General features: G+C 36.8%; 13 protein-coding genes across 16 annotated transcripts; 6 read left to right on the top strand and 7 right to left on the bottom strand.

Moving 5' to 3' along the window:
* Positions 1-632: 632 nt before the first annotated feature.
* Positions 633-5,858, bottom strand: LOC145238761 (adenylate kinase 2, mitochondrial-like). Its single transcript, XM_080102022.1, has 7 exons — positions 5,674-5,858; positions 5,151-5,255; positions 3,489-3,620; positions 2,887-2,981; positions 1,637-1,709; positions 1,015-1,207; positions 633-799 (listed from the first exon to the last, which is right to left on the bottom strand). Exons 1-7 carry the CDS (start codon positions 5,761-5,763, stop codon positions 795-797), a joined length of 693 nt encoding a protein of 230 aa, XP_079958148.1. The 5' UTR covers positions 5,764-5,858; the 3' UTR covers positions 633-794.
* A 450-nt stretch (positions 5,859-6,308) lies between these two features.
* Positions 6,309-19,851, bottom strand: LOC145238178 (mitochondrial glutamate carrier 1-like). 2 transcript variants are annotated; one of them, XM_080101265.1, is made up of 10 exons: positions 19,675-19,851; positions 19,320-19,382; positions 18,613-18,741; positions 17,202-17,257; positions 16,886-17,031; positions 12,013-12,085; positions 10,491-10,584; positions 9,482-9,639; positions 8,595-8,664; positions 6,309-7,933 (listed from the first exon to the last, which is right to left on the bottom strand). In XM_080101265.1, exons 2-10 carry the CDS (start codon positions 19,349-19,351, stop codon positions 7,780-7,782), a joined length of 912 nt encoding a protein of 303 aa, XP_079957391.1. In that variant the 5' UTR covers positions 19,352-19,382; positions 19,675-19,851; the 3' UTR covers positions 6,309-7,779. The 2 variants fall into 2 exon arrangements, with proteins under 2 accessions (XP_079957391.1, XP_079957392.1); XM_080101266.1 differs by lacking the exons at positions 18,613-18,741; positions 19,320-19,382; positions 19,675-19,851 and adding an exon at positions 17,557-17,657.
* A 1,492-nt stretch (positions 19,852-21,343) lies between these two features.
* Positions 21,344-32,931, bottom strand: LOC145239456 (P-selectin-like). The gene is made up of 13 exons (XM_080102777.1): positions 32,637-32,931; positions 30,736-30,927; positions 30,013-30,393; positions 29,663-29,863; positions 28,946-29,104; positions 27,463-27,567; positions 27,154-27,342; positions 26,645-26,830; positions 24,820-25,005; positions 24,296-24,472; positions 23,671-23,850; positions 22,120-22,299; positions 21,344-21,810 (listed from the first exon to the last, which is right to left on the bottom strand). Exons 1-13 carry the CDS (start codon positions 32,689-32,691, stop codon positions 21,749-21,751), a joined length of 2,253 nt encoding a protein of 750 aa, XP_079958903.1. The 5' UTR covers positions 32,692-32,931; the 3' UTR covers positions 21,344-21,748.
* A 5,192-nt stretch (positions 32,932-38,123) lies between these two features.
* LOC145237043 (P-selectin-like) lies at positions 38,124-43,066 on the bottom strand. Its single transcript, XM_080099756.1, has 10 exons — positions 42,955-43,066; positions 42,547-42,729; positions 42,232-42,423; positions 41,800-41,988; positions 41,181-41,360; positions 40,649-40,831; positions 40,134-40,322; positions 39,637-39,828; positions 38,911-39,095; positions 38,124-38,384 (listed from the first exon to the last, which is right to left on the bottom strand). Exons 1-10 carry the CDS (start codon positions 43,001-43,003, stop codon positions 38,232-38,234), a joined length of 1,695 nt encoding a protein of 564 aa, XP_079955882.1. The 5' UTR covers positions 43,004-43,066; the 3' UTR covers positions 38,124-38,231.
* Positions 43,067-47,496: 4,430 nt separating this feature from the next.
* On the bottom strand, positions 47,497-56,660 carry LOC145237042 (uncharacterized). Of its 2 annotated transcripts, XM_080099753.1 has the most exons (12): positions 56,590-56,660; positions 55,527-55,689; positions 54,727-55,020; positions 53,918-54,193; positions 53,182-53,463; positions 52,348-52,644; positions 51,267-51,539; positions 50,479-50,763; positions 49,227-49,505; positions 48,446-48,727; positions 48,202-48,260; positions 47,497-48,143 (listed from the first exon to the last, which is right to left on the bottom strand). In XM_080099753.1, exons 2-12 carry the CDS (start codon positions 55,615-55,617, stop codon positions 48,087-48,089), a joined length of 2,475 nt encoding a protein of 824 aa, XP_079955879.1. In that variant the 5' UTR covers positions 55,618-55,689; positions 56,590-56,660; the 3' UTR covers positions 47,497-48,086. The 2 variants fall into 2 exon arrangements, with proteins under 2 accessions (XP_079955879.1, XP_079955881.1); XM_080099755.1 differs by lacking the exons at positions 55,527-55,689; positions 56,590-56,660 and adding an exon at positions 55,263-55,368.
* A 40-nt stretch (positions 56,661-56,700) lies between these two features.
* On the top strand, positions 56,701-60,899 carry LOC145237044 (actin, muscle). The gene is made up of 6 exons (XM_080099757.1): positions 56,701-56,776; positions 57,109-57,250; positions 57,518-57,842; positions 57,928-58,089; positions 58,355-58,546; positions 60,502-60,899. Exons 2-6 carry the CDS (start codon positions 57,119-57,121, stop codon positions 60,825-60,827), a joined length of 1,137 nt encoding a protein of 378 aa, XP_079955883.1. The 5' UTR covers positions 56,701-56,776; positions 57,109-57,118; the 3' UTR covers positions 60,828-60,899.
* Positions 60,900-66,758: 5,859 nt separating this feature from the next.
* On the top strand, positions 66,759-77,865 carry LOC145238407 (P-selectin-like). 2 transcript variants are annotated; one of them, XM_080101551.1, is made up of 15 exons: positions 66,759-66,868; positions 67,163-67,248; positions 69,757-69,864; positions 70,447-70,561; positions 70,741-70,872; positions 71,886-72,012; positions 72,807-72,946; positions 73,606-73,821; positions 74,797-74,991; positions 75,152-75,349; positions 75,708-75,887; positions 76,173-76,284; positions 76,425-76,573; positions 76,784-76,965; positions 77,234-77,865. In XM_080101551.1, exons 1-15 carry the CDS (start codon positions 66,790-66,792, stop codon positions 77,447-77,449), a joined length of 2,235 nt encoding a protein of 744 aa, XP_079957677.1. In that variant the 5' UTR covers positions 66,759-66,789; the 3' UTR covers positions 77,450-77,865. The 2 variants fall into 2 exon arrangements, with proteins under 2 accessions (XP_079957677.1, XP_079957678.1); XM_080101552.1 differs by lacking the exons at positions 66,759-66,868; positions 67,163-67,248 and adding an exon at positions 69,516-69,670.
* Positions 77,866-79,528: 1,663 nt separating this feature from the next.
* LOC145239166 (nucleoporin Nup37-like) lies at positions 79,529-82,447 on the top strand. Its single transcript, XM_080102453.1, has 6 exons — positions 79,529-79,853; positions 79,960-80,093; positions 80,246-80,432; positions 80,759-80,963; positions 81,524-81,659; positions 82,014-82,447. Exons 1-6 carry the CDS (start codon positions 79,637-79,639, stop codon positions 82,137-82,139), a joined length of 1,005 nt encoding a protein of 334 aa, XP_079958579.1. The 5' UTR covers positions 79,529-79,636; the 3' UTR covers positions 82,140-82,447.
* On the top strand, positions 82,436-85,958 carry LOC145239168 (6-phosphogluconolactonase-like). Its single transcript, XM_080102454.1, has 5 exons — positions 82,436-82,608; positions 83,014-83,159; positions 83,523-83,726; positions 84,931-85,071; positions 85,176-85,958. The coding sequence occupies exons 1-5, from the start codon at positions 82,497-82,499 to the stop codon at positions 85,287-85,289; spliced, it is 717 nt and encodes a 238-aa protein (XP_079958580.1). The 5' UTR covers positions 82,436-82,496; the 3' UTR covers positions 85,290-85,958.
* Positions 85,959-88,030: 2,072 nt separating this feature from the next.
* Positions 88,031-91,011, top strand: LOC145239621 (uncharacterized). The gene is made up of 8 exons (XM_080102983.1): positions 88,031-88,332; positions 88,606-88,691; positions 88,752-88,875; positions 88,992-89,080; positions 89,135-89,187; positions 89,258-89,361; positions 89,431-89,489; positions 89,748-91,011. Exons 1-8 carry the CDS (start codon positions 88,257-88,259, stop codon positions 89,949-89,951), a joined length of 795 nt encoding a protein of 264 aa, XP_079959109.1. The 5' UTR covers positions 88,031-88,256; the 3' UTR covers positions 89,952-91,011.
* Positions 91,012-91,974: 963 nt separating this feature from the next.
* On the top strand, positions 91,975-98,922 carry LOC145239290 (cocaine esterase-like). The gene is made up of 14 exons (XM_080102595.1): positions 91,975-92,134; positions 92,439-92,588; positions 93,834-94,097; positions 94,454-94,585; positions 94,924-95,037; positions 95,558-95,688; positions 95,769-95,886; positions 96,206-96,398; positions 96,568-96,732; positions 97,084-97,209; positions 97,419-97,613; positions 98,002-98,200; positions 98,508-98,614; positions 98,728-98,922. The coding sequence occupies exons 1-14, from the start codon at positions 92,086-92,088 to the stop codon at positions 98,774-98,776; spliced, it is 1,992 nt and encodes a 663-aa protein (XP_079958721.1). The 5' UTR covers positions 91,975-92,085; the 3' UTR covers positions 98,777-98,922.
* Positions 98,923-101,307: 2,385 nt separating this feature from the next.
* Positions 101,308-109,168, bottom strand: LOC145238674 (neuronal membrane glycoprotein M6-a-like). The gene is made up of 7 exons (XM_080101914.1): positions 108,941-109,168; positions 108,576-108,765; positions 108,172-108,331; positions 107,905-108,052; positions 107,694-107,776; positions 107,372-107,437; positions 101,308-105,552 (listed from the first exon to the last, which is right to left on the bottom strand). The coding sequence occupies exons 1-7, from the start codon at positions 108,945-108,947 to the stop codon at positions 105,397-105,399; spliced, it is 810 nt and encodes a 269-aa protein (XP_079958040.1). The 5' UTR covers positions 108,948-109,168; the 3' UTR covers positions 101,308-105,396.
* Positions 109,169-110,139: 971 nt separating this feature from the next.
* On the bottom strand, positions 110,140-115,775 carry LOC145237757 (uncharacterized). Its single transcript, XM_080100737.1, has 2 exons — positions 114,696-115,775; positions 110,140-111,663 (listed from the first exon to the last, which is right to left on the bottom strand). The coding sequence occupies exons 1-2, from the start codon at positions 115,763-115,765 to the stop codon at positions 110,559-110,561; spliced, it is 2,175 nt and encodes a 724-aa protein (XP_079956863.1). The 5' UTR covers positions 115,766-115,775; the 3' UTR covers positions 110,140-110,558.
* Between the last annotated feature and the right edge of the window lie 6,121 nt (positions 115,776-121,896).

Genomic DNA, 121,896 nt, shown 5'->3' with positions numbered 1-121,896 from the left:
TCGTGACAACTACAATGTTTGTCGTCACAACTTGGGTGTTTACGAAGCAGTTGCAAGTGATTGGGGAGATTTAAAAGTTCCCTCTGACTACTTTGATGAAAAATATGTACATATATGACGTTTTGTTGTTGTATGAACTAAAACTCGTGACTATAAATATGTGGTAACTGCCAATCAAATTTCATGAAATATGCGTTATTGCTTTATGTTAGTGGAAGCCTAAATTACTAGTCAATCGCCTACAATTGAGAAATTTTTTGTCGATCCTGACGTCTAACAAGTAGGCCACCCCTGCTATAGCATAACAGCTGTGTGCAAAATGATTAAACGATTATGCGTTAAATAAAACATAACTGCCAGAGGACTGGTGTGTATAAAATACATCGCTGATAATGCTCTAAAAATTATACTATTTGACGCGATGCTATGTTTAGCGCGGTTTCAAAAACGTTACGCGGTACGTAACTAGGCAAAAAATACACGTTATGGGGTTAAAAGATGAGGTCGAAAAGATTCAGTTTCATACGAATCGCAACAAACTGTTCTGCGTAAAAATCGTTGATCAAGTCGGAATACAAATTCGCCAGATCCAGACTTCGGTATATTGCTTAGGTTTTAATACAGTACTCAACTTGGTCAACACAAATATATATTGCATTTTACTGCGCCTCATAACCACATACACACGAAAAAACAGACCAACATTGACACAGACAATATACTGATTAAAGGCATTGCTACAAAAGACTTCACCGCAGTTTGAAATTGGAATGTTGACGAACGAACACCAGGAATCAAACTGCAAAAAAGACAATATTTATTAAACGGTAAAAAAAACTTCCCTAAAATGTTGACCAGAAAACTCTAGAGAAAGTATATTTTTTACATTGGTAACTATATGACCTTTGGCATAAAACACATGCGTTGTAACATAAAACCTAACATTAACAAAGAACGGAGCAAAAACGTTACAAAATTTTGATTCAAAGCAAAAAAAATCACTTCCAAACTTACGGCACTTCATAAACGTGTCACATAAGTCCTTGTACACAATGTTGGGAGATTGGGCAGCATTAATCGACGAATGGATGCCTTTCTTGGAATAGTAATCTACCAGTGGAGATGTCATTTTGTGGTAGGCTTCCAGACGAGTTTTCAACGCTGTTTCGTTGTCATCCGATCGTCGGATGAGGGGTTCGCCTGTGACCTGTAAAATAGGGTTTGTTTTTTTGGTAATAAAATAATTTTATTGTTTCAAATAGGGTTCATAGATCACCTGGTTCTGACTAAGTAGTCCAATATTTACCAATCTTTTGATAACAAGAATTTTAGCGTATAAACGTAATATGATGTATTACATGGCTAAGTTCGTATGGCCCAAAAGTTGGCCGATTACATTTTATAGTGAAAACATAGCGGAAATTACAAGGCGGTTTTGCTATACTTTTTTGCCCATTTTCCCAAACCCTTGCCAATAGGTATTGTTGGGCATGTTCGTAGACGCAAGTTCGTAAAAAAAACAGTTTTGAGTACTAGGTCAAATTGCAAGTCGAAATTTTAAACAACATTGCAGCCACCAGTGAACAGTAAAACGCAAGTTAATATTCTTTTTGTCATAAATCGCAACAGAACGTACATCATCAGTCATAGGTTTCTGTGGTGGGTTGAATTCAGTGTGGTAACTTCGTCCACTGGGCTTGTGTATTAATCTGGAAACAAACGCATAAGGAAATGAATGCAAGGAAACGCACCAGACACGACGCGCTTCATCACTTAACTCGAACGAGTTAAAAACCTACTTTTCGCATTCTTTGAATAAGTAGCTTTTCACAGCTCACTGCGTTTTGAGGTTTGCTACCTTCAAGCCTTAACATTGTTTAAACTTTTTTATGCGGTGTTCGATAGTTAGACAAGTGGCGCCACTGTAGTGATACTGTCTGTTGCGTTATTTAAACAGGCAGTATACAACCACTGTGATATCACATGTCCAAAGACGGACTAGGCTCCATTCAACTAAACTACAGGCCTTGAAATGTGCGACAATTTCTAAAACTACAGATTTTGTGCTGAATCTGCAATAACAGCTGCTGCATTCAATACACGCGATTTCGTTATCAGAAATTGTTTTTCCATTGGTTAGTCGATTGAGCAGAAAATCTGTATCCCAATGCTATGTGAAAGTAAAACGAGCATATCACTTTCCTATAGCACTGTGTTACCGATTCCTGCAAGGCGCAAGTGGCACGGAACGCGTTTTGGCGTCTCGCAAAGACGCCCTGGAATGTTAAGAAGTTGCACTGTGCTTGTTGTTGGTGCGTGTCGGCCACGCCTGAGGGCTTGACAAGATGGAAGGCCTGGTCTTTTTCGCGACCGCTTACTGGTAAAAGTATACAGAACGCCAGAAAAAGATTGCGGTATTTCCTTGGTATGTTTCGCGGCTAATTTAGGCTGTTATTTGTGGTGCTTCCTACACCTCTGGGTATGAGATTGCATATCGCGTTTTGAGGCACAATGATTTGGCTACATTTTGCATCAAAGGTCATGTACCTTGTGTTTAAACACAAATACAGCATCAGATTAGGTCCCACTAACTAGGCCAAATGCTCAAGTCAACCTTTCTTAATTCTGTAAACATTTTAGCAACCCACTTACTACTTAGCAGTGAAATAAAATAAAAACCTGGCTTAAAAAAGTACACAACTTAGAAGGAATAGAAATGCATAAAGATTTATTAAACAGTCAAAATGCCACAAAATTCATATTTTTTGCAGTAACAATATCTTGTTGCAATATGAAAGCCAGATTGAACATGTTTATGTATTAAAATTAGTTTGAAAACCATGATTTCCTATTTGGTTTGAAACTAGTGCAAAAGGTTATGCTTACCTTCCACATATTCTGCTTACAAGAAGGGAATCATCTATTTTGAATTCGACAACGGAATCTAATTTGCTGTTTCTTTTCTCCAGCAAATCATCAAGCTATAACAAAAATGGCACATTATTATTAAAAGCAGGTTATTTAAAAACTTACAATATTTATTTCGTTACATTCTAAAAAAAAAATTATTGCATTAGCAACCAAAAACATCTCACAAAATAAATACCTTTCTTATCTTACTTTTTATATGGCCTAATATTTATCAGGCATTTTTTAATGTTAAATATCATTTTCTATTGAAGCCAAATAAACGCATGTGGTTTAACATGTGATTGCAATTATCTACTGTTTTGCTTAACAGGTTAAATTTCTAACAAATATGGTTCTAACTTGACCAGATAAAAGAAGCATTGTATTTGGCAACCAAAACCTTTGCCACAAACCAGATTTCCAACATTGTTTGCTACAAACATTCTGAAGAACACAACGACAGTTGCTAAGTAACAGAATATGCCTCATACACAGCTACAATGACATAAAATTATACATATCAGCTGTGCAATCAAGTCAAGTTGAATATTAATATTGTGAAGCATTTAATATATTACCTTTTCAGCTTGGACAACCGTCCTAGGAAAGCCATCAAGTAGAAAACCTTTCCTACATTCAGGTTTGTCAAGATTTTGATCAATCATTTCTACAACAAGTTCATCACTAACCAGCTTTCCAGCATCCATAACCTTAATAAAATATAACACTGAAATATGTAAACTAAAAAGTTAAAAACACCCAACCCGTTTTGCGCATGTGAGATTTCAAATAAATGGAGTTGTTAAAAAGCAATTTCTTTTAAGAGGTTTACACACAATAGTAATAAATGATTCAAGTCTGGGCTATATTACCAATTTTACAACAGGACTTATCTATGTATTAAAAAACATTTAAATGCTGAAACTAACTCTCGACTCTAAATAATTCTATCGACAGTGGGTTCACGATGACACAAATTGAGTGCAGGAATTTTGTTATGTATATATTCATTTAGTCACAAAAACTAAACTTTTTGTGTGGTGCTGTATATGTTTATAAAACAAGGGTGTCCATACATTTGCGGTACTAAACTTATAGTAAACATATACCTTGAACTAATCACCGATATTCTATTGTATATGTATATACATATATATATAGGTCAATTGCTAATCTACTGTATTTTACGGACCATAAAGCGCACCCGATTATAAGGCGCACTGTCAATAAATTGCTTTGATTAGTTTTTTGTTTATACATAAGGCGCACCGGACTATAGAACGCAACGTATTTTAAGGAGTATGGGTTACCATATAAAGCTCATAAAGCTCTGAATATCACAGTTGCTAGTTGCCTTTACCGTAGTTTATTGTGTAAGTCGGTGGTTTATTTATATAATAATAGTATCGGTACTGGTTTTGAGTGTAGCCTAGGCAATTAAGTACTACTTGATCCATACATTAGGCGCACCGGCTTATAAGGCGCACGATCAATTTATGAGGAAAAAAAGGATTTAAATTGCGCCTTATGGTCCGTAAAATACGGTACTAAAAATAAGATAAATGGCAAAAAAATTGTTAGTTTATTTAAGAGTCTTAAAGTAAATGTTTAACAACTGTAATTAAATATTGAACGTATTTATTTACCACAACACCAGCAACTTGCCCTGGAAACCGATATAACTAAATCGGTGGTTCCCAACCTTTTTGTAGTCACAAACCCCTTTTAAAAATTTTATAGGTATGCGGACCCTCAACTAATTTACTGTAGGTCTTTTTATGTTTTTTGTTTCTTGCATTATACATTGTTATACTTTCGCTATTTTGGGCAGCATTTTAGTCAAACTTCACAGTCCTTAAATAAATCTCAAATGAAGTTCTGTTCTGCAGCAGTCAATGCAACAAAGAGAAACTTTCCAGTGTACAAAACTGGGAACAAAGCATTCTAAATTGTATTGTTCATGTGTGTTGTGATGTCACAATGTAGGTAACAATCACAGAAAAATAAGTTTTCCTGATCCAGAGGTTTGATAAACAGTTTGCATTCATATGCAGGATTGTAAAAACAGTTTGGAAATGTAAAAATATTGTGCTATTGGTTAATGGAACTAAGAATGTTTGCCTCCACAGACCCCCAAAAATCATCTCACGAACGCCATGTTGGGAACCACTGAATTAAATTAATGCTAAAGTACTTCAGTTGTCATGCAAATTGAAACGAAGTTCAGTGATTAAACTTACCGATTTTACTCTTGCACCAAGAGCTGATCCACCACTAACAAGTGCACGGAGCATATCTCCAGTAGCAAGATGACAAGCGCAAAACTTTTCCGCTAATTTTGGAGCCTGAACAAAACAATATGTAATAGGAATACATTTTTTTGCTTGTTCAAAAATTTGACATACACTGTTTATATTAAATAATGGGTAAAATTAATGAAATACTCGTTTCTTAAACATAAGACAATTTTATTGTTGTACACTGTCAATATAATAATTAATGTTCTTAAAACAACTCACATTTTTAATTGACAGAACAAAAATTACCCCCGAGTAGCAACCGTTTATCTTTATCTATTTTTATCACAAAATGGCAATAAACATCATTTGTGTTGCCTATTCCAATTTTTTCAGTAACCAATTTTTTTTGCAAATTAACTAATGCATCTTACCACATTGTGGATTCTTTAAATCTTTAATTTTAATGGATACAGCTGTATTTATATTGCAAAAATTATAAGGTAAACTTCTGTCAAAAAATGACCTGGGTCCCTTTTCCAGCTCCTGGGGGTCCCAGAAGAATTGCTCGAATTCCCCTTCTTTCCTCCTCTTGTGGTGCAGATCTTGGTGCCATTATGAATTAGTAGTGTGATTAATCACATTAACTACACACGAAATATATACAAATATCTACACTTGTTACACCTTAAAAACAAGTCTATTTTTAAAAATTTACAAAATTCGTTTTGTTAGGCATCTTAGATCTTACGCTCTAGAAAAAAATACTTTAATAACCATTCTTATTTTGGTAATTAAACCTTCGTCTATGACATACTGATACAATACATTTTCCGACAATTTTTCAAGCGGCGCATTTTAGATAAAAACTCGTAAAGCATTTTACTACCTCGCTTCTTTGCAGCTTTGCACGTGGCAAGTAAGCATGTGCATTGATGCGAATCGTTTTCACATCGGGTCAGTCAAATACAAAAAAATATCTGGGGAGTGACAAGAAAAGTTTTTACATGTGTAATTTTTTTAACAATATTATCAGTATTTTTTTCCAAACATAACTATTTAATCAGTATTTTTGCACAGGCTAACTCACACATATAACCTATATTTCCATTATATTAGTTTTTATAGCTTAACCTAACTACACAAAAAGAAAAACGAAAATTAACATGAAAAAGAACATCGTGTATTTGAAGTATCCGACAAACGAAGAACAAACACTTAAAAGAAACGATGTATCCATAACACCCACCATGCACTAAAGCAAGGCAACACGTTATTGCACGCTCGTTGCTAGCTGTTAAAATCGCACACAAGTATGTCCATCAGTACAGGCTATAAGTGAAATTTTCTGCTTAAGAAATGTGTACGAGTTTGAATGTCAAGAACAAGAATTGGTAACAAGATTCTACGGAAAAGTATACGTTTTAGATCCAGCCTAACGAAAGGGGCATTTTGGATGGCCATTTAAGAATCCTTTGACCGAATTGTTGCTTTTTTAGACATGTACGTAGCACAAAACTCACAGTCAAAATAAAGTAAAATCAAATTGACGAAAAACAGGCAAGGGATTTTATGGAAGATTGAGACTTGTAAGATAGTGTTGGGTGCATTGCGTTTACAGTCTTTTGTACGAGTTAATTTAGAAATTCAATTTTGTCTAAGAACGAAAAGTGTTCGGGGCACCATGGCTTGAGGTTTGACGTCACAAAATATTCAACAACTTAAATTTGTAAAAATTTCACGTTTTTTTAAAGAGTTGCAGGAAAAAGCCAAAAAAGCCGTTTTTGAATAAAGAGCAAAGCAGCAAGGAAAACAATAAACCCTTTTTGGACAGAAAAGCCGAAGTAAAATTTGGAAAGGATTGTGAAAAAGCGCCACACCAAGCAATTTTAATGCACGATCCAAAGCACCGCTAAAGCGAGCAAGAGAGCAGGTAAAAAATTTGAAAAAGAACAATAGACTTTTGGTGGACAAAATTTTGTTTCACACGTGAAAAATAAATAAACCTTTACGACTGAAAATATATTCCGACAAAAATATGAACCACACAAAATAAATTACTTAAGGCTCCTTTTCATGTACAGCAAAATATCTTTGTACATTGGCAACTTCGACATTCAGACAATCTAAACATAAAGAGTACGTTTACACAGAAAATGTATATCGGCAATTCTATGTACAGCACAGACAAGTGTATGTTAGAAAGGTCCATTTCCAGGCATTGGAACATAGCGCACTGGGCGTTGTATCTTAACAAGTATGGATAGTGAAGAATATGGCGTTTCTTACCATTTTGGCTGCGTAGCACCTTTATGGAGCATGGGTGTGAAGCAGGCGTGGCACAGTGCGACAAAACAAAGAAATGAAAAATTTTGAACTCCAAACGAATATTTGATTGAAGGAAATGGCTGCTGTGAAGGAACGCGGATTGTGAATTTTTGAATTCAGTAGTTGGTAACTTTCCAACAAAAGGCAATAATTATACCGTATTTCCCCTTTAAAATACATTTTACTTGTACTCTTAATCTTAACCCACAAGCCCCGTGCCTTCCAAGCAGCAAAAAACGAACAGTTCCGCCGCAAGATGGCAACAGAGCGCAGAAACTACAGCAAACTAGCAGACGTGTCGTTATCAGATTGGACGAAGCTGGGGAATCCCCAAAAGATCCTCTGCCAGTCCGAAGTAGTAGACGGATTGCGCTATGCCGAAGAGAGGCGCTATGGCAAGCATGCGCGGCCCGATGCCGCGGTAAAATGATCGGAATCCTTCCTCCCTGTAAATGCGCCTATATGACGCGATAAAATAACATATTAAGTACAAAAATTGACTTTTTAAAGTGGACACAGAAAAAAGTAATCAACTTGCGCAAACCTTAGGATCTTAGTGAAGTTTTTCAGTAACTTTATTCCTGTCACTTATATTACAAATAGCACCCATTTCGCACATAAGCATAATCTCCGAAATGGGTGTGCAACAGTAGAGTTGTAAGTTGGGGCTGGGTTCGGGCTTAGGTTTCTAAAAAAACGGGCTGGATTCGGGTTTGACTTTACACTCTGTGTCAGTATTTTTTTAATAAATGTGTCAGTATTTATTTAAAAAAAGTATACTATTACAGTAGCCGGTTGATGAACCTCACCTAATGTCCAACAGGCCCTAAAACGCCTTGTTTAAGACCAATTGTCTATTGTGTTTGTTGTCTTGGTCGTTACTGATGAGGCTTTAATGTATACGCCTGTCAATCAAACATTCGGACTGGGTTTCGGGCTTGTACTTTCGGGCTCGGGCTATGAGTTTAGGCCCGTTTTCAACTCAGGCCCATGCAGTGATCTATTTTAGTAAAGTTTACGATAAAGTTTATGAAACGCAAGTTGTCCAACCCAGTGTTACGCGATAAAACCTCACCGATCGAGATAAGATAAAACAAAAAAATAAAAAAAGAGATATACCTGAAGCAGTCTATCATGCCAGCATAGTTGTCTGTAGCTCTGTGGATTGATTGAAGACGAGTCTTTACCACTGAAAAAAGTAAATAAATAGATGGAGTGTTTCGATTTTTGATATAGTAAGCTTGCATATTTTTAATGTAACTAACTTTTTCGACAATTTTTATCTACATTTACGCCACAATTCGAATACTACCCACACAAGCTACCATTTACCACGGAAGCTAACTGCTTCTGACCCAATCCATTTTCAATCATCCAAACCATATTTAACCAGCCTAAAATCATTTCGACCATCCAAACCATTTTAAACAGCCTACAACCATTTTAAACCATCCAAACCATATTTAACCAGCTTAAAACCATTTTTTAATCCTTGATAACCACACAAGTCTAATTTTAGCCACACAAACTATCATTTAGCACGTTAAACAAACATTTTTACATCCCAATCATTTTTAACCTTTCAAACCACATGAACCATACAGACAACACCATAACTTAGATAAGGTTTTAAAACAAGTAAATTTTTATCAGGTGAAAAACGTATGTGAGATTGGTGCGTTTTATATCTTTTTCACAACATGCCGGATAAAGCAAATTTTATGTTCGCAATTATTAACGACTTTAAAAACTAATATTTATGGTGAAAAACGCTTTTAAATGGCGTTTTTTTTCTGAAAAAATACAAACAAAATGACGTTATTTGTATGTGATGACGTCATCAACATTTTTTTAGTAAAACTTTTAGAAATTTTCATACACAACAACTTTCCCCAAAAAGGTATAGGTTATCTCTTAGCGATTTTTCTAGAAACTTTATAAAGTACGAACATGTCTAAACGCAGAAGTTCAAGAAAAAAAAAATTAGCAGTTAAATGGACCCTCACCATCGAAGGGGTTGACAGCCACTGCTGAGATTGCTGCAGCAGCGATACCAGATGCAAGGGTGACAATGAAAGGGGATCGAGTTGAGTCCAGATCAGTCAAACCAAATTTGTTGAATTGGGCGAACAGCGGAAAGTAAATCATAGAGAAAGGAACATCTCTGTTGAAATACATGTTCAAAACTTTATAAACGTAAAAGCAATGACGAAACGTGTTTGTCTTTTATGAACATTTGTGATCAAATTGTAGTATAAAAGAATTAAGTTCATAAAAAACATTAAGTCATTCGTCCTTACAATTTTGAGGTATATATAAGTATATTTCGTGTTATTAGCAATATTAGTATCTAAATCAAATAGCTATTTCTATGGCGCTGTTAAGGTGAAATATTAAATTTCAAATCCGTAAGGACAAATGAAATTTTTTTCATGAACCTCAATCTACAGGTAAAGGTTGATTATAATCTTCACCCACCTAGCAACAAGCTGGGTGATTCTAATTTAAAATTTGAAGTACGAGTATATGTATATGAATGAAATGTGAACATAAAGGCGCCAATAGCACTGCTGTAAGTTAAAGAAGTCTTAACTGGGATAACACACATATTTTAATTTTAAACCAATCATCAAGAGGCTACGACACTGGATAACTTTTTTACCCCGTGGTAAGGTTCCCCACTTCAAGCGCAAACCCATGTAAAGTTTGCTCTAGTAAAAGTGCAAAATAATAAGACTAGATAAGTGAACGTGACAAAACCGCAGGAAAAATGAAATATTAATAAGTGCCATAGACCTCAGTAATGAATGCAAAACGAATAAAATATTAATAAGCTCAAACACTTTATGGTTTAACTTTATTTAGTTTCGCTTGCGCTGTGAAATGATTTGTAGCGACATAATAACCCTGAAACAAGCGGAGAGACAGAAATAACTGCGCAGCATTGAAATGTTACGGAGCGCGAAATAGCAATCGAATTATACTTGAAGTGGTGTAAGAAGAACTACTTCTTACCTTGCGAGTGTTGCTGGCAGACCTTTCCAGAAACCAGGCAGGCCGTGGCGCTCGTACACGACTCGAAGTGCGTTCTTCTTGGTTCCACCGATCGCTAAAACACATATTAAAGCTCAAAAAATGTCGAAAGCTAGCAATTAAATACTAGCGGACTTATTAAAAATTTGGATCTGTCCCAAAGCGTTTGTGTTGATTGCGTGTTAAAGCTAGCATAACCGGTTTACAGTAAAAGTAGCTCGGTAAAACAGGATTTGGTTAACCCGGATCTTCGCCTAATTCGGACAAATTGTTTGATCTAAACCAGGGGTTCTCAAACTTTTTTGGTCTGTGGCCCAAATGTCTATTTAATAGCGATTCGTGGCCCACCGCGTGCTGTAAATTTGGGCACAAACAAAAAAAATAACTCAAAAACAGGCGAAATGGTTTCTAGCAATTTATTTTTAATGAGATACATGCTCCTGAAATTTGGCTACAAGATTCGGAATTCTTTGCAAATATTATGTTTTTCAAAACAAAGCGCATAATATCTACACTATAACAAAACAGTAGAATCTGTTCAAATGGCTCTGTGGCCCATTGAAAATGTCTTGGTGGCCTAGTACTGGGCCATGGCCCATAGTTTGGGAACCACTGATCTAAACGGGTTAAACGAGGTTGACAGTATGGAATAATTTCCGGCTAAAAACACTGGCTAAGAAGGAGCATTGCTTGCAGAAACTGTCTAGGCTTTTACGGGGCAAAATTTGCAAACACCGCGTTTTTTGAATGATGTTTCAAATTAGTTTTACCTACTTTAATGGGTAAATACAGTAGTTCTCAAAACTGAATAGTTCTCAAACTGAATAGCGTCGCAGAATAGTTCCGTTTCGTGGCTTTTTGTTCTTGTACCAATAAACACAACTTTAATATTAAGTTTTCTCATTAACTTTTAATTGCTTGTGCGTCGCAAGTGCAGAAAAACTTGTCCAGGGGAGTCGCAACAAAAAAAGCACTGGGTTAATATATTAATATAACAATGTTAAAAAAACATTTTCGAAAACTTGAAAGGTACGGAACAGACGTTTATCCATTAACGTGATTCAACTGTAGCACTTTTTCACACAACGCAAAACACTCCCGTTAAGTCCGCAAAAATCGATTTTCATTTTCAGTGCCTAAGCCTCGTGTTTTTACCAAGCAAGCACTGGCTATTAGCAATTACTTATTGTTAATCGGGTTTTATCGAACTCTATAGTTGCTTATTAGAGCCGCATTGTGTGTGCCAATCAATGCAATAACAATAAACTAAAAGCCCATAATCCATATTAACGACCTAATCCAACGGGGAAATCCCCCGTCAGGAAGAAACAAGCCTTTATGCTAATTGTACGATTAGCGTATTTAACACAAACAATTCAGTTAAGTGATTTTGCAGCACGTTACGCATTGCCAAAAACAAAAATGAACCGTCCAAGGAGTTTTTTTTTCTGATTTAGCCAAACAAAAATTAAAAAAACGTTTTTGATTCTATAAGTATACTTACTAGATATGGCCTTCACCCTTCCAGCGTCTTGCCCGTATATCTTCAAAATCTCCATCGGCGCTGTCACAGTTACCTGCGTATGACGTCACAATCGCTTGTCATTAATAATGCACGTGACGTAAGCGTAAAATGCGTCATTGATAAACACGTGCGCAATTGCCACGTGATGTAATAGGACGCAAATCGTAAGATTTTTTAGAATTAAATAAATTCCATTAGTGAATTGTTTTTAAGCGATTTATTATTATTAATATTTTGATATTTAAACGATAATTTGGAGCGTGGAAAATACAGGCTGTTTTCAAATTGTGTGCTGTATAATTTGTGTCACATATGTCCAAGTACACTTTCCCTAAAACGTATTGCTTCATTTAAAAGAACCATACTAGTTTAGTTCATTGACTGGTTTGTCCATAAAAATACAATTAACAGAGAATAAATATTCTTTGGCTAATTATCTCTTCAGACTTGTATGTAAAAAAATCTTGATGCATTTTTTGTTTGTTGTTTTAGATCCAATACACCTGTGTTAATTTCACATCCATGTGATTTATGCTTAGTATGCAAAAACAATTCGGAAGACAAAACAACTTTGAGCCGTGACCACAATGAACATCCATAAACGAAGGGGTAAAATCGATCAATGACATTCAAATTCAAACAAACTCAGAAGCACATGTCCGGGGTGTAAAACCCGCAAATTTCAACAGAACTAAAGGATATTACGCAACACACGTTGTGGCTGTGTAACGCTTTTTTCCAACACAAGACAAGTCGACAAACAAGCTGTTGCTGCCAGGCAAAATGAATAAACGAGTATTGCTAATGTATAAACGAGTATAACTAGAAGGGTGGCTTAGCACATTTTGCCATTGCACATACACCGTTGCCTATTTTGAAACGTTAATACATTCCCTACACTTAATATTATATTGGGTCCCATGTTAGTCAGCGTCTTTTACAACACTAGTTGTTTCAGCAGGCAGAAACTCGTGGGTCCCCACATATGCAAAGTTGAAAATAATGCAAGATAAGTCAAGAGATAACCAACAGTATGTTTGGTTATGTAAGGGAAAACACAGTGATCAGTACTGGGCGTAAATAATCATGCCAATAAAAGAACAAACTATACAAATCAGGCCAAGAGTCTTTAACGTTTTTACGTGTTATTTTTTTACACAATTTTGTCACTATTTGCACCAATTTATCTGCACGGCATAATAAAGAACTATACACTTTATTAAGGTTTTGGCCTTTGGGTATTAACTAAGGAAGACCCCCAATGTGTGTCGTTGTGCACAAGCAATAGCGGTGTCAGTTTACCACTTCCCGTTTCTGTTCACTACTTCAGGGCTGGGGTTAAAGTTACAGTTTTCAGTGCGAATTTTATAGATTAAAAATCACTTGGAAAGTTATAAACAACCAGAGTTTAAGCGGCACCCGAAAGTAGAAGCCCAAAACTCAACGTTTGTGAAACATATGCCCAATTGATTCCGAAGGCTGGATTTCCTATGGTATGGTACAGCACAAATATGACAAACTGTGAAATCGGACACAAATCAAGCTTGCTTTATTATAAACTGAAGCGCGAACCAGCGGCACGACTTACAACTCATACCACACCTCCGCACACTTAAAACTCAATGTACTTAATTTAACATAACAGGGATATTGTAGAAATGTTTGTTTTTACTCCAGTGTCGTCATACAACTGCTACGCAATACAATTACTCAGGCCGGTTTTATAAGATATAACCCTAATTGCTTTCGTGACAATGCAACGTAGTGGGTACGTAAAAGGAAAAATTACAACTATGTCATGCTGCTTACGAAGGCGATGACTCAGCATTTTAAAGCCCCCGAAGCGATGAATGGTGATTTTTATCATTCGAAACGCAATGACGTTTGCAAATCTTAAACAGTGCAAAGTACGCATTGACCTAAATAAATCGACGATCGACCGCAGAGATCGTTAGGGGCGTATATTAAAAATCAATGCTATCGATTTTCAAAATGTAATAACCCTAAATTAATACATCCTAATGTCAGAATATTGCTACAGTATTTGTGCCTCTGTGTTATTTGACGTGGCTGACAAAAAGTGCGACATGTGGTCACCTTTATTTTTAGAAAATGCTGCTTGTATCGAACTGTAATAGCCTGTAGAAAACTTATAGACGGAGATACCGGTTTATCGTGTACACAACTTGTGTTAACGATTTAAATTAGATTTGTAGCAAACATTCTAGTTCTCCTGTTACAAATAGCGCGTAAAATCGATCGCGTGTACCTGCCACATTGTAATTAACAAATTCAGTTCCTAATTTTTTAACCTAGAAGGAACAAACAAGAAGGACACGCTAAAGGGAACGCCCACCTCGCGGTTGCGCAACAGCTTGCAGTTACGGAAGGGGCGGTCCCGGAAAAGATGTTCTAATTGATGCGGGGGAATTATTGTCGTGAATGGACACAGTTAAGCTCTGTTGAGTGTGTAAGCGACAAGATTAGACCAATCCAACGTCGTTCTTTCAGAATCATAGAAAACATTTTCTATTTCTGTCAATTTATCAACCCAAGTTTAGAAGCTTTTTACACAAAAAAAATCGATATAACTGACGCAGGAGACAAACTGTTAACAGCTGCTGAAATAGACCAATCAAACGCGCCAACCAATCGATAAAATCTTGGGAACACTACCAGTACTTTTCCGAAAGTTTTCCAGGCACATATCACCACTTTACGAGACGTTTTTGGTGACAACAACGACGATGAAATTACCCCCATACAATGAGTTTGTTGTGTGCACAGAGGTAGATGGAAGGTGTTGGCAAACAGAAATCGTGCTTCTTAAAGAGAGTCAACGCCCCTAAAGCACCTTTTTACTCTTAGTGTGGAAGTTTTGTTTTTTTAAACTTGAAAAAAAACGCACATCTAAAAAACAGCTATGCGACTACGTGTTGGAACTTAATGTTGCAAACGCTTGGCACATTTTATTAAAAAGTCTTGGTATGAGGAATATAATTGTCCAAGTAGACAAAGTATATATCATTGATGACCGCATTAATATTTGTACAAACATTTTAGCATTAGCTTTGACTTTTTCGTGTCTATTGGGTCATTGTCCACGTAGAGTACCGTCACAAAACAAACAAAAAACATGTTTTTTACGCAGTTGCGCCATTGGGTACACATGGAGTAAATTGATTTTTGGCAAAATGCAACATATATTTGGCGACATGATGTTTACAGACCTTCAGCGAATCTGTCCAACAACGCCCTTAACCGTCTGTTTTATAAGCTGTGACATTTGCAACACAAATATACTACCTTTGCAGCAAGGTGAAACAAATTAAGAAAAGCAAGGTTACCTAAAGTAAGAACAGTCCTCTTGAAAACAAATTTATCACTGTAAAACCAAATAAGTAAAAAAATGGACTACAGATTTGCAACTGTGAATTGTGAACCGCATTAAAAATATTAACCAATTTATCATTTAGGTCTATGGAAAGGGGTTACATGCAGTAGCCTTTTTGTATTGGCAACTTAAGCATCACACACACTGTTATGGGCACAACACTGTCAAACAGTCAACCGCAAAACAATATCCGATTGTGGTTTTGTAATATTTGCCAATCGCCCAAACAACCTTTTAATGACCCAATATTACAGCGAGAACAAAACCTGCCGACAGTATTTATTGGAAAATGTTACCAGGCTATTATTTGAACAATATGAAGGTATAGCATTGATGTATGTGACCAATGTTAAGTACGCAGCTATTGTAAATGGTCAAGCACCCTTCAGTGCATAGAAAGGGCCTCTGTTACTGTCTGTGAAGGATAAAATGGGCACTTATGTTAGGAACTGAAAATAGTCAGCCATCCTGGATTTCAAAACTAATTTGACCACTGTGGCGAAATTTATGCAAACCATTTTTACCAAACAAATATATACTCTAATAACCATCAATAAACTACTGTTAAATTCTTAACAGTTTAACTAAACACAAATACAAAAGCACAGACAGCATTGGCAAAGAAATGCCCACCCAGTTTTTCTATTTTTGATTAGCATACAAATTTAAGTTTCAATTAGGCAACCAGTTACGTCGGGAAAAATTGGTCAAGAAGTCATGAGACCAAAATTTGATCAGGTTGTTTAAACAAAAATTTTCATTGAAACTGAGAAGTGGGCTTATGTTTACTAGAAATTTGGAGTTTCATGTTCAATGTTTGGTAACATACACAGCACATTGATAACAACTACCAAATCAGGGAGAAGGATGTTAAGCCCAAGTGACAACTCCACTGCAGATAAGATAAGAAAATTAAAGTTGACTATGTCTGCTTGAGCTCAAGAAAAGGGCAATCTGTTCCTTGAAAACCATTTGTAGTACACACAAAAATGATAGAATAATGGTTACGTATAATTTCTTGAAAGATCAAAATGTCAGAATAAATATTATTTAATTTGTCTTACAACTGTAATTAAGGCAGTGTCGGTTTGGTCAAACATGATCTTTGGACAGAAGGTCGGAACTTAACGGGCAAAATATTGACACAGATGCATTTGTTTTTAATTGTTGCGTTAGTGGTGAAATAGCAATGTGCTGTTTGTTGTTTTAAGTAGATTTGTCACAAAGCTAAAATAGGCCTGCTTTTGAGTGCATGTGTTCAAGAAATAAGATTTTAAATTGCAGATATATATATATCTAAAAAAATGTAAGCAACTTAAATTGTTGATATAATCACTCCTGAAAGCTATACATTTGTTAGTTAGCTAATTTGCACATTTGGAACACGACTGTTTTAAAAGTTGAAAAAACAGTAATAAAAGTGTTAGCTTGACATTTTAGTTAAAAAACTACATTTACCTGACAAACCGCTGCGCCCGCTCCTGCAATGAGTTGGTATACAAGAGTAATGTTTCCATTTGTGCTTAACTGTCTTCGGAGAACATCGTTTACTGTTAATTTGATGGTTTTCTCCGGAACTATCAGAAGGAGATTTGGAAGAGCTCCTGCACAACATTATTAAATATTAATAAGATTACATGCAGTAGCGGAAGGCTTACAAGACATTAATAAAGATTGAAAAAGGTTTCTAATGGCATATTAGAAAAATTGGTCATTGTGCAGTTAATATATTTTTTGCTGTTGTAATAAAATTAGGAATACAAAATTTACAGACCTCTGTATAGTCCGAAGAATCCTTCACTTCTAAACACCTGCTTCATGCAGTCAAACCTACAAAAGAATAACAAATTTTCAATTATTACTGGCCGAATACTTTAAAAAAATGTTCAAAAAAATAGTGTGTTACAAAAAAACAAAAATCGCAATGTTTCTAGAAGCACAGAGCATAAAATCATGATGGTGTTTACAGTTTTTTTGACATAAATTATTGTTTAGCATCATCATTTTAAAAACAGTTTGGTGTGAAAAAATATTTAGCTATGACTGTTGCCTGAACAGATGTGAAATTAAGTTTGCTAAGACCATTTTTGGCAATTATCAAAAAGAGCATACGAAAGCAAAACTATTACTGGAACATTGAGTGCGCCGCTGTGTCCGTGTTATAAAATACAGGCAAAAACAGTGAAGCCTTGTGTAACGAACAGCTGCCGCATAGAACCCTTCACTGGGTTCACACCAGGCTTCCTTCAGGCATTTCTCTGTAAAAGTAAACCGATCAGAGCGTTCTAGGGCCTACCTATGAGCCATGCACACTATTACCGAGTAGTGTGAATGGGGTAATACAAATGTGAAACAAAACAGCAATATATGTGCAAGTAACACAGCAGCCAAAACATTCGTATGCAATAGCTCCCACAAATGCATTAACTACAAACTTCAATGCAAGTACATATTACCATTTTATAATCATGAAGAAATTGGTTTTGAAAAGCCCACACCGTATATAGGGTCTATTGAAAAGTCAAACAAAACTCGGTACTACAAACAATTTGACATGCATGTCCCATTACAAAACCATTATAGTGTAAGAACAACTTTGTACCCTTAAAAACGTGACACAAATATTAAAATAAAGATAAACACAGGACAATACTGCACAAGGCTGTGATATGAGTATGGACCGTATGTGAAATAGGAAGATCAACCGATTAAGCGGATGCAATGAGTTCCTGTTCAGATCAAGTCATAAGAATATGCGCATGCATTGTATGAACATCTTACCACTATTGCCTAGCTAGCTAATACTGAACTGTAAAGTTGTTGAACAAAACCAATCAAACAAAATACATGCATTTTTTTCATATTTTCATTGACTAGGTCAGTGACCCTTTTTGATATTCGGTTTTCACTAATTTTCAGGTTTCAAAACGCTATGTTTTTAAAGTTGTGTGTTTGATTTGTGTCAAACCCAAATTTTGTAGTTTACAATGTTTTTTAAATGTTTTGGCCACTGTGCTACAGAAACATTTCAAACACAATTTTAAGCTATAAGTTTAACAAAAAATGCACAATTTAATAACACAAGAGTTCAAACTTAAAAGCAGTACTAACAATAACTAACATTTGAACTTTTAAATACCAAGAAACGGAAAACACAAGACAAGAAAATTTATAAAAGCACTTACATTCCTTTGTACATCCGTTGGCCATGTTGTACTGACTGATTTTGTAGTCGAGTTTTGCACAAATCAATTGGAAATGTTGCACATACACCAGTGAAGCCGGCAATGCCACCATTTATTACACGAGCGATTCTGTGATGGAGGTAAATTTTATTTAAAACACAATTTTGATTTGCACCCATCACTTTAGTATTTATATCTAGGAAATGCAGATCAAAAACAGTGATCATAGTGTAGCCAAAATTTACTCCAGTTTGTTGGGAACAACAGGCTTAAAAAACATGCCTCAACACATCTATTCCATAATAATAATAAATAGTTCGTTTTTTTATAAAATCATGAAACTTCCTTCAATATATTATCACTTATAAATCTTTTGTTTAAAACAGCTCTGTTAAATGCTACAGAAGAACAAAAAAATGTGTATTTGTATTTTTTATTAGTCTTGATAATTGTATCATAACAATTAAAAGGTGTCACATAAGTTTGTTTTTTAGAGCAAACAAATTCTGAACTATTAAGCCTTAGGTTTCCTATTATCTAACCAAGTTTAAAGTTTCATAGAAATACAAAAGTACTATAAATACATTATGAAAGGACATCGCATGTATATATACATGTAAGAATGTACACTTATATATATCTTTTTAAAATTTTGATAAATATTTACGTATCTTTAAATAAGAAGTGTGAAAAAAGACATATCATACCCCAGTAGGTTCTCAGATTGGTTTAATTCCATATCACTTTAAAATATTAGGAAGAAATGCTCACTGCAAAAGAAACCACAATAAGTAACAGTAACATACTGGTTACCAAAACAAAATAAAATATATGAACCAATAGACAAAAAATAGTTTGAGCAAAAAAAATCAGAGCCAGTATAAATTTGTGTGTGAAACTTGACTACGTTTCGACAAGTGCTATTGTCATCACCAGGTCAATGTAGTCATGTTGTACACACAAATACAGGCTTCGACTTTTTTGCTCAGATTATTCAAAACCATGAATAGTGCACTAAAAATTAGTTTATTTGCAAACTAAGTTTTTCTGTAGAATCCTTACCTTTATGGAACAGAACAGACTCCAAATAAGACAATGAAAACTTTGAACAAAGACAACAATAAAAACAAACAATTCCTAGTGGATGGTGAATTTGTCAGAAAAGAGCAGAAAATGTAGAGGGTAGTTTATGGCAAATCGTAATGTTTATGCACAAACTCTGCAACAAGAAAATCGCAATTAAATCATTTTGATTAGCACATAGTTAAAAACCTATATATTATATTGCTGTTTTCGTCCAACATGTGAAACAAATCTTATGACCTATGCTCTAGAAAATAGCTAATACACAACATGAAAATGTAGAAACTGAAGGCATCATGCTGGAGAATGAGGTGTCATAGATAAAGGCATTGACAGCTGTTCTGTCAAGCAAGTCTGCCTGCAGTCACAATTTGTAATGATAATTAGGTCAACAGTTGAACTAAAAAACCTAATGGTTCAACTCTACAATAGTTAAAATAAAAACTATAATATCCTGAAGGGTGCATCTAAAATATACAGGATCGCTTGGATCATTTGAGTCGCTTGGTGCATTATTACCACAGCTTGGCACACCGTTATAACACTTGGCACACCTTAATATCGCTTGATGCATCTTTATTGCGGATTGTGTGCATTTATATCACTTGCTTGGTGCACATTTATATCACTAGGTAAATGTGCACCAAGCAAAATAAAGTTGCACCAAGTGATATAAAGTTGCACCGGGCACTATAAAGGTGCACCAAGTAAAATAAAGGTGCACCAAGTGATATAAAGTTGCACCGGGCGCAATAAAAGTGCACCAAGTGATAAAAGGGTGACCCATCATTGTACAATTATAGGTTGTTATTTTTTAATAACCTATAACTGCTTTAACCATAAATTTATCATACATCCCTTTCTGAAAGGCATTTCCTAAGTTTGAAAAAAATCAACTTGTACAACACTAAAAACCTTCAAACTTTTTTCCACTTTGCAGTTAAGCTTACATATGCCTATAGAAGGTGTAGGTGCAATTAACTAACTGTTGCTCATCTTCCATAGCAGTATTTTATTTTTTGCAATAAGAGTATGGTAGGGTTCGTTTAAAAAGATTGAAAATACTAAAAAACGTTAGTCCCGTTCAAACATATATTGTGGCAAGAAACCGTTCATTATAACTGCATAATTGTCTAAACTGAATATCAATGTACCCCAACTACAACCCTCTGACGAATGACGAATCGAATGAATGGCTGATGACATCACACGCTTTGAAATTTGCCGGTACGCGTCGCTATGAGTGATGCAATACGAGAAAAAAGAAAAAAGGGACAGTGAACTCATAACGTAGGCTACTGTTAGAATGTTCCTTTCTCGTTTACACAACGGTCTTTTGAACATTATTTTTCAAGGTGGTGTTTTAAATTAAACCAGTTGATAAAGCAAACTATGGCAAGTTTTGTTTAAATTTGAAATATGATCGAAGTACCGGTAGATCACATGTTGTAAAATTGTATCGCTGCAACTTAACACTGCCCACTAACGGCTGTTGATTTTTAAATGATATTTTTGTTTTTTGAAACGATACAGATATATCAATGCTATTTACCTAGTTTAGCTAATGGCTCAACAAACGCGTTTCATTAGACTTGTGATTTCTCGTGAAAATAAGTAAAAACTATTAAAAGGGTCTTCATATCACACCTTACTTTTCACGTTTTTATGAACACAGCCTTTTTACAGAAAACACTTTTTTTGTATATATTTACATTTAAAACGTGCAAGAGACTGCAACTTATGTCGCGTTTTGCACCGACAAACGCAAAATAAAAGCAAACCATTAGGTTTCAAAAACAACAACAACAAAAACGGAACATTGCAATGAAAGGAATCATAAAAAGAAGAAAACAAGTGCAAAGAAAATTTTACAGAATGAAACGAGAAGCAAAGTTGTAACTGACTTAAAAAGATAAATGTAACTGCATGGGCGTATTTCGTTTGATACCAGAAGTCCGAGTTTCTTACGCTGAAAATTCGTCACAAACGTTTTGAGAGGAAATAACAATCTGCGCATTTCGAATCGGTAAACACTTTATGATTTGGATTGAAATCAACCTCGACCTTCTATTGGACCTTCAAATATACCGGAATCCACAATGTCCGGGGCACGCTCTGCAAATATATAACATGCGACAAATAACAATCTCTGTTGTTTTCAGTGTATATATTTGTATGTATGTTTTCAGTGTATAAGACCCAACTGTAGATTTGCTTTAAAATTTAGAGAGCAAAATTTACTTTTGGGCGAAAATAATAAAAAGTACCCAGAAGTATACAAAAGAAAAAGGTGTGAGCACCTCTGGCTTGCGAGTTTAAATATTCGCAGCTAATAGCCTAATATGACTGTGCCTGCATTTTTTAAAAACGACTTTTTTTTAATTTAATTGTTCACACTCATATGTTGGCGTGTAGGCTACAAACCTTTGCACTCTGGGAAGTTTCCTTGCCACGTGCCGGGTGCAACGCAGCGAAGTTCTCTTGGTCCCATAAGCTGGAAGCCAAAGTCGCATCTGAAGGTAACTACCAGCTCAGTGACCGTGTCGCTTACCACTAGATGGCTCTGATGAGCTACTCGGGGAATTTCAGGGCATTTTAGTTCTTCTGCAAAAAAAGTACGCTTTAGATCAGCGTAACCTTACGTGTTAAAAGTGTCAGTGACTTTAAACTTTAAATTGACGTCTATTTGAAACTTGTAAGTTGTCGAACATTTAGGGCTTTTAAAAGCCATCGGTGTTCGCAATAACAGGATGCGCTTAAAACAATACATGTTTAACCGGGTGGAAAAGTTCAGCTACGTTGCAATATTTGATGTTCGCTGACCACAAAGAATTTGCAATTCGATCACAATCTGTAATGCGTACAAGCGGGGGCCTTAGATGTCAAACAAATTAACAGTACTTGAAATAATCTGTTTCATGTGGTTTACAATTTCTCAACAAGTCGACGACTGAGAGTTTGGATTTTAATATTGTGTGTGAGTTTCACGAATCGGAATAAACGCTCCGAATTGAAATGTGGCAGAAACATAAAAAGAAAAAGGAAGACTAATATTTAGGACGGAAATTCAACGTTTGTAAGAAAGATTTTGGCTGACATGCAAGGTTGGCACTTTAATGGACTTTCAGTTATTGCACTGTAGGCACATTTGAAAATTTTTGTATACATCCTGATTTTGATTACAAAACATATGCATGGATAATTAACTGTTCGTGACGAAAATGAGCAAGTAACCAGCGACACTTTTGCAACATATTTTGCTGAAAAAAATCTTAAACCTTCTCCCACGCGGACGAGACGCTCTGTAAATCCACGGAAAACAACAACCGTTTCATGCTACAATCGGACGACATTAAGCCGTTGCCCGTGAACAACACAATAGGCTAATCCTGTCGAAATTACCGGGAAGCCCCACTTACGAGAAAGAGGCATCCGATTATAAGCAGTAAACAATGCGTGCGAAGACAATGGGCGCAAATTTTAGCCAAATCGCGATAGGATTAAAATTACGCTCGAACTTGCGTGTTTAAAACTGGCCAAGGTGGTCAGACCACTGCATTGAAGGTCAGTTTGTCGGTAAGATACCAACGAAGACAAAAATGTTGAAATGATGGACATCAGCATTAATAAATTTTAAGTTGTAATAAATGACTGCAAGCGTTTCAAGAACCGATGGTGCAATTTAGGCTAAATATATCTATATTCTTTTACCTGAAACTGACTGTTTCAGTTTTAACCAAGGATTTTATCGTCCATTGGTTTTACAGAAATATAGTCGAAAAAGAAAGTTAGTGATTGTCAGTTCATTCTTTGCTGTTTGTGGTTTTGATCCATTACTTTAATTGTTGTTTTACCCTTAAGCATTGGACACGATGTTTTTCGACTTAATAGTGAAAAACTGGCACGAAAATTACGACTTTTTTGATATAATTAGCAATAAAAACACACATTGATATTATATCTAAGAACGTTTACCTTTGCACGTGGGAACTGCGCCCGACCATCGCCCCGTCTTGTCGCACGTGATCCAACGGGAACCAATCAGAGCGAAGCCCGCGTCGCAGAGAAACCGAGCGCCCGTGATATCATCGCTCTGCGTCGTAATAACTTGTCCGTTGGTTGGAGCAGTTAGCTCCGGACACTCATCGACGGCGGCTGTAAAAAGCATTAATTTAATGAGAATTAGACTCTTGTGCATAAATTTCACTACTGCTTCCCACTTTCAAACAATTTATCAACAAACTCGTACAAAGTAGGAAAATACCGGTAGCCAATACAAAAACCTGTATGTTTTGAGGGCCGATTTCGCCAATAAACAGAACTAAGACACAAAAAAATTCTTTTTAAGGATTCATAAGTAAAATGACAAGGTGTAATTTGTCAACAGAGATTCACATTTAGGCCTACATGCCATTAATATAGCTACAACTCAACGATACGTACGTACATCACGGTTGCTAATCCCAACAAGTGATGTACAGATATTGTTGGTAATAAAATGCTCAATCTTACTGCACTAACTGTCCATAGTGCTTGCGTTAAATTGTACAGGCAAACACTATTTAGCAAAATATATATTCTCAGCATTTTGTACACTCACCTTGACATGTAGGCAGACCATGTGACCATTGCCCGTCCCGGCACATCATTAACTCTTGACCCATTAGGGCAAATCCATCGTCGCATTGAAATCGTGCAAAAGTACTCGGAAATCGTCCGAAGTGGATTGGAAACGAAATGCGGCCGTTTTTCAAGTTGGCAGGAATCTCGCATACAGCTACAAATATAAAACAACTCAAGTAAACAAAATAACCAAAAACAGCACTTGTAATCGAGCAAGCACCCTGTATTTTAAAGTTTACAGGCTATGGATGAACTGTATTGTAGAAACCTATTTTTAAGTTGACATTTTCGAACTGTTTTTAGCCAAAACCATGGGCAATTACTATCCATAGTTCCGAATCACAACACAGGTTACATATCCGATAACAGTGTATATTTAGCCGATAAAGGTATACCACAGTAGCTGATAACAGTGTATAGTCATCGATGCTTTTTACCAAACTCTCATAAAACGTTTTTAAAGAAAACGGTACAAACACGCTTCTATCCTGTCAATCTTACGTTCGCAGGTTGGCGGATTTGAACTCCATTGGCCAGAGGTCATGCATAGAAATGAACTTTGACCCGTTAATTTATAACCTCTTATGCATGAAACCTGAACAACTGTTGATTGTGGAGCCGGCCTTGATATCGGATTTTCAAACTGTCCGTTAATTGGAGCTTGGATTGGAGGACAGAAAACTCGCTCTAGAAAATAAACAAACAACCTAAACTTTCGTCAAACAATTGCTTTAAAACCTACGGGCCTAAGTGTTTCAAATGAGCAATATCCGTATCTTTAACAAAAAACAAAACAAACTAAAATCGCTGTATTTTGTAAATCGCACAACCAGACATGGGGGTCGAATACACGCGTCCTGTATTCGAATACTTTACGAATACCTGCATGACTGTATTCGAATTCATGAATACTTTGGTAATTTTTGAGTGACAGCAATTCGAATGGTATTCGAATAAAACGAGGCAAGTATTCGTATTCACGAATTGTTTTGTAATATTAAGGTGGCAGCAATTCGAATTGTATTCGAATAAAACGTGTCAAGTATTAGTATTCATGAATAGTTGACCAAAAAACAACAATGTGTAATTCGAATACTATTCGAATAACCCACAGCGTGTATTCGTATTCATGAATACTTCGTACTTTTTGAGAAGTAGCAATTCGAATTGTATTCGAATTAATAGTTCTAGTTATTTGTATTCACGAATTGTTCAGTTGTAGTAAGAAGCAAACAATTGAATAGCATTCGAATGCACCGATTCGGATATTTGCAGTTGCGGAAAATAAAAGAAATAAAAGCGCCCCGAAACTTAAAAGGTATTCGATCAAAATGTAACATGGGTTTATGAATTGCAAATTTATTGGTGAAAATGTAAACCAACGAGCTTTGTTTGCCACCTCAGCTTGACTGATTTAAGTCTCCGTAACATAAATTTAACCAAATTTACATGAGATGTTTGCTTCATGAACACGCTACACCTGTCATGTGCTGAGATCAACCCAATGTTGCAAGCTTTGTAACACAATTCCATTTATGTAACGTCACAGTTAAACTTCTATGTGTCATTGTTTCGTAACATAATCAAAAACTTGTCAAATCAGGTCACATTCACTGTCAATTTGAATTGTATTCGAATCTATTTGGCAACAATATATAGCAAAATATTCTCGAATCTCGACTACTCCTAGTCTGGAGGTAATCGACAATTCGAATTGTATTCGTAAAAATGTAGTTATGTATTCGATTTTGCGAATTGTTACGTAGAAACAGGCTGACAACAATTCGAATTGTATTCGTAAAAATGTAGTCATGTATTCGATTTTGCGAATTGTTACGTAGAAACAGGCTGACAACAATTCGAATTGTATTCGTACAAATGTAGTCATGTATTCGATTTTACGAATTGTTACGTTGCCAAAGGCCGACAACAATTCGAATTGTATTCGTAAAAAATATCGTGTATTCGAATTTGCAAATTCTTAGGTTGGCAAAAACCTAGAACAATTCGAATTGTATTCGAATAAATTTACTTAAGCTTTTGTATTCATATATTGTTGGTTCAAAAGATAACATCAACTATTCGAATTGTATTCATGCACTATCGAACGAAAGCCAAAATCATTCGAATACAGCACGAAGGTGGCAAAACCTGTATTCGAATGCATTCGAATACGAATGACGAATACGAATTGCCCCATGTCTGCGCACAACACACAAGTTTGTTGCTGAAATAACAATTCCTATAATGTTTAATAAAATTTAATAAAATTCCATTTGAATAAGTAACTTCTATCGAAATCATACACCAAGGCATTCTCGCTTACCCACACATCTTGGTTTTCTTCCCATCCATTTTCCATTGACACAAAGTAAGATCGGATCTCCAATAAGTGTGAAACCTCTGCGACAAACAAACAGCAGAGCGGAGAGATGCTCGTTTTGAGGCACCGAGTTGGCCCAGTATGTAAAACCATTAGGAATGCGATTTAACCGCGGACAGGACGGAATTTCTGCGGAAAACGAACTGGTTTTAAAACTACAACACTAAACGTTACCTTTTTTCTTATTATTCGGCCCGGGAGTCAACAAGTAGCAGGTTATTTCTAATAAAAGTTAGATTTGCTTTTAGTAGTAATACAACTAGCGGTGCCATACAAAAGTTGTTGCTACCTAACATTCTGGCAATTGCACTTTTATACCGACGTTTCGACGTACAAAACAGGTCGCCTTCAGGATGCCTCTGCCAAAGCGTTGCCATACAACTGCCACACAACACCATGGTAAAAAACGTTCTAAATATTTTTCAACAAATCAGTGAAATTGCGCCACCTACTGTCACAAACTGGAAACTGGCTCGTCCATTCTCCTTTCGGTCCGCACGTAACCGAAGGACTTCCCCGGAGCCTGTACCCGTCTCTGCACCCAAAGCGAATTCGGGAAAGGGGCAACGGGGGCTCGATGTCACCCATGACAGTGTATTTGCCGTGGTGCGGGTGTGAAGGGGCGTAACATGGGCGGTAACCTGTCATGAAATTCCAAATCTTAAAGGTAAAGTGTTGCACATAAAATCAAATGTATGATAATGCGTATTGAACACACATGAAACAGTAGATTTTGTCCAAGTATAATTCCAGACTCTTACCAGGACAACCTTCCAAAGTCTTATTGTTTTTCGACTTCTTAAGAGGAGTTGAGGAGATTAAAGCTCCAATTGGCACTTCTTCAATAATTTGACAAGGAACCTCAACTGCAAAAATGTCATATTTTATCCTATTGATTTAAAGCTTAAACTGCTTAAAAGCACACTACCAGCTTTCAACAAAAAATATTTTACCTAAATCGTAATAGGTCGTTTTAAGTTGGGACGCCTAAATGCAGACAATTTATACGCTATTCTTAACATTAACAAATCGGTTAGTTTAAATTTTGTCATTTACAAGCAATTAGTAGGATTTTCCCTGCTGTTCGCATCTCATTTTTATTTTCGCTTTTATAATATTGTGTTAGACAAACGCAATGTAAGATAAGTTTCATACTAAGCGTATAGTAATCAAAGGTCAAAACGGTTTTTGCACACAACCGGCTATGTAACTGAATGGCATTTAGACCGAAAAAGCACCATGTTATGGTAAAAACACCAGTCAAACAAACCAACTAACCACCAGCGTTGGAAAACGTAAACGTCTTATCCTTAATACGTGAATTGCGGCCGCAAAATTACGTCATGGTAGTAGTCCTGGTAAATATGTAATCCGCTGCATAAGGACAAGCCTTATAACGCAGGGCAATATGAAACCCGTTGTAATTGGATTATTTGGATTACAGCAGGATTTTGTGCCACACCAACGGCTAGTTTGTCGTGGCCACGCGCGGCAGCAAAGGGTGTGGCAAAGCGTTTACACACAGACATTGGCAATGCGTTGAATTACAGAGATTAAAAATAGGAATGAGCGCATTGCAGTGGGAATTGTAACGCAGGGCAAACCTTTAATTAAAAATAGGCTGTCATTGTAGCGGCACCAAATTAGGCAAAAAAATGACCGCGGCATAGCAGCGACATGAATTACGTTTCTGCTTCTGTATTTAGTTCTGCTGTAATGGTCAGCTATTTTTAAATTTTTAATATGAATATCAGCAGATGTTGCCAATAGACATGTGAAAATTCAGTGAAGTAATTGTGCGGTAAATTTTAATGAAAAATCCATCGCGTATTTCACATAAAGTACAGAATACCATATTTGACAAACTCCCCAGAGTAATCACCGGCCCGTATAGGTTAAAATAGACCTACTATACGTCCTCTTGTTGAAGGTTGTCGGCTGAGGACGCTAAAATATTCACAACTAGTTCTTTTTTTAACACTTTTACCTTAGTTAATCCATTATTAAGCATAACAAAACAAAAGCATGTTTATTGTTTGTTAAAATCAACAGAAAACTAAAAAATTGAACCGTATTCATTAAATAAGGAAATTCGTCCAAAACTTTTTTAAGTTGCAGTAAGAAACTTTAATGAAAATGCGTCCTCTTTTTGTCATTAACATACGGTGGGCCTAGCTTAAAACTTTGAGGAACCCCGGAAGTCTTTTTATTGCAGATACATTTCGAATATGCAGTGGTACTTACGGACACAAAATGAGTTTTGGGTCCCCCAGTTACCATCGTCTTGGCAAAAAATTTCTTCTGGTCCTTCCAGTTTGTATCCAGGATTGCAAATTAGACGCAGGGTGTCGCCCTTTGCCACGAGACGTCCGTAAGGAGGGTTCGGTGCCCACGGGCAGAGCACTTGACAAAAACACAACGATTAGTGGCTGGACCTAATCTCAAGGTGACAAAGCTGAAACAAAGGAGCCTTAAGTTTAGGAAACGGGAGAATCTACTTGGCGGAAATAAGATCTTCCTTTTCACGCAGATTTACAGCTAACACCTGCGTGTGGTGTTTTTTGTCCAAAAAGGCGGAACTGTCACACCGCAAACGCTGTATGATGTGGTTAAAATTTGGTGGCGAGGTCTACTGTAAGCCTCTGCGGGCAATGACATCTTGAATTGGATAATTTCAAGAACAAAACATCAAACAAAACTTATTTCAATGCTGTAATGCATTATTACATGGTCCGACCATATCGTACTTACTAGACAAATTTTGCTGAGTCAGCAAAAATAAGTTTTACAAATACACAACTGCATAAAATAGTTTGTAACTTTGGCCTTCAAGCAAGCGTGGTTTCATGGCAGTTTTTAGTCGTAGTTTAAAATGACAGAATGGACATAGTTTTCTGTATGACTGCGAAAAATACGTCTTTATGTATTTACATAGACCAATATTTAACAGCTGATTCGTACTTGTACATGTTGGTGGGACAGATGACCAGCTGTTGTCCGAACCACAATGGGCCAACTTGCTTTCGGGCGGGTCCAACCGAAATCCCCGGTTGCATGAGAACACCGCCCTCACCACAGACGACTCTCCACGTACTGTATTCGTTCGATACACATTTACGGAACCGTTTCCCGGCGCGGTCGGATGAGGGCAAGATAGTTTTTCTGAGATGGAAATACGAATATATACTTGATAAACTCGCAATGTGCACTTTTGACAAACACTGGCCTTTTAGTACTACATTACATGAAAAGTACTACATGAAAAAGTAAATAATATGATTAAATTAAATTTGCTTCACAACAGAACTTACCAATACAAGTTGGCATGGCCACTGGTTGAAACTTGCCTTCTTGACAATACTTATAAAATATCGCCGAATCCAGCACGTACCCGTCGTCACACTCCAGTGCGTACAGCGGTGCTTGGTCAATCACAGGGCCGGGTTTGGCCACAGCTGATTTCGCCAGACCTGCCAAACCCTTAATAGTTTCCAAAGTTGTTCGGAGTTCTCGGACAAGACTTATTCGGCCACTGACTGTGGCAAGGTCACTAGCGCTTTGCGACATTGCAGTAAGCATTGCGTGTAGTTTATCGGTGTCGTAGTCAAAGCTTTTTCGCATCAACTCAGCGTTTGTTAGTTGGCGCATCTTGCCGTGAGTTGGGTGTTCTATTGCTGGGCATTTCCTCGTGTCTACAAATAAATACCATGGTTTAAACTTTAAACCGACTTAAAAGCTGGTCACCCCCAAAAAAGTTGACATTTTATAACAGCAATATTTGGTCTTTCCAATTTGAGCAAGTTGCAACGGTAAACAACTTTTATCCGAGCCTTTATTGTTAACTTAATCATGCCAATCAAATAGTTTTCATTCTATTTATACTTGGATAAGGGGCTGCATTTACGCGATGAACTTGTAGGTGAACTACACTTTGAAAGGTATTGGCATCCCTATATGGCAACAATACTGATCATAGAATAGATAGCAAAACAAACTTTATCGAAAATTAACAACTGATTGCTTATACAACTTACCAACACAAATCGGTTTTCCATACATAACGATGCCGTCTACGCAGAGAGCAACACATTGTCCTTTAAGAGTGTAACCATCGTTACAGAGAAATCTCAGCATGGCCGTATTTTTAGCGAATACGCCGGATGAGAGGATCTCTAATCGTCCGTTTTCGGGTGGAACAACGTTAGAGCAGGACCACCGTGGTATGGCTGTTGTTAGAAAGTCAAACAAGAATTTTATCGATGTCGACACAAACTGATGAGATGTAGGCGAAGAAATGTGCAAAAATGGCAGCATTTAAATACTACACAGCACCTAGGTCAATCTACTCTATAGGTTAGTGGCTCCCTTTTGTATAGTTGTTGCATACCCCCTAAAAGTATTCAAGTCTATGGACAATTTACCCCATTGAGAAGCTTTGCATTTATGACCCTTTAGATCCAGAACCATCTCACGGGCCCATTGGAGGTCCGCGAACCTCAGGTTGTTAACCGTTGATTTCGGTTAACCAATGTGGACCACTATACGTGAATCAAAATAGGTGGCTATTTTTTGTCAGCTTAAATAACAGGTAGTTTATCTTTTTTTCGCATTTACTTCGAATGAATAGAGTATTTTCCGATTTTTTTGAAAGCTTTAGCACTTGATCACGCTTTATCCACAACAATAAAAAATAACATCGATAGTAATCTGAAAATTAATTTCGTCATCACACCGTGACGAAATAGACCATTAAACTACAAGCTAAGCTTCGTGGCCTTGCTATAGCCGAAAGTTCATTTTAAGGCGCATTTGGTCGTCTATCTTGGAAGGTCAAATCAAGGACATGAACTTTACTTTGTGGCAAATAGCGTTGATTTCCCGTGACCTCTTGACTTGGCATTACTGCAAATCTACCGTAAATAAACACGACTCTGCATCCAGCGAATTTTAAACATTTTTTCGTTGCGTTTTAAATGTTTCACATGCAAAACAGCCAATACTGCCAAAGTTGCAAGTCGGTCCGTGCTTTTCGAGTCAGGTTTCGGGCTTGAGTTTATAACGGACATGATTCGGGCCTGACTTCACACAAGGCGTAATTTTTGCTGATTTTTTATTAACTTTTGGGCTTGATTTGTCTGTTTTTTTTAGAGTCGTGTCGGTTTTCGTTCATGTACTTTCGAGTTCGGGCCCCAATTTCAGACCCACTTTGCAAAAACAGTAACGAAAAGTAATTTAAAGAAAAATTATCGCGATGCAATAATGTTCACAACACAACGTGACTTTAGGTCAATTGAGTGTCTCGAAAATATGACTACTTGTTTGCCTAAGGTAAATAAGTTTTCGGGTTCTTCAGGAAAGCTTAGACAGAGTCGCAATTGCCTCCTATGGCAGCTGTAACCTAATATGTTAGTTTCTCGTTAGATAAAAACAAACTTTCAAGCGGGCCCGAAGTTAAGGTCCAAACCAGGTCCGAACCCAAAAGTACAAGCCCGAAACCCGACCCGAACCCATTTATACAAATAAAGCCCGAATTTAGACCACAAGTTGGTGAAGATGCAGCATAAGGCCAAGTGTGAAGTCGAGGCCGAATCAATTCCGGTTTAATGGAAGTTTAAGGCCGAATCCGGACCGAACCCTCATTCAACGGCCTCAAATTTAAACTCTGGTCAAAACACTTAGGACTGAAACGTAAAACAAAACAAAAAATATTTTAGGCGTCCAGAGTACCCTAAAAAATGCGACTTAAAAAAATAATTTAGGTGTCAACGAATGTCAATGATTTCACAATACAGTTTGCAAGATATACACACGTCATTTTTATATCAAGCTCTTCGCATTATCTACAAAGCTGGATTTTACTTCAAGCTGATTTTCCAATACCGGACTAGCTTACCTGTTAAAGTCATTTGGCGACAAACATGCAAAAAAATCTCACCTGATCCATTGTTGACAAGCAGAAAAACCGATAACAAAGCGACAATCAGTTTCATCGTTTCCTGTATGACGTCATAAAAGGAAGAATTTGAATATCAACAACGACGCCTTTGTCCTATAGTTAAGCTGGTTGCTATGCAGTTTCAAGGGTTCCTAATGGTTTAAGGAAGCAATCCCGGCTTAGCCTGAAGGGTAAAACACTGAATGTGAAAAAAGTCATAAACTTGAAGTAGATTTAAACTTCCACTTATAATGGCGCCAGCGGAAAAGGTCAATGAGTTATGGGCAAAGAATGAACTGAAGACAATTTGAAGATTCACTTTGGTAAAGCACATTAGATCAAGACTTAACGCCGTGTTGCTGAATTCTGGCTTTTTTGTTATTAAAAGTGTTGGCCAAGTATAGAAAGATTTAATGGCATTAAAAAAAACACATAAATAATAATTATTGCCTGAAGAGATATAATAAGGCTATAGTAAGCCGTTAACGACATAACATATCAAATTGTACAAAAATATGTTCAAGCAAAAGTAGAGTAAAAAGCCGAAACTACGTTTTTGCCTAATACTGTGATTGCCAAATCAGGTCTATAAAAAATGCTACCTTGAAAAACTGAAAGCTAAAATCAAAACAACAACTCAAGTCCCAAGTGGAGAGTTTGAAAGCTGACACGTTTTATAGCAAAACATATTGTAATAATACTGGCGTGCAAGAGGAAAACACCAAATCTGTGCAAAGTACCCGTTCCGGCAACAGAACATCTTCGTTTAGCTGTCGGCGTTTATAATCTTAAAGAGGTTGCCTTAATTTCGACGTGCTCCGGCGCTAATCATAGAACACCATTGATGATTGCCTGGTACGCTTTATATTCATATCCGCGTCGACAAAACGATTTGCGCACTTTCATTGTCGAGCACTTACCAGAAAACATGCATTTAGAAGCAAAACATCTTGCTTATTAAGAGATTCCACGGCAATTTGCGAATTGCGGACGGTTTTATAATATCCACCTATTGTCTCACTGACGTAAAGACCCTATTCCTTATTTGTCTCAAATTTAACGAGTTTTTCTTGTCAGAATGCGGAACGTTTTTGACTGTTTTTCGTTATGCCTCGGGTCCTTGCATGTCTGTTGGTCCGCTTAAATCTAGAATCGTCCCACGACATTAAATGTGGAAATTCCTTAAAAGTTCATAAGCGTGGGAATCGTTTGACCGAAAAATAACATTAATTAAAATTTAATAGTTACAATAAAACCATACTTTGGTGCACAAATACAGAGCACGATCAGACATTTCAGACAAGTCCCAACAATTTAAGCAAAAACAATTGTTTGGATACGTCACAACATTTTAAAAATAAAACTGAATAATCTGTTCGAAATAATCATGAAAAATTGAATTTGCGCTGTTAACAGCCAACATTAGGATAAACAATGGGAAACAAAACCCAGTGTGGTATCAAACTTTTTTCGCTTATTTACCACTATAGAAATTTTAAAGCTTAACTTTGCCACCAATCGCGAATAAACCTAAAGTGTAGTGACACTAATTCCGCTAATAAAAATTTGTGATCACCTACATTGACCTGAAAAGAATGTCAAGTTTACTTTTGAGGTATACCAATCCTATTTAAAATCGCTGTGTTTATTATCCTCATTTATGTTTCTCAATAATCCGACATATTTTATGCCTTTGATCCTACATACCCTTTTACACCATTTACAACACCATCAATTTTAATTTTAAATCTTGTCGCACTGTCTTGACCTTCGAAGTCGAAATGTCCAACGCTAAGCGGACGCGCCTTTCGAAATTACACTCTTCCTGTGTTCATTATACCCTTACACGCAAAAACACAGCGAAGAAACAGGTGCAAATAACCGGCTTGTGCACAGAAAAAACACTGGAACTAATGGGTCTATCACGAAAATTGTATCTGGGTTTTATTGATGGTCTATTTTTTCTGTTCTGCTCGCTTTTCTTCCCATAAACTGCATGGAATGTTAATGCGGTGAAGTACAAAAATATATCCAAATACGGACCAAAAATGGTAGCCTACATGCTTCAGTGAAAAGAATAAAAACCGGATGGCTATTTCAAAATGTACGGTTTTGATTTTACCAAACTTGGAAACAAACATTTTTTTGCAAATGTACATGGTCTATTTGGAAAATGAATAACTAGTTTTGGGCACATATGTATGATATATGGATTGTACAAGGTGACTCATAGCGCCTCTAACTGACCCTCAAATTTTCCTTTACAAAATTAGAAACCTCCTTCACTGCATAGGGTTGCATTCTGAACTCCTCAAATGCCATGTGATACTGGAAAGTGCGTTCAACGTGGTGCATCCACATTACGTGACTTCACAACGTGCAAACGTACGTTGTTTACCAATGCGCTTTTTAAATGTTACAACACTTACGTACCACTTTTCGAAAGAAAAGGGCACCAAATTTATTTGTTACTCTTAATAGGACTAGTTCGATATTCCAACTATTATCCAGTACCCAGTAAAAAATTTTACCGAATTTGTTTTTTTCTGTAGTACTTTTTGTCACAACAAGGCTAACAAAAATAGGTTGCACAATATTGAATTTGCTTTTGTTTGCAACTAACTTTTATATCGTCTTGCCCATAACTGGTTTATACACCACATACCAAACGAAAATGACGTTACCAACGCAAAAAAAACCCAACTAACTTATTCAGTTATCACATACTACAAAACAAAACTGATTTGTATTGTATGTCAGATATGCTACTTTTAAGCATTCTGTTCCAAAAACGGCGGGTTAGGCTATTGAGTTTTGTCTTAAACCAACTTTAAGTTCTCGAGACAGACGCTAGTAACAAAAATTTACATGAACGCTTGATATTAAATTGCTCCAATGCAAAACAAAACCAATCATTCGCTTGTAGAAAGACTCCAACGGGCTTGTATCTCTGCACAAAACAGTTTCCCTAGCCTAAAACTACTGAACAGCAAGTCATTAACAGTTTATCAAACCCTGGTACATGACACCTTTTACTGATGGCAATCTGTCAACCTCAAAAACTGCACGTTGCAAATGTAACAAGGCGTTGCACAGGATAACATTACCATGACAATAGCCCAGTGCTCTTGAGGCCGAGAGTCGAGGAGGAACGTACCGCCTTGGGCAAGGGCAAATTGTACTGCTCAACAATTTGCCAATCCCGAGACCACAACACGTTGTTTTTAAACCGAAAGATCACCACGGTTTTGTCCGGTCATCACTGCCATTCCTGGACAGTTACACGTTGACTCGTACGGTCGTGCCCTGGGATCTGTTTTTGAACTGTCAAATGCGCGTGAGGTAAAAAAGAACTCATCCAGACTTAATTTGCTGTGTATTATTGTATGAAAACAATTTAAAGAACACCATGTTTTCATTAGGCATTGCCTTTTAGAGCCAAGGCATTATTGTAGGGGCATACCATACGTACAACAAAAAGTAGTTTCAACAACTTCAATTTTCTCATTTGCACCAAGCTGGCACAAAACATTTAGATGTTACTTAAAAGCGCCGATAAAAATAAAACTTAGTTTCAGCAAAGCAGTATTTGGCAAATCGAACAGCTTACAACGCATATATATGCCTTTGAAATCTACAATATTTGTTGTTGTTGTTTTTTCAGCATAAGCATATGCACTATTTATTCCTAAACTTTCAACAGACTCTGAAGAAACAAGCTTTTTATGTCTTCCTGCCTATTATATGGAAGCACGCGTGTCATAGTTCAATCGCGCTGTAGTCCTTAACCGTTTGAATCCTCTCCAAATCAAGTTCCCAAAATACGCGTTGACGCTGTTAAAAGCGCGAACATAATTTGCAATCAACTTTTTTTGGTAGCACATCCACTTAACGGCCATCGCATGCATTTTTGCGTAATGTGAATACACGAGTACCGTAAACAAGTTATCAAGACATGACATAATGTTTTTCTAGCGCAAATGTCTCACCACGCAGCTAAACGACTATATTCAGCAAGGGGTTGGCTGGAGATTGGGGTTGGCAAAGTCTGCATCGTGACTGAACCGACTGGACGTTCCGTGAAAATGCTAATGTCTATAGGTTCACTATGATGTAATTTATGTTGATTTCGAACTAGCAGGAGCTAAAAATAGTTTATTTTGTGTTGCTTAGGTTCGAAGTCAGGACAGTTTTTCCATTTGGGGATTTAATAGAAATAATAGGCAGAACAGTATGATGACAAACCGTGATGAAGAATTTAAATTGAAAAACAATCGCTTATAACTTTTGGCTGAACTCTTACATCATGCAACTTGGGTGACTTTAACAGTCGAATTAGCAAAAAGCTCAGTCATGTCCTGGCATATTGACAAGCAGTATAAGTTGAACCACACAGAAGAAAGTTTTTAAAAGATCCAAAAAGCAACGCTGTGTAAGGTATAGGAGTAGTTTTATTAACGTTTTTAACATGTTCCATTTAGCCAGACGATGGTCAAGAAGTCATGCACGTTGTTTGTGATGTAATTCCGTTGGTCTTTGTTCCCAAACTCCTGACCCTCAAATTGTGTGGTTATTGTTATCAAAGATTAGAACTATCCGAATGCAATCAAGTGTTAGCCATTGATAAAGGTGATTACAATTTGTTGGCTTGTGGCATGGCATTGAATCGTCCCCCAAACGCGGTTTATTGTGTTGTTCAGAAATCTACCCTTCTTTGAATGCCCCAGAATTTTTCTTTCGTCTAGTTGGGTCTGACTCTTTGGCGCCGCTGCCCGAAATACAATTATCGTTTCCTACCTCCAGTGGTCGCTAAGCTATCCCTTAATACCGAATGCCAGTCTTACAATAATTGCTACTTAAAACACAAACCTTTATGCAAGCTGGACATGGTACGCAAGCATGGGCGTCCGCAGCGGGGGGCCAGAGGAGGCGCGTGCCTACCACATAATTTAATAGTTAATATTGTGTTTATTACACCACTTTGCTACATTGGGATTGGCAAGAAAAAGTATCACTGTCAGATGATAGTTTGCCCTCCCCTGTATTTTTTTTCCTGCGAACGCCCATGTACGCAAGGCTGTCACCAACCCTACGTTAATCAAACAAGGCAAGGGACAAATTTGATTGACAGTAACTAAACTGGTATTTTGTAACGATGAAAATACACGGCGGCTGGTTTCACGACATTTACAATAATAATAGCCTACATTTTGTTCAACATGATCTAGCCAACTATTTTAAATTTGCGCATGTTTGTGATTACGATCGATCATGCGGACCCAAAACGGCATACATTTCGACCAAAACAATTTAATAACATTTTAGAATTTGATTCGTCCCCAGCTGCTTTGCTTGAAACAGAAATAAAAGTTACAGATAAATGCAAGATACAGGCTGCTACTTTCTTTCTCGTATTGTTTAAATTTGTAAAAAAGTGCCTAAACAAAAGGAAAGAGATCGTGTTGAAAAAAAACAACATAACAAGCATTTGCCGCAGTTAAGTATGGTTTAATGGCGAAAACGACGAGTGTAACACAAGCATCAAATCTTATTTGTAGAGACTCCTTTAATCACTTTATGGTCCAGTTCGGGGCTTTATTCAGGTGGCGATAAAGGAAGATTTGGAGGTGCAAAACCCCCAAGTGGTGGAAGTGCGGGTGGCACGAAGTTCAGTCCCGTTGCTGGGACTACAACAGTTTCAAGAGAAGGCAGCTCAGGAAGCTCAGGAGACTCAGTAACCTCAGGAATCTATGAAATCAGTAGGATTTGCTTTTATTTTTTAGGCAAGGGTGTAAGACAGAGCCTATCAACCATTGAGTTGGACAGGTTTGGGAAGTTTTTTCCTGACTTTTCTGTGCCGGTAGTTTAAATAAACAACAAAAAACCTAGTTTCTGGACTTAACCTAATGCAAAAACAGACTTAAAACGTCTTGTTTAGGTCGCTGTCAATGTCTTTTTATATTGTGTACAGCCGTACTTTTTACAGGAATATACAGCCGTACTTTTCTTTTTTTCAAGTATAATCAATCAAACTTTCGGGCCTAAACGGGTTTGCACTTTTGGGTTTTAGAACTTTGAAAGCTAAAATAGCACTTTGAAAGCTAAAATAGCAATGTTTGGTAGTTTTCTGAGGTCTGGTGCGAGCCGGATAGTAAGTAGTTGGGAGCCGCATGCGGCCCCGAAAACCGAGTTTGAGAACCACTGCCCTCAAGTATCTTTGATATTATTTTCGTTGTCTAATCAATTTGTAGTACTCTGATATAATGTTTTATACCTTTCGGCAACTTGGTGAAAGACTCCAATACCCAAATTTACCACGTTGTCGACAAGCAATGTGGGAACTGCCTGCAAGGACATATCCATCATCACAGACAACTTGAATGCCTTGTCCAACGTGGGTCTGTGTCGCTGATAGCGTACCATTCATTATTGGCGGATGAACGGGACACTTCGGTCGTTCTGGTGTAATACAAAACTGTTTGCTTTAATATTAGTCTTATTCAACATACAGAAATAATTTGTATAATTTGTAATTTTAATAATTTGTAATTTTCAGGTAGGAAAACTACGTTGCAATAAACTTTAGCCTGTACACGAAAGTCGAAGCGTGCAAGGATTGTTAAACCAGAACGGTTCAACTATGACTCCTGACGAAAGACCGACTACGGTTTCTTAAGATGGATTTTTTGATTTGTTAAAGGGGTGAAATATATATCAACAACGAGTTTTCAATGCATCCCATATGAAAAATCCGCTCTTGTATGGTTTACATTTACTTTTACAATAATACAATTTTAAGGCCCATTTAGAGACCTGACACAAGTAGAGGATAAAATATTTAGCAGTAGTTTATAAATACCACATATTAAATCATAGGAGTCAAAAACTGACTCATTATATCCAAATTTTGTTAAAACTCCCCACAATGTAATTGGCTCTTTACTCAAGCCTATTCTTTAAAAGCAAAACTTCACATGGTACACACAAAACAATCACACACCAATACAAGTCCTGGGTTGGCGTGACCATTTTCCACCAGGCTCGCAGGTCAGATACTGATTGTAGGTAGGATTGAAGCCAGGATTACATTTAACTTGTGCAGTTGACAAAACCTCAGGGTAAGGTACAGGGGACCATCTGGCTGATTTAACTGAAGCATTTGCATTGCTAATGTTTGGGCAAGATACGTTATCTGTAACAAAAAGGTAAATTTTGTAAATAGCTTAAGGCAAATGTTAGTTCAGTTGCTTGGTACTAAATGAGCATGTTTGGTGTAAGTATTGCTCACATAAATATGTAAAGTATTTTATATCTTCTAGGTGCCAACGAAAATGTATGTAAGTAGTGCAAAGGCCAAAAAACTAAAAAAACGGGTTTAACATTCTAAACATACACTATAAAAAAACAACAACAAAGAACAAAGCCTGTTCAGATAGAAGAAAAACAATAAACCCACAAACTTAACAACAGGATGCATCAACTTGCTGAAGTACTTACATGCACAAACAGACCACCTTGAATATGTATATGAACCCCATACACTACAAGTCCTCTTTGTCGTTCCATAGAAAGTCAAGCCTTCATTGCAAGCAAAAGTGGTTACAGTTCCTGGTTTAACAAAACCACTTTTGTCAGTTGTAGTGATGCTACCAAAAAGCGGAGGAGTTAGTTGGGTGCACAGACGATCTAAAAGAAGAAATATTCTAATTATTATAAAAACTAGAAGGATGGCTAACTTACCAAATTGTCACTAAGACTTATTAATTAATTTTACAAAAACCACACAAAAGCTAAATACAGTTGAAAACGTTTTGTCCATGATTATTGCTTAACACCATCCCCATATAAAAAAACAGAATAAATAGCATATGACATAATTCAATATGAGTGGCTCAATACATGTAGTTGTAAAACAATAGTCAAAAAAGTTGTACAGTCAAAAGCAAATGTGACATTCTATGACATAACACTACAATTTATAATACCTCACCAGAAAGCACAAAACTACTGACCATTGCAAACAGGCATTTTCCCTTGCCACTTTCCGCCTTTGCAATACATTCTCTTTGATCCAGACATGATTTGAGCACTCTTGATACAAATGAAGCTGATAATTGAGCGATCTTCATATGTTTTACTTATTGGTAGCATTCTGACACTTGGATCGGGCTGTGGTACAGGACAATTTGCTTGCACTGCCAAAAAATACTTTATCAATTATGGGGCAGGTAAAACAATAAGATGTATAGTACTCTACAAAAAAACATTGTCATATCTGCCACTATCAAAGCACATTTATATTGATGTTGGAGTTCTGTGAAAGATAAAGATGTTTCCTACATGAAGATAAGAAAGATAAAAACTCTAAAGAAAAACCCCTAACCTCAAGTAAGAAATGACTTAAACTTGATGCAGATAACTTTGCTTTAGATAGCTCATTATAAACTTGCAAGCCAAACAAGTTTACAAGGGTGAAATGGAAGACTTATTGGTCAGGAAAGTGATAAAGAAAGATAAAATTTGAATGATTTTGAAATCACTTACCAACACATGTAGGCATTTCATTAAGCCAGACACCCTTCTCACATCGATTGTAATCAACACCTTGCATCATATAACCCTCATCACAATAAAACATGACTCTATGGCTTCCTGCATCTCTTGATTGCAGTTGAACAACGTGGCCATTAGTAGGTGCAGACACCGCTTCACAAGGAATAATTTCTTCAAAACAACAGCAACAGATAAATACATGTCAAAAGATAAGTACAGCAGTCATTTATTAAAAACTAGCTAATTTTAAATTTTTTAAAACAAACATTTTTTGACTTTGAATTGCCAAATAAGAAAATTTCAGGCAAATGCACTTTAACTGACATCAATCTGTGCGAAAACAATGCAAAAGAATAATCAATGTTGTCATAGGTCATTGCCTGAGGCAGTTTATCTCATTAGTCATGACATTTTTTCACAATGACCAAAACATTCAAACATTTGCAGGAAAGTCTTGTAATGTTCCAAGCAAGTAAGTAAGTAAGATTATTTCGCAGAAATATTTGAACACCAAAACGAAAAAAAATAAATAAAAGAGGAATGTGCGGGGTAGCGAAAGACATTGTGGTCATCGTGTCAGCCACCCCTTCTTCCCAAACAACATATATACCATGACATGTTGGGGGCATTTGGTTCCAGAAACCTGTTCCATTGCATGTCAAGGATTCTGGACCAACACGATAGTAACCATCATCACAGTCAAACTGTATAACTGCATGGGGGTCTTCCCACATAGAACCTTCCTTTAAGTTCACACTTCCATGTATTGGTTCCGACAATGGAATACAGGGTGTCATAACTAAAAAAATTTAAATAAGGTTAAAAAGTTTATATTTCACTTCATATTATTTTCGCAGGTATTGATTATACAAATCAAACAGTGAAGTAGAAATTTGGTTAACATTTGGAGTAAATGTTTTGATGAAGTCTGATCAAATTATACTCCAATGTAATTGTTTTGTTGTTGGAAACTTATCTAACTGCAACAACCACATATACTATAAGGGAAACAGCAACTATTTTCTTTTCATGTTTAACTTACGTTTACATGATGGAACAGGACCTGACCAAAACCCCATGGATGCATCACATCGAATGGCTGCATCATACCGATTGTCAAGTATATACCCTTCATCACACTGAAATTCAACTTCCATGTTTCCGTTTTTTGCAATATACTCTCTTTTAAAGGATCCATGTTCAGGCTGTGGTATAAAACTACACCTCGAAACATCTGGAAACAAAAAACTGACATAAATATGTGTAGTTTTTTTATTGGCAAGCAAAACCAACCTGCTTTACTACATGTATCTTATTTTACACTTATGTGTTTAACAACCTACACTTTTCAACTTACTTTGACACACTGGAGGATTAGCAGACCAAGCTCCATTCACGCATCTGATTTCTCGAGGACCAGACAAGTAATTGTTAGGGGAACATTGAAAACGTATTTCCTCTACTCCTAATTCGCCCAAATATTTAAACATCGAACCATCTTCGAAATTGTTAATTTCCGGACAGACCCGGACAGTTGAGACTGAACAATATGTAAAATACTGTTATTCTGTTTTGGATTTTAATAAACAAAACAGTTTGTAAATACAGGTCAACCAAACATTGCCAATATTCATTCTGCAAATTGCGCGGAAAAGGGACAATTTTGCCACAAAAAGTTATTCGCTATAGCCAACTAAATAAACATTTATCAACTCGCAACAGAACACATGTTTTAAAATTAATTGTTGACACATAAAAAACTTACCTCTCCAAATATTTATAAGAAACAATAACAAAGCCAGATGTCGTTTCATTGCAAAATAATAAAAGACGATCGAAAGTCTAACTAAAATCTAAAAAAATGTGAATACAAGATTGAAGCTTGCTAAACAACACGTTTGCACAGCATTGACATCCATCACAGTTTTTCCTTGTATTTTCACAGTTTTTCCTTGAGCATGTTAGAGTAATCACTATCGACCTATATCGTACGTATGTGAACACTATATTGTGCAAGTCTGTCTTACGTTGTCTACCGCTTATAAACAACATGGCCATTGTCTTTTCTGCCTACTCTCTCGAGTCGGTGCTAAAAGGTTTACAGTCCTGTGTTTACATCCTTTACTTTATATCCCAAACGGCCTCGGTTCGTCGTATCGCCTCTGGCCTGGTTTTACCCGAAGATACGCAAGCCTACAATTCCCAAGTCGATTGTCATACAAAAACCCAGCATTTTCCAAGTAAATGTTTTCCCAGAAGAGCGAAATGTTGCCAAAGGACAAAACACTTTAGTTGAATCAAATTTAAACAGCACAAATGATTTGGAAATGAGTCGTTTATGTGCCACAACAAAAAAACATTGTGACCCACAGAAACGCCCATGAACTACATCCGGCAGAGTTCAACTCAGCACAAAGTGGTCACAACCCATAAGATCAAGCAAGAAGGAAACACTTTGGTTGTTGAAATCGGTTTTAATTGTTTCCTTGATACTTGCTAGTAGCATTGAAAAGCGCGACCTAATTCAGCAACCATTCGTAGGTTCTCCATCAGACGCTGTCACGTAGCTTCGAGTAACAAAGTTCACAAAAAGTAAAGCGCCAAAACCTAACGCAAACGACATTGGCTAGAAACAATTAAAAGAAGTTTAAAAACTGCAAGATTTTTGGACAAAAGAACGTATTTTTTCTAATGGTTGAGTGCAAGCTTTAGGATAACTTGAATTTCAAACACCAATTTTACACATAATCGGTACAAAACTATTTTTTTTAAATTAAAACGAAATCTGCTGGTTAAACTTTACAACAGTGTTTAAATGGTATGTGTATAGTTTTCCAACAAAACATAGTTAGGCCTACACACTATTATACCGTCTGATAATTAAAAACAGAACGATAAGGAAGCCACATTTATCTAGTTTAGGATTTTCACCCACAAACGTTCACCACACCTTCAGCAGGTAATAATCACAGATTCGGATGAATAATCTGACTAAAACCTCAAGCCATATCCCAACCAGAACCTGGCACAAGATTGAATGTGGTGCCTTCACCTGAAGTTCTTTAATCTGCAATTCATCAGTCATAAAGTTCATTACAACCCCGTAGGGCGTAAATGGTTTGTATGTAAACCACACCGCACAATTATAATTTTAAGCAGATAATTATCGCGTCGAAAACAATGGTTGCATAAAATGTTTTGTTGAAGTAACTTAATTTTGGTCTTCATAAAACAACAACATTGCATGAGATTTTTTTGGTAAATTAGTTTTCTGTTATAAAAAGCCTACTAAAACTAACACCCGAGTTGGCATAAGCTACTTTAATTACTAAAGTATATTGTTCCTGAACTTTGAACATAGCATTTTGTTCAGTCGTTTGTGAAGATGCCTTAGTAAATATAAAAAAAATCGTTCCGCTAGTTTTTTTGTTTTTGGTAATGCAAAGCTTTGCTCCGTTTGATAGGCTACACTTTGAAGCTGAGTCCGCTTTTTTGTCCTTCGGGTATTCAATCATCATGGGAGTGCTCTTTGAGAAACACACACCTCCTGGGAATAAAATTCTGGATCCTTGGGGCCCGAAGATTACAGATTACCTAACATCCGACTCGTTGTGATTGTGTTGTTGATTTTTTCAAAGTGTAAACACAAATAAGAATGGACACAAATAACCCACATTAAAGAAAGCGCTATCGGGAAAATGGGGATGTATGTAATCACTCAAGCGTCAATAATGACCTCCACATCAAGGTTTGAGTTTTACCTGGTTGCCATAGCAACCCAGTTACTGCGTAATTTCTAATTTTTCCAGTAAACAATTGTGATCTCATGATTTCATTATTTTACATTTTTTGGTTGGTAGGGGGCCGCAATAATTTTCCTGTACAAAAACGCTGAAAATACTGCTTTAAATGACTACCGGTAGTCGCATATATTTTATATGTCCATGTCAATATAGTTTTAGGTATTTCAGAAATGCGCCCTGAGTAAAAAAAGAAACACTAATTTTCTGACGTGCTTGCGCTCCATTCTTTTTTCCTTTGTTTATCGTGCACTGTACTAGTCGCATTCAGTGTTAATTGCCCTGATGAAGACGACCTGTATAGGACGTCGAAACGTCGGAATAAAATCACATTTGCCAGAAGAGCTCTTTAAACTTTATACTATGCCTGTCAGCAATAGCTTACATAAATTTCTTGCATATCTTACTTTAACCATGGTCTGATGACTCATAAAGGAAGAAACGTCACAAAAGATTACTTTATGACGACAAAACAAAACCGTTCAAATGAACAAACCAATACTACTATTTTTTGCATAAAAGTTGATCCTTTGTAAGACAAGCTTTGTGAACTAGATATAAATATTGTTTCAGGAATGCTTAGTTTGATAAAAGTCGACTTTATTGTTCTAAATTCAAAATGAAGGCAATCTTGTGTTTTCTGTTGCTAAGTGTGCGGCTCGTTTCGTCACTACAGCCAGGTTTGTTTACCACAGAACTGGCACCAGGACAAACTGTGTATTTCAGCAAAAGATTGAGCAAAGATGCTGATATACAGTTAGCTGTGCGCCCACATTGCCAAGTCACAGACATAAACAGCAGTACGATTATAAAATGGTCTATAGTGGGAATGGATTGCTTTGGAAGGTACCTTTGAGCCGTTTTTTTTGTACAAGAGGTGTTGTTGAATTTCAATAAAAGTTATCCATTTTGCTGGTACAACACGACCTTGTTTGTTTTTGTGGATATGAAAGTAAAATTTGCTTGTCTTTGTTTGGCAGTAAGTGAATAAAAAAACGAAAAACCCCGAGGCAGAAAAATCTAGATTCGTAAGGCTGTTTTGTGGCCTAGACTAAGTAAAGGACGAACATTACCTAGAAACGCTAGACCTAAATGCTGGGGCGGTTATGTTTATGGTCGAGGGTAAAATATACTGTTTCTGCGTTATTTATTATCACTTTTTCAGGAATGGTGCAAATCCGGGAGCAGCGAACTGGTTTCAACTGGCAGGTCTTAATACATTTGACGGAATACGACATCTTTCTAACTCCAACCAAACTCAAAAAAAGTTCGGAGAAGAAATAAAATGCAGTGCAAAACCGCTTTTTAAAGCAAAACATGACTGGAAGAGCATTCAGTATTTACAAATACCCGAACATGTCAATGTGGTATATCAACCAAAAGCACACTTGGGAAAAAGCGTTTTACAAAAAATCACAACAATTCCTAGTCGTGGTTTTTATCACCTATCTGTAACAATGGACGGTGCTTCTGATCATCAGTTTGATGTGACTTTAACGCTGCTCGCATCCAATCCAAGTGGTTGTCTTTCTACACAAGACTTACCATTGCTATATGCTCACCTCTCGCTAATCGTGCTTGTGTCTTGTTCAATTGTTGCACTTCTATTTAGCTGTGCAGCACGACATGACCAAGAGGTGTTGGTAGGATTATCGGTGATTGTTATTCTTGGATTCATGCTTGCTTTTCATGTGGTGTCTTTCGTGAACTACAAACGCGTTAGCCATTGCCAAGACCCAAGCCAGAATTTGGAAATCAGCGGCGCTGTTTTAAACGACTTCTGCAAGACTTTGATCCGACTTGTTTTGCTGACCTTGTTCCACGGAATAGGAGAAAAGCATTGTTCGGAACTGGCAAAAATTTTACTGATGAGTTTCATCTATTTCGCAACGCAACTTACTTATACACTAGTCTCCGATTTGACCACGAATCTTCCCCTAAATCAATCAACCCTGTTCTTTTCCATTTCAGGCGAATGTTGGATGATACTTTTCATTTTAAAAACCATTCTCTATGCCAACAACGACGCAGTATATGCAGGAACCGATATTAATCTTCCCAAAACAGCCAAAGTTGTGAAAACAGCAGGATGTTTTGTAACTGTAACGGTTATTGCTGCAATCTGTGTCAGTCTTGACAACTGTTATTCTGGTTGGCTTCTCTCGTGGTTCGTGCCTATGGTTCGATTTTCACTTCGGTTTGTGCTGGTTGGGTCAATCGGTGTGATTTATAGACACAAGGAAGATGCTTACCGGGTCGGAGAGCTGTTTTTCAACTGAACTATTGCAAAAGAAAATAAAACTTGTCAATACATTGATGACAAAAACGATTTAACGTACCAAAGGATAATTGAAAAATATGGAATTTTGTTTACAGTGTGTTTTTTAAATTGCGTTGGTTATATATGAACAAAAACAGCAATTCATATAGTTTGCGTTTTTACTTTCAAATGTAACACGAAAACGTTTTGACCTCAATATTTGTCTCGGCCAAACACACAGCCAAAGTGTTTTTCGATGGTATTTTGCGCTGCGAAAATTCCTCGAAATTTTATTTCAACAGGGAGGGCGAAATCAAAAGGGAAACTCCACAAATCACAACCCTAGTGGAATTCGCGGTCAGAGTCGTCGAATTGCCGGCGGGCCCGAACTTTTTGTCGCATTTCGTCTTAACATCCACTTCGAAAGTTTACCGCGGGTACAAGGAGTTAGTAACGGTGTAAGGAAGAAGAAATGAAACCGCCGGCGCATGACGTAATAATGGGCGGCAAATGTGCACGTGCGTTTGTCACGTGGCAACAAGTCAATTGCACAAACATGAAATGCCACAGCGGTTTGACACACGATGGTGCAAATAGCAAAAAAGAAACACATCTTATAGTGCCGCGTCTAATACAACAATATTTTTTTGAAAGTTTGAAGTATTTGCTGTGTATGTAGTCTTGTCTTGCGTTACCGAATATTTTGCATCTAAACCAGTAACGCAAACATAACGGAACGACTATAGTCGTGTGCTTATAAACACAATCCCAGTTTGTGAAATGACACGAAGTGCATAAATATGTGCAAAACAGGTCAATTTTTAAAATCAATGAAAGTTAGAAAACATAACATGATTCCTCCTTGTTGTCCCAGCAGTGACCCAGAGCAACGCACTGTAAAATATGAATGAATGTTACAACTTATCTTTTAAGGATTAAATAATGCTCTTACCATTTCCCTTGTGTATCCACATGGCAATGGTCCGATAGTTATTGTGGTTACACATGTAACTGAAAAAATTAAAAAAAAGTTCTCAATTTTTTTATTCTCGATTTCCTCGTAAAAGTGTAATGAGGTGAACTTGGGGTTATATTTTCGAGCATTGTTGCCTAAAACTATATCTTTTTATTTGGGGGACCAAATATCTAATCCATTTAAGACTCACTAAAGGTTTTGCTAATACAAACAGTTTTACCTGTAATGCAGCAAAAGCTGATTTCATAATCTACACAAATTTGTCCTTCTGGGTCGTTATTAATGCACAAAAATCTATTGTCTTCAACGTGTACATTTTGTTTCACATCACGAAAGATTGGGTCAACCGTTCTGTATTGAACAGCGTAAGGCACAATACACGTAATTTCTGCATCAATTTTGAGTATTTCTGAGTACTCTTCTACGTCACCGAAACCACGTGGATCGTCGGAGCTGACGTAACCACTCCAAACGCCTTCTGGACAAGTTGGATCAAAATTGTCTGAAATAAACATGATTTGTCGACTGTTACTACTAACTTTGTAAATGAGTTATATCTTGTATGCGGTATGTTTTGTTTACAACAAGAGATTGAAACATTTTTGAGCGAAAAGATTATTTACTTAAATAAAGGAATCAAATTGATGACGTCACAAGTAAGATGCCAGTGTTTTTTAAGTTTATATCGACGTCAGAAAATTATAGTTATATGCAATCTAAGTGCAATTTACTTGTGGTGACAACGGTTTTTGAATGGTCGAAATCTATACAAAACTAGGACATGTATCTTCGGTTTTGCAGACCATTTTATAAGAGCTCAACCGCTCCAATCCTTTTTAACATTTAAAAAAAATCATTTCCTACTGCATGTGCCATTCATTTAATTCGGCTCAATTCTAGTACAATCGAGCCAAGTAAAAACACAACTTTTTCAAGGTCTGTAAAAGCTTTAACTTTACATCAGATTTAGTAAAACCAATACGAAATTAAATCAGTATTACCTGCAGGGCAACAGAATCTAATCTCATAATCAAAACAGCGTTGGTCTTCGCTGTTATCGCATCTTAATCCCCCAGTTTCAGACAAAACAATGTCTTGTTCTCCCAGCACGTAACTGTCTCCATTGACCAATCTAGCCTCAACAGCAAAGGGCTTGTTACAAATCAGTTCTGGGTAGATTGCTTGCAGCTGTGGCAGCGTCTCATAATCCCCATATAACCCAGGGTCGTCGTGATCCAAGAAAGGTGTCCATGCATCATTTGGACAGTACGGAGTTTCGGCTAAGAAAATGAGCGTTGGACTTTATTTTTTATTTGATAATAATAAACAATATTAGGTTGCACTATGAGTTGAATTATCATACTAAAGGTTACCACGATCCACAAATTAGTCCCGAATTCTAGATTGGTATTAAAACTATGGCCATAGTAAAAATTTTTGACCCATAGAAGTTACTCAACCAAGATAAAACTGCAGCAATGCAGCAAGTGTTGGTATTGAATTCAGTAACGAGCTTGGTGCCTAATAAATCCATAGACTGATTTTGCAGTTTTAGCTAATTCAGTAGAGCAAACTCGTATAGTGCGGAATATAACTAGTTTTAGAAGATTAGCACGATTAACTATTACCTTTTTTGGTAACTATTAACTTATGATCTGTTTCACACTATATACGGATCTGCTTTTTAATTTATAAAAAAAAACTTGTGGTGGACAAAAAGTACCATCTTGGTTTAGACCAGAGGTTCCCAAACAGGGCCCATGGCCCCCCAGGGGTTCCGGGGGGCCACGGGCGTAGATTCACAAGAAACACCCACTAAAAGTCATTTACACTTTAACTTTATTCCCGAATTTAATCGACTATTTCACATACTATTTGTTTATAGTGAGGTTTATCACGCTCATTTACTCTATTAGACCTGTTTAAGTCCAAAATTAATACCGCATTCCAATGCGCGATTGCTATCTACATTTTAAGGGGGGCACAGGTCCTACATGGTAACTTAAAGGGGGTCATGGTCCACGAAAGGTTGGGAACCACTGGTTTAGACACAGTGAATAGCAACAACTTGCTGATAAATAACATGTCGATTTTTATGTAGTACTTGGGTCAGTGTCATATTAAGCTACGGATGTAACAATAAACCTAGTGGTTTACCCTACTGCAGGCAAAACACCTGAGCTGGGTTCATAGCCAGGAGCGTACGGGATTCGAACTCCTAGAAATCGAGAAACTTTTAACAACTTTGTTTACCTTTCGGACAACAGAAGCGAACTTCGTAATCCAAACATCCCCCAGTAATATCATTCCTGCATATCAGCCCTTCGGTAACGTTGAGAAAAATATCTTGATTCGACATAAGGTAGTGGCGGCCATCGGGGAGACGAGCTTGAATGGCAGTTGGATGTTTGCACAACTCTTCAGGAAAGTCAAATTTTATCAAAGCGGCCGTTTCAAAATCACCAAGCCCGTCAGGTTGGTCGCGATTAAAAAACGAAGTCCAGTATTTTTCATCGCATTCCGCAATTGGGTAAAAACCTTAAATGTATAAGGTTGTTCTGGTAAAATATTTTTTATGTTGTTTAGAATTTCTTTTTCAACAAAAGTTTGAAACGCAGAGGCTTAGGTATTTTTGTAAAACACATACTCATTACGAAAATACAGTTGACTTTCCACAGAATACTTCAGTGAAAGGCAGTACTACGTTTAATGAGTTTGATTCCCCCTATCTCCTCATTTTGCCTAAACGGTGGCAAGGTTAAGCTGCACAAGTAGTGTATTGCAATGGCTAACGAAAAGGTTTACTACACTGTACTGTGAAGAAACATTTTCCGAAATAAAACAGCTCAATCGCGTCTGTTTAAATAGCGCATTTACCCCTTGTGTGGCTTTACCCCTCATTTACCCCTACCATGTTTTGCTATAAACAGCTTGGTAGTTTTAGTACAATTTTATTGCTATCTTGTACCAAGCGAAATAAATTCAAGTCAACCACTATACAACCATTAAAGCTTACAAATCGGTGAGTTAGTGTTACTCACCTGGACAACAAAACCGAACTTCGTAATCATAACAAGACTGGTGGTTTTGCCAGATGAAACACTGGAATCCTTGGGTATGGTTAAGATGAACATTTTGGTCAATAAACATAGTTTCATCGTTCACTTTGCGGGCTTCCATCCATACTGGGGACGAACAGATTGCTTTCGGATACAACCTTTGGATTTCAAATAAGAACTCAAAGTCACCCTCTCCGCTTGGATCATCGGTATTGAAATATGGAGACCAGTCGTGGTCCTGACATGTTGGTGGTTCTGTAGAAAAATTAAACCATCAACGCAAGCACAAAGAATTAAAGCAAAAATGGACATTAAAAAAAAACTTTAGCCACATGAGCTAGACCCGGTATTGCATAAAAGCTGACAATAGTTTAGTTTTATTACGGGTATATGCAAGCTCAAAACTTTTTGGCACGAAATAAGTGTGCACCTCTTAAGAAAGGAAATCAGTTACAATTGAAACTGAGCTTTTGACCTTTACAAACCCATCAATACATTTGAGCGTTTGACCAACCGTAAGTAAACATCATAATCAAGACATGACAAACACCAACAATCATGGTAAAGCTGCTAACATAAGAACTTACAATAGAAAAGTTTGCTAAATACTGTTAGATGGCGTAAAGAGCGCGGTTATTCAAATAAACAGCGAGACAGGGTAAGGGTTAGGAATTATATTTAACGTAAGAACTAAGTTTTTAGGTTGATTTTTGTCTTATTATTTTATGAAACCTCATCCCAACCCTAACCGTAAGCTTTTTTACACATTTTTTCACGGGGTTCGAACCCACGATACTTTTTGGGGACGAATCCCGATCAAGGTTTGTATGTCTGGATATGGGTCGGACCATTTGGCCAAGTTCCTGCCTTTATTTCACAATTTTTTTTTCACGGGGTTCGAACCCAGGACTCTCCCGGGGACGAATCCTGATCAGGTTTTTTTTTATGTCTGAATGTGGGTCACATTTTAAATATTCACCAATGCTCTTTGCGCCACCTAGCGGTATAACAAATTGGTCTGGTATAGGTTCTTATGTTAAATCTTTCCAAAATTATTGCTTACCCAATTTACAGCAGAAACGTATTTGATAATCGTAGCACTCCTGTCCCTCAGTCTCAGTATCGTTGTTATTACATCTTAAACCATCTTCAGGGCTAACGTACACGCGTTGCCCGCCCATGTGGTAGGGAAGACCGTTGTACAGGCGAGCATCGGCAAATAGTGGGTTCATACATACTTCCCCGGGGTACTCCATGCGTATCTCGTTTAAAGTTTCACAATCGCATTGTCCCGTTTGGTTATCACGGTTGTAAAATCGAGTCCAGTGCCCTTCAGCTTCAGCACACTGCCTAATTTCCTCTGTGAATCAAAAATTTATTGTGAAAAGATAGGCACACATTTCACGTCTCAGAAAACCATTTTACGAGATAGAGATGATGTTCATTGCTTTTGTATTATCGTTGGTCATAATGATTAATTTAAATATATATTGGATTTCTGTGTTTTTGCAACAACATAACCCATTGTCGTCGACATGTGAAACTAAAAAACAGCAGTGCAAAACGCAGCAAATATGAATCAGACAATCCGGTGTTTCCTAGACTTACCCCAGGACCCTGCTAAAAAAATTGAGGTGCACAATTGGTAGTAATATGAAAAAAAACACATTTTTCCTTAAGGATCATATCATACAAGTTGTATTTTTTGATATCTTTAAGCACACCTGGCTACTTTTCAGGTCACACCGTTTGAGAACCACTGAGCTAAACAAACACACCCGGCTTTCCAACCTTCAAAGTTTTTTTAAAAAAACTTTCAAAGTGAAAGGTAAATAGAATGCAACAAAACTAGAACAGGCAATACACCTTATTTAGCCATAAACAAACACATGCTTACCAATAACACCTGGGCAGCAGAATCGCACCTCATAGTCATAACAAAACTGCGTTGCAGAGTTATTGCAGCGAAAACCGAATTCAATTCCAATTTCAACGACCTGTCCTCCGAACCAGTGTGAAAATTCACCTTCTAGTCTTGCTTCAACAGTTGTTGGGTTATCACATATTGGAAACTGAGATTGGATATTGGAGAGAAGTTCCAAGTCGCCGTCTTCGCGTGTGGTGTCAGTGTTGAAAAATTCGGTCCAAAAACCGTTTGTGCATTCCGGCTCGGGTTGGTCTGAAGTTTGGATTTTGCGTTAAATTTTGATGAAAATATTAAAAAATCACAAGTCGGGTTTTCTGCATATTTCTACCGAAATCAAAAAGTGAAATTTATGTGTTAGAATCGCCGAGAATGGATGTATTTTTTGAATACATCTATAACACATTAACGTAATATGCCAATAAGATGCTTTTATGGATGTTATCACTGGTAACATAACTACGTACGGATCGATATTTTTTAAGTAAAGCATACCAAGCTCTATGTTATATACGTCCAGGAAAAAAACAATGCGTAGGCTTTGATGCAACACACTGCTCGTATATATATATATAAAGTAAAAAGTTACTAAGCACAGCTAAAAGGAATTCCAAAGAGGAAAAACAGCCCACAAACTTGACATAACGAGGATAACCGTAACTCGTACATTAGAACGTTTTTGAACATAATAAGCACACCAGCAACTTACATCCTGGACAGCAAAGTCTCACTTCGTAATCTTCACAAGGCTCGGCATTTTCAACGTTTAAACATTTGAAACCTTCAGCTGTGTTAAGATGGACGTTCTGCTGGATGTTCAGTGTTGTTTGTCCCACAACTCTTCCTTCCAAATGTGTTGGCGTATGACAGGTAGCGGTTGGAAAACTATTCTGAAGGTCGATAAGCGGCTCAAGGTCTCCGAGGGCATCCGGAGGACCAAGGTTTAAGAATGGTGTCCAGTCCTGGTCGTTGCATGTAGGCGCTTCTATTGTATGAATGTTATTTCAAGTCAAACACACACGCAAAACAAACGAAGGGCAAGACGTAGGGTGCCCTGTAGTAATGCCAGAGAGTTCATATTACCTTAGAAAGTATATTTTGTATCTAGGTCTGTCTACACTTTTGTTTATGCCCCACCACTTCTAGGCTATTTGTAAACGGGTGGTCGGTACGAACTTCAACACTACATTAGTTAACTTTGTGTGGGAAAATTGATTTTTGTGTAGAAAAAAACAATAGTGTAAGTGAGTGATGAAATTAATAACAAATTTTAACATTGATCTCACGGCACAAATTTAGCCTTATCGTCCCAAAACGGGTATTTGAGACTGAGAGCCCACAAAATATGCGAGAACAAAAAAATCTACAGTATCTTAAATTGAAGAGTTGTTCTGCTAACACAATGTTGCATTTTGTGTGGCGTAGCAAATAAACTGGTAGTTATGAATTGACTAAGTGTCACAGTATACCTACTACATAAGACGAAAATATTTCTTACACGGAATCTCAAAAACTTACCGTTTACACAGCAAAATCGGACCTTATAATTCAAACATTTCTGTCCACCTCTGTTGTAACATCTCAAACCAACACGGGGCGAAATGGTTATTTTCTGACCAGTCAAATGGTAACTAGTGCCATCCAAAAGACGTCCATCGACAAGCGAAGGACTTTCGCAGACTTCGCCAGGATTCAACTTTCTGATTCTATTTAAATTTTCGCAGTCACACTTATTTCGGCCACCCGGCCTGTCCGTGTTGTAAAATCTCGTCCATCGTCCTCCAATGTCACAGCAACTGTTTTCTGTAACAACTTGAATAGGTGCAACATCATTAGAGAAGAATAAAAGCGTATTTGAAGACAGGGTAACTGTAACGACGAAAAATTGCGCCATATTTTTAATAATTTTATGACCATAAAAATCGTTTGCAGTGTAACACGAGATTTTTACATGATCGACTTGATCTCTTTCAAATGACCATCAATTTGTATCTGTTAATATCTGCTATTATTAATAACAACGCATAATGTTGTAGATTTTTTTGGTTTATAACCTATTGTGTTGCTTATAGAAAGCTCATGTACGTCACACATGAACACGTGTTCCCGAGTTCGAAGAAATATATCAACTTGATGATGGTACATGTTGTTTGAGATGCTTATATAGCTGGCTTGTTCTAGTCGCAAAGATAATAATAAATATATACTGCAACGTTCATGCAACGGATCATTATACCAAATAAACCGAGCTTGCATGTAAATACATGGCTTTGAAAGCGCGTAAATAAGTTGCAACATTGTTGTGAAACTATTCTTACCTTGAGCTGTTAAACATTTTAACCAGGCGCAAAAAAGGTGCAAGAAAAGGCTGAATCTCATGCTGCGGTGACATTCAATCAAAGTTTCCATTCAAACAAATCCAGTGGCAGGAAAAGCCATATGCTTGAGTCATGCAACGGATCATTGTGCCAAAACACTTTGCTGAAACATAAACTTCTAGTTTAACATAAAGTTAGCTAACAATGTAGAATCTCAATGTCTGCAAACCATATATATATATATCAAGGTCTTCCAATCGTTTACTGACTAAACGCTATCAATTAATATAAATTTTATTCCTACAAAACAACCTTATCAAAACTTTTAGGTTTAGATGAACTGACTTGCCGTGTAGAATACTACAGCTACCTTATATCCTAGATGTACAGCATAGCTACAATACATAAAGCAACACAACGGCGATATGCAATAACGTAGAAGCAATCAATCGTCATCGTGAAAAACAGGAAGTTGTATTGGAAACGCAGTGTCCTGTTGTTTTGTTCGTAAAACTGATTTAACCAATATACTTGTCTATCAAAACTGCACATAATAGATTTGTGCGAAGCACAGGGTTTTTGGCCGCCTAAAAATATATCAATAATAGTTAAATTGTCCTTGCTTTCACAAGTTCAGGAAATAAATATTTCCTGAACTTGTGATTTAAAAAATGAAAGGTGGAAATCGTTGCTACAACGACAACAGGGAAAGATTCCCAGAATAAATTTACCAGGATTTGTCCTTGTTTTATCTGGTATTCTTAGAGAATTTCAAGTATTGCAAGAATCTTTGTTCGTTTATTGCGATACATTTAATGAATATTTTGGTTGGAATTTAAGAAATAACTTATAAAATGGGCAATATCCGTATTTGTTGTTAGCTCAAACCATTAAAATCGTTTATACATACTGTATATATGTATGCGAGGGTCGGACAAGCTAATCGAAAACGGTTATGCTGAAACAAAATAATCGGAAAACACTGGTCTAAGGCGTCAAAGCGAAGCTGATGGAGCGTCGAACCATATAAGGGGCGAATATTTTTCGGCGCTGCAATCGTCACCTTGATGTTGCGTGATGGCCTGGCGCGTTGTCAACAGCTGACAGCTCGTCATCTGTTACTTCTTCGCAGCAGATCCAGTATAAAAGCCACAGTAGTAGAACGAATAGAACACACTTCATCGTATCAAGCAACAACAAGCATCAGCTTCTCAACTCATCTTCAAGTCTCTTCGTTCACTAACAAACACGTAAGTGGTTTGAGTGTGGTACAAATAAACAAGCAAATCGTTTCGGCAAAAGTTAGATACCCACGATTTTCGTGTTAAATACACTAAGGTCATCCATGCAAAATGGATGCGTCAGACAAAACTCTATTGAATAACAAAATTTATAAATCTTGAAAGAAAAAAAGACATAAGTTGTAATGTAAAGCCACATTTGACTGCTCAGCAAAAGCAGGTATATAAATGCTTTTTTACATGCACTAAACTTAGAGGAAAAATTCTGGAAATCAACGGCTGTTTCGGCTATTTACAAAATGTCACTTGTCAAGGTTTTCAGTTAAATGTTTGTGTTCCAGAAAATCAAACATGTCAGACTCCGAAGAAGATCAAACCGCACTCGTCTGCGACAACGGATCAGGATTGGTGAAATCCGGATTCGCTGGGGATGACGCACCAAGAGCTGTCTTCCCATCTATTGTCGGACGACCAAGACATCAGGTAAGACATTTTTCAGGCTTATTGATGAATTTCAATTTAAAACCCAATCCTAAATCTGGATCTTCTGTGCTTTATGCTGTAATGCAATGATTTTCAAAAAATAAATACATGACAGTTTTTGGTACTTCTGTTTTTGGTACAAAACAAATATGGAAAACCACGCCTCAAAGTTGCTTCAACATTTAGTGGTTAAAGTAGCCTAACACTTGTACCAAGAACACTGGATTCTAAGAACTAGACAGCATCATAAAACACGATCTTTTACAGGGCGTTATGGTCGGTATGGGACAAAAAGACAGCTACGTTGGCGACGAAGCCCAGAGCAAACGTGGTATCCTTACCCTGAAATACCCCATCGAGCATGGCATCATCACCAACTGGGATGATATGGAGAAGATCTGGCATCACACCTTCTACAACGAGCTCCGTGTTGCACCAGAAGAGCACCCAACCCTTCTCACCGAGGCCCCACTTAACCCTAAAGCTAACCGTGAAAAGATGACCCAGATCATGTTCGAGACTTTCAATGTGCCAGCCATGTACGTTGCTATCCAAGCCGTGCTCTCACTGTATGCTTCTGGCAGAACCACAGGTACGAATTTCTAAAACTAAATCATGCCACACCATAATTTGTGGTTACAAAGTTCAAAATCACTAAATATAGTATATTTCTTCAGGTATTGTCCTCGATGCCGGTGATGGTGTTTCCCACAACGTGCCCATCTACGAAGGATACGCGCTCCCTCACGCCATCGCGCGGTTGGATTTAGCCGGTCGTGACTTGACTGACTACCTCATGAAAATTCTCACTGAGCGTGGATACTCCTTTGTCACAACTGGTAAGTAAACTTAATCATCCGAAAACACGAAAAGTCACATTTAAAATAAGCAAACCGAAAGTGAATTGGCTTTATTAGTTTAAAATGACTGTGGTGAACAATAACAGAAAGAGTTGCTAATTGTAGGCTATTTGTTAAAAGTAATTATTCGTCTTTTGTCCTTTACCTAGGCACAGTTTACTTTAACCAAACTGCAATTAAGCTGTTTAAAATCAAACTTATCTGGCGTTAAAAAATCATTTAAAACCAAACATTTTGCTTTTAGCTGAGCGTGAAATTGTTCGTGACATCAAGGAGAAACTCTGCTACGTCGCTTTGGACTTCGAGCAAGAAATGGCAACCGCCGCTTCTAGCACATCCCTTGAGAAGAGCTATGAACTTCCTGACGGTCAAGTTATCACCATTGGCAACGAACGATTCCGATGCCCTGAGACTCTTTTCCAGCCATCATTTATTGGTGAGTTGAGCTTTTTATATTCTTTTTATGCGAGTTGTGGTTTTGTAGCATCGCCCAGGTAGTACGTTGCAAAGGATACATGCAGGCTAGTGGGTTAATAGAGTGGGTTGTGTTTGTAAATGATACATCTTGAAATGCGCCTGTAAGGGTAGAGTACGTAGGCCGAAAGGGTTGGCATTCCATCATCTATTAGCATTTGTGAAAAAACAGTCAATTATAACTCCTGGTAAAAGAAGTAATTTAGTATGACATTGGTATTGCAAATATGTGTAAAGAGAAGTCACATAAAAAACGTTTAATTAGTCTATCACAATTAGCGTACAGTAATTTTAAAAGTCACCACAGAGTTATTTTTTGCCGTTAGAGAGCGCTGTTGGCGAGGTGGTAGTTTGAAAACCTTAGCTTTTGGATAGAATAGAGAATAATAACCACATCATAGGCAACAGTAAAAGAGTTGTTTTGTCTTGAAAAAAAATTCTGCTCCTTTAACTGAACCATTCACCATTTATGCTTCTCTTTTATGACTTCTAGTTTTCTCTTTTCAACTACATTTTAACTCTTCCTACGTAGTTTCTTTTCATACATATTAATTTATATCTTTACTTTTTTACCCTTCCGGTGTATTTTCACTTTTCTAACTTTTACGAAGCTGCTTTTCTTAATTAACATTTTTTATTTCTTTTCTGCATTTTTTTTAATTTCCTGTTTCCCTGCATTTCTAACTTTTACTTTATTTCTTCACTAAATCAAATAGCTCACTTTTTTCTGCAAAAAACATTCTTTTACTTAATTTTCTTTTTTCAGTATAATGACTATCATTTTCCTTTTTTTCAACTTGTTTTTAAAAAATTTCTATTACTTTCGTTTCTACAATAAACGTCATCTTTCTAACTACAATCGCCAACATCCTGCTATTTGTCCCTTGTTTACTCCTCCATTTAAGTTTCCTTTGTCTTTCACTCTTTTCTTCCTTAACTCTCTCTTAAATGTTCTTTAACTATTTTACTCTTTCTTCCTTAACTCTCTTTAATTTTATCTTCTTTCTCAACTATCCTAACTGTTCTTTAACTTCTTTTCACTCTTTCTTCTTTAACTTTCTTGAACTATGTTTTACTCTTTCTTCCCTATCTATCTCATTATCTCTCTTAACTGTTCTTTAATTCCACTTTCCTTTTCACTCTCCCTTAACTGCTCTTAAACTTAGTTTACTGCTCTTTCTTTCTGAACTGTCCTTTAACTTTTTCTTCCCTATCTATCTCATTATCTCACTTAACTTTTCTTTAATTCCACTTTCTTTTTCACTCTCCCTTAACTGCTCTTAAACTTAGTTCATTGCTCTTTCTTTCTGAACTGCTCTTTAACTTTTTCTTCCCTATCTATTGTAACTGTTCTTCTTTTTCACTCTTTTCTCATTAACTCTCTTAACTGTTCTGTAATTTCTTTTTTACTCTTCCTTTCTTAACTGTTCTTTAGCTTTCTTTCTTTCTGCTCTACTCAATCTAAATCTGTTCTTCCCAATACGCATCTTTACTTGTTCCTTCTGTCATTTTCCCTACTTTTTTTTTAGATTTAAACAGCTTTTCTATGTAATATTTTCCTGATTTTTAATAGTCCTAAACAAATATATAACAAATCATTTCCCGACCTGATCTTTCTATAATAACTACCGACTACAAACTAATCCCGATCTTTGCTTTTTTCTTCTACGTTTCTGTAATCTCTTTGATTTCTTGTCTGTTTATGATTTCCGTTACAACATTTTTATTTTCTTCTAATCTACGCTTTTTTTCTCCTTTCGATCCTTGCTTCTTCACTTCTAATACTTTCCCCTTTTGTCCTGATACTTGCTTTTTTTCCTGTTTTTTTCTACCGATTTTTCTTTATTCTTCTCTTCTCTTTTCTTTTCCTTTTTCTCACTCACTCACTTCTAACCACTCTCTCTTTCTTTTCCCTAGGAATGGAATCCGCTGGCATTCACGAGACAACATACAACTCCATCATGAAGTGCGATATTGACATCCGCAAGGATCTGTACGCCAACAACGTCCTCTCTGGTGGAACCACCATGTATCCTGGTATCGCCGACAGGATGCAGAAAGAGATCACTGCTCTTGCTCCCAGCACCATGAAGATCAAAATCATTGCTCCTCCAGAGAGGAAGTACTCCGTCTGGATTGGAGGTTCAATCCTTGCATCCTTGTCTACCTTCCAGCAAATGTGGATCACCAAGCAGGAGTACGATGAAGCCGGTCCCTCTATCGTCCACAGAAAGTGCTTCTAATTTATTATTAGTGCTCTTTTGTGCGATATTTCATGATTCGACTTTCTAATTTAAATAAATTATTGCATCCTACTTAATTGTGTGTTTGTTTGTAAAACTTGCGGCAGGTAATTAAAACTAGGTCACTTACATTCAGTTTTTGAAACATTAAAAACTAAACGATACAAGATCAAACGTGACCTTTTCTTGAAAAAATGTTCACAATTTTAGCCTAAAGCCCATAAAGAATGTTTCAGTCTGAACAAAATGAAGCAGTTTTCAGACAATAAAACAAAATGACAGATTAATTGTTGAATTGTCGCTTTGAAATCACTAGTTAGACTAATAGTATTGGTTTAATCAGAGAACAGCATTTCAAAAAAGGCCAGATTTAAACAGTTACCTCAAAGCTGGGTTAATTTCGTTTTTCGACCTTGCACAATATGCATCGAGGTTATACGCGTGTGTCATCAAAATTCGTGTTTTAATGTACATCGTGCATATGTGACGTTGATGGGCGGTCGTGTACGTTATAAGGTGACGTATATCGATTGGAATTGGATGATTTTGTTGCAGGAATGATGTGATCGATATGCAACATGCAGCACATGGAGTCTTTAACCTGGCACGTAACATTTAATACTTGTCAAGTACAAGTTTCGGTTACGTTTGAAAATTGGCTTTGCGTTACAAGGTAAAAGGGCACTAATGATTTTCTTCTTTGTTGCAAACAACGTATCAGGTGGCCAAAGCAGCCAATACACAAAAACTTAATACCCGAGTGAATCATTTTAAAACCACAATTTTATCAATGTATACCTGTACTTTACCCCTTTTTTAAAGATACTTGTGGTAAAACGTTGCGAACACTTCAGTGTAATATTTTTCCAGGACAGGCAAGAAAGAAACAAATGGTTACATAACAATCATACACGACACACCCTTATGTTGCCACAACAAAACACAGAAAAATCCGTTTGCCGAATCACCAATCACACCCAAAACAATACACGACAAAATTTCATCAGTGCAAAAAAGCGTTAATGCCAGGCAATTAAAGGACAAAGGTTCAGTAGTCTGCATGTCCGGTCCGCAAGAAACAATGTTTTACAGACGAATTGGACGGCTTGACAAAAAATTCCATCCGCCCTGACAGTTTGCAGTATCATGCATGTTTTGGAGCCAGAATGGCATAATATGCTCTGGCTCGCAACTAAAGTTTCCAGTCTACTATGCCTGTTGTGCGCATGTCTGATGATACCACGTGGTTCGGATGCGTCATGGGATGATTACGAAAGCGGCTTGGTTAGATCGTGCCATGGAACAATATTACGGACAAGTGTAGACTAGACGTAAGGAATTTCTGGTCGTCTAACAATGCGGAAATCGCAATTTCTCGTGGTTGTTATACTTGTTGTGACAACATACAGTTTATGGCGAACCAATTTTACACCGATAAACGGGTAAAATCGTTTTTAATGTCGCTATTAAGTTTTCCTATGATGATCCTCTGAAACGGGTATTGGTACAAACTTAACCAATTAAATACATGAACTTGTGGCCAACATTTTAAACGACACATAAACTCATACTTGTGATTGAGTTTAAATGCGTAAAACAAACCAAAAATACCAAGGGTCCTTATTATCGACCTCTTTGTGTTCGAAACAACCTCATGTAGAATACATGAAAAACGCCTTTTGAGGTTACGTAATTTTATTCGCCAAAAGTTCGTTGGCAAAGGAGTTAAATGCGCTGATTTAGTTTCAAACGTCAGCTAGGTAAAATGTGCAAAAGCACAATCGAAGAACTGGATGTATTTTTGCACTTTAAAAAAGAAACTTTTTACTTGGCACATTTTAAACATTTGCCAAAAAATTGATCAAATCTTTTAAACTTTGTTACGGCTAGGGATTAGCACTTTAATGCAAAACATATTACCATTCATGTTGTGCAGTAGAACCTTACAAATACATACAGCACGCGAGAATTAAAATAAGTGAATTACCTCGAATTTCGTGATCAAGTTCGACCTTAGGGTGGCACTGCGCTTTCTCCCAGCTTCTGCCGATTCTACGAACCTTCTTAATGCGTCAAGCAAAATGCCAGGTTATATGGAAAGATATGTCAGGGACGGATCTGGCAATTACATGCAGATGTTTACATGAACGATGTCATAACTGACATGCAATGACATAGCAATAAACAAATACGCACAGTTCGGGGGCTATATAAGGTATTGCTTGACTTATTATATTACATAATCGTTGTTTTTTTGTCTGAGTGGTGGTAGCGGTAATGTTTTGAAAGCACCTCGTTCGTTTAAATATGTAATTAGACGACCTCTTTTTATTAGTTACAAGTTGGTTTATAAATTTTCGAAGTAAAAGCAGTTTGTGTTTTATAAGATACAAATTTGCGTTAAAATGCCCCTACTCTCACAAACAAAAACAAATAACAATATCCACAGCTTTTAATTAAGCTTTAAGTGTCTGAGTATGTTTGAAATTTGGAATTTGTGGTTTAAAGTTATGCGAACTCGTTTCAGGGTCTTCCATTTACGTAGTTCGGTTATTAAATTTGCAATCGGGCCAAATTCGTCCGTAAGCGGAAGTAATCAATAAAATAAACTTCATTACAACATTTAAACAAGATCACAGCAACGTCATTATGACGCTCAAGAAAAAAAAATGAAATGAATTGCGGAAATAGGTCAACAGCCTTATAAAATATCACTTAACCTATATATCGTGGTTGAATTTACATGAGTAATTACAATACACATTTAATCTACATTTGTGCTAGAACTGTTATAAATTTCAATCTGTTAAAAAAACTTGTTCACGTGGAAAATAGTCAAAACTCGCATACAATTGGTTAATAGAAAATGTCCACTTTTTAACATGAAAGGGAGATTTCTTTGCAGTGAAAAATTGCTGATGGGTCATCACAGTAACGGTTCGGCCAGGTCAAAACAACAAGCCTATTTTAAGTTTCATAGTTGGTCGAAATCCACATATCGTGCGCTAAGACAAACTTCAAATATCCCGGCAGCACAAAAATAGACTTTTTCAAGCTATAAATAACCGTAGTTTCTGTGCTGTGCCCTTAGTAGACGGAAGTTGGATGCACAGCTACCGGTTCATGGTGTTTGTCAAATAACGAAAACATGTTTTGAAGCCTGAAAGCAACGTTGGCATGTCGAAATGATCAAGTGATCGAAAACCAACGTAAAAACCCACTTAAATAATAAAAGCGCATCTAGTTTTGAAACGTTTTCGTAGAATTAAACCAACAGCCAACTAAAAATACCAAGGAACGAAAAAGTGTTACACATGTGGAAATTTTACATACATTAGAAAGTACTGTATGTCAGCCTGACAACAGTTCTCCATACTTCAACCAAGGACTCAGTTGAAATAACCTCTTAGCACCCCAAAAGAGCATTTCTTTTTGCACACGGTGGAAGCAAGAAACACTAAATATGCGACAAGTCGCGTTCCATAAAAGGAGTTGGTTTAAAAGCAAATAGCTAAGGAACCAGCCAGACAGGTTTGTCTTTAATATAATCCCGTTTCTTAAAATTCAACCGAAACCGCCGGGCAACAAGAAACAGGAATGTTATCGAGGATAATATCAAGGTTATAAGGAATGGCTCAACCCACGCCTCAGATCAGACAAGACCTTTACATGCACCTGCATGTTTATTTCATCAACCCACCACAATCCAAAGTACAGCTTAGCCCTTGATTTGAGGTAACACCTGTGAATACGGCACGTAATGCCGAGCAGGGTTAAAGGGCACATTGTTGAAAGTGTTATTTTCTTATTAAATTTAGATGCCAATTAAAATATATAACATCCAAAAATCAGATAATCCAGTTGCGCAAGTTTTCAGTTTGGCCTTAGTATGTCAAATAATATTTTCTACATTTAAAAATCTATTTTTATCTCTTTTTTGGGTATTGGCCTTAGCTGCAACCAAAGTACATTGCGTCATGTCACAATCCAAAACAGTACGTCACAGATAAAGCGAGTACACGTCATAAATCAAAAAACATGGCACATTACGTGACAAGGGCCTATACAGTTAATCTAGACTCTTTTCTAAAACTAATACACAAACCGTATAGGCCACAAGAGGCTTAAATTACTCACAGTGAATACGAATTATCTGCCCGAAGTACATGGTATATTGACATGTATACGCAGGTTGCACGCAAGACGTTACAGACAAAAAAACCATCGCTTAGCCAAGGAATGCCTACGTCTGCCGAAATTATGACAAATTCCAACGAAAACGCAGGTATTTGTTTGCCCCGAAATGAACTACTTCACACCGTAAAAGGAAAAATCTGGAAGAGTTGATTAAATGTAAAGTAATTTTCACGTTTTTACGGGTTTGACGCGGTTTTTTAAGTGCCGGGCATATTTCAGTTTCAAAACTTCACACATCATTTCTCAATCGCAAGTTACATTCGAAAACCAGTGTAAACGAAAGAAAGAGGCCTTAATTAAATCGTTACTAATTAAAAAAGATTTTTTCAATTTTGCTTTCTTATTGTTTACAGGTGATATGTGTAGCCTAAAAAGCAACACCATTAAGAATAAAACAGCACCATCGGTTTTTAACGTGTATTTACATCTTTAGGCCTACGAAAAACTATCGGTATAAAAAGGTGATCAAAGGTACCACTATAAAGTTCATTCGTTAAAACAACAGTGGCCTAAAAAATCACATTTGTTTACGATCACTCACTAAAACTTTGCAGGAGGACGTTGCAATAATTTTATCAATCGTAGGCGTAAATTACAGGAATCGGAATTTAAGGTTATAAGAAACGCGAACAATCAAGGGCCGTGCGACGTCATCGATCACGTGACTGACAGACGCGAGAAAAAACTGGAACGTCATCGACGATGGGTGTGCGGCTATAAAGCGACGCGCGCTGAGGATAGAGGCAGCTGTGGTGTCGATATTAGTGGGCGGATCTGGTTTAGGAAGCGGGAAAAATATTGGATAACCTGCCAGGACGCTTTAGAGCGGATTTGCATACGATTTCATGCGTGTAAGTAAAAACTACCTAAGGGTGTGTTCGTAGGCATAAATAGCGTTTGGCGTTTTAGTTAAGTGGAAAATTAAGTAAATAGAATTTGTGTTAAATTTGTGCAAACACAAAATTAGCAATTTTTCTGCTCAATTTTGTTGACATTTGCAACGTGTAACTTAATTTTGCAAAATGGTTTGAAATATGTATCATCTAAAACGCTCAAAAAGTATCGTGCTTTATGATTTGTTATAATCATAATACAGTATAGTCGCGCGAGTATTTTTTGTCAATTTATTTGCATTGTACAGTGCGGTTAGTCAATAACATTTTTAAATTCCTTCACTAAAAGACCGCAATATTTTAAAAATTCTTGAAAAATAATTGTCGACGAAACTCTTAATCTTGCGCATTGATGTTGCAATAATCGCATCGGTTCAAAGAGTTTAAAACAATTATGTCGAATGTTGGTTCAAATATGAAAGATTTTCCAGTTACACAACGCTTGACATTTTAACGTTCTCAGACATTATATGCTTGAAAACATAAACGTGAAATTACACTAGTGAACTACAAACGTAATTTGCAGTTACATAAGATCGCTATTTGAAACAGCTACAGAACGGTGTCGATGTGAAATAGAATACATCAAATCAAAGCGTAATATGCCGATTGGGAATCAAATTTAAACAACATTTAATGAGAGTTCAAGTGAGATAATTTTCTTACACGTTGGGCGCCGTTGTTTCCCATAGAACTGGAAACAAATTGTGCTATGTGATATGTTAATGACTGCGGCAGGTGCCAAAAGTCAAGCATTTGATTGTAATGTCTTTTACCACTTGTCGGTTTCCCACAAGGTAACAATAGGAGACAAGATAACTTAAAAGCATTAGCCACTGATAATACGTTGCCGACGATAACTTTGTCACGTGATGGCATCTGTTTCGATTTTTCTACGAATTTCTGCTCTGATGTTTCTGGCGATAGCACTGATGCCCCATGAAGTTGAAGGTGAATTTATATTTGCAGTTTTAGTAAACACATAATGATGTTAGCTATATAGTTGGCTTAACTCCGAAGTTAGAAGATAAAATGTTAAACAATTGTTTCTAACATAACATGTGTTTCGCCCAAATATTTTGGTCCATAGTTGCATAAAATTGTGCAATTTGGTAAAGACTACAAAACAAAATCAAAACAAAAACAGGAACTTTACAAAACTGAGGTGGTTCGCTAAATTTGTTTTTGTGCACTGTTATTATTCATCGCTAAACACGTTTCAAATGGTTTGAATTTGAATTGCAGGTATAATATGCATGGTGTGCGAAAATGCCAGAAGTTACAGAGAGTGCGACCTGAAGGGCAAATTTGTCCAGTGCGACCGCAATCAGGTATGTAAATTGAATGCTTGCTACAGGATTATTGCACAGGCAATACAAAAGTGCCTTGTTTTCGGTCTGGAAAATTGTCAAACCGTCACCCAATGTCTAAATGTATACATTAAAGGTGTAAATTAGGTGTTGTAGCGACAAAAATGCCAATTTCAGCTACATTCTGCAAAATTAAATGTTTGGTGCGGGTATTTTACATGTTACGAACGCATTTTTAAGTGCTTAACATTGCCAAATTTTTACGACATTAACAAAGAACTTTAGAAACACGTAAAAGATGGATTCGTTTTTTACTTCATATTGGCAAAGAAAAGCAAAAAAACAGGGTACAGGGCATTTCTACATTGTAAAGCGATTTTCATAACATCAGTTGTAAACCAATTATTGACAACGTACGGTTCTTATCGGCAAAATTTCCAAACTGCGTTGTGAAAATATTGGACAATCTCAAAAAAATATAATTTTTAGTGCGTTTTTAAACAAATCTTCGCATGATAAAATCTCCGTGTATCGACCATCACCTTATACGGCTAAACTGCGAGAGGAGATTAAAAATTCGAACATTCCAGAATTATTACTCTCCGCACGTGATTCGTAGCCTTGAATCAGCTCGACTGTGTAACATCAAAACACTAGAGCTTTCGCTGCGCATTGTTCACTGACAATAGAATGCCGCAATCAATAACATGCGATAAGCGGGAAACACCATGTTTGCCTGCGGCACGATGTTCTCCGGGCTGCACAAGGCTGACTAATGAAGCCTTTAGGTTTGTTGTTATTTGCCGCATTATGACTTGTGCCAGTGGTACCAGGATGTCAGATGTGCTATTTGTGTAACATGGCAACATCTTGGAAGGTGCGCAACCAGTCAGTCTACATGCGTGGTGATTAAAACTAAATTAAGTTCACGATAAGGAACCTCGGCATTTTGAAACGTGTTAAAATCTCGTTTACTACGATGATATTCAACATAATTACACCGAACACAAAATGTATGTTTTTGCCCAATTATTTCGAGTTTTATATAACTAGTTTCGGATTTCGTAGATAAATACAGTTGTCACCGAACGTGAACTTATGGACATGTCGTTTTACCAAAAAAAAATGTAAACAAAGGTGAACCTAGAATGCTTAGGCGGTTCCAATATTTAAACATTCGGACATAGACAAACAACAAAGGATGGCAACACGGTAAAATGGAACATCGCAATTTCTTCACACGTAGATGCATTAATCCGAAAAAAACCCAGACAAACGCGAAAGTTTGACACCTGAAGTTAACTCTGAGTTTTTCGACATAGTAATTTTTGGACACACTGCATACGTCCAATACATTGGCAACATACACCAAACGTAGCAATTTTCAGTGCAAGTCTCGACCACTACTTAATATTCGAGGACATGATTATGGCTTGACCAGAAGCTCATAGCTCAATGAAGACGACCTATTAGAAAACTTGTGGCGTTTTAACAGGTAGCAGCTCTTTCCGGTATAACCGTGCCCCAAAGCAGGATGCTGGGTGGTGAAATTACGGAGTTTGACGATGATGGGATAAAGCAATTAGGGCGGGAAGGCTAGATTCTTGATAAACCGGTCGGTTTATTGATGGGCATGGCCTTTTTGTGGTTAAGGGATTCGTGTGAAACCACAAACTTTGGGTTTAAATTTGTAGTTTAGGATGTAAGCTTTCCTGTGTGGCAAACAACACAAAATCAGTCTCGTAATATACGGATCTTTCGGCCTTGAATACAGATTTCGAACATTAGGCTACATTTTTATTAATTTAATTGCGATTTTGAAAGTGTTCCGTACGCCATGCATTAAGCCAACTTGTTTCCTAACGGATATTGACAAACCAACCTTTCAACATACGAAGTCAAGCCTTTCTTTAAGTACCAACTCTTAGAAGTTAACATTTGTGGTTGCTACGGCGTGACTTGCAGTAACGCCAAAATACCCGTTTTTTAGTATTTTGCGAAGTCTGCAATACTGGGTGGCCAAATTTCATTAAAAATCTGCAGGGTTTGGCTCGATGATTCCTAAAACCGCTCCTAGAAATATTTAACATTTTTAGGTTTGTCACGCAAAATTCACGCGTTGGTGGCAACGGCAGCTGCGTTTTTACCTCAATGTGGGTGGGAACATTTTTTAACAGTTGATTTACGAGACATCACACTTTGAATGCTTCCGTTCCGAGAAAACCAGATCCACAGAAATTGCAAATTAAGTTTAAAATCACGAGACTCTGAGACAAACAAAACTTTTTTTTTCGTTGGTCTGGAGAATTTTCCTGGATTTGTTGTGTTTGCAACTTATGTGTCCATAAAAAGTCAAAAGCATTAGTGAACTGGCATGTGTTCTGAGAAAACGGCGTACACATTGTTCGGCCTGAAGGCACTGAAGGACAATACAGACGATTTGGTAAAATTAGAAAATTTTGACACTTAGGTGCTTTTCGGAGACGTTTTTCTTGGAAAACGAAATCTAACGTTTATGTTTTTGTGCAGGACTCGTGCCAGACCGAGACGAGAATTTTTGGAACCCTCCATGATAGAAGAACCGTGATCAGAAAATCGTGCAAGTCTGGACGAGCTTGCAACCGAAATTACGACCAGGTGACGAAAACAATGTTATAACCAGCTACAGCTGTCGTAGATAAAAACATACCAATAAGGCGATTATACACGCAAGCAGACGTAACCATCAGCTCAAAACGTTCAAGCTTGCGTGTGCGTAGGACTTGGCAAAAACACTCATCGTGCCTGGCTTAAAACAAGCGAATTATAAACACAAAATAAATCACTCGACGAGCAGGAACAAAATTTATGGCTCGATGTTGTCACGATTTCGTTTTAATCCTGTTTTCACTGTAAATTGTAAATTGATTCCTCGCATTTTGGCAAAGGCCGTGGCATTTTTACGAGTCATTTCTGCAAGGTAAGACAACAGTGATTCGTCATTATTTGCATTTAACGCCCTTTCTCCGCAGTTAGATTAACCTTACATATTGACAAGCGCCCAAAACGTTTTAGACAAAAGACTGCAGATTAGACAATTTGCACTTTTTTCCTGTTAAACCAAATGTCAAACTTCAACACATACAACGAAGAAATTTAACGGATTTTGAAGTCTGCTTGTTACTGTTACCATTTGAACTCTTTAATAACACTCGTTAATCCGTTTGTTTATTGCTATAGAACCCGGAGCTGGCATGGGAACCAACTCAATGTAACGATCACCGTCTCAACTCCGTTTGTCGATGTTGTTGTGCCACAAACAAATGCAATACGGGAATGTCCAAGTGTTTTGGAGGTAAAATTAAATCAAATACTTCATCTCAAAACCACGTAGCCACTCAATGGCAGTACTACACGTAATTTGCAGAACTATGACACTTTGCATAAACTAAATATTTAATTAAACTTGCTGCAATCTACTCTGCATATCATAGTACCCACATAAATTTGGTATTTTTTCTGTTTTCTGTACAGGTTGTTCGTACGTTCATTACGAGCCTAAACACGGTAGATACAGTTGCACAAGCGGCACGGCTGAGGGAAGTGTATGTACGTTCAAATGCGACCGTGGATATGTGGTATCTGGATCACCCACTTCAAGATGCGGTAAGTAAAACAAAAAGTCATATCGGTACTGTGTATTGGCAATCTCACAGTCAAACAATTAGGGCCAGTAAACGGCGAAAAATTTCGTCGTGCCTTTTTGCAAAGGGAAGCGAACTTACAAATTAGAATAATTTGAGCCAACTTATTTAGATTTTAAAAAAGCGAGCAATGGGTTTTAATTTGTTTTTCAAATTTAGTTCTGATTGTAATATGCTCGGCTGTAAGGAAATCACCAGAAAGAAACTGTTACCAGTTAGTGGACCTAAATACTACCGATATTAACTAGTTTTAGTGTAAATGTCAATAGCAATCTTTAAAACAAATTATTTGTGCGAAATCGATGGCAGGACATCAAAGTAAAACATCTAAAATATTTATTTCACGCACGTTTGTGTTGAAGGCGCAATAATTAAGAGTTTTGTGCATAGTATTCATTGTTTTGAATCAGTTGACCTTTTCCGCCTGTCACCTTTAATCGGTTTAACAACTCGACCTTGCCGTGGACTCGGTGGCCAATTGACTAAATTCGTAATTCGACCTTGGCTCAACGAAGGCTTAAAATTTGCATGTGGCCCGTTGAATTTTGGAATTTGATTCGTGAGAAGCTTGAAAGTTTATCAATGATAATGCGAGTCATCGGCGTTGGGCGTAGAGAGAAAAAAATTGACGACTAAATCCTCCTGTAAGATCGATTAAGCCGCTTTGATGTGTCAATGCTAAACAAATAGCCGCTAGTTTAACGTTTACAGGTCAAAATTGGTGTTGTGGGAATTTAGGTTTAATTGAGCCATCGCACGTTACTGATTCCAAACCATTGCGATTTTTTTCATTTTTAAGTATCACCGCGTATTAACATTTTCTTGAACCACAACTCGTTTAACGGGTTGCAAATATTGTGCACATAATCATTATTGATATTCATCTTACGTCTTAAATACATCATTTACCTTAAAGTTTGGTAACCACGATTAAAGTTTGTGTAGGCTATTTCAAATATCCGTATTAACTTACAGAGAAAAACAAGCGCTGGAGTTCCCCTACCCCCTCATGTCGCAAGGTCCAGTGCAACCCACCAATCACAGCACCAGTGGATGGAACTTTCTGGTGTACGAAAAACAACAGTGTTGGAAGTATTTGCAGGTCAGTGTATATACAGTTTAAACTTTAAAGTATATTGCCACACACAGCCAAGGCAGCCTCCTATAAGTAAAGACTATATTTACATAAACGATATACATAGTTTATAATGCGTAATGGTTAGGAAAAAACAAACTTTTATTCTTAGTTTAATGATCTTATTGTCCAGCTATTTGCAGCACGCATAGAATGCCGCAACCTATTACAAAGTTTTACCCTTAACTGTGATTTCCAGTATGCAAATCGCGTCTGCCCCCATGTCCATCTCACGTCATTGAGCGCATGACCTAAAAGTTCATCACAAACAGACATGAACCCCAGACGAGGTTAAGAGGCGTGCGGGTCGTGGCAAAGGCCTCGATGCAGTCTCTACAAAACATGTCGCAACTAGTCTCTGTATGACCTGTAGCCAATTGCATGACAAAGTTACGTCACAAGCTAATTCATGTAATGAGTATTAGTTGGCACCCAATGGGTATCGATTACCTCAAGGAGGAATTGATGGCTTGGGAAAATTCTGCGAATCATCCCAGCGCGGAGGGGCAGTCACGTTTACTAAACATCAGACATGCGCCAGACAACAAAAACGTGGCAACTGTTTTTAGAAATCATATCAAATAGTAAAAGTACACAAAATCAACTTCAACACGCTTGTTAAAACGGTCAAAAGTCGTCATGTGTTTTTACAAAAAAAATGTTTTACAGTTTAAAGTTAAAAACATTTCTGAGCCATTTTTAATGTCATGGAAGAGTAGTTTATCACCTATTCTTCATTAAAACACTTTTTTGCATTGCAGATATATTTGTAACGAGGGTTTCCAACTGGCCGGATCTCGAATGACGATTTGCAAACAAGAAACCAATGGAGCAAGTTGGAGTGATGAGAAACCCACGTGTATCAAGAAACCTATAGAGATTGATCCAGAGAGACCTGACGGTACGATTTTTAAAACTTGTCAACATTCAACACAACTGTGAGAGTTTGATGTCCAAAATCACAATCGAACACATAAGTCAAAAAGGTCAAATTTTTGTTGACAAAAATTCTGTTAAAATTGCTTAGATTTCACAGATTAGGGCGTGTTTGCAGAGTAGGACGTGTTTGCAGAGTTTGGGTCATAAAAGGCACATTTTCCCCAAAACGTGCATCTCACAGCTAACACGTCCAATCGTGCGCCAATATACGTCATAATAAAACTATATGACGTCCCGACGTGCATCCAACTGACGTAAAATCACAGACAACTTTTAAGAGTTGATGACTTTAGTACGAGCAACGGAAATCATTACATACGTTTTGTGACCCTTGGCGAGAAAGACTTTGACCGGAAACCCAGCACCGAATTTTACCTCGAGAAAATCTTGAGTTATATTCCAAGAGTTCCTTGAGAACGGTCACCAATCCTTGCCGCGTGGCTTTTAGGGGTTTATTTATAAAACAAAAACTTATGTGTACTTTACACACCTCAAATTCAAATTTTCCAACCTCTTAAAAGGACAGAAAAACGAAAATCTAAAGGGATAAAAATAATAAACACTTACCTAGAAATTAGAGACTATTCAAAATATACAATTTGATATCCAAATAATTTACAGACGCCCCGTTGAGTGGAATGTGCACACAAAGCAATCTACCCAAAGTTAACAACAGCACAGTGGAGTGCAACCAAGAACAAGCTAGAAGTTATGAACGAGTAACAAAATGTACATACACCTGCAATGAAGGAACAGTCGCTACCGGCCTTATGGAAACCACATGCAGAGGTGTGAAGGGAAGTTTGTACTGGAGTGAAGTGGAATCAACCTGCCAGCGTAAGTGACTTTAAAACCGTGTGTCATACGGGCTTTTAAATGAAAATAAATAGGTTCATGTATCTTAAGTTGGCAAAGATAGAGATTTTAAAATTGTAAATATATTGCAAAACATTTTTTTTGAAAAAGATGTTTGTGACTCAACGTTTGAGTTTGTGTACATATACATGCACTCAGTCGTTTCTGACCTTTTGCCAATTCAACCCAAAATGTTTCCCAATTTAAACGAAATTGAGTTTAACCAAACACCTATTTAACCACGTAAAGCATGGGTTCCCAACCTTTTTCTCGGACCACTTGGACGCTCTTTACTGCCACGCGTACCACTTCTTGCAAAACAACTAATTTGATCGAATCATATTTTATTCAGAAGAATAATATTGGCCTACTAATCTAACACTAATTAAAAGCACCACAACTAATTGATTTTTTTTACTGTCCACCAATTGGTCGACAAAAACAGATAAATAAATGATAAAGTTGTGAATCCAGGTTTTTATAAAAAAGGGAAGCTATTCGCGTACCACCAAAAAAACCTTCGCGTACCACCAGTGGTACGCGTACCACAGGTTGGGAACCCCTGACGTAAAGGGAGTAAATGAATCAAAAATTACGGCCATCCGGAGCATTTGGCCTCGGTACCTGGAAGTACAACCCATTTGCGGTGGTGACACATCTGACAGTGCCAACGGGTGTGGCCGCCCACGCAAGGATGTGAAATTTAAGGGCAAGCCTACGCCGGTACGCAAGCTGTCACACCCTCGCGTTGTGCCAGGCCACAAAAAGCGATTAAAGCATCATGTTGAATCAAACCGTCATTTACCGTAACATAAAGCGTTACCTAATACATGTTTGACTGGATTAGTCTTTAGTGTCAAATACAAAGAATGCCAGTTTTTCTTGCTAGTGTTGTAGCTACGAAACTTTTCTCGGGCGTATTGCCGGCTTGAAGTAACATCTTTCACCTCTTTACAGCTCAATGTCGCCCTCGTGTGGCTAGTCTGTTGCACGGAATGGTGATTTGCGATGGAAAGGGCCCGAAGGAAGTCTGTAAGTTCGCATGCAATTATGAAGGGTATTTGCTAAAGGGAGCCAAGTCCGTCAGCTGCCAAGTCGATCAAAACGGAAATGCACAGTGGAGTGATGAGTTTCCAATTTGCAAACAAGAACGTGAGTGCTGCTGATTATGAGTCAGTTTTATCCGACGGTTTTTTATTCACGTTGGTGGAAAGCTGTTTTATTTGAAACCTTCAGTGTTTTAGTGATATTTATAAGTTTTTCTCAATTTTCGCTGATAAACATTTTTTATTAACTGTGACATATCTTTCAGTGGTCTGTGATGCTGTCGCACCGTTTCAACATGGCACTGCTGAATGCTCATCAGCTACTCACAACGCCGGGACGGTCTGCAACTTTGTATGCGATACAAACTATCGTCTGGTTGGATACGAAAGCCTCGAATGTGTTACTGAACAAAACGGCCCCGATGAATATGTTACCTGGACCCATGAGATTCCAAGTTGTGAATGTAAGTAAAAAAATCAAGACATGTATATTTAAATAAATAATTAATATTTTTTTATACTCAAAACAAACAGTCCACCAATAACAGGATTGATCACGTGGAAGAAACAAAACCACAACGAAATTATATTTTAATTATAGTAAAACTTAGGTTTAAACTGTAATATAACAAAGCGTAAAGTCGTCATCCGTTTTATAAGTAAATATTTTAGCTATTCCTAAGTAAGGGGCATCTTCAATATAACACGCAAATACACGCAGCTATATCGCAAAAAAATAATTCTAGTTGGGTTTTAAAAGTCAAAAAACTAGACATATAAATCCACACTTATTCTTTTGTTACGCTTTTGTTTGTTTTTCAGTGATAACGTGTCCACCCCAGAGCCTGGCGCATGGTTCGGTAAATTGCACTGACGAAACTAACATTGGGACGGAGTGTTCTTTCGCTTGCGATGACAACTACCAACTTGTACCCGAAACTTACTGCAAGAACAAGTGTATGCCGGACGGAACTTACGACTCTCATCCGGCCTGTTGTGAACGTAAGTCTTACCAGTGTTTATCTAATTCGAAGTAAATCTTGTTTCTGCGATTGGGGCGCATTTTTTACTTATAGCCTAAAGCAAAATTTCACCTTACCGATTCCCGTACAATAGCTGCCCTATGTACAATTCTAATGTCTTTTACGCGTTGTCAAACTATTTAGGTAATCAGATTCAACCGGGGAATTTGTTCGGAGCAAAATATCGATAAACCGACAATAGAGCTGTTTTTAAGGAATTTACAAGCACCATGGCATATCATTAACATACCTTTATTTAATGCAGCAATTTGCCCTCCAATGGTGCCAGGAAATATGTTGATACTCATCGAAGCTTCGCAAGAGATGGAAATTAAAGACTGGAATGGTTACATCTCCATCATTATCGATTTGCTAAGGTACAAAATGAATTAAGTTGGGCTTTTGAAATATTATGTTAACAAACACAAGTTTTTATTTGCATGTAACGTTAACAACATCGCTTGTAAACAATGCTAAGCGTTAGTGACGTTGCATTATTCCTTATTTATATTTTCAGCAATTTGGTTTTGGGCGACGAGTCCCTCCGTATTGCTGTGCTGCCCTTCAGCGATGAACTGAAGCACTCACATTTCATTAACTTTACTAGCAACCACGAAAAGCTTGTGGAACAACTGAGTCGCATGAACTTGCGGGACGTAAAAGGAGGTAAGAGTCATTCTCAAATTATTGCTCACAAGAACCAACGTTTTGGTTGCACGATAGCCTACCTTGCCAGGATGATAAAATGCAAAATATAAAAACTTAAAAATAGGTTTTGCTCAACTGCAAAAAAATTCTTGTCCTGCAATTATTGATATGTATGATTTAAACTGAGCTCACAAAACCATCTTCCAACACATCCCTCCATCTGTTTAGATTCGGCAATGCATTCGGCTCTACAAAATGTGCCAGACTATTTCCAGAACCTTGAACCTAGAGTTGGTGGTTCGGAAGACCAACTTGCCTCAGTACTCGTTTTTACCACAAGAAAATCTATTGGTTCCGAAAACAACGACCGTATCAAAGCGGCTGCAGATAGTCTTAGCCGCAATTACGAGGTAAAATTTATTTTTCTACCGCAGTTACTCACACAAAATTGTACCTTGGTTTTACGAGGTAAAATTTATGTTTCTACCGCAGTTATTCACACAAAATTGTACCTTGGTTGGATAAAAAATATCGGCTCTTTGAACGCTAGTAGACACAAAGCGTCACAATTTTAAAGTCACTCCATTTTTTATGGACAAGTAGTAAATATATTAAAATCTTGATCTAAATCGGGGAGCAATATTGTTACATGTATTGACTGTGTTCCTTTGTGACTAGATCATGGCTGTTGGCTACGATGACAAGCAAGGCGACATCGATACAGTGCTAAACTATGTAGCAGGCGAAGGCTCCTTTGCTAAACTAAAACGCGGTCGGTGCGTTTCTCTGTGGACCGATGAGGTTCTGGCTTTAATGAAGAAACGACTCTGTAGGCAAAGAACCTGCCTTCACAGAAATCACGATCACGCGAGTGGTGTAATGCTGGGAGCTTGAGGAAAAGTTTGATGTAAAAACAAGGAGTCATTGTACCTAATCGATGTTGCATCATGCCGTGAAGATGAACATTGCAAGGGACCGTAGTATTGGCTGGATAGGACATTGTGCACTTGGCCAACTCTTTGCACATACTTTACTTACAATGTGTAAACTTTTATTCTTGCACATACTTACCATTTAATATGTTATCATGGTTTAAATTAATTAGGTTGTAAGAAAATTCCACAATAGATGGTTCTTAAAAAGAAACATTTGGGCTTTATGTAGTTACAGAATGTTTCATTCAATAATGGTTTAGCATATCTTGTGATTTACAAGCTACATGTGACTCAACACAAATGATTATAATTATTTGTCTTGTGATGAAATTTGTAGATTCTAATTTAAAAAATCCACAAATGGGCACAGATTCAGTGTCAATTAAAACTGTTCTTGTGATTTTTTGTTTGTTGTTATTTTGTTGTTTTTGTGAATAATACTTTTTGTTTGTGCAATAAACCTTAGTGACAGAAGTCTTTTTTGTGTGTCTGTACAAACCTAAACAATACAAGAACCATTTACTATGAACACAAGCAGAATTCAAAGTAACTATTGAACAAAACCTCTAAACACCCCAAATTTCACATTTTGCATCTCCAGTTGTCATTACGTTTTTGTAGATTGTCATATGTAGACTAACATGCAGACAATATAGACTTAAGGCCCGTTTACACTATGCGTATCGCGCTCGCTCAAACCTGCGTAAGTTTGTTTGTTTCATTTTTTCTGTCTGGTTTCGCGCTTGATTGATTTCGGGCGCTCAAGTCTCGTAGAAATGAGCGAGCGATCGCCTGCCGAGCGTTTTTCTGCGTATCAAGCAGCTTGAACCTGCGCAAACGGTTTGTGTTATCGCTGTGTATGGGTTTCTGATTTGAAAAAGCTGGTTCAATTGCCAAAAATAAATGATGACACGCTATTTGCCTTCAATTTAAGTATTTATTACATGGCTATGATTACATGTTGTGTTTTATTGTGTTTAAATATTGTAATTAATTGCATTAAAAATGTACATTTACCCTAGCACAGCGGACTACATGTTATAGAAACATGAAAGTGAGATAAAATGTCACCAATCTATACAACAACATCCAGAACAATCCTGTATGATTACCAAGATGCAAAATCATATTTACTAACAAAATATGATTTAATTTAGATTGATACAAAGCTTTTTCGATCTAAAATGGATAACAATAAATTTATGTGGTGATTTATGGTCATCTACATTTGCTGTGAGCTAAAAAATACGTCTTGTATATTATTTAGTAAGCTTAGGTACGCACTGATAATCGCAGTGTAAACGGAAGGGGTCGCAAGGTAAGGTTAGGCGCCGCTAAGCATAGTGCAAACGGGCCTTTAATTTAGGCTGTTGTAGTCTTCAAAAAACTATTCAAGGGCTATTGCAATCACAAATTTCCTATATTTTTCACCAATTTATACATTAGCAGAAAGACTGTGCACAACAGTTAGCAAAAACATAAAGATACAAAAGTTAGTATATGCCACAAACCTTATCTTTTGTAATATCAACAAGGAATGACCACTATAGAGCATCAACATCGCTTGCAAAAATCCTTAAATTGTCAGCGTCAAACAGTGTAGCGAAATAGTACTTGCAACAGACTGAAAATCGTTTCAAAACGGACTTCATTATTTAGCTTACACAACCGGTAAACTTGAGAAACAAAATATAAAACTGCGCGCCTAAATTTGTCACTTTTTTCACACTTGTTCGCGCAAAGCTTTGTCTGATTTCTGATATATCCACATATTTTGGGGCGATGGAGGATGACCCAAAATTGTGTTGAAAATAAAGTTATAAACTGTTGGAAATGTTTCAGTAAACAGGTAGAGGTTATTTATTCTTTAAAAATGTCCAACAAGTCACATCTTAAGTTGTAACTTTAAAACGCCTTTCCAGGTTAGGTTATTTCCCCAGAATGTAGCAGCAAGAATCGTGACGTGCAAAACTTAGATCACAAACAAAACAAATTTAATTGCGGTGGTCCTTCGATCCTTGCTAAATAGGATTGTACCTATTTATTTTTGTCTGTTTCTACGATAATTTAGTAACCCTTTCAGTAAAGCTTTTTGATTTGAACTCTCATTCAATTGTACAGTGGCAATAACTTAAAACAAAAGGATATGAATTCTGAAGTAACGAAAACTTACATCTCTGCCAACTCTGGTATTCGAGCAATAGAGTTTTGCCCTTATGATGCTGCTTCAAACTTATTGGCTTTTGCAACTGAAAATGACCTTACTTTAAAATCTGTGGAGTTTTCAATGGAGATAATAGACCAGCGTCATAATTTCGTGGCAAAAGTATCTGATATTTATTCCTTTACAATGCAACATTATGGTGAGTTACTTCATTCAAGGGTGCAAAAACTCTTAAACTAATGCAAAGTCTATTTAGGCCACAAAAAATCTAAAATGATAAACCAAATGTAGAAATTAATTTGCAGGGATTTCATGCCTGTCATGGTCAGCATCAAGTAACATGAAATATCTGCCAAGATTGGCAAAACTTGCTTTTGGAACTGATCATGGAAGAGTCTGCATATTGTCAACTAACTTCAAAGAAGACACTAACACAATTGTGTGTTTAGTTGGTTTATTTACATGTAACTTTAGTATATCAACCTTATATTGACCTTAAACTTGGTTATGTAGCAATTGTTGTGTGTAAAATGATACTGTTAATGACCTGTGACTATCCTTGTTGTTTTTCCTTCAACGGTTTATTTTTAGACCCTTACTGGACATCAGAAAAGTGTGAATGCTGTCTCCTTCAACTCTGGCTCAAGTGTAGATATTCTTGCTTCGTGTAGTGATGACCACACCTGTAGGTTGTGGGACACAGTCACAGGAGATGTGATAACAATATTGACTTTGCAGTATGCTGGAATGGACTTGACTTGGCATGCAGTCGATTCAGGTACACTCACTAATTTCAACAGCCCTGAAATCAGTAAATTTGTATGATAAAGTTAACTGCCATGTAGTGTGGTATTTGATCACGGAATTATCTTAATCATCAATAATCGTCTCGGGGAATATTTTACTACATTTGAAAGGCTTTCTCCAAAATAGTTTGAACAGAGTGGAATAGGCAATTTAAAGCTGAGCAATGACACAACGAAAAGTTAAATAATGACACAGCACAAAACAAGGCCTTAGCTCATACCAAACAAGTTTTCCTTTGTGAAGTGCTTTTTCCTTTGACTTCAGTATGACTCATCTTTTATATGTTCTGATGTTTAGACAAACTGATGGTTGCTGAATTATCAGGGACAATTCGCTTTTACAGCTGTGATAGTACGGAAGTTGATTTTAAGGTTCAACCAATCACAGCACTGGAATGTGACCAAGGGATACTGGTATCTGCTGACTGGTGTCCAGTTAACTCACAAAAAGTTGGTGCCTGTGTGGGCAATGAATGGGTGATTTGGGACATGTCAAAGTATGGGTGAGGATTTGTATGCTAAAAAAATTACTTTTGGGGCATTGAAAAAAAAAAACTTTGACAATGACAGTTAACTTTAATCTGAAAAATTGTAAATTCCATTTTATTGCATATTCACTAAATCTAATCAGTTTTAGTTCAAAAATAAACTAGCCAATTGCTAATTGGAAAATGCTCTGCTTTATTGCACAAACCAATTATTCCCAAAAAACATGTTGGCAAATTGGAATTGCAAATTAATCCTATAATATGAATGTTTAAATACTGAACAGGCGTTTCGTTCACCAGGTAGCATATTTAATAAATTCTTTCGTTCAACTGGTGTAATGCTAAACAAAATACTAGTTGTTGTTTTCAAGAACTTGTATTTTAGCTGACGTTTTGCCCACCAGAATGGTAGGGGTTCTTCAGAGCAGTGAATGATATTACAGCGAGCACAGAGGCAAAAATGCACAAAAACAGCGGGATACGTATCACAACAACAACTAGTATTTTGTTTAGCATTACACCAGTTGAACGAAAGAATTTATTAAATATGAATGTTTTCCAACATTTTTTTCCAGATTACCAGAGGAAAGCAAACAATGTCATTCTGGTGGATCAACTAAGTTTCGCTGGTCACGACATCATGAAGATGTTTTTCTTACACAAGGACGACCAAAGCACACAATCAAAGTGCATCGCCTGGGTCACAGAGAGGTAGAGTTATTCACACATTTTAATTTATTGACATATTGCGAAAAAGGAAATTAAGAATTTATGTGTAGCCAATTTTTACCCACAGTCATATACAGTAAACCTCAGTTAAACCGGATTTGGTTAATCCAGATTTTTGCCTAATTTGGACAAAACTCAGGGTACAAATGACTTGTAATGTGGCAAGGCTTGTACTAAATGACTTTGGTTAATCCTGATTCTCGCCTAATCTGAACATTTTTTTGGGTCCAAACAGGTCCATATTAACTGAGGTCCATATTAACTGAGGTTTCAAACATATCAGTCAAGCAACTTTGATAATTTTACACAAAACTAACTACCAATGTTATGTTCTAGATTTTGCACCATGAAGTAAAAAATGTCGGATCTGGTGTAAGCTGGCACAGCAAACTTCCACTACTGGCCTTGGCTGGAAACAAATGCATTGAATTTGTAGATTTAACATCTGTCAGTGTTGCATGACAGTATATCACATGACCATGTATTTGGATATTAGTTAACAACAAAATGTTACATTGTCATTTACATAATGCATAATGTTGCGTAAAAAATGAAAATTTTTGTTTTGGTGCATTTAATATTTGTTTTGGCTGATGTTAATGTTAGTATTTTTGATGCAAACAAAAATCACATTTTGCCATTTGCAGATGATTGTTTTGTGTGAAAGTTGTTACACTGCCCTTTGTTATAGCATTGCCATTTGACTTTTTCCTGTTTACATTGCTTGTCAAAATACTGATTTGATTGTGAACAATTGTTTCCCTTTTTAGGTTGATTGTTAACTAGGTCTATTAATACGTAGCTAGACTAAAGGCAGTTATGGCGCAAAAGCACATCCTCAGCTCTGTTGATGAAGTATCAACGTTTTCTGCTAAATTTGTTGTTGACACTGCTGTTGAAGCCATCAATGAAAGAGGAATTTTTACCCTTGGTATGTTTAAAGTTTACCACAATTTTTGCATTTTAAAATGAAGTGTTTGTACCTTTGTTATTAATAGTGCATACTCGTAATTGAAACTTAAAGCTGGAATCTCCCAGTAGTGCATATTTGTTAAATATGTCCCATGCTTGAATTTATTAAGATTAGTTTGGTGATTTTGCAGTACCAAAACATCACCATTTGTTATTTTAGTGGTTTAATGCCACTGTGTTTCTATGATTACCACCAAGTAAAATAGCATTTTTCACTAGTAACAATATACCAGCTAGATGCGTTGAAAAATTTTAATTTTTATATTTAATATAAATTAGCAACTTTGCTGATTTAATGACTGTGTAACCATTGATCAGCCCTGTAGCAAACAGGTAATAACAAAAGTCATGTGTTAATTTGCAGGTGTTTCTGGTGGAAGCATAATCAATATACTTGCGTCCAATTTGGCTGGAAACCCTGATGTTGAATGGACTAAATGGAAAGTGTTCTTTTGTGATGAACGACTTTCTTCCTTTTCAAGTGAAGACAGCACATATGGTCAGTTTAAGGTAAGCATTCCTCATCATGTAACTGTCGTTAAGTTCATTTAATGCCTGACAATATCACATACTAAAGTGTTTATCTACTGGTGGGCAAAGCAGTCTGAAAACGGGTCACCCAGCAATACAAAAATCTCATCAGAATTAGGAAGCTGCTATGGTGTGCAAAAGTTTTCCAGGGCAACTAATTGAAAATGCAGTTTGTTTCACAACAAGCTTAAAATGAGAAAGTATAAGAAACAGATAAAACACAAAAAAATATCAAAACACTGATTTAATGAAAAAAAATGACCAAGTATTATGTTGGATGTTGTGATTAATCAAACTAGTTTCCTGGGTTATAGTTTACATGATTAATTTCCTTTGTTTCAGTCAAAACTAATTGACAAGGTTGGATGTCATGATTCCTGGGTAGCGATCAATCCTGAACTGCCAGTGGTCGAATGTGCAAAAGACTATGAGGAGAAACTGAAAAAGACTTTTACTGGCTCATGGCCTGAGTTTGATCTACTATTGCTTGGCATGGGCCCTGACGGACACACTTGTTCCCTATTTCCTGGCCATCAGTTATTGCAGGTTACTAGCATTTATAGTCGGCAAACTGTCTGCAGATCAAGTCAATCCTATATACAGTGCCGGCAAAAAAAATCTTTACATTCGGTCGGCAAAAAAAAACTTTACATGTAAATTTTGCATAAGTTCTTAGCTTACTGTTTCCGCCAAAAGCATTTTGTTGCAAAAACGCTTCTAGTTATGTCATAAGCTACTGTTTGGCTACACTTCACCGCAAAGTCATTGCACTGCGTACCCAGTGTTGCTTTACAGCTTCGTGATTAGTAAGGTGGGTGAAATCACACAATATTTTTTATATTCCCAAAATTGCGTGGTCTTGCAAAAAAAATTTCAAGCACTAAAATGGGTCGAAAAAAGATGCAAATCGAAGAAAAATCTTGTGCCTTGACTTTGTTAAAGAAGGGAGATTCTTTGATTGCTGCAGTGAGCATGGGCTTCTTTGCTGCCTGGCGACATGGTAGCTTAAGATCGTTCTAAAATCGATGACGATTGTCCTGTTTAAAACGTTGTGGAGAAGCTCAGGGTGCATGTTTTTGTAATTCAACGGCGGTTATAGATGGATATGAGGTTACTTCACACTTCAAAAGCTTATCTGTACTTGGCGAAGTCTTCTTAGGTGCGCCAGAACCTGACTTTCTCTTCTGAACCATCCCGTGTGGCAAGTATGCCGCTGACCTTTTAATTGATAAATTGCCTCTTTTGAGACCCCCAATATCTCTGGCTACAGCAATCACAGAATCTCCATTCTCTAACAAAGTCAAGGCATAAGGTTTTTCTTCCATTTGCATCTTCTTTCGACCCATTTTCGTGTTTGAACAAAATTTTGCAAGACCTCGAAACTTTAGCAAAATAAAAAATATTGTGTGATTTCACCGACCTTACTAATCACGAAGCTGTAAAGCAACACTGGGTACGCAGTGCAATGACTTTGCGGCGAAGTGCAGCCAAACAGTAGCTTATGAGGTAACTAGATCTTATGAACTTATGCAAAATTTACATGTAAAGTTTTTTTTTGCCACCAAATGTAAAGATTTTTTTTGCCGATACTGTATAGCTAGGTCATGCTACAGATATTTGTAGGAAATAGGAGTTTAGTAGTTTAAAGTTTAAACGAGTCCATGCTGTTGGGATACAGTAATAAAACTTTGAATCTTTTGTTTAAAAGTTTGTTTACAAAAACAAACATTTAACTTCACATATTACGTAGGAAAAAGAAAAGTGGATTGCTCCCATATCAGATTCTCCAAAGCCTCCACCTTGCCGTGTGACCATGACTTATCCTGTCATAAATAATGCCAGAAAAGTTGTATTTATCTCAGCAGGAAGTGGCAAAGCAGATACGATAAAAGTAAATCAATAAATCATATTTATTTCTAAAATTTTGCACTGTTGATAACCACAGTGATTGGTGAACCGTTTACAATTTTTACACAACACAATTACCTGTTTTAGGCTATTTTTACACCAATGGATGATCAAACTAAGTTACTACCAGCTGCACGAGTAAAGCCAACATCAGGTTCTTTGCATTGGATAATGGACACAGGAGCTGCAAGCAAACTCTAAACTACATTTGCCTGGTCATTGTGCATAGATATAAGCAGTATAGATAGTGCACCTTGATGATTTAATTCCTGAACTATTTGAATTTTGAAGTTCAGATGAAAGGGTTTCATTTATATTGTGTTTGCAAGTCTATACTCTTTATCTTTTGAACTACTTGTCTTTGTATTGTGCAAATTCCATTAATCACATATGCAAGTAGAACACATGAGCATACATGTGGAAATCCAAAACCTATTTAACCAAAATGAACCTAAGAAGTAATAGATTGTTTTATGTTGATTGTCACATATTGCGGAAAGTTACAAAATCAGAATAGGACCATGTATTTTGTTATCCATTAGTTTACTCTTCTGAATCTGAGTCCAAATTTTTTAAATGTATTAAACTTTGCTACACTAAAAGAGTCTGTAAAAGATTTGCATGTTTTTTATAGAGAGGTGCATGACAAATTATGAGTTTATTGCCCCTCAAAATTTCAAACTATTTCGTTTTGTGTTGCATCACAACTGCTGAAATCTGTTGTTTGTTAATGCTGTCCTATATTACTCTATGCAGATATTTTAGTTGTATTCTGTTTACCAATTACCGTAAAGTAATTGTACAAACACTTTCTTAATTGAATAAAAGAACAATTTCATTGTTTGCTTAATTACAAAATAGCAAACATTACTTTCGTGTTTTCAATACCAGTACAAACAGAAATTATAGATACGTAGCTTACATGGTAAGTAATACATTTATTCATTGAGTAAATGTTTGATTTTTTACATCAGGTAATAATAATCACAATCGGTTTCAATTGAAATAATACACTGCACAAAAATCATTTTGTTGAGGTAACCCAAAATACCGTCATTCGTTAACAGAAATGCAGTAAAGCGTGGCATTTTAAAATCTTGTACCGTCGTTGGTTTCGGTTCCTGTTCACCTGCACTAGCCCACACGTCGCGCCTAATCTACTTACTGGCAAATTGCAGGAAGCACTAAATCACGTGCAAGTCAGAATTATACCCATCAATGCCCATGTTGATTTCATTTGAATGAGTTAATTGCACCATAGATTGACAAGTTGGGTCTTGTTTCGTTGGTAATAAACATTTACTGGGAAATTTAGACATTTTGCAAATTGTTTTTAATGTCTTCTAGGTAGTACAGATAGAAATTTAAGATATGTTTGCTGACATCATATCTAATGTATTTGTTTATTGAGTAAGTATTTCATTTTTGGGGGGTACACGGTAATAATCAGCCACAATCGGTTTCAATTGAAAAAATATACTTCACAAAAATCACATTGTTGAGGTATCCCAAAACACCGTCATACGTGAACAGAAATGCAGTAAAGCGTGGCATTGTAAAATCATGTGTAATGCGGTACTGCAGAACAAACAAGTACCTGCTAATACTCGGTACTGTTGTTGGTTTCGGTTCCTGTTCACCTGCACCAACCCAGACGTCGCGCCTCATTAACTTATTGGTAAACTACAGGAAGCGCTAAATCACGTGCAAGGTGGAATTATACCCAATGTCCATGTTGATTTCATTTGAATGGGTTAATTGCACCGTAGATTGACAAAGTTACGGTTTAATGTATTTGTTATGGAGTAAGTATTGATTTTTGGGGGAACAAGGTAATAGTTGGTCACAACCGGTTTTAACTGGTAATGATACATAGTATGAAAAACGCAATATTTCCGATGCCATCTAAACCTGCGAGCCCGCTTTGCCCACACTGAGCCAGCGCTATGCCCGTGTAAAGTCTGCGCCAAGCCCGGGTAGCCTATATGGGATGAAGTTGCATTATTATTTAATTACAAACCCTCACCCCAACCCCAATAGCCCTAACAGTGTGCATTTTTTGAAGAAGTGGAAAATTACAATTAGCGCGTACGGACTTGGCATTCGCCAAGCGGGCTTAAACCGCATTGTTTTAGGTAACCCAATTAAACCACCGTTATTCGTGAACAGAAATGCAGTTAAGCGTGGCATTGTAAATTCATGTGTAATGCGGTACTGCAGAACAAAGAAGCACCCGCTAATAATCAGTACTGTTGTTGGTTTCGGTTCCTGTTCACATTCACCAACCCACACGTCGCGCCTAATCAGCTTATTGGTAAACTGCAGGAAGCACTAAATCACGTGCAAGGCAGACATACACCCAATGCCCACATTGATTTAACTTGAATGGGTTTTTGTAACATTGATTGGTAAAGTAGCGTCTTGTTTTGTTACTGATTCACATTTACTTGAAAATTCAGACATTATTACGTTCTTGATTTTGTTCAATTGTTTGCTTTAGTAAAGTCGAGAGGAGAAAATAGGGAATTTCCCTGTGGGGAAACCAGTTAATACAAAAGAAAATGGTAGAGCTACTAACACCATACGTTTCTCCTGATCCAAAAGTGCTTAATTTTCGATAGGTGGCGTAAAGAGCTGAATTATTTATTTAGCGGCTATAAATGGGTTGGGCTGGGAAATATTTACATAAAATTTTTACATTAGTAACTAATTTTTTGGGTTAGTTTTATTGAATTTTAAGTGCTAATACCTTACCCCAACCCTAATAGCCCTAACCGTTAGCATTTTTTGAGATATACCGTTTTAAATGAAAAAAGTGCTCTTTGCGCCACCTGTCGAAAATTAAGCACTTTAGGATCAGGAGAAACGTATGGTGTTAGTAGCTCTACCAAAGAAAATAGCTCCGTTCCGTTTTTTTACACACACTTTTTGCGTTTGCTATTGTTCTCATATTGAATGCAAATGTGGTGAAACTTTTTATTTTGATGATTTCGCTTTCGGTTGAAGTAGTTTGTAGTGCTTTTCAAACGAGCTATTACTGTCAAACAGTTTAGCGTCTAACAAAGTGTTCTGCTACGATTTGTTTGACAAAACGAAATAAACTTAACTCAATTTCGGCCTGTTCTGACTTGAAACAAGTTTGTCATCTGGAACATTAGAATCAAGCTTATGGGAGACCAATCGGCTCGTATTGATAGTACAGGTGAACAAGAAACGAGTTCAACACGGCCAGAACCAGTTAGAGGTAAGTAAAATGTTGGATCATCATAGCAAATTAGCAATGGCATATATATGGCGTAAAACGTTTTGCACAACCAATTCAGCTGGCAATAGAGAATGAAACATGTATATCATCCTTATCAAAATGAACATTCTAAGTATCATTGGATAGCTGAATGTAACCAAGTACTTAACTGTGACTCATCCTACCATAACACATCATAACAAATATTTGGACAAGAAACATTCACATGTCCAAGTTAATTTTAATGTTACGTGACCGCAATTTTTTATGTAGATGCTTATGGAATAAGCAACTGCTTTCTATGCTCAGAAGATCAAGATTTGTGGTCACAGTTGCACCCAAGCAATGCTACTATTGGGGTAATGAAAGGACAAAAAATATATTTTGTAATACATGCATATCATTTTACTCGTTTATAGACACAAAAAGAGCTGGAAAGTTTAAAAAAGAAGCTAAAGGAGGATTATAACATGAAAGATCAATTGTGGAAGCTATTAAAACGATTTTTAGCAGGACCTAATCAAAAAAATATTATTGACGAAGGTTTGTTGCAGTTAAACAATCAATATATTTTTAAAAGTTACAAATATTTTAAAACTGCTATTTTTGCTTCAATTTGGTTTAAATTTACTTTTTACATGTGTTGTTTTATTTTTTAGGTTTCTTATCAGTTCATGGTTTCATAGCTGTTACTAAATGGTTTGGCTCTTTCAAAAAAATGGGAAACACCTGTTACTGCCTACAGCAGGTAACAAACTTCTTTTATGTTGCACAGATCAGTTTGTTAAATTGTTTTATTTAGGTTGACAATCTTATGCGGAAAGGTGGTGTTAAACAAGGAAAATCTTTTGTAAGGTGAAACAAGTTCTGTTTTTTTTTTAAATTGTGATATTTTGAAATTTCTCAATGTTATTATTCTTAACAGCTGGTTTGCCGGGTTTATCACAAATGACAAAGCAAATGAATACCTTTGTAAAGAAAAATGTGGGACTTTTCTGGTTCGTTTTAGTGAAAGCCTCTGTTCTGAAGGTGTGAACACATTTGTAACATAATAAAAATTAAATCTGGCAGTCCTAAAAGTTTTTTTTCTATCAACAGGTGGTTTTTGTGTTGCTGTTAAATTTAAAGAAGATGAAGTTTTACAATATCAAATTAAGGTGCTGTACTTTTATGTACTGTGGCCTACTATTTTGAGTAAAAGAAAAAAATACCTTCTGACTAAATAATTATCAGCCAACGGTAGCATCGGGCAGAGCAAACAAATGTTGGAAAAATAAAGAAAAACTTATCTCTATTTCTTTGATGTAGCCCTGTTTCTGCCATTTTGCAAATAGCTGAACAGCTATGTTCACAAATTGTAGACACGAGTATCTTCACTCATCAGATAATTTTTTTTATAAAATTTTGTATTACAGGGAGATTACCAACAAGCTTGCAATGGTCAGCGTTACAATGCTAAACTTCGTCTGATATCAAAAGAGGCCCAGGACATTGGTCCTTGCATTAATATAGTGGAGCTTGTTCATGAACTTCGCTGTGGAGTAGGAGATATTGAAGGAGAATTTGAAACAATCTGTCCAGATTTACCCCTTAATGCCACTTTTCAGGGGTACAATTAAACAAATGAACAGTTTGTGTGATAAAACATGCCCACTATAAACCTTTTGTTTGTAATAACTTACTTTTCTGAGTACAGTTGTAAATACTAAGTTTTGAAGCACAGTTTTAAACAAGTAAATGATTGATTATTTTTAAATATTTGTCTCAATTGTGGGCATTGTAGTTTGTTTTACAATAGCCATATATTTTTATCAATTAAAGGTAGGCCAATAGTAGCAACTTAAGATGATAGGAGCATGCTTCACCCTGCTAATAGTTGCTTTTGATACGATTATTTTTGCTATGAACGTTTTTGACATGTTTTATATCCATTCTTCACTGCTTATGTTAAGTGTCTTCAGTATATTGCCTTTCACTGCTTGTTAACATTGATATCTTTGCTCTGTAAAAAGCCTTAATTAAGTGAACTAAAAATTAGATGTTTAAAGTGTCTTGAATCAATCTGCAATGCAAAGAACCAAACAATTTTTGAATTGTATATATGTTACTATGTCTTGTTACCTTTTCCTATTTAGAGCTTTTTTCTTACCATGAGATAACACCTTCCGCCAGAACTAATTACTGGAATTGCTTAATATTGATTGCTGCATCATGACATTGCTTACAATTTTACATTATCTTACCATTCTTGGTTTTCTTGCCACACAAAGATTGTTAAATAGAACAAAAACTTTTGTTTTGTGTCATTTAAATTTTTTTAATTTACAAACCAGAAGCCCATTCCAAAAGTACACTGATGAAACTCAAAATATATTTAACCAAAATAAGAGGACTTTTTAAAATCTAACAAAATTATTGTGCTAGCTTTATTGATGTTGGATTAGTTTAATTAAAAAAAAAAATTGCAAAGTAATCCACTCCAAAGCCTTGACTATGCGCTATGTTCAATAACAATCTCTTTATTGCAATATTTCGCAAAAAAATGACATTCTAATGTAGTATTTTATAATTTTGAGAACAATTGCTGTTTTTACTTTGTGTCAAATTTTTTTCAAGCATGTTTTCTGTAAATCTTTTAATTTTTGTGGTGGTTTACAATAAAATAGTTGAGAAGTATAAGGTGAATCATTTATACTTTAGATTTGGATGTCAAAGCATTGTTTACCAATGAAAGTTGCGCTTGCTTGCTTCTTGTTCTCCAACAATTTGTCACATTCCTAAATATGTTCCTTATGTCGGAAGTATGTCACATTGGTACACTACTCTGCCTGGCAGCGCACGACCCCTCAATTGTGTATTATCTATTTTTATTCCTCGTTTGGATGTAAACACAGCAGTCGATGTTAAAGTGTTTGGATTTTAAACAAGGCATGACCCAGTAAGTAATTAAAAAATCCCACAAAAAATCCTAATTTTCGTAACAAAGCCTGTCAACGTCAAGAAACCTTTGGCTGAGCTTCGAACCAGGAAAACGTTATGGAAAACACAGTCTGTGCCAAAACTGTTTTCGGAAATCGGTTTGATAAGTGTTCGTAAAGCAACTGTTTAGGAAAAAACGATAAAAAAATTTGAATTCAAATAATTCGTCATGACTTTTAAACGCTGTCAATATTTTTTCTTTTTGATATTATATTTATATATATTTTATTTTTTACCAATGCAATCGATACATTTGGTGTAAATCGTGTTCAACTTCAGCATTCAATAACTCACACAGCTAATAACCACCGAGTGAGTTTCTTTTGTCTCTAGGGCCCGAGTAAGTGAAATCAATGTTTAGGGATTTTGTTTTTCCCAATCAAACTACTATCAACCATTTTTTCCTTCTATATTCCCGCAGGGATTTCATCCATATTGCTGATTCTGCGGTGTAATTTCTCCTTTTGTGAACGCTGAAGATACTAGTTAATAAGTTGCTTTGTTATTTTTGTCTGTGAGCGAATAACAGTAAACAACGATTTTTTTTGTAAACACAGCCGCATGGTTTCTATGATTCATATGTCAAAGTTTAGAGCATGGAACCCCTGAGGCAAAATTTTGGTAGTACTGGCCATCTCACGTGCATTTTGTCTTTTTGCAGCAATGTGTCAGTGTGTTTGCAGTATAGGCAGCTACTAATACAACCACACTTGCTGAAAGAAGTGTCAAACATAGAACATAATTTACAACTGTACAGAAATACGTTTGAAGGAGATGAAGTTTTTACAGTTGCTGTTACTTTTATTGGTGTATGTTTGCGCAGGTAGGTGAACCTGTTATGTTTAGGAAACAAAGACGTGTGCTCCTATTGGTCTCTGTTGTGAATGTTTGGCACCTATATTAACTAATAAAAAGGCAAAATTAGGACTATAATAATCGGCGTTTAAAGTTAATTATTGCTGAACATTGCACAGTCCTAACACTTGTTTAGCAATCACAATTTTACCTGCCTAACTTACCCACATGCCTATATTGTTTGATTTTTATAACCGATTAGGTCTATTTACACGGTTTCGGGCGCAAATAGGCCCTATCGGTTATAGACCAAGGCTTTATATTTTGTGTAGGTTTTTCTTTGGTGTCGTCGTGTTCGGATGAAGCGTTTTGCAAAGATTTGGTCGGATCTGTGCCTGATTGTTCCCATCTTAAACAATCTGAACGCGAAAAATGTCCGCTCGCTTGCAAGCTCTGTACGCCAACTACTGCTCCAACGACAGGTAACAGATTTTTTGAGATATTTTTATTCCTTGGGTTACGCAAGATGTATAGGCTTTAAACTCCAAAAGCAGCACAATCGGCTTGTAATCCCGCTGTAAGTCAGGTCTAGCTTTAAATGTCGGGTTCGGTTAAGAAATATAAATCCACTAAACAGGTCTCTAGTAATCATAGCATGTTTGATGTTTGAGCAGTGCCATGTTTTTTTAAATTTTTCTCGTTGTTGAAGTTAATCAGCTTGAAAATGTTATATGAACCTGTTTTATAATAGTAGCGTAGCGGAACATGTTGCTTACAACGGTTCATCAAACAAAACTGTTCACAATCTGTTTGAGCTATTTTTACAATTTGTTGGTGACTATTAACTTGGACTAGTGTTTCTCAAGATTTTTCATCCAACTGGGCCTGGATTAATCATAAAGCAGATCAGGCCCTTGGGATATTAATGAAAAGGATGGCATCACAGAAACTTTAAAACCGAATTTGATACCGCGCCGTCTTCTGTAACATAAACAGTATCACAACAGACAACAATAATTTCATCTTCTTTTAATTTCAGCTTTTGATTTTAAGCTACTTACAAGTTAACACAGTGTGGGGCTTTAAAGTGATAAGAGCGCTTAGGGCAGTGATTCTCAGAGTGCGTGGTGCGGCACATTAGTGCGCCCGAAAAGATTTCAAAATGTACCGCTTAAATAATCGCTTTTTGAAAAGGCAAACATTATCTGCCATTTTAATGGCGAGATGTGGCATGCATGAACATTTTTAAAGCTCATTTTTATTTACGTGTCAAAAAAGCAATTTCATGCACTACACTGAAGTTGTAAAATAACTTTTTCTAACAACATTTGTGTCGTGGCATAAAGTGTGGCGCAAAAAATAGTTTGTTATCCACTACATGGCTTTGGCTACTATCTGAAACGCCCAGTGTCTATTACGCTTACAGATATAAAAAAACTGGAAAACGTAGTCTGCCCAGAACATACTGACACAATGAGCAGAAGTCGGCACCTTTTTTTGCACTGCGGACCGTTTTGAAAACTGAAATTTTATCGCGAAATGGCTTTCAAAAAACTATAAATTTTTAGCTATAAAAAAAGTCTTAATTAATTTAACCTCCCCGGGATGCACGGGGGAAATGTTTTAAAGCATTTAGCCAGAAAACTATACGGCCTGGTAACGAACTTCTCGCGGACCGGCACTGATATGACTTACGGTGGATAACCAATGACTTTGATAATTTTTAGAGCCTATTTTCGCTGGTGTACTTCGACTGCTGGCCAATGCTGATTACGTTTCTATATTTCGCTTGTTCGGCCAATCTAGCACCACAGTCGAGATGGCCAACCTTCGTGGTATCCAACAGTCAGGGGTCAACATATTTTATGGCGTTCCATACGCTCTTCCGCCAGTGGGTTCGCTTCGGTTCCGCAAGCCTGTGGCTCACCCTGGATGGAATGGCGTGAGGGACGCTACCCAGCCGGGTTTCACATGTATGCAAGAGTCTACAAGTAAGTAATTATGTATTTGTAACTGTTGCTTTATATACAACTGTTTTTATTTGACAATCCTTACATTAGGGCAAGTAAGCCATAACCGACCGAATTCAGATTACGTTTAGACCTAATGGTATTTTCTCAAACTCTAGTCCAAAAATGTTAACTTCTGGTGTATTTGATTAATACGTTGGCTGCAGGGGAGTTTTTTTCTAATTGTAACTCGGCTAAAATCAGTCACATTGACAAGCCTTAACCCCGGGACGGTTTCGAGAGTTTACAATTGTTAGATGTTTTATATTACATCTTTAGTTGTCTTTGCGCAAAGGTGTTAAACAAGAAAAGTTTCATTGTATTGTTTTTCAATTTAGCTAGCAGGCTTTATCCTGGTACACCCAATGAAGATTGTTTGACTGCAAATATTTTTGTCCCGTTGAATAGCAACTCTACACTTCTCCCAGTGGTGGTTTTCATTCATGGAGGAAGTCTGCTATACGGCTCAAGTGAGTTTCCCACACCTTGTTGTATTAATTGCTGCATTGCAGGTCAGGAACTTGGCTGAATGGCCTGGCGCGCCTGACCCACATACAGAAATAAAAAACCTTGATCGGGATTCGTCCCCGGGAGTGTCCTGGGTTCGAACCCCGTGAAAAAAAAATTGCTGCATTGCAACATGTTACGGTTCTGCGCAAATTATTTAACAGGATGTAAAAACAACATCAGAAAAGTCTGGGCCTCTAAAATGCAAAGACATATAGCAGCTAAATTGTCTGGAAACTCAAAATCTGTATTGGATAATGACATGTGGCAACAATCAAAAACTGTATTTTCATTTGCGCAGATCTTGTTTATGACTCCCGATTTTTGGCCTTGAGTGCAAGAGCGGTTGTCGTCACAATCAACTATCGGTTGGGGTTCTTTGGTTTTCTAGCATCCGGTGATGGCAAGATTAAAGGTATACGGATGTTACTTGTTTTCAAAACAATATTGACTGTAAGACTTGAAATTTCTTCATTATCTGCGTATACTTACGAAATGCATCTGTTATCTTACGGCTCAAATTGCACGATCATGGACTAGAACAGTGGTTCCCAAACTGTGGGCCATGGCCCAGTACTAGGCCACCAAGACATTTTCAATGGGCCACAGAGCCATTTGAACAGATTCTACTGTTTTGTTATGCTATAGATATTTTGCGCTTTGTTTTGAAAAACATAATATTTGCAAAGAATTCCGAATCTTGTAGCCAAATTTCGGGAGCATGTATCTCATTAAAAATAAATTGCTAGAAACCATTTCGGCTGTTTTTGAGTTATTTTTGTTTGTTTGTGCCCAAATTTCAGCACGTGGTGAGCCACGAATCGCTATTAAGTAGACATTTGGGCCATAGACCAAAAAAGTTTGGGAACCCCTGGACTAGAATCATAATCACAAAATTAGGCATTGATGAAGATTTATTTACTGGCTTATTTTAGGAAATTTCGGTCTTTATGACCAGAAACTTGCCCTTGAGTGGGTGAAAAACAATATCGACAAGTTTGGTGGAAACCCGAACGAAGTAACGATTATCGGACACTCGGCTGGCGGGCGCTCAGTTAGTGCACAGGTTCGTGTCGAATAAAGTTACTGCCGGTCTATATCACAAATAACTTAGATAATGTAACTAACTAAAATATAAAATTGCAGATACTTTCGCCGATGAACAACGCCTCTCTGTTTAAAAGAGCAGTAATGCTCAGCAGTGGGTTAATTCCCAAACCCATGAACACAAAAACCCGACGAAGAATTTACGAAACTGTTGTTGGTAACTTATTGTTTTGAATATTCATAGCTTAGTCAATTTTTAAAATGTAAAAACTAAGCTTGTATAACTAATCATTATTTGCCTGATAGATTTCTCGTACTTTTTGATTAATTTGGCAATAATTCATTTCAAAAAGACGTTATGTTTTCTGGGTTTAATTTAAAACCTTTTGACGTCTGTATTTGCACATCTATACATGTCATTAATTCCAAATATTAACCCAATATTATCTAACTTGTCGAAGAAAAACCATGCAGAAATAGACAATAAAGAGCTGAAGTTAGGTTTCCCCACCTTATCTATTGCTGTTGCTTTCCAGAAATGGCTTCGTGCAACAACACTGTGGACGAAGTGGATTGCCTTCGCTCGAAGACTGCTGAAGAAATTGTGGCAATTACAAAAAGCATACGAACAAGCAGTTTCTTTGCAAGGACCGTTGGTTTTAATTACGGGGAAGAATTTCTACCCGGAAAGGCGGAGGATTTTCTCGCGTGGGCCACAAACTTAAATCAGTAAGCTGATTTTCTGTTTTTTGTTTTGCTGAATTTTAAGATATGATTTGCAAAACTTTTTTGTGTTTATGTGTTCTATAGTCAACAATTCACAGTTAAAAAATAATGCATTTTGGACATTTTTGGAGTTTAATTTGTGCAGAAATCATAACGTTTTGTTCAAAACCAGATACAAAGTGGTGGTCGGCCTTGGCGAGTTGGAAAGTTCAATCTACAGTGGTCTGGATCAAACAAACCTCACGATGACTGATATCATTGCCCAAGTCATGAGTCAGCAAGAACTTTCACCCACCTCAATAGAAAGACTAAGCAAGCTGCTTGAGTTTAACTACAGGTATAAGTGATAAAAAATCAACGTAAAAAACTTGAGCACAAAAATTCAACTCGCAACTGATCAGTTTGATCAATCATCAATATATATTACTACATCACAGATATGACATAAGAACAAATTGATCAATATTAACAGTTTTGTAGACTTATTAGTACCTCGTTTTAAACAGTGCGAAATATACACTCGCATGACAAAGCCGTTAGTGTAAAAAATAGTATTCAGTAATTATTAATTAGTAACTTGGCTTTTCGAAGATTTGTTCCACTTGTTCGATAGCATCCTTTAAAAGGCGAGTTTGTGGACAACGTACTAAGCTATTGACTCTAATCACTATGTGTTTTATTTTAACAGGAACTACGAGGCAACTGACCCGAAAATTGCCAGAGTGCTTGCTCAGTTGGAGATGCTAGCGGACAATAAGTTTAATGTACCCGCTGTAGTTTTTGCGGATAAACTTCGACAAATCAATGTTACAACGTAAGACACATTTAGCAATTTTTAATGCTAGTCATTCATAACATTTTACCATTTCTGGGAAGTATTTGTTTGACCAAATTTGTCTTTCGGTGGACAACAATAAACTAGTCCAACAAAGCAATGCTTTAAGAAAACTAAACCAACGGAAGATTTTGTTACATATTAGTGCATTATTAGCGTTTGATATCTCTCTTGGCACTTTATACTAGGTACTTTTTCCGACTCGTTCACCCCATTTATCAATCCTTGCTTCTTCCGCGGCCTGACTACCTACAAGGAAGGATGTTACACGAAGACGTGGTGATATATCTCTTTAATGCAGCAATGCTTCTTTCATCACAGTCTGACGATGTTCAAGTCGGCAGGAACTTGGTTGGCGCTTTGCGGAGCTTTTTCCACACAGGGTAAGCTATAAGTTATTTGTTAACCAAATCTGTTTGTTTCAATAAATGGGCTATTTAGTGATAAAAATAATAGTTGTTATCTGTATTGTTATTAATTCAAAACGTCCACCTTCCCAGTTAGAGATTGTTTTCTCATTATATAAAGCGCTTATTCTTTGGTCGATTTGTGCATTTAAGTTTGTCTATGCGATGAAACGATCAGTAAATGACTAATTAACATCTCAGCAAGGTTGTGAATAAAATAGTTATTCTCAAAGACATTTACATCCCAACTTTTTAAATAAAGGTTATGAACAAGAACTGCACGTTTAAACTATTCTATGTTAATGTACCCAAGCTGTCATAATGCAATCCAGTTTAAGTCAAAAATTTTTTTTTTTTATCACAGAGTGATTAGTCTGCCCGAGTCTGACGTAACGTGGGAAGTGTACGATCCTGCCAGGATCAACACACTGAAAATCGGACTCAACTATTCCACACAAGAGCAATACTTTGCACGCTCACGTGACCTCTGGGAGAACATGGTGCCGCACACGATAAACGACACAAGTTGCAATGACGTATCAAGTACTACGTCACCGGCAACGGTACACATAATTTAATTTTTACACTTTCTATGGCTCGGTCATAATATTTTAGTACGTCTACAAAGCAAAATACCAATGCGCATTGCAATTTGTTTGCGTACCTCCAAATTATAACGTTAAAGCATTCATAAAAGTATTGACCATTTAGCAACACTAATTGTTCTCAATGTGATTTTAATTTTTTACCTATTTAGAAAGATCGCCGTTTAAAACTTATAGACAAAGGGTAATCCAACGCAAATAATTGAATTTTAATTTATTTAATTATGTTATGCATACAAGTTGTAGGCCATTTTCTGTGTTTTAGACACCACCACCCGAACTCTGCGCTGACCTGGACGAATACTTAGCATGGAAAGAAGAATATTTAACATGGCTTGAAGATTACAAAACCTGGAAAGCCGAATTTAGAAAGTAAGCTAAAGTTGCATATATGAAACCAATAGCTGTAAATACAAACTTTCTACATGTGGTGCCTATTTAGGCTACGTGTGTGTGACAACTGACTTACTTTTGGTTTTCGACAGATACAAAGATCTGGCAGATGCAGGAAAAGCATGCTCCCCAGTAGGTTGAATTCAAACAAATTTGTGGCATTATGTTGTCTCTATTGTGGATGAAACTTATTAGTTTAACTTTTCGTTTTGGGGAGACACCAATGTACTTCACACGGATATTGCTAATTCTTTTTAACAACGTCGCAATAAACATAACCTCTTGTACTTGTGTTGTATGATGCAGGTAAACAATTTGAGCAATTTTTCGACAAAAACTTTTACCTTTACAACCTGGTATAAAAATGAATATTATGGCGAACATGGCGATAAAATAGATACCACTGGTTAATAAACTATTTACAAAGCAAACTTACGTTGACTTTACTATTAACAAACTATTAACAAAGCCGTATAGTAACAAAATATGAGTTTTAATATGACGTATCCATTGTATCACTACAGGTAAGGTTGCAAATTTGCAAGGTTGAAATTATTTAATCCTGGGAAAGTTAAGTCTTTCGCATCTTATCATGTATATTGTGTTTCGTTACTTATCGATTTGTACGCTGTTTTTGTCAGCAACGTCAACGGATGTTTTGTTGACAATACACTTTACCTGCGTCCTGTTTCGTTTGGTTATCTCACATCTTAACGTACACACAAAAACATCCGGATAAAATGAGCTACAGCCCAAATATGGTAAAATTTTAAAACCTTGTGGCGTTAGGACAAATTTGAGTAATTAATGGATTGGTGCCACAGGGACCTGTACCGGTACTCCAAGTTTGATCGAGTTGAAACACGATCACAAAAGACAACATTTTGCATGATTATTCAAAATACCAATTTTTTGTTTACCTAAGTGCGCTCATAATTGTTATCATTCGAGGTATTTGGACAACTGGCCAAACATTGACAAATAAATGCATGGGAAGCTACTGGACAGGCATGTTAGGTATGCCATGCATGTTGGGAATGTCCGCGATTTATGGCCCTCTATAAAAGCTCCATTACGAGCAATGATGGATCGAAACGAGCCCAAGGCCGGTCAGTCTCGAAAAAAACATCGAAGTATGTGCTGGGATGAGTAACACGGATACCTGACGGGCTTACTAAACGTAATAAGAAATATACTGGCCTTATTCTACAGTGTCTTCTTCTGTTTAATTCAGGGGTTCCCAAACTTTTTTGGTCTGTGGCCCAAATGTCTATTTAATAGCGATTCGTAGCCCACCACGTGCTGTATATTGGGCACAAAAAGAAATAACTCAAAAACAGCCGAAATGGTTTCTAGCAATTTATTTTTAATGAGATACATGCTGCTGAAATTTGGCTACAAGATTCGGAATTCTTTGCAAATATTATGTTTTTCAAAACAAAGCGCATAATATCTACAGTATGACAAAACAGTAGAATCTGTCCAAATGGCTCTGTGGCCCATTGAAAATGTCTTGGTGGGCTAGTACTTGGCCATGGCCCACAGTTTGGGAACCACTGGTTTAATTGAACTAAAATGTATTACTGATTTGAAATTTTAATGGTTAAAATGGCTCTGTTCGTTTGGGTGATCACAATAGTTCTGTTTCCCTTACAATTTTCGCAACATGAGTTGGGGTAATGTTTAAGGTGGGCAATGTAGCAAAAACACGCGACAATGTTTACAATGTACATTAACCAATGTAGCCTTGCTCTTTAAAATGCTAATTTTTCAGTAACCCTAGCACTGAAAGACATTTAACATACTTATTTAAATGTTGTTGAAAGTGAACACTTAATTCTATGCTAGAAGGCTATTCTTTTGAAAACTTTATTACCTGACATCATTGGACAAACAGAAATTTCGATTTTGTTATCTTACTCCGTCCAACAAACAGTTTAATCGAGAATGTCAATATTTGCATTGTCCACCTCAAACACGTCATACAATGCAGTGATATCGGTGCTGCTTCAGCAATGTTTGTCGATTAACTGATCAATTTCAGAGGTTTATTATGAAGCTTTGTCAAGTCAATATTATCCATGCGACATGTACAGGTATGAAAAATAAATTTATTGTAAGTTAGGGACGAAGCCTTTTTGTTACCTGAACAAATTGGATGCTTTTGATTCGATAAAAACAATGGGCCTATAAACCCATGATTTTGGGAGCGGAGAAAACGTAGAACATCAATTGAAAAAGCTTGCACCCCCTACCGACAAACGAGCTGGAAAAACAACTGGGATTTCTGCTACTAGTGAAATAACTCCATGCTAACGCGCTATGAAATCCGCAATACGACATGTCAAAACTGATGAAAGATGAGCTAATATTGAATTATCCAGCGTGTTTCCACCTTTTGCTGGGAACCGCTTTTTAGGATCCGGAAAAGTTTTTACTTTTCATCTGTACAATGTGGTCAACTTTTAGGTTGGCATTTCACATAAAACCTAAAACTGACATTAAAAAGTAAAGCAGTGTTTCGGTATGTTCAGTTTGAATACAGAACAATTTAACATGTGCAGAGCTTGAAACTGATTGCTAACTAACAGTGGCTTCTCGAGAACACTAAAAATGGATACTGTTGGTTTGAGGCTCCAACATTTACTTGTAGCTACGCCCAAATCCATATATATTGGGCGTTTATCTTGAACAAAGATGTAAGATGTATTTTTTTGCTCACGCTGTAACGAACACAAACCAACAATATGAAAGTTATGTACAAATGGTGAAAGAAAACAAAAAAGATGCGTCAAACGAATAGTTAAATACGAAAAACACACAAGGCATAATATGAAACAAAACGAGCCGCTTTAATATGAGTCCAACGGAAGCGCAGAGCAGCTTAAACCAACGACATTATACGCGAAGCTCAACCAAGTTATAACACACATAGCAATATGACACCTCCGTTCGTAGGGTACAAAACATTCACATAGTTCAATGCGCATTTGGCATACCACACTTTTGACACCATTCATTCTGTTGCCTAACGCAAAATAATTTCGGATCACAGGGTACAGAAAGAAACTAGTACTAAATGGGGGTAAGAGGATTCAGGCTATTATACTGAATCACGCAGTCATTTGAGTTCGGCAAATTGACGTTAGCGTGATACACAATCGGATTCCTATGGGTTGAACAGTTTTATGGACTAAGGATGTTGTAAACCAGGCCGATTTTTGTGTGGTTAACCTTTGTCTAATGGCCAAACAGCAAACAACGAGCATTTTAAGGTTCATTTGTTGCACAAACTGTTTGTTCTGATCATAAAAAACGCACATCGTTTTATAGAAAGTCTGCAAACAAAGTACGTCATTTGTAGAAGGTTATTGTCTCGATTTCCAAACTCAGTTCGGTCAAATTCAGCAGAGAGGCGATAATCATATCCCGAAGCATAAAAATATTTCACAATTAAAACGAGAACAGTAGCAAAAAAATGTAGCATTTGCCTTAAAATGGTAAACTTGCAGTACGGTATGATAACAAGCTTGCAGCAACACTGATAATTGTGACATCATACATGCACTGATGACGTCGCTGTGACATATATACACATGACGTGGACACGTACCACTTTACCGTGCATTGTAAATGCAGTCTATACAGCGTTAAAGCGTGTACGCCAGACACGTTACAACCAAGTACCACATAATGTCAGGATGCTCTCAGTGCGTGAATGCAAAGTTCGTTGTACCAGGAGTACCAGTAATAGGGAAGTAAACATACATAAAAGATGGTGTTTTGGGGCATGCAACTGTTTTAATGTGCTATGTTATAGGTGAAATTGTTTTTACCGGGGTTTTAAAGGCCTTTTGGAGCTCAGTGTATTGTCTCTAAATGGTCAAAAAGAGAAATTTACATTGCAAATTTGTTGTACGTGCACTAAAGCACATATTAGTTTGGCAAAATGCAAAAACGAAACCACCTCTTAGCATGTGTCTCCTTTGGGAACAGAAATTTACATCGAAGTGTACCATTATAATTTGGTTCAACCGTACCATGGCCTTGCTGTGACATCGAAAGAACGGAATTAACGTCGCATAACATGGCATTCAAGCGACAACGCCCATGAGAAGTTCAATTGATGCCAGCACGCGCAAGTCTAAGACATTGTGACGTCACAATCCAGTTGTTCTGTTGTGATCGGATGCGGCTGGAAAAAGGAACCGCGTAGTCGCGTTTCCCGAAACGCCCCGAGCAAAGATATCAAATTGGAGGAGGCAATTACCTACGTGGCGATGGCGTATGCCTGTGAGTTGGGTCGCGTGTGCTTTTGTTTGTTATGACGACAAAGTTAAACTTCCCTAACCGCTGTTACGTATGTTAGGGGATGCAAATCGATGTTGTTTTGGTTTGTAATAGGAAACAGTTCATGGTGGGTAAAACGGGGTTCAAATTGCTGTGTTTACGACAAATTAACAACGAATAAAGCGTGATGATACCAAATACTACAATAAAACAACGTTGTTAATGAGCCGAGAAACATTGTAAAGTATATTGCATTTATCATTAGACTTCTGCAACAGTTTGGGCTTTCGTTGGCGCTTTTCGAGTCCATGGTCCAGTTTCCAGCAAATCTTACGTAGGTGGATTGTTGTTTGAGCAGTAAAACTGAACTCTAATTGTGGTTGTAAATCTTCGGGTTTGTGTAAGGGGCAGTAAACATTATTTGACATAACACGTGAAGTACAAGCACGCTTGTGGTCCCATTTATAACGGTGTTAATCCAATACCATTGACGAAAACGGGTAAATCACACATCTGGGTGGTCAAAGTGTTGTTTGCCTCAACAACGACAATTTAAAATCAAATCACTTTCGTTTCATGACAAGGTTACCTATGAGACTTTCAGTTCAGTTCATATTTAGAGCGTATCGCAGGGAAAACCAAAAATGGCGACATCGGAAGTTCGTACGCCAAGTAATATCACAGCACGACAGACGCAGCAGGTGCCCACGACGCGTGTGACGTCACAAAGGCTCTCTTGATTCCATATATTCACCGAAGCCTTTCAATGGCGTATCACTTTTAATCTATATTAACCAAATTACGAAATCGGCCAAGCTTGCATTGACATAAATCCGCTAAAACGTCACCACAAGGGCTTGTGTTGTCGTGTGTTAACACAGCGGGACATACGCGAAAGGCAATAAGATCAGCTCACTGCCAAACCGAAATCGGATTAAGTTTTCCACGGCCGCTAGTTCCTCTTGGCGCAATTTCTAATCCGGAAACGTAAAATCTCTAAACCGTGTCCACTTATCGCTTGTATATTGGCAAGAAGTACTTCGCGCTATTGTAAGTGATACTGCCCGCACGTTAAAGGTACAAGTGCCAAACACTTCAGTATAGTTTGTATGGCGTTGTTCAGGGTTGGACAAAACGCGTAGGCCCCAGCGCATTTGTAAGGGCTAAAAAAAAACAGTCTGTGCCTGGTTGAACTGTAACAGCGCGTTGGGTAAGGGCGTGGTTGTTGCCTGTGCGACGGTTGAAATAGGAACATAACATTTCGCAATATTGACAAACGACAAACCAGCGCTGTATTTTAAATGGCTTCAACGTCCAATTAATCAATAAGGTTTATTCCTGGCCGCTTTTTCCGGATATTGCCCAGGTGGACTGATTATTAACCAAGACACAAATCACCTGCATGAAGCAGAAATAGCTGCTCTAATTACCACCGCTTGCGTTAAAATTGTCATTTTAAAAGCCAAAAGCAATTATTTCAACATGAGGAACTTGTCACATCAAAGCATTTTTAAAGGGAATTTCCTATTGTGGTTTACATGTGCGGTGCTGAACATTCAACTGGGGCATTTAAAGACACACTGGACAATGTGCTGTAACTTAAAACTGTTCCACATTGTTGACATGCCACTGGTGTTACAATTCCATGACATCACTTTGAGAGGTTTACAAATGAAATTGATCCATAACCAAAAAGGTTACACATGAGTTCATGCATTACACTGAGTCACATCATGACAATTTTGTGACTGAGTGGTAAAATTGCCATAAGTGGTTTTTCAGCACCCTTTACCATATAAACTCAAGGAAGTTATGACGTTGTAAGAATCATGGGGTATACTTATACTAATTTGTCAGGTATTAAGGGTGGGATGTGTAATGCAATACAATCCTATTTCGGTGTTGCAAGAAATAACATTAAAATTGTGCAACACTTCATTTATTACATGACCTAAATGGTGTTGATTTTAAAGTGACATTAGGTCTCATTGTTTCCGTTTAGTGTGGTGTTTTTTCATGATCAGTAAAAAACTTACAATTGCAAATATATTTCTGTATGGTGTGGACTGGTGGATAAAAAGTAATATGAAAAGTACCATAATAAATGGTTCAAGGAGCACCGTTTGTAAAAACAAAAAATTGAAACAATACTAGTTCTAAAATAAAGGTTCAGTATAAAATAAACAAATCATGGAAATAAATTAAAAAGGTAGTTAAAATTGAAAACATTATCCAAGTAACATAGCTATACAAATTACAAAAATTTAACGAACAGTTTGCCATCTCACATAATGTGAAAATTCTAGCAACCCATAATTTTCACGACGCTTAGTTACAGGAACACTGGCCATGAAACATCCAAGTAAACAACACACACTACACAAAAAAACAAAATAAAGATCAAAAGCATGGCAAAGTGACAATGAAATATAATGAGAACTTAGCTATAGATCGAAAACTGGTGATCAACCTTAGTACTTGTAGGTGAGGCGCTCATTTGATCGCGCTGTGTTAATTATGTCATTCAATTCCATTTCTTCTCTGTACTTCACGTCCTCATACACTGCTAGTTTCCGTACCATTTTAATGTAGGCATAGTTGGCTGACAAACACATCAGGTACTGTTTCTGTGAAATTGTAAAACAGGGTGTCAAGTTACTGTGAAAACACTTTTCCTGTGATTACCTCATGATATTTAAAAGCATGTAATGTTACAATTCCTGCCATGAAATGCATTGTGACAAAAATGACCAAACAAAGGTTAAATTGTTAGAAAATAGCTGAAAAAAGCAGGAATTGATAATATCCTATCATGACAACAATAGCTCATACATCCATAAATGTTATATTTTACAACTGCCAATTGTCAACTTGTCATGTACATATTTTCACAATTCATTGTACAATACTTGTAAGTACAGATGCTTGTTGCATTTATGAACAACATATTGTGTATATGCCTAACATCAATCAATGTTGTTGGTCCTTTTAATGGTGTGACCCAACTATGGCCTAAATGACTTCAACACTGTTGGTGACCTATTGACAACCAGACCCAAGGGGATTTAAAATTGCTCATTATTTCTAGCTGGGCTCATAAAGCTTTCAATAAGGGAAAACAAAAGGCAAACTTTAATGTATGCAAACTGCATTTAGCCTAACTGCAGGACAGTAATGCATATCATTGCATAATATTGTACAGACATTGTTATCTTAACTGTTTAATTTTACACACATTTTGCTATGTTTTTGAAAATATTTGCTACAAACAAATTTCTGCAGATTTATGTTAAGCTTGCAATAAACTTGAGAAATTTACAAGAATTTGACAAACAAATGCCATACTAAAGCATAAACACTGGTGTAGGTCAAGTCTTAAATGCAAATGAGTCAAACTAATGTCTGCAACATAACTTAATTGTGAAGAAGGCACATAGGACAAGACTACAAAGCACATTGGCTATTTATATAACAAGGTAAAATGGTAGATGATGAATCACAACACCCCAGGGACATGGTAAAGGTATGCTGACAGCATTCGTATTGCTGATGGAAATTGATGTTGCAGCAAAACATTTCAAGTCACTTTGTAATATTTACAGGCAATAACATTTGATGTGTATTGTCATTAATTTGTACCAGTTTGGCCATATTCATAACAAACTAAAAACAATGGAATAAATTCACTGTCTACTTTTTTATATTTGGACCAGTAAAATTATTTTATTCCAAAATTGTACGGACGAATGACTTAATATTTTTTATTAAGTCGAATCTACATTATTGATGGACTAATATTTAGAACACTCAAGATATGTAATTTATTGCGATTTCCTAATTGACGAACTAAATTTCCACATCAAACTTTGTCTGAGACAGATTTCTTATTACATTACCCCAGGCCCATCCCCATCATTCTCAACAATACACAAAGGTTATGTCACTGGGCAATAAATGTCAGACATGCCACAAATCTAAATTCTCTTTGTCCGTTAACAAAGAACCATACTTATACAAACTGTGGGGTCATATAGTTAATATTTGCAAAAAGTGTGGCTTACAGATGAGAACATTCAATAGCAACCAATCCAAAACCAACAAGACGGTGCTTCTTTTTAAAAAATAAGTCATTGTTCATGGAGATATATATTTCGTGTATTTTTATATTGTTAAATGCAATTTTAAATTCAAACATAATGAAGATGCTCTTGCTATGCTATTACTTGTATTGTAACATGTCAACTAAATCATGGTTTGCATATACATAGGTCACAAAACCAGACCATCGTGTGACTTTTGTACTGAACAAGTGACATCCCCCAAGGGCTAACGTCACATCTGAATGTGACACCAATCACATCAGAATTGCATCATAACAAAACAACACAAAGGCTGGCATTTATGTGTAAAACGAATATATATGTAGCACAAAGACTTTTCACTTACCATGCTAAGCAATGCCACTCCTGCTCCAACAAAAGCAATGATGTACAGTTGGTATGTAAGGTTTAACTAAAAATAAAAAATGAACATGTTATTGTATTATTATTACTCCAAGGAATATATTTCAGGAAATCTAACAGCCATCTTAAAAATATTTATGATTTTTTGGTTACATATGAAAAACTGTTTTTCTGATCACCACACATTCATTTTACATGTGTGGATACTTGAAAATACTTAGATAAATGTTTTGTGAAACTTGTGTAAAAATATAAAAAGAATCTAGGAGGTAAATAACAGTTTTCAATAAAGATAACAAACTTACATTTTGATCATTGCAAAGGACTTCGAGTTGGTCGTTACACAAGCGACCATATGGATCACTTTCTTTAGATGGTGGGAAAATTCCTGAAAAAAGTTAACCTGGTTATTTTCAGATGTACAATACATATCCGGTTATGATAAAAAGCACAAGCATATTTTGTTATGAATATGGTGTGTTAATAACTAAGTATGGACAGTGTATTGGTACTTACCCAGTTGTACGAAGTCTATGCATGCATTAAGCCCACTTTCAACAGCATCGCATTGGGACCATATTACAGTAAAGACATAAAGTGGCAGTGCAGCTCCGCAAATGATCAAAATCCATCCAACAGTTGTCAGGTATGACACAAAAGTGGCCTGGATGTAATTTAAACAAAATTAATTTCCTGTTATGTGTATAGAAGTTGAACACTACAGGAATATGGATTTGCCATTAAATTTATTTGGTGAAAAACTATGTATGAAACTGAACTTACAAATACGCCAATGCAAATTCCACATCCAGATGTAATGCAGCTGTCTTCATAATCACTTTTTACTGCTCTTGTCGCAAATAGTCCAAAAATAAATATGAGCAGGGTAAGTCCAAACATGTAAGCAGCAATTCCGTAGGTAGCATATTTCACTGGAAGCAATCTATGGTTGAAAAAAGGTCAAATCACAAAAGAAACAGAATAATAATTATGAAACAGACAAAATATCTCATACACCACTTGAAGAAACACAATTTCAACTGAAATAAGTTTTTGCCAAATTTTGTATTATAAACTTGTAAACGATCTTAATATTTGTGTCATTTTCACTATCCCGATGGTTGGGTTTGGGTGTCAATGAAACGACAGTTTCACTTATGATTTATTTGAGACTGTTCAGAACTTACACTTCATCTATTGATGTTGCAGTCCAGTTAAATCCAGATATATTTGCAGTTTCAAGAAGGTTAAATGTGTATGTGATGGCTTCATGGCCTGTGCCACAAAACACAGCAGTGCCAGCCCAGCACATCACTGTGGCAATTAGTGAGGCCCATGGAACTAGGCTCAGGCACCTCACACATCCACTAAAGCAACCTGAAACAAAACAATTTGATGCAGTTATAACCGGAACAAGATAATTAATAAACAATAATAACAAGTAAATTTCAGGTATCACATACAACATATTGTTAAAATTAATATTTATTTGAAAATCTTGTTGCTAATTTATTTAACTACAATATTATTAAACAATGTTAACAAGACTCACCCATCATTTGGCTAATTGTTCAATCTCAAATGCTTGACAGAAAAATCTGCAGTTTACGCAAATCAGCAACTCCCTATACTTCACAAATACTTCAAGAAATAAAATTAATATTATATTTTCCAAACGCTCTAGGCGCAATGTGCACTATTTTGTAAGTCACGAAATGCCTCAGTCAACTTTTCAGTAACAAACGAATGATATTGCGGTCGGACTGCAGACTCTGCCACTGCCAGCGTCGCACGAAATAAAAAAAAGGCAGACATATGAGTAAACAAAAAACACGGGATGAATATTGCGCTCCTATTGACATGGTTTCTATTTTTTATCTCATTTTTAGCGTTTGGTTTCTGTAATATCAGGTAAGTGCGTTTTTGTTTTACCTGCAACAACCTGCATTTGAACACAAAACTCCCCATTCTAAAAATAAAAAATGCAACACTCCGATCATGCCTTTTATTTTAGTTCTAGAATGTAAACAAAAGCAAAAACACGTTTTCCCGCCGCCAGCCAAAGCTTTTCTAAATTATCGAGGATGGACAGTTGTACTTGTTTTGAAGTTTTACTACACAGCAAAAGCAATATGAGTACTATAGCCCTGTCTTTAAAGCAGAAGTATTACTATTGTAAATTGTTAGTTTTAAATTCAAAACATAGTGCTCTATTTACCACTGTTTGAAATGCGCTGTCGCCTACCCTGCCTAGTTTCAAGCGTAATGAAACAAGATTCATGTATACTATTTCTTCCTTTGTCGAAAGATGACAAGAACGGATTTGCAAACAAGTTGAAGGTAAGCGCATGTCTTTACTTTGTTGTATATGTTTGTGTTAACAAACTGAAGTATATATATATATATATATATGTGAAATATGGGCGGAGTAACATTTGGCAACATCATTTTCTAAAATATTGTTCAGTGTTATGTTTACTGAACTAAATTTATTGCCACTAAAACAATATGTTTCACGGTACGCTAATGTTTTAAACTTTGACGGATGAGGGCGCAATTGGACATTATTTCATTGGACAATGATTTTGTCATACAGGCTTATTGATACACCATAGCCTTAGCAAAAGGGTTGAAGCACGCCATATGACGACTAGAAATCATTAATATATATGCAATGTAGTGACCAGTTTTAATATTTTATTGAATAGCTGCAAATGTACAACAAAAATAAGTTCCATGATAAAATCAGGCCTGCTGGTTTGTGACATTAATCTGTACGTATTCATGTAAGGTGGGTATTTAAACAAAAAGGCACAATAGTAAATCATATGAAGTTTTTATTTCATAAATTCTTATACACACAAGTCCACTTTAAGGTGTATTACACTCCAAAAACATGAATGAACGTTGGTAAACCTGTCCCGTCATTGTGTTTGTTGATGACTTGCATTCCAGTTAATAGCTAATACATGACAACCGCACAAAAACGTCAATATAGCGCAAGATATCGATTTCGCTTCAAGGTGTATAGTCCACTTTCTAATTCTTTACATGGACATCTCACGGAGTGGCATTTTTCTCCACAGTGGCATTTTTCTCCACACAAAGCCCTCGCAATGAAACGACTTTGGAACAAAGTTTTATTGCTTATCGCATCCAACTGAATAATCTTAAATTTCTCGCGAAGAAACAATGCTGATGTCGGCATTTACCGCAACGCCTTGAACGTAAGGTGACGATTGTGCAGTCGCCGTGATACTTATGCTATGCCGATGCACGGTAGATGTTTTCCTTGTTTGACACCACGGCCACAACATCGTGCGCCAGTTATCAAAGCAAATAATTAGTGCAAGTAGATTGATGACCAAATTGAGACTGTATAGGCTTGTGATGTTGTTTGATTCTCTGCGGTAAAGCAACATCGAAGCGATGGCTGATATGATATCCGAAACGAGACAAATTGCAGTGAGGATAAACGCACGCTTCACTCGCTGGTAGACCCTTAAATATGAACGGCTGGGACCGATGTGCTTTGTGTTTGTATGTCCACGAATCGACGTGCGGTTTAGAATTGGATTGACAAACAGCCACAATAAGGCTACTTGCATAACACAAGAGACGGTCACCCAAGATATTATTACTATTCGAAATGTTGGAAGGGACGATTCAACAATTGTACAACCACCCGGCTGCTTGTACTCGTGCTTTACGAGTATAACTTGCACTGTTGCTATCGGAATGTAGTAGATAATCCAGAAAATCACCACAGAATAGCTAAAGAACTTGACACGTGCGTTATTAAGCGCTGCAAGCGCAGGGCTTAAATAGAAGACGCTTTGTCGGGCCCAAAGGAACAAATAGCATAGTCCTGTTGTTATCGATATTGTAAACTCAGCAACCCTTGGCAGGACATTGCAAAGCTGTTTGTCCGACTCTGGCACTAAAATGGCATGTGTAGCGTTGTATTGAAGGACCAGTAACCAAATCTTCACGCTTGCGTAGAGCAGAGAAAGGAAAGCTATGAATCCGCTGAGAGCTTTAGTAAACGTCGCTAGTCGTTTTTCCCGCATTAGTCGAGCTCGCCCTTTGCGTACTGGATTCGACTTCTTTACTTCGTGCGTGATCAATGCAACGATGACGTAGCATGTTGTAAAGGCGGCAAAGGTTACTATTGCCAGGTCGATGATCCACAACTCATGTTGATGTGTGCGTTTCGGCACTTGCTGTCGAGAATCAGACACGTTTTCCATTTTACCAAACTTTTTCAACGTGCGACTGTAAAACAAAAATAATATTTTTTAACTCAAGCATCTTGATTTTTATCATAAAAAAACAAGTTAGTTAATTTTCACGTAGTTTTCTAAGACGCACAGTTAACATGTGAATTCGTATATTGCGCTTTTTGTGAGCAGCCTATTTTCTACCCTGTTATACCGTTTGATGTAGCATGTTATTATTTCTTATAACACATCCACAGTGTTTTTTCTTGTACCTGTTGTCTATAATGCATACATACCTTTCAGTACATTAATTTAATTATTTAAAGTAACATATATTACACAACTTTGGTATTTTTTGTGCATTTTGAAAGCATTTTTGCCTAATTGTTTATTTAAAATGTTTACCTGGTAAATAACACTATACCTAACCATCTTTTTTCTTTGAAACAAATTGAGGTATTTTTTTAACGACATGTAACAAAACGAAACACCAACTGTTCTATGGACTAACACTTATTGTAATGTGACGCTCGCTACAGCAATATAATACCGACGACTCGATATTAGACTCTGTCTTCTTGACCTTGGTCAATTCAAACTTAATTACGAACGATCGTTCGAAACCGTTTTGACGGGATGTAAAACAAATGAAACAAAACGTTCGATTCGCACGCCATACTCGTCCATCAACGACCTGTTAAAATGGGACTGCTCTGCTGTTTTATTGTATACGTTCCGGAAATAGCTCGAGTGACAGGAACACCACCTATACTCACGGCCCGACGTAACCCTACAGTATTAGGTATTTGTTTTTAAAGCAATGCATATGATTCAGTCGATGTACTGTTAACCCTTGGTGACAGATTAGCATGGGATGCGACTGATGTTATGTCACTTATAGTACAAGCACAATATTTCGGAATAGCAAAAGTGCATTCATGTTACGTAGTTGAAATATCTATTCAAATGTTCGATGATTCAGCATGCAAATAGGTAAACAACATCTCAAACCTCGAACGTGGTGTTTAATCACATATGTTTTCCCCAGATTTACTGAAAAGCGATTAAGTTTTTAATTATGTCAGTCATAAACTGTCAACCCTATTTTTTTAAAAACAGCACGGACAAACTTAACTATTACTTTGCGTTTTGTGATTTTTGTTCCGCAATAGCGGTGGTCGGCAAACTTTTATCACCGCGACCCCAAAATATGTTTTAGCAATACCACAGCTCGAAACCTTGAAACGTAATTAAACAACTTGAAATGTTATTAACAAGGACGCGCCCATCAAACCAATACTCAATTTAACAGACGTATCCGCAATATCAGTTATTGAAAAAATCTGATTATTCTAGTTTGATGCAGCGCCCACTTTTTCACTTTCACTTGTTTAAACTGATTACTATCCCAAACTTTAAGGCGATAAAAGATACTTTGCCTGCTTTTACATATTTGCACGTGGCGTTGTGTGTTACATCACATATCCCTTTATTGCGTCAAAACACAATAGTTTTGAATTTGCCGACCACTGCGCTACAGTAAATTTTACACTTAGAATTCATTTCACAAAACAAGCTTTTTTCGCTCTATTGCTGCTGTACTATATTTACACCTTTATGCACACTACATGCGTGAATAAACAAAACGTCTTCTTCTTAAGCAGCTAAAGAAACTATATCTCCGGGAAATCGCAAATGCTAATTCTGACGTTTTGATATTTCATCAAACATTTCTGTTTCTGATAAGACGACATAGAGTCGGTCACAGAACTTAAAGACCACATATATTTGTTTTGACCTTTAACATTATTACCACCATCTGTGCTGATAGCTTCTTGATTAGATGCTTTGACAAACGACCCAAAAACTGCAGTTTCAGCTTAATAAAACGACTAACATTAATATTGTCGTCGCCAATGCATTTCAAAATGTACAAATGGTTTTTGTATTGAACTGGTTTACTGCATTACTGCTGCAAAAAAAGGCTTTTTTACAAACAATAAACAACCTTTGCAGCAAAAATACTTTATTTTGGAAGCTGCCAGGATCACACGGTTCACACCTATAGCTAAAATAACGATTCCTTAGCCCTGAACCACGGGAAAGGTAACATTTAACCCATAACGTTTCTTGCTCATCTTTACTGACAAAGAACATGATGCTTAATCACGTTTAACCTCGGCTGCAGCGCGTTTCAAGTAGGTGCTAGATTTGGTATTTAAACCCGGTGTTTGACAAATCTTTGCCATCGCGTTCGATAAACTATTTCGTTTCATCGAAATGTGTCTGGTGCAGTGCATCCGTTTTTCTGGTATTTTGAGAAATTTATTTTATTATGATTCGTGGTAGGTAATCGTGCTCAATTTGATTTAGGGTTACACGTTCGTCATTTTTTCTACCAAATTTTTTTTTGTTTATGCCCCGATGACGTACATATAAGCAGCGTAATAGTTTGCGTTTTTATTACTTGCTTGTCACATGACGTTTGTAGATTTTCCTACAATAGCTGGTGTTAATTTAAACTTTTTAGACCCTTGTGTATTTACCCACATAAATGTAGGCCTATAGCTAAATAGTAGGGAAGTTAAAGATCTTTTGACTGTAGAAAGGCCATTGAAAATTACACCTGTTTTTTTAAAGGTATTGGATATATTGTGCAAGTTCAACAAGAATAACACTACAACACATCGTGGGTAAGATGCCAAAAGATATTAAGGTACGGTGATTGGATTATTTGTATCATAAAATGCAAATTTGGGCAGTCTTTAACATGCACGGCAAACGAATTTCAAAACTAAAACACCAGCGATACGAAATTTCGGTTTCTTGTGTATGGAAGTTCATGTAAAACTACGTTACAAAGCCCTCTGCAAATGAATTTTTTTTTTATTTTTTTATTTATGTTTTTTATTTTAACTCAAATATCAGTACGTCATTTTTTGCAACAAATCCATATATTTTAAAATTATTTGTATTTAAATCTCGACCATATAAAACGCCGTACGCGGCGTCCAATACACAACGGTATTCAAATGTACAAAAAAACATAAAAACAACACGCTCTCGAATCAGATTTCCCGTGATGACACAATGCTAACATCGCCGATGGCGACGTTTCCAGTGCTGTTAGCTCCGGGTGCTGAAGGAGTAATAACGCTGCTAGATTGTGCTTGATAAGACGCTTGCTTTTTGCCCCCACGACACCACGGGAACAGCATTCCACGCCAGTCGTCAAAGCAGCCTACGGTAGCAAGTAGATTAATACACAGATTGATGCTGTATATAGAAGTGACATTGTTTGAGTCTGGACGATAGGCCATGACAGACACAAGTGCTGAAACAATGTCCGACGCCAAACAAACTCCTGCAAGGATAAATGCTCGCTTGACACGGCGATGAATTCTCATGTATGATGCGCTTTGTCCCGCGTTCTTGGTACTCCTGTGCCCTCGTATGGAGGTTCGGTTTAATATAGGGTTTACGAAGAGCCATAAAAGCACCACTTGCATCAGGCATGAAACCACCACCCAAGATATTAAGGTCTTCTGGAATACAAGTAACGATTCTTCAACGATTGTACATGCACCAGGCTGCACATACTCATAATGAACTAGTATAGTTTGGACTGTTGCCACTGGAATATAGTAGAGGACCCAGAAAATGACCACAGAGTAACTAAAGAATTTCACACGGACGTTGTTGAGCGCCGCAAGCGACGGATTGAGGTAGAATACGCTTTGTCGCGCCCAGAGAAAAAGGTAACAAAGACCCATAGCAATTGATACAATAAATTCTGTAAGCCGCGGTAACTTGTGACACAAATCCTGTGTCCACTGTGGCACCGGAATTGAGTGAACTGCGTCGTATTGAAGCACCAGAATCCAGACTCGCATGCAGTTGTAAAAAAGAGATAGGAATGCTACGAATGCGCTGATTGCTTTAGTGAAGGTCGCAAGTCGTTTTTCGCGTAGAGGCCGAACCCGTTCTTTTCTGTTTCTCTCCTTGGATTTCATTACTCCATGCGTGATGAGCGCCAATAACACGTAGAGTGACGTCACTGCTGATACACTGACAATCGCGATGTCTAAGATCCAAAGTGAAGGTTGGTGGGTTCGCTTTACTGGTGGCTCCGGACTTGGTCCTGTTGTGTTTTCCATTGTTAATATTTTTTCAAGACTAATTTGTTTTATCTACGGGCTATAGACAACAGAAAAATAATTTGTGAGTAAATAAAGTTAAACACACAAAATATGTATACTCTCAAAACAGACACGGAATTTTACCTTCACATTTGTGTCACCCACCTAATTCGGCCTAATTATACGTAGCAATCATCGAAATATGAGTCTGTCGCACTTGTTTTTTGTCAACGATACCTTAAAAATGATAACCTCCAACAACTTTTGAACCTCTCTGACAAGTTCCTTTGTAAACAGAAATGGTATGGTAAACAGAATTATGGCAATAGCCTGCTCACATCGTTGTTATCCATCATCATGCCTTTTCGACCTGAATGTCATGTCATGTCTGCTTCCTGCTAATGCATGATTGACGGAGAATACGTTCAAATCTAATCCCATTTCAACCCGAATGGCTTTGATAGACGACATAGCGCGTGCTCGTAATAAAATTTTGGTCTATAAAACAACGCGGGTGGGTTAAATTGTTTCATTCCGGATTAAAATTCACTTTTTCAAACATTAAATAGCAAGAGAAGTAAACCAAACAGTATGTCTCCTTGAAATTCTGTTTCTTACAAAACCTTTCACACAAGTATTTCTACTTTCTGTTGTGCGGCACTGAGCGTTCTTCTGTGGCTTTCATTTTAGATTCGACAATTAATAGAAATTGTCGAAACGTCGTAATGCTTTCCACTAAGATAATGGCTTGTATTATGTGGTTTGTTAAAATTTTTGTCAGCAAAAAAAAACAGCAGTCCTAAATTAAATATATTTGCAGTTTAAATTCGACCTTGACTTTTTGCGCAAAACTGCCACTTGCGTTAGATGTTTTTAACCGTGAGTTTAGTTTATTGGTTTACTCTGCGCATTGAGCACATGAACCTCCTTCTACTGCCGCGTTTGCCGAAAAAAATACCTAAGAACTAGGTTAACCCCTTGTAACTCCACGAAATGAATTCATTGTAGCTGTTTTTTGCTTTTAACGCCAACCATGTTTGAAAACGTTTTTCATCGTAACAAAAACATATTTTTCAAGTTTCACGTTTCTTCGTTAGCCATTATAACTCAGGTTTTTTTCACAATGAAACGTAAAACATCGCCGGAAAGGGGGGATTAATCTTTTCACCCACTGGCACGCTTATTTCGCTAATCGTGAGTATGTGAATGAATGCCAGTCATTCCATCCCACTTTTTTCGTTGAATCATATAAAACGATACCAAATCGAGATTTTGGGAGCAACAACATATAAAGTGGTTACAAATACAGTGGTTTAAATAAGTACAAACCCTTTTTTTAAAACTTTATTTTTAAAGAAAAGGACAATTTAGTTTTTATCTGACTTTAAAACGTACTCTTTTAAATTTAAATAGTTTTGCTAAGCGGTCGTGTAGATAAATGTTGACATGTGGTTTTAAGGACTTCTGCATATTTCCAGGCTGCCTGTTTCCTTTTTTTCTTTTTCTGTACGCCTTTAGGGAATTTGTAAAAAAAATTGGGTTTAACCGTTTGTTTCTTTTTTGAATCAATGTCTTATTGTTATCTTTTCATAGTTTACGTAAAACTAGAAAAATAACACGTAATCCTTACGTGTATTTTGCGCACTTATGCTAATCATGTCCTCTTTCCGTATAATGGCCAAATAACCAACTATTCACATTGACACATTGCGTCGGCGTTTGCTCAAAAGCAAAATGTAAATCTAAATTACAAGAAATTCTAATCGTTACTGCAAACAGGCTGCAAACAATCGTTTCTGCATAACCTTTGCGCAACAAAAATCAAAACAATTCTGGCGACTTGTCATACCTCAACCGACGCCTTCATTGCCGTTGTCACACGGAATGTCAAAATCGCGTTTCAATTTGATCTCTGTCTGCGTTTAAAGCGATTTGCAGCCAGGCTTACTGACACCAAAATCGGCTTTTAGCACAGTGATTTCGCCTTAGCAGGTTTCAACGAAGTTTGTCGCTTAGCCACATCCTGTTCATTGGCGCCTAATTTGTGAACAAACTTTCCACAAGACAGCAATTACTATATGTCAGAACACGGTACTTTGCCACTAATGACCACCTCAGACTACAATGTCGAGCGACCGCATAACATCATATTACGTTGATAACGTTACGTGACGCAAAACAACTGAGCTGCTACGCTGCCAAGAAATTGCAGGGGAAAATGTGGGAGGCTTAAAGAGCAGCGAGCAATCTTTGTGTAACAATCGTTAAAATGTGTTTGTCTGATCATTTTTACTGTTTGTAACTAAGTAAGTGTAAATTTTACGTTCCCATCATTAAAGAAAAAACGTTGAAACTGTTTAATAAAACTTGAGTAACTGCTTTTTGAGTATAATTCTACTTCTCACTATCATGTTGTTTCTCGCAAACAAAAGCTAACTCACAATGATTGCTGCAGTCCCCTTATTACAAATCGTTTAGGTATGGTCATCATGTTATGTCCATATTGTGTGTAATTGTCGGCACGGGGTGAGTTACTGTTTCTTTTGACGTCCTGTTTACCAACATTAATTTGATGAATGGCAACGAATGACTGCCGATGTAATCCTTCACACTGACAGATACGTTTATTATTCATTGCTCCAAAGAAGTTTTGCGTCATGCAAAAATGTAAATTTAAATGGATATTTCTATTTTGTTTTTTTCTGCTACCTTGGCTTATTTCACCTACTTTGGTCTTTTTTAGCCTTCATGTCTTGTTTCCCTCTTGGCCCCTTTCAAAACAAACACCTTTGACCTCAGACATTGAACAAGCAAGCGTTATTAGTTACCTTGTTCCTCCTTTAAATTGGTAACATTTTGGCTTGTCTTGCACATCACTTAATTTACAAGAGGGTTTCTTTTACCGTGTGTTTACTAAGATATTTAGTAGTTGGTGTGTCAGATATATTGCTTGCATAAGCTTTGCAATATGAAGCTTCGTTACGTAATCCGGACCTTATTAATTTGTTTGCCTGAGTTCTGCGTCTGCTGTAAAACAAACTGATGCACAAATACATGATAACCATGTTCATCGACAACTGCTGTTCTATCCTGACTCGTGGTCACATTATTGCATTACATGCTGACAAGGATGAAATAGCGATTGTAGTATTGTCATTTGATCCACCCAGTCCAGGGAAATAAATATCGCCCTAACATGTAATTTATCGTGTTGAAGACACATTTTGCCTTTTTTTCTGAAGTATCACGTCCCGTGTTTACGTCAAGTCATATTGTTGTAAAATAATAATTGGGTATTTATTTTTATTAAAGGTCTCCTATTCGTTTCATTTGGTTGTCAAGAATACGTTTTTGGCAAAAAGAACTATAGTTGTCCGCATCAATTAAATACCTAAATGATATGCGTTGTCTTTTCCGATCATGATTTAAAAAATACTAGCGTCAAAATCGGATTGATCAATTTAACCAGATGTGTCAGAGTTATTCTATGAAATGGATTGAAATAAATCATGATTTAACTTGCGCAGTCATTATGTGCTTTCATGTCATTTATCAGTGACGTGCATGTTGTTTATGACGCCAAAATTGCGAAAAACAACATGTTTTTGACGCTGTTAAACGTAACTTAAATTTAATGCGTTAAATGGGTGACAAATTTATTGTACAGGAAGTGATCTAGTTCCGCATTGTTTCCGATTTATAATGTATTTCCTATGTAGATGATTTTGGTCCAATTTTCGCACTTTATTGATTTAGAAAAGTCGTTTTTGTGGTTACATTTTATTTGCAAACTACAGCACACAAAGCATCTACAAGTCTTTTGTTACTAAGTAAGAGTTTTTTTAAACTTGCAAGTTGAAATTGAGAAATAGATTTACATTTAAAAATTGTAACACTAGCACCCAAATTGGTGGCAAAACAGAATCCGAAGCAGATTGTTAAGCAGAAAGCAAAAAAAAAACACATTTAGTTTTGAACTTTTTGTAAACATTTTTTTTCTTTTTTTGGACTTTAATACTGTATATCCCAATATGGTTCCGACTTAAATTATTTACGACCATCATAAGCGTATATGTATTGATGGAATTTTGTAACTGCCTACGGTTTACACTGTAAACCTTTACAGCATTTAGTAACATACACAATAGGTCACATCGTGTTTACATTGAAATAACTACATCCGCTACCAAAGAATGTACAGTAAAACGTTACAAGTTAAATAGGCGTTGTAATAAAAAAAAATTAACCCACAAAAATGGATCTTTACTTGAACGAGCATGTGTTATTAATTTTCGCAAATTATTCACAGCAATATATTTACAGTGCCGTTTGAATTATTTTCATTGTTTTCCAAAAAACATTTGTGGACGAACGAAAAGCGACCTTCTGCTATGGATTTTTTTCAACGTGATGGTAAACTTTTTAATAAAAGCAAAAGTACAGACAAGGTAATTAATTGCATAAAAGATAAAATAAGATTGAGCGTTTACTGTTGCTAAGTTACATGCAACATTGTATGTTTCAATAGTTTATCCCGCTGTTGTCACATTGACGACATTTTTTGTCACCATTTCAGTCCACGTTCCGGTGCCGGCGTGTATCTTACTATCGTTTATTGTGCATTGATTAAAGTTGTTGATCACCGAATTGACGCTGTCGGCAGAACTAATAGAGTTTTGGTCTCCATCGTTAAGTGTTTCTGTAGTTGAACAATCAGTTTATACAAAACTTGTAAAACATATTATAAGTGACAGGAATTTTTGTTGGGCTCAACTTTTAAGCCATGATATTCATTGGTATGGTGTAGTGCAGGGGTGTCCAACACGTGGCACGCGTGCCAAAAGTGGCACGCAGAGCATTTAAAATTGGCACACAAGCTTTTGCACATTTAGATGCTAAACGTTAGGATTTGTCACGTAATTAAATTTGTTTCTATCGATTCTTCTTGGCCTTTGTTCTAACTTCAGGAAAGATTTATCTGTAGTAAAGTCACACAAACCACTAATTAAATTGTTCGTTTTTTGACAAAACTTAAGTCCCGTTGCAAGCTATTGGTATATTGTGTCCCGTAAACACAATTAAAAGTTTCTGGAGTAAAATGAACAAGTTTACTCGCATTTGACGACATAATTTTTTTCTAACCATTCTACATATTTGCCTAAAAAGATCAAACGTTGGCACGCGAGTATGTTTTGAAACCAAAATTGGCACGGCGGTGTGGTCGAGTTGGACACCCCTGGTGTAGTGATTCACCGAACCCGCCTCCAAAGGTTCGGGTCAAAACCAAATATTCGGCCATAAGGCCGAATAGTTTCGGCTGAATCAGGCCGAACCTAAAATCCCGTTCTTATGGATGTTTTCAACTGAACCTTGTGTTGTTGATGCAAGTGCACCCAATTATTACAAACAAAAATCACGTTCACAATACGGAAGCTTTACCAAACTTAAAATATTTTGCATACATTGACGTGGCTCCTATTTTGTAGATCCAACAAATAGTTATATATTATGTTTTGTATTGCGAAAATGAAAGTAGATTTAAAAAAAAAAAGACAACGTACCCTTGCTCCAAACAGTTCCTCGGCGCTGGGAAGATAAAACTTTTTTGATCCACAAGATAATATCTAAAAACAACCAGTGTTGTGGGAACAGTGTGCAACAAACAAAATGTTTGAGGTAGTTGTGTACGTACTGATTTTTTTTAGCAGTCCTTTCCAGCACACACACGAAAAGCATTCGAGTTCCTCATTCTCGTCAAACGTTGTTGCTTCATCTGAGAAACAATACATCATACAAGTTTAATCGATTAATTTCTGACTCACTACAAAACCAACTTACCAATAGGTCCTCTGAACACGATTAGTGTGTAAAGCGTAGTGTCACCTGCGTCACCTTGTGGTGCGTGTTTCCATCCGAGATGGGTTTTGCAGTGAAAACACGTTACTTCACTCTGCGCGTATCCGTTAATCAGAAGGTTATCCATTGTGCGCTAAATGGATCATGGGGTGTGTTAAATATTTGTTTGTAGTGTTTAAATCTCAAATTTCAAATTGGCTGTTCATTCATTAATGAGAAGATGCAGATAACAAGAATTTTGCTTATTTTTACCTTGTCACTGTCCAAAACATGAGCATCTTTAACCACTGTGA

Source organism: Phallusia mammillata, chromosome 7, assembly GCF_965637545.1.
Source record: "Phallusia mammillata chromosome 7, kaPhaMamm4.hap1.1, whole genome shotgun sequence".
Classification (NCBI taxonomy): Eukaryota; Metazoa; Chordata; class Ascidiacea; order Phlebobranchia; family Ascidiidae; genus Phallusia; species Phallusia mammillata.
The sequence above is the reverse complement of the archived record's forward strand: the minus strand, read 5'-3'. Positions and strand labels throughout refer to the sequence as shown.

Bases quoted from the DNA above. Each gene is read 5' to 3' on its own strand.
- LOC145238407 (XM_080101551.1), top strand. From the start codon at position 66,790: ATGGCATCTGTTTCGATTTTTCTACGAATTTCTGCTCTGATGTTTCTG. The intron at 70,562-70,740 runs GTAAAATTAAAT...TTTTCTGTACAG, and splicing joins AATGTCCAAGTGTTTTGGAG to GTTGTTCGTACGTTCATTAC. The intron at 72,947-73,605 runs GTACGATTTTTA...AATAATTTACAG, and splicing joins TGATCCAGAGAGACCTGACG to ACGCCCCGTTGAGTGGAATG.
- LOC145238674 (XM_080101914.1), bottom strand. The intron at 108,332-108,575 runs GTAAGTTCTGAA...TTTCAACCATAG, and splicing joins GCAACATCAATAGATGAAGT to ATTGCTTCCAGTGAAATATG. The intron at 105,553-107,371 runs GTAAGTGAAAAG...ACAATTTCACAG, and splicing joins GAGTGGCATTGCTTAGCATG to AAACAGTACCTGATGTGTTT.
- LOC145239456 (XM_080102777.1), bottom strand. From the start codon at position 32,691: ATGAAACTGATTGTCGCTTTGTTATCGGTTTTTCTGCTTGTCAACAAT. The intron at 29,864-30,012 runs GTAAGTTCTGTT...TTTCCATCTCAG, and splicing joins GGCCATGCCAACTTGTATTG to AAAAACTATCTTGCCCTCAT. The intron at 26,831-27,153 runs GTAGGTGGCGCA...CGTTTTCCGCAG, and splicing joins CCAGTTTCCAGTTTGTGACA to AAATTCCGTCCTGTCCGCGG.
- LOC145239290 (XM_080102595.1), top strand. From the start codon at position 92,086: ATGAAGTTTTTACAGTTGCTGTTACTTTTATTGGTGTATGTTTGCGCA. The intron at 95,038-95,557 runs GTATACGGATGT...GGCTTATTTTAG, and splicing joins CGGTGATGGCAAGATTAAAG to GAAATTTCGGTCTTTATGAC. The intron at 97,210-97,418 runs GTAAGACACATT...ACTTTATACTAG, and splicing joins CGACAAATCAATGTTACAAC to GTACTTTTTCCGACTCGTTC.
- LOC145239621 (XM_080102983.1), top strand. From the start codon at position 88,257: ATGGGAGACCAATCGGCTCGTATTGATAGTACAGGTGAACAAGAAACG. The intron at 88,692-88,751 runs GTAATGAAAGGA...ACTCGTTTATAG, and splicing joins CAAGCAATGCTACTATTGGG to ACACAAAAAGAGCTGGAAAG. The intron at 89,490-89,747 runs GTGCTGTACTTT...TTTGTATTACAG, and splicing joins TTTTACAATATCAAATTAAG to GGAGATTACCAACAAGCTTG.
- LOC145237044 (XM_080099757.1), top strand. From the start codon at position 57,119: ATGTCAGACTCCGAAGAAGATCAAACCGCACTCGTCTGCGACAACGGA. The intron at 57,843-57,927 runs GTACGAATTTCT...ATATTTCTTCAG, and splicing joins TGCTTCTGGCAGAACCACAG to GTATTGTCCTCGATGCCGGT. The intron at 58,547-60,501 runs GTGAGTTGAGCT...TCTTTTCCCTAG, and splicing joins TTTCCAGCCATCATTTATTG to GAATGGAATCCGCTGGCATT.
- LOC145237757 (XM_080100737.1), bottom strand. From the start codon at position 115,765: ATGGAAAACACAACAGGACCAAGTCCGGAGCCACCAGTAAAGCGAACC. The intron at 111,664-114,695 runs GTCATCACGGGA...TTTGTTTTACAG, and splicing joins ATCGGCGATGTTAGCATTGT to TCGCACGTTGAAAAAGTTTG.
- LOC145237043 (XM_080099756.1), bottom strand. From the start codon at position 43,003: ATGAAACGACATCTGGCTTTGTTATTGTTTCTTATAAATATTTGGAGA. The intron at 42,730-42,954 runs GTAAGTTTTTTA...CATATTGTTCAG, and splicing joins TCTTATAAATATTTGGAGAG to TCTCAACTGTCCGGGTCTGT. The intron at 38,385-38,910 runs GTATAAAACATT...CTGATTTCATAG, and splicing joins TTTCACCAAGTTGCCGAAAG to ATTCCTGAGGTTACTGAGTC.
- LOC145237042 (XM_080099753.1), bottom strand. From the start codon at position 55,617: ATGGAAACTTTGATTGAATGTCACCGCAGCATGAGATTCAGCCTTTTC. The intron at 55,021-55,526 runs GTAAGAATAGTT...CACCTATTCAAG, and splicing joins AAAATGTTTAACAGCTCAAG to TTGTTACAGAAAACAGTTGC. The intron at 48,261-48,445 runs GTAAAACTGTTT...TAATTTTTTCAG, and splicing joins CAGCTTTTGCTGCATTACAG to TTACATGTGTAACCACAATA.
- LOC145238761 (XM_080102022.1), bottom strand. From the start codon at position 5,763: ATGGCACCAAGATCTGCACCACAAGAGGAGGAAAGAAGGGGAATTCGA. The intron at 5,256-5,673 runs GTCATTTTTTGA...TGTTTTGTTCAG, and splicing joins GAGCTGGAAAAGGGACCCAG to GCTCCAAAATTAGCGGAAAA. The intron at 1,208-1,636 runs GTACGTTCTGTT...CCTATTTTACAG, and splicing joins AGAAACCTATGACTGATGAT to GTCACAGGCGAACCCCTCAT.
- LOC145239166 (XM_080102453.1), top strand. From the start codon at position 79,637: ATGAATTCTGAAGTAACGAAAACTTACATCTCTGCCAACTCTGGTATT. The intron at 80,433-80,758 runs GTACACTCACTA...TCTGATGTTTAG, and splicing joins TTGGCATGCAGTCGATTCAG to ACAAACTGATGGTTGCTGAA. The intron at 80,964-81,523 runs GTGAGGATTTGT...ATTTTTTTCCAG, and splicing joins TGGGACATGTCAAAGTATGG to ATTACCAGAGGAAAGCAAAC.
- LOC145239168 (XM_080102454.1), top strand. From the start codon at position 82,497: ATGGCGCAAAAGCACATCCTCAGCTCTGTTGATGAAGTATCAACGTTT. The intron at 83,727-84,930 runs GTTACTAGCATT...CATATTACGTAG, and splicing joins CTGGCCATCAGTTATTGCAG to GAAAAAGAAAAGTGGATTGC. The intron at 85,072-85,175 runs GTAAATCAATAA...TACCTGTTTTAG, and splicing joins GCAAAGCAGATACGATAAAA to GCTATTTTTACACCAATGGA.
- LOC145238178 (XM_080101265.1), bottom strand. From the start codon at position 19,351: ATGGAATTAAACCAATCTGAGAACCTACTGGG. The intron at 17,032-17,201 runs GTCTGTAAATTT...AATGTTGTGCAG, and splicing joins ATTCTTCGGACTATACAGAG to GAGCTCTTCCAAATCTCCTT. The intron at 7,934-8,594 runs GTATATCTCTTT...CGCGTCATATAG, and splicing joins GGCATGATAGACTGCTTCAG to GCGCATTTACAGGGAGGAAG.